General features: G+C 38.6%; 1 protein-coding gene, 1 long non-coding RNA gene and 1 pseudogene across 2 annotated transcripts; 1 reads left to right on the top strand and 2 right to left on the bottom strand.

Moving 5' to 3' along the window:
* The first annotated feature begins 21,000 nt into the window (after positions 1–21,000).
* On the top strand, positions 21,001–26,196 carry LOC143713552 (uncharacterized). The gene is made up of 5 exons (XR_013195116.1): positions 21,001–21,074; positions 24,430–24,502; positions 24,634–24,713; positions 25,111–25,176; positions 25,859–26,196. It is a non-coding gene; the product is annotated as an uncharacterized LOC143713552 (long non-coding RNA).
* Positions 26,197–60,100: 33,904 nt separating this feature from the next.
* LOC143713540 (uncharacterized) lies at positions 60,101–63,198 on the bottom strand. Its single transcript, XM_077204863.1, has 3 exons — positions 63,076–63,198; positions 60,892–61,825; positions 60,101–60,849 (listed from the first exon to the last, which is right to left on the bottom strand). The coding sequence occupies exons 1-3, from the start codon at positions 63,196–63,198 to the stop codon at positions 60,101–60,103; spliced, it is 1,806 nt and encodes a 601-aa protein (XP_077060978.1).
* A 3,992-nt stretch (positions 63,199–67,190) lies between these two features.
* LOC143713538 (uncharacterized) lies at positions 67,191–133,594 on the bottom strand (annotated as a pseudogene).
* Positions 133,595–144,179: the final 10,585 nt, after the last annotated feature.

Here is a 144,179-nt window from a genome sequence, read left to right as displayed (position 1 = left end):
ATATTTTGTAATTTCTTAGATATTAAAATGTTAAAGTAACACAAATGTATGCATTTTTGGTTTGGGCAGGTAACAGATAACAAAACAGTAACAAAGTTGGAGTGATTTGAAAGTTAATTTTGTGGTATAGCACATTTACTTGAACCATGGGAATCAGGTTTACTTAATGTTAGAAATATCTTTCTCCTTCAGCATACAAAACAATAGTCTATGTATGATTTTTATACTAGGCAGCAAAACTGCCACGTCTGTACATTTTTCCTTTTGTGTTTAAGCTAAACATCTGGTATCCATTAAGAGAGGACTACTCAGCCCCTCCTTTCTCAATGTTCGTTCCTTTCTATACATTGTGTGTTTGAAAAGCTCCTAGGATCCTAAGGATCCTGTGGAAATCTAACAGGATACTGCCCATATTAAGAAGCTGTTATATAACGTCTATATGATATCTATGATGTAATGTTTGATTTATTGGTTAGACTTGTATTCTTTTGTTTAAGACTTTCACTATATAAACCCTAGACAAAGGATATTGGGTTGAGCTTCTACTCCAACCAGCGCTGGTTTATTGTATTATCTGTTCATAATAAAGGACCACGATTTGGGGCACTTTTCGTTTGGACCATTTCATTTCCATTTCTAACAATTTGGGGGCTCGTCCGGGATTTCTCCAGACAGGTAAGAATTAAAATTTTTTTTACAAAAGAAAAGGTTGATTCTTCCTGTCTGCTGAGAAAATTTTACCTATAGTGCCGTGATTTTCACCATATTTGGTGAAATTTGTTTGTTTGTCCGTCGTATATGCGGGACGCCTGTCCGTCGTATATGCGGGACGCCTGTCCGTCGTATATGCGGGACGATTTGTCCGTCGTATATGCGGGACGTTTGTCCGTCGCATAAATAAATGCGGGACGTTTGTCCGTCGTATAAATAAATGCGGGACGTTTGTCCGTCGTATAAATAAATACGGGACGTTATCCTCGTGTTTGTGTTTGAACGCGGGAGGAACGGCAGGAAAACTGATCACTTTCCTCCGTTTGGAAATATAGATTTGACACGAGATATTCGGTTTTTCTCTTGCAAATTATATTTCGATTTACCTTTGGTCTTGGTTATGGATAGATAATACATTATTTTATTTTATTATTATTATTTTTTTATTTATTTTTTTCTCTCTCTCTCAGTTTTTCTCTTCTCTTATTTCTCTCTTTATTGGCCAATTTACTAACACAATTAATTTTCTACTGCATGTTTTTTTTATTTGCTTTCTATTTGGCCATACTTATTTGTTTAAGTTGCATCACGGAGAAATTTTTGTGTTGATAATGGGGAATAAAATTAGTCCACCGTTAAAAGATGAATCTCCGAAAGACTTTATGATTAGAAATAATCAAGCATTTTTTACGGAGCCATATTTGTCAAATTTAGCTGGCTGGTCAACTGGCAAAACACAATTAGATCCGTTTCCCCGTGACGGCTCATTCAAAGACGCGGATTTACGCGCAGCAAAAGATATGATTTTTGGAAATTGGGGCGACCCCGATTGGGATTATTCTTACATGAAACAATCTTATAAAATTTGGAAGGACATGCAATGTTATTGGAACAAAGGTCCACAAAGAGTTGACAATACAGGCAATAATATGATTCCACAAACTGAATTGGCTGTGAGAGAGAGTGTAGTTTCTGCCGTCCTTTCTTCTCCGGCCGAGAGAGACAGAAATTCTCTGCTAGGGGAGGGGCTCTCGCAGCCTATGGAGGAGAAAAAAAGGCTCTCACAGTCTGTGGAACAGCAAGTTGTCCCGCAGCCTGTTGTAGCAAAAACCCCCCTACCTCCAAAATACGAGTGTATTCCGACTCTTTCTGAACCAACAAAAAATAGATTGTACCCCGATCTGACGACTGCGACTTTGTGTCCTTTTGTTGAAACTTCAGAAGGATTCAAAGTTCATCCGTTGCAAATTTCTGAAGTGATGGCAATTTCTAAGGAATTGCCAGACCCAGCACGGTCGCCACATCAATTTGTTTCGATGCTTAAACGCTTAACGGCGTACAGCCAACTTACTGGTCGTGACTATCGTTTTATTTTGACTAAAACGTTGCCTGCCGACATTACAGAGGAAGAATTAATTGCTGAGGTTGATTTGTTAGACCCAGTGAACGACTCACCACCCGTCCGGAGTATTGTGTTTAAAGATTCGGATCCTGTTGATTTGTCCGACCCCACAAGCGCATTTAGGATCGCTGATTACGGGGACTATAATCCCGACTGGATTTGGGCCAGTCCTGGTAAACTGAAACTATTTTTCAAACAACTGACTGCCTTTTTAGTGAAGTTGTCTTCTGCTAAACAGGACATTTCTCACGCAGCGAACACAAAGCAAAAGGTGGGAGAAAGTCCACTTGCATTTTTTAATCGATTTCGAAATGCTTGGATTCACGAATCTGCGATTCCTATTGATGAGGATAATTGTTTGTTGTTTGTGAACACGTTTTTGAATAACATGCACAACGAGACTGCACAAATGATTCGAATCACTACCACCAACATTAGTAACATTTCTGTTGATGAATTGGGAAGACGCTTGCGTGAACTTTCGTCTGCTGGGGCATTTGACCACTCCAGAGGAAAAGTTCCCGCAATGTTTCAAGTTAGTTCCGCTGTCCAAAATCGCCCGCCACCCAATGACGGAAGGGACATAAAGTGTTTTTTCTGTGGGTGTCGCGGACACACGCAACGCTTTTGTAAGAAAAGAGCTGAGAGATTTCAGCGAAATAATGATAAACAGATGTTCAGGCGCTCTGATGGCCCGATGCCAAAACCCCCTCCCTTCATTCCTCCCTCTGAAAGACAGAGACCTGTTTATCCGAACGCATGGCAAAAGCAATGACTGTGCCGAGAAAAGGTGCTGCATTTTTCTGATAACTTTTCACAGATTTCAATGAGTTATGCAAACAAGTCAAATGTTTTGCCCTTTATTGAATTGAATGTTGACCACAAGCCATATGTTTTTTTAATTGACAGCGGCGCCTCCATCTCATCGCTGTCTTCTACTGTGTATGAGGGACCAATTACAGGAAAAAAACTAAATTCTATAGGAATAGACAATGTTCCTGTGGTTTGTAATTTGACACCAACTTTACCAGTTACCTCTAATGATGTACCATCATTATTCAAAATGCATGAGTTTGCAATAATTCCCGATTCTCCATTCTGCTTGTTAGGAAGAGATTTAATGCACAAGATGGGTGTTAAATTGGAATTTGACTCTGACTCTTTGCAACTCATGTTTCCAGCAGCCTTTTCTCTTACGACCGACACAGGAAGTGCTCCCTTCGAGGATGTGTCTGCAACTGAGCTCGGACAGGAAGTTGCTGGGGTAAACCCGAAACTGTGGGCGGCGCATAAGGATGACGTAGGCCTACTCGACATTCAACCTTATGTGGCCAATTTGACAACGAATAGGCCTGTGTTTCAAAAACAATACCCGCTTTCAAAGGAAAAAGAGGAGGGAATTCGACTTCTCATTGATCAGTTTCGGGCTCAAGGCATTCTGGTCCCCACTCATTCACCTTACAACACACCAATTAATCCAATCAGGAAAGCAAATGGTTCTTGGCGCTTAACGCAAGATTTGAGAAAAATTAATGAATTGATAAAACCACTTGCTCCTATTGTGCCAGATGTACAGACTATTATTAATTCTATTCCTTTAGAACATACATTTTTTTCTGTTATTGATTTATGCTCCGCCTTTTTCAGCATTCCTGTTGACCAACGAACACAGCCACTTTTTGCTTTCTGTTTTCAGAATTGCCAATACAGCTGGACTAGATTACCCCAGGGATTTAAGGACTCCCCGGCCGTTTTCTCCGCTGTAGTGCACGCAACGCTGAAGGATGTCAGACTCCCTCCTGACACCTGTCTGCTCCAATACGCTGATGACATTCTCGTCACTGGTGCTTCTGCGGACCTGTGTGCTGCTGCCACTACTATTGTCTGCAACGTTTTAGCAGAGGCTGGTTTCAAGGCATCTAAAGAGAAACTTCAGTGGGTGAAGAGGAAAGTCACTTACCTCGGCCATGAACTGTCACAAGGCCAAGTTCGCCTGTCGGCGGACAGAGTCAAAGCTATCGCTTCGTTCAAGCACCCATCAACACGAAAGCAAATGCAAAGCTTTCTGGGACTGGTCAATTACTGTCGATCATGGGTGCCGAACTGTTCCATGTATGACAAAATCCTGCGAGATGCTACGCTGGATGACAAAGAGGACATTACATGGACAAGTGAAATGGACCAAGCGTTCAGACATTTAAAGTCCTCCCTGTTAAGGCCTCCTGCCCTCGGCCTTCCGTCCTATACCGACGATTTTCACCTGTACGTGCACGAAGGTGGGGGCACGGCCGCGGGAATCCTGGCCCAAGAGCATGGTGGTACCTTTCGTCCAGTAGCTTATTTGTCTAAAACTCTTGATCCAGTGGCTCGGGGACTCCCGGCCTGTTTACGTGCAGTGGCTGCTGCAGCGATCATGGTACAGGATGCTGAAAGGGTTGTTTTATCACATCCACTCACAGTTCACACATCACACCAAGTGGGAACAATTATGCGAAATATTTCTACTCAACACATGTCTGCTCAACGCCGTTCTGGCTATGAGGCTATATTATTAGCAACTGATAATTTAACATTGAAAGTAACTTCTGTTATTCATGGCCCTACTGTACATCTGCACAGGTTGCTGACGGATGGTGAATTTGAGAGTGATGACCACGACTGCCTGACCAGACTCCAAACTTCGACTGCCTGCAGGCCAGATGTGTCTACATCTGTCCTGGAGGAGGGAGATAATTGGTATATAGACGGATCCTGTTTCAAGCCAAATGACAATTTATACTTGTGTGGATATGCTATTGTTGAATTACCTGATCGTGTAATTGAGGCATATTCGTTGCCATATAAATCAGCGCAAGTAGCAGAATTAATTGCTCTAACGAGAGCTTGTAAATTGGCAAAAGGTCAGTGTATCAATATATACACTGACTCCAAATATGCGTACGGCGTTGTCCATGATTTTGCTAAATTGTGGGAAGAAAGAAATTTTAAAACCTCCGACGGAAAACCAATTTCCCATCATAACATCGTGGCCAAGCTCATCAGTGCAGCACAGCAACCATCGAAACTTGCTGTTATTAAAGTACCTGGTCATAAAACAGGTGACTCAGATGAGGCTAAGGGAAACAGGTTTGCAGATGAAGTCGCGAAATGGGCTGCTAAAGAAGTAATACTTAGTCCATATGTAAATGAACAGAGCACCGAGGTGCCTATGATGAATTCGTCGCTAATTAATGATTTGGACATTAAAGTACTACAAGCTAACCCTACGCAAGCCGACCTGATTCATTGGGCCGCGAACGAAGTAAAACCAGATCAAGCTGGTATTTTAAGAGACAAGCAGGGTAGAATCGCTCTACCAGCATCCACCGTTGTAATGCTGTGCAGGCATTATCACGGGGTATCACACGTGTCAAAAGAAAAAGTGATCCAAAATTTGAATCAATCATACTGCATAGCAAATGTTCGAAAGAATACTTTGTTGATATTGGATGCTTGCTTGGTGTGTGCACAAACAAACAGACACAAGGCAACTCGCCATGACGCTTTACCGCATCCTGAGCTTCCTTTTCAATATTTACAGATCGATTTTACACATATGCCTCCATGTGGAAATAACAAATATTTGCTCGTGATTGTTGATCGATTTTCGAAGTGGCCAGAAGCTTTTCCGTGTGGTAAAGAAAACGCGCAGACGGTAGTAAAGGTTCTTGCAAAAGAAATTATACCGCGTTTCGGTATTCCAAACGTTATAGCAAGTGATAATGGAACTCCGTTTGCTTCAAAAGTCACACAGTTATTAGCCAAAGAACTTAATATTAATTGGCACTTCCATATTCCCTATTCTCCGCAATCCTCAGGGAATGTGGAACGGACCAATAAGACGATAAAAGAACGTCTGAATAAGGCGTGTCTAGATACAGGCAGAAATTGGGTTGATTTGCTGCCTACCGTATTGACGGAAATGAGAATGTCTCCATCGGCAACCACAAAAATGTCTCCATTTGAAATTCTAATGGGTAGACCTTTCCCGACCCCTTGGGTCAGAGGTCGCGCTGGCAATCTCTCCACAGGTGACACGGAGGTGATCATTGCAGATTACGTGGATTCCCTAGTTAGAACGTTGAATGGCATAAATGGTGATGTCTCTCTCTCTCTCCCTCTTCCTTCAGAAAAGCCAACTCACCCGTTTGTTCCAGGACAGCAGGTGCTCATAAAGTGTTTGAAGCCCACGAAACTCGGTGAGCCGAACTACTTAGGACCATCCACTGTTATCGCTGTGACGAGGACAGGTGTTCTGACTGACCTCCAGCCCCAGTGGATCCATGCTAGCCGAGTGAAAGCAGCTCCATCCCAGGGGAACGCATAAGCCTATGCGGAAGTGGTGATCGAAAGGAGAACGAGGAAGAGAAGCAGACGAGTAACGAGATTGCTGATTGAAATTAGCAATAATTATCATTGAATCCATTAAGCCATGTCTGCAAAGTTGATAATATGCCTGATCGTGCTGACAAGCATGCTCATATATACACAAGCACTTATTGGCAGTGGCAATGAAACTTGGTTGAAACAGGAAGACGAACCACATGCGTTTGCTTCCAATATGTGGTGGAGGTTAGCCAACTTCACTGCTAAGTCTACAGGAAAACAGGGTGACTGTTATGTTTGTACAAAAATGCCACAAAGTGCTTCTGGACCTCATGTAACTGTTCAATCGCCAACGACAGAAGAAGAACTGTTCTGTCCCTTATATCTTAGTAATATTGGTGCACTTGCTCCCCAAAATTCAACAGGAAATTGGACTTGTCCTGGTAATCGGGTATTGACAGTTGCAGTACAAGTACATGTTAAAGTGGCAACTGTAGGTCCTATTCCAGATTCGTTGTTCTGTATGGAAAGAAAAATAGGAGCCGCAACATTGGGTTCAATTCCTGAGAATAAATGTAATCAAATATATCGCCGTTGTGAAGTACGAAATATGCCCTGTTGTTTGAGCTGTTTGACGGGAAAAGGAACATTTGACGTGGAAGAATGCTCGAAAAGATCTTCACTCCCTCTAACTACTCTGCATGCTTATGCAGGGGCAACTCCCGAAGAACAAGAATTATGTGATGAGTATTGTGGACTTTATTCGGGTAAAAATTGTAATAGGTATGTGCCATCTGTAAAAGGAACAAGAGCTTTGAAAGATTGGTTTTGGTTATGCGGGCACATGGTTTATACCTCGTTACCTTTTAACTGGAGTGGACGATGTGCCCTAGTAACTTTGGAAGAATATTCTATGGTTATTAGACAACAAAGAAATGATAGAGTAAACAATCAAAGGAACACACGTGCTCTCTCTGACCGCAGTTCAGTTAGTAGTTTGGGTAGAGATAATCCAGTACCAAAAGAACACCGATTATGGACTGGTACAGAAAAATTCTTTGAAGGTATTTTTCCAATGATAGGTGTAACCAGTCTGCAAATTGAAGTAGAAGTTACCAGATATGAATTGATTTCCTTTATTAAGACTACAAGGAACACTTTAGCTGGTGTAAAAGAAGAGCTTCGAGCACTTCGCTTAACTGCCTTACAGAATCGTTTAGTCTTGGACCAACTTACCGCTTCTCGCGGAGGAGTATGCGTGATTGTTGGAATTTCGTGTTGTACGTACATCCCTGACAATGATGCAGATGGTCACATTATAGCTGATGGAATAGATAATATGACAAGAATTGCTGACGAGCTACAGAGGAGAGAAGTGAGCGATCGAAGTGGTTTTCTAGATTGGATCACAAATTGGAAACAAATGCTTATATCTGCTTTAATCCCAATAGGAGTTATACTTTTAATCCTTGCATTTATTGTTTGTTGTATTATTCCATTTATTAGGATGTTGATTCATCGTGCGATGAATACATTTGTATCCTCCCAATATGCTTTGATGAACAGAACTGTTAAGTATTAGTGATTTTGAAGGAAATGTTTGATTGAAGAATATCTCATGTATTATTGTACTAGAATGAGTATGCTGAAAAGTATGTGATACGATAATTCTATTATAATCATCTTATCAAAGTGGCCATTGTTAGAAATATCTTTCTCCTTCAGCATACAAAACAATAGTCTATGTATGATTTTTATACTAGGCAGCAAAACTGCCACGTCTGTACATTTTTCCTTTTGTGTTTAAGCTAAACATCTGGTATCCATTAAGAGAGGACTACTCAGCCCCTCCTTTCTCAATGTTCGTTCCTTTCTATACATTGTGTGTTTGAAAAGCTCCTAGGATCCTAAGGATCCTGTGGAAATCTAACAGGATACTGCCCATATTAAGAAGCTGTTATATAACGTCTATATGATATCTATGATGTAATGTTTGATTTTATTGGTTAGACTTGTATTCTTTTGTTTAAGACTTTCACTATATAAACCCTAGACAAAGGATATTGGGTTGAGCTTCTACTCCAACCAGCGCTGGTTTATTGTATTATCTGTTCATAATAAAGGACCACGATTTGGGGCACTTTTCGTTTGGACCATTTCATTTCCATTTCTAACACTTAATAAATGGGGCCCACTGTGGTCCAGTAAGATCACCCATAAGGGCCCCATAAGGGACCCATTCAGGGACCCACTTTCGGCCCATTCATTTTATATAATGTGGGACCCAAGTGGGCCCATAAAATGAACTCCTACATGGGCCCAACTTGGAGCCCACTGTGTACCCATCATTAACCCATATGGGCTAACACATATGGGGCCCATGTGGAGCCGATGGACAAATTTATCTGGGCCCCATTTGGGTGGCCCATCCAGGGCCCAAGTTACAGCCCATCAAAAGCCCACATGGGGCCCACATGGACATGTTGGCTGGGTTAAAGGAACTGTTGGTGCTCCCTGCATTCACATTGGTATAGTTCTTCTTTCTTACATTAAAAAGGATCAGGATTTCTCTTGGTTTGAAACAACATTCCACACGACGATCGATGGGCGTGACGGCATCCGATATCGTCCCCACCAGGGATACACGTTTTAATTTTTAAACTACATTCAGAAGCAAAAATAAAATTGTTTTAACTCAGATAACATTCCAATAGGATATTGACTACACATTCAGGCCGATTTACATTTATACCAAATCACCATTTTCCCTCGTGAGGAACTTCCATCGGAAAACAGCATTCCACACGACGAACGATGATCGTGACGTCATCCGATGTCGTCGCCACGAGGATAGTACATATTAAATTCAAAACAGCACTTAAGTAAAATATACACTTTTTTCCGCACAAATATCGTTTAACACAGTCATAAGTACATATATAGATCATTATTTCACAGTCATAGCCAATAATCGATTATATATTACAATTTTCCCTCGTGTGATGTGTTGTTTTATCATCTCTCCACTCGTCGCTCTACCAGTGCACGAGGAGAGAGTGACCTACTCACACTAGGCTCATTTGCAGAATTAAAGAAAAAAGTTTTTTCTTTCAACACGGTCTACTTAAGGGGGCGCGCTCAATCACACTTCACTTCGGAGAACGCGCTGACACGAAAATCACTCTGCTGCTTTACAACCCAAAAACCATTATGTATATCATAATATACATAGAATAATGTTATATATATATATATATATATATATATAGATATTATCTTATGATACATATATATATATATATATATATATATATATATATATATATATATATATATGTTATAAATATAAAGATAAATCTCTTTTTCTTTTTTATTCAAGCCTCCCTGAAGAAGGTATTGTACTGAAACGTCGCGCTAGCTAGGCTTGTTTGATCATTTCATTTTTTTATTTTTCACTCATAATATTATTTCTCAGTGCACTTGAAGGATGGATGTGTTTAGAGGTCGTGGGAGACAAAAACAAATACCGTGTTTTAACAAGAACTGGAGTAGGCTATGTCAGAAAAGAAAATGAAGACTCAAAATTATTTATAGAAAATTTACCCATTTTAACTTTTTTTTTTTATTATTTCTCAATCGTTTCCTGCACTTGCTCCACTTGCCCGAGCTTAGCCTTGTTTATCCTGGCTGGACATGTGGAAGAGAGAGAAGTTTGTGAAATAAAACTTGCCATTGATGTACAAGTGATTGCAAAAGGCCTGTGTGTGTTTGTGTGTGTTTTGAGAAATATCTTTATACTGCAAGGCTATATTTATTTTTATTTTTATTTGTTATTTATTATTTTATTGCCATTTTCTGTTTTCCCAGTTAGAAATGTTACGTTCCCAGGACGTTCTTAGAACGTCCCCACTGGTGTCAAGGACGTCGCCTAGTAACGTTCCGGGAACGTTCCGAGACGGTCATGGTGTGGAGTTCTTTAAAGGGTCGGGGAACGTTATTTGGCGGACCTTCACAGAACATTCAGGATGTAGTCGGAACGTTTAGGGGACCATGTTTTATTTGGAAATGTGATGTTCCCAAAACGTCAGAACGTCCCCACTGGTGTCAAGGACCTTTAGGGAACCATACTAAAACTGCAGAAACTCTTTCACACTTGTTCTTGCAGAACCTTAATCAGGAATAAGTACGTTTAACGCAGGGATCCGTAATTTATTTATAGTGTGTACAAAAACAGATTATAAATTAATATTAATGTGGTCATGCATAGGAAGCGTATAGAAAATAAATCAAACACAGTAAATAAAAAAATCTAAGTTTGTCCAAATATAAGTGTCACGAATGCTGCATTCGTGACACTTATATTTGGACATATGACATATGTCATATCTCGTTTCAACCTCCTGTATCATTTTCAGACTTGGTCTGCCCATCAAGCTCTGCATCTCCACAAGCTTGTCCTTTGCTTTGCAGCTGGATCTGAACAACCCCACTATCTTTCTGGCTTTCTGGCAAATTTCATTGATGACTGGGATTTGATCCAGGGCCTTTTTCACTATCAAATTCAAATTATGAGCAAAACATGGGACATGGCGAAGGTTGAGTAGCTGGGCACTTAGGATCATGTTGGATGCATTGTCAGTCACCATGCAGTGAACTTTGGAGGTTATTCCCCACTCAGCCATTAGCAAGGCTTTAGCCTCCATGAGATGCTGGGCTGTGTGGGTTTGGTAAAACCTCCTTACACCCAGTAAAACAGTTGCCATTGTTGCCTCTGGTGTTATGTAATGGCATGTTACACCAAGATATCCATCCATATTAATGGAAGACCACATGTCAGCCGTAAGGCTAACAAATTCCGCCTTTTGTAGGTCCTCCATTGTCTTCTCCTTGGTTGTGTTGTACCTTTCGCTGACCATTGTTTTAAGCACCTTCCGGGATGGGAGGACATAGCTTGGATCAAGCTTGTTCACAAAGGCCCTGAAACCCTCATCCTCCACGATGGTGAAGGGCTGCAGATCCTTCACCACCATGTTCAGAAGAGCCTCATCCAATTCCCTCTGTCTGCCTTTTAAAAGAGAAGATAAAACATACTTTCAGACAAATATATTGGAAAAATAGTAGCCTACCGTGAAAGTAGTCTACTGGTTCATTTGGAAACCTTCCTAAACAAAGTTATGTTATGAATATTTATGCTCAGTGTGCAGAGAAAGATAAAGTGCATTATAGAAATACTACAATTACAAAAAAACAAAATGATGTCTTGGCTGTAGATTGGGTACTCATATGTAGACATATAAAATGTATATTCACAAAGTATAATATTATATTGACAACATTTGTTTTTAAAGTGATTGGCAGTTGTGATTGGGATGTTAGGCATGTCTTAGTCCATGGCCTTTCTAAACAATGGCCCAACACTTAGTTATTATATTTCACTTATAATTAGCCTATATTTCAAACAATGCATACCTTGCTTAGATGGCCCAGCAGTGTCAGTAGCAGGCCTTGGTACAGGGGGAACACTACCATCCTCTGCACCCTGCAGAATGGCAGGATGAATGCTCCTCAAATGGCGCATCATGGATGATGTATTGTTGCAGTAGGCTAGCTGCCGATCACAATACACACATCTCACTTTATTTGGGGTTTCCAAATGGAAATGCTCCCACACCACAGATGTACGGCATCTCTTCTGTGGAGCCTCCATTTCTATCTATCTATCTATCTATCTATCTATCTATCTATCTATCTATCTATCTATCTATCTATCTATCTATCTATCTTATATGTAGCCTATCTATCTAATAATCTATATGTATCTGTAATATATGTATCTATCTATTAATCTATATGTATCTGTAATATATGTATCTATCTATTAATCTATATGTATCTGTAATAAATGTATCTATCTATTAATCTATATGTATCTGTAATATATGTATCTATCTATTAATCTACATATATATATATATATTTCTATCAATGCATCTATTAATGTGTCACTATATGTACTCTGTGTGTCTCTAAGTCAATGTGTAAATGTAAATTAAATCCTAAATATAACTAAACAAATCGCACTATAAATGTCACTATATCACCAAAAATCAGCTATCTCAAAACCAAACTCCTCTCACAAAAACCCACGATATGAAAATGCATTGACAAAACTTTTATACTGTGTGATTGTGTGATTTGTTCCCGAACCGACCAATCAATGAAACCCTGATTCGGAGGAGCACTCCACCTGATGAAACACTTAGACGCTTCATTTAGCCGTTGTCACGTGACGTGGGTGTTTTGAATCACGCTTCGGATCAGTGTTTCGAATCATCTTTGCTTCGGGATCTCGCAAAGCTTCGGAACGTCTGTTCCCTTACGAAGGGAACTCAACGATGCGTCCATCGACGCCATGGGAACGCCCCCAGCGTGACTGCGTCTGAAGCATCTATGTCAACTAGTCCAATGGAAAGAATGAGCGTCACGGGCGGGTGACGTCATGACCAGGATATGATAAAAGCACATCCGGTGCAAACCGGCATTAGCTTCTGTTGCCTCAGCAAGCGATCTGTGTCAAACTGTCTGTTATATTTACTGTTGTCTGTCTGATATATATATATTTATGGAAACTAAACAATTGCACAACTCTGTGTTCTCCCTGCTCGCGCTATTTAACGAGTAGGGACACACACAAGCTTTGTGTGATGTGTTTGGGAGTAGAGCATGCGGTATCAGCCTCCGAGGGGGCTGATTGCCAACATTGTGAGAAGCTTTCGCTTCGCATGCTCCGCTCCCGCCTGTCACTTTTCGAGGAAAGTGGCCGGGCTCGCAATTCTCAGGGTGACAGGTCCCACGTCTGCCGAGGCAGCGCGGAGAATGCATTCCTGTGGATCGCGAATAGGATCTCTTTACGGGGTTGGAGACGGGTCCGCGGATCTTATCTCCTCCCTTTCCACGAGGGATCCAGTGCTCTCTCGCCGGTCTCGGAAGCCCGCGCTGCGGTCTCTTCCGCCCGGGGAGAGAGAGAAATCAATGCTTCAGTGCTCTACCTCCGAGGAGGTAGATGTGCTGGGCATTGAAAGTGACACAATCATGGGGGAAGTGAATTTGCCATCTCTTTCCCCAGCGTATGAGAAATATATATAGCCTATATATATATATATGATAGTTTATATATTATATATAAAATAAAGTGAATATATATAAAAAATATATATAAAAAATAATAAGCTGGTGGAAGTGTTTACTAAGGCTGTAGATAAATTAAATATTTATGGCCAGCAGAAATAAGGGGGCACTCGTCCTAAAAATAAAATAAATTAAACGAGTTTCCTTCCCTCTATTTTTCCACCTCCATCACGGGGCCTTCCATTTTTCCCGATCTGCACAGCGAGCTGTCTAGATCATGGAAAAAGCCTTACTCCTCTTGTCTTTTAGCCCCCACATTCATGTATATTCAGATATTTGGGGGTTAAGAGGGTATGGCTATGGGGCAATACCCCGGGTAGAACAGACGCTTGCGAGCTATCTGTCTCCCGGTTCAGTATCGTACCTGAAGGCGTCGGCTTCTCTCACTAAACCATTAAAGAAAACTATTTTTTAATCTAGTGGGAAAAGCATATATGGCAGTGGGTCTAGCATGGGCCTGCTTGCACACCATAGCAGTGCTACAAGCATATCAGGCTGACCTGCTGCGGTATTTGGACAGAAGTGAGGGAGTTTGGCCCGATGGGGTTTGAGAACTCCGTCGGGCCACAGATTTATCTCTCAGGGATGGCAGCCCTTGTGGTCACTGAGAGACACCTCTGGCTCAATTTGATGGGAATCATAGAGAAAGATACAAGATAATCTCTCCCTCGCTATGTCCAACCCCCTGGGGCTGCTGGGCGTGAGCAGCTCCAGCCGTCTAGTTTCTCATACACAACACAGCAGCCAAAGCCTTCAAAGCAGAAGCCGGATCCGAGGACCGTTCTTCACGCTGAGAAGGCTGCGGCTCAAAAGAAAAGGTCTGGCGCCACCGGCGTCAGACCGGTGAGGGCAGCCCCAACCGGGGTGGAATGGTGTACACCTCATTATACGGTGCCCTTTCCATCTTGGTGCCCTCAGGGGACCGTTCTGCCAACCCCGCCACCCTTGGTGCTTCGGGGCGCAGCGGTCTCCAGCGAGCTTCTGGCGCAGCGTCAACTCGACATTGCGTCGGAATGCGCCCTCTGAGGGGGGTTCGAAAACAGTCAGTTCGGGTGGTTCCTGCCAGTATGCTTCAGGTCCCCGAACTGGCTGTCTTTATTACACCAGAGGCCAGCCTCGAGGGGCTGGTTCCCTTGGTAGATTTTCTGGCAGCGCGGAAGCTACTGCCAAATATATCTCTATGGGTCCTGCAGTTAGTAGTAAGAGGCAGATTTGGTTCTCGTCCTCCAGGCTACAACGGGGTGTTGCTCACGTTAGTGCATTCCGAGCAGGCTCTGGTAATGGAGCAAGAGGTAAAGGCCCTGTTAGCAAAGAAAGCTATAGAGCAGGTGTACTCACCCGACATTGCGTCGGGTCTTTACAGTCGTTACCTCATTGTTCCAAAAAAGGATGGAGAGCTGCGTCACATACTAGATCTTCGTCTGTTGGAGTGTTTGGTGCTGGAACTCAAGTCCAAAATGCTGACACTCAAACAGATCGTGACTCAAATCAGATCCGAGGACTGGTTTGTCACGATAGATCTAAAAGACGCATACTTCCATATCTCCATCCTCCCTCAGCACAGGAGGTTCCTGAGGGTTTCTTTGGGGCAAAGAACACCAGTATCAGTCACTTCCTTTCGGTCTAGCTCTATCACCCCGCACATTCACGAAGCGTGTAGACGCAGCTCTGGCCCCGCCAGGCTGCAGTGCATATGCATTCTGAATTGCATAGATGACTGGCTGATTCTAGCGGAATCAGAACAGTTAGCGGTTCGGCACCGAGGTGTCGTTCTCGCTCCTATGCAGATGTTGGGGTTGAGGCTCAATGCCAAGAAGAGTGTGCTTTCTCCAGTACAGAGAACCACTTTCCTTGGTGTGGTATGGGATTCAGTGACGATGCGGGCCACTCTGTCGCCCGTTCGTGTAGCTGCTATCCTAACAGCCACAAAAGAGCTGAGGCTAGGCCAGTCACGCACTGTAAAACAGTTAGAGAGACTGTTGGGTCTTGTGACAGCAGCGTCCAACGGGATAACTTTTGGCCTGCTGTACATGAGACCTTTACAGTGGTGGCTCAGGACCAGAGGGTTCTCCCCGAGGGGAAACCCACTTCGTATGATCAAGATCACGCGGCGGTGTCTCCGCACCTTGGTTATATGGAGGAAACACTGGTTCTTAACCCAGGGTCCGGTGTTGGGAGCTCTTTGCCATCGAGTTGTGATCTCGACAGATGCTTCCCTCACCGGCTGGGGAGCGGTATTGGAAGGCCGCTCAGCTCAGGGCTTGTGGAGGAGTCGTCATCTCTCTTGGCACATGAATTGCCTAGAGATGATGGTCGTCTTCAATGCGTTGAGACATCTCCTCCCAGACCTGAGGGGCCATCATGTGTTGTTCTGGAACAGTGACTGTTAGGCCTCAGGGCAGCAGCGTCCAATGTGATACCCTTTGACCTGCTGTACGTGAGACCTTTACAGAGGTGGCTCAGGACCAGAGGGTTCTCCCTGAGGGGAAACCCACTCCTTACGATCAAGATCACGCGGCAGTATCCCCGCGCCTTGGTTATATGGAGGAAACTCTGGTTCTTGACCCACAGACAACACGTTGGTGGCCTCTTATTTTGGTCCCTCAAGAAATTACGCTGTCTGAGGGCAGTGTATATTCCAGGGGAGGCCAGAATATTGGAGCAGACACCCTGTCGAGGCAGGGGCTGAGGCCAGGGGACTCCACCCTGAGGCGGTGGAGCAAATATGGGAGTTTTACGGCCAGGCAGAAGTGGATTTGTTCTCGTCTCAGCATACGACGCACTGTCCACTCTGGTTATCCCTCACTCAACCAGTCCCCTCGGGGCTGGATGCTATGGTGCAGACGTGGCCGAGGCTACGTCTGTACGCATTTCCCTCCGTTGCTCTGCTCCCAGGAGTTCTGGAGTGAATCCGCCAGGATGGAATAAGCCTATTTAGTAGCACCACCCTGGCCGAGCTGAATTTGGTTTGCGGACCTAATTTTTCTCCTCGACGGACCTCCCTTGGAGGTCCCGATCAGGAGAGACCTTCTGTCTCAGGCAGGGGATGCAATATTGCACCCCCGGCAGGGGATTTGGGAACTGTGGGTTTGGCCTCTGAGGGGGCCCAACTCATAGAGAGTGGTCTCTCAACCGAGGTTGTTTAGACCATTCTAAGCTCCAGAGCTCCCGCTACGAGGAAACTATATTCACTATTTCGAGAGTTTTTCACTTCTTGGTGTTACCAGCGTCAGTGGGATCCGGTTAACTGTTCAGTAAACACAGTATTCGAGTTTCTGCAAGAACGCTTTGTATCAGGTCTATGTCCTTCCACGCTTAAGGTATAATATGTGTGGCGGCCATTGCGGCTTTCCACGCCCTGGTGGGTAGTACATTTTTGGGTCGAGACCCCCTGATCACTCGTTTCCTTCGTGGCACTTTGAGGCTGAGGCATGCAACTTGCACTAAGGTGCTGGCTTGGGACCTTGCAATAGTTCTAGAAGGCCTATCTGGGGCTCCCTTCGAGCCCTTAGATTTGGTCTCAGAGAACTTCCTTTCTTTTAAGACTATTTTCTGCTAGCTATTTCGTCCCTATAAGAGTCAGACCTTCAGGCCCTTTCGGTCCCCACCTGCCTTGAGTGCACCGGGATGGCCAAGGCAATCTTACCCGAAACATGGATATGTTCCAAAGGTGCCTACCATTATTCCGAGGCCTATTGTGCTGCAGGTTTCTGTCCTCCCCCATTTTTCGGACCAGGAAAAGCTGAACCTCTTGTGCCAGTGCGAGCACTGGACACTTATGTTCATCGGACTTCTCTGTCGAGAAAATCCAACCTATTGAGCATATAGATAGTCGAGACTATTCTTCTTGCTTGTGAGTCTTCTGGCCAACCATTTGGTGGTCAGGGCTCATTCCACTAGGAGTATGGCTCCTAAGCGTATTATCTGGAGTTCTCTCCAAGACGTTTGTGATGCGGCGGGCTGGTCCTCACCGCTCACATTCATGAAGTTTTACAGCTTGGACCTGGATGCTGCCCCAGGTTCTCAGGTGCTTAGTGCTTAGTTACAACAGACTGACACTCAGGTACTTGGAATTCTGGCGCTTTGGGTATTCTCGTTCCCATGGCGTCGATGGACGCATCGTTGAGTTCCCTTCGTAAGGGAACGTCTCAGGTTACTATTGTAACCATAGTTCCCTGAGAACAGGGAACGAGACGATGCGTCACCCTGCCATACTTCCTGCATCCCTGTGATCGGCTTGCTTCGGCAATTTTCGAAGCTAATGCCGGTTTGCACCGGATGTGCTTTTATCATATCCTGGTCATGACGTCACCCGCCCGTGACGCTCATTCTTTCCATTGGACTAGTTGACATAGATGCTTCAGACGCAGTCACGCTGGGGGCGTTCCCATGGCGTCGATGGACGCATCGTCTCGTTCCCTGTTCTCAGGGAACTATGGTTACAATAGTAACCTGAGACGTTTCGCGCCAGCCATCCTTATTGGATCCTGCTTCCTTCCCTGCTTCAGCCTGCCTTGTTAACACTCTCATTAGCTCTCTGCATCACTTGTATTTGTTGTTGTTGTTTTTTACTAGGGATGTCCAAACCTTTGTATTTGAATGTATTTATGCACTATTAAAAAATTACTATTCATATTACTTAACTGTCAAGGACATGCCTTTCCATCTCATTTTATGTGAAGGACAAGTATAAACTTTTTCTGAAGATTTATAGATTTGATTTTGTGCCTTGGTCTTTTCATCCATCATTTAATATATCAACAATCTGCATACAATTTGTGTGGATGGTAACTCATCTATTGCTTTTGTACTACACAGAACTATTAGAACATTACAGGTTTATTTGGACAATTTATGCGTTATAATTTAGAAAAAAAAATGTTTAGGTTGCATTTATTGTTTTCATGTCTCTTTACTTTATAAATGTTTGTCCTAGATAAACCAATTACATCTACATCGGATAACAGTGATTATCATATTCAATAAAATGTTTTTATTTTTGTGTTCACAGATGCTGTGATTGCTCGTTTTGAAGGGACCACTCCTTCTCAAGACAGAGCTGTACTTCAACAGAAGTGCAACAATCAGAGTTATGCAAACAAAATTCAGGAAAGCCGTGTCTTTAAAGGCAATAAGAATTAAATGACCATTAGACTGAAGTGACCTACCAAAGGGGTTGTTCATTTAAAGTTCATGCAGTTCTTTATTTGTTGTCTGTTAAAATGTGAAAAATTAATACTGTAAGTTAACTTTTTTGAGTTTATTTTTTTCTAAGGGATTTTATTATACAATATTGATACTTGTTTGATTCTAATTTTACAATATTAAACTAAGATTTTCCTCATTTTTTTTTGTTCTAATTTATTTATTTGTTTGTTTGGACATATACAACTTTATTCATTATTCATTCATTAAATGTACTTTTGCTAAACAAAAAATTGGATTCATAATTTTTTGACTACCAAACTATTTTATTGTCAGTGTAAGCATTGTGGTTTTTGTTTGTTTGCAATGCATTAAACTGAATTGAATACATATTTAATTGACTACTTTTCCCCAGTATTTTTAGAAGTACATTATAGTAAAACATGTTTCACATAAAATAAGAGTAGTTAAAGTACAAACTGTAGAAATATGCATTACAATCACTCTGCATCACTGATTGCTTGTAATGTAAATTTAAATTGATATATTTCAATTTATTTAGCAAATATGTATTTTTGTTTGAAACATTAGATTTAATTAAGAATTAAGTGTACTATTAATTTACATTAAAGTATATTTTAGTTCACATTAATTGCTTATCAGTAGATTGAACAGTGCACTTTAACTATATTTTAAAAACACTAGAACAAATTATGAAAGTAAATATAAAGTTGTATTAAAGTCCCACTTAAGTTGTTCCAAAAAATCACTCTTAATGACAACTTATTGCATTTTATGTCAACTTAATATATGATACATTTTAAATTAATTACACTTAATGTGCATTCAGTGCGCAGAAAACATTGCATTTAATTCACACTTAAGTGTATACCTTTAAAGTATATTATTTGTGTAATAAGTACACTTTATAAAAGTACACTAAAGTGCACTTTTTTTTCCACAAGGGCAGCCTTACTGAAATAACATGGTAATACTACTGTTATCTACCACCCCATGTAAGTGCCATTGTATAGTAGTTTAATGCATTGTATAGTAGTTTAATTACAGCTGTAGAAATGTATAACATTAGAGCATACTGGTTAATAATTTGGGTGGGGTATTACAAATATTTAAAAGTAGTCCCAATATACATCAAAGAAGATGGCAACAAATTACTTGCAAATGTAAATGGTTTTGCAAAGTCCTCTTGACATAAAAATGCCGTATCTCAGCAAGCAGAACATAACTTTTATGGTAAAATATGCCAAATTGTAAAATGTGAAAATTATTGTAAAATAATCCCAAAAAATATTTTTCAAAATTAATGAATAAATAAATATTTGTAAAAGCCTTTCCATAAAAGTTAAGTGTAATTGCAGAACCAAAATAAGTACAATAGTCTGCATCATCTGCATCTGACTTGTTTTTAATAAATATCTCTTGTTAATTTAAATACAAATTTTAGGAGAAGTTGCTTATAGATCAAAGCAACAGAAAATTGGTGTAAACACAAAACAAATCAATTGTGAGTTCCTGTGTGATAGCGCTTTAGAGATCAAATTTAGGGAACATATCATAATGTAATCTCAGTGAGCTTTTATTGTTTGCATAAAGTGTCTTAATGGCATTACAAAAGAAATTAACAAAGCCAATTTTACAAACAAGAGTGAAACCTTAACCTATGTTCCACAGTATCAAATGCCTTGTAAAAGCCTAAAAACATATATTACAAATATATACATATATATTACAGGGGTTGTAACATCATCGGGTCACACAACGGAAAATGAAATTACTTTGAATATCCAAGTCGTGTTTGATGTGTTCCAAGAGTTAGCGAATGAATTCCAGGTGGTGTGACATCACCTGTCTCTCTCTGGTAAAATGTAATTTTTTTGTACAATGTAATAAACATGTTGTTATTCAAAGTGAATATCCCATTCACAACTTAAAACTATCTAGGCCTATTTGACAAAAAATTGATTTTCCACTTAATTCACATCTTTACATTTTTTAGTATGCTTTTGCATATACACTGTAATGAATTGCTGTAAAAATTACAGCATTATTTTACAGCAGCTGGCTGTTTTTTAATAATACAGCATTTTGCTGTAAACTGCAATGTATTCTGGGGTCCCGTGGCGGTTTGACTCAAATTTACAGAATATTGCTGTAAATTTCAAATCTACAGAGCCATCGTCGTGGGATTTTCAACGTTCGTGATTCGGGTAGCGGCAAGGCGAATGATTTACACACAACTGTGGTAAGTGACTTTTAGTTTTTTTTTTTAGTTTTCATGTTTTGTAACTGTCGCAGTATATGAAGGTAGGCTATATATTAGCGGTTACTATTTGTAATCCAGGATTCATGCGCCGCCGTAGGATTTCACACATTCCCCGGCGCTATAGCATCTATGGGTAGAAAACCTGAGTGCCTACATTTTGAACATCATGCTTCAATGACACCAGTGGGTATTCACGGGAACTTCGTGTTAATTAGCACAGTTCGTCGTGATTATTTTATGGCAGACAGTTGTCTGTTAACACAGGCGCAGAAATGAAAATGCGTTGCTAAGGCCTTGCTGACAGCCCGCTCACGTAGCGTCGCTGAATGGGAGAATGGTGTTGTACCAAGCGGTTTACTTAACCAGCTAGTTGTGGATTTGTGTGACTTTGTTATCTTCAGCCAGGTAATGTTAGTGTATCGTATAACGTTAGTTAATTTATAATATATGGTAATATGCTTTTTAAAGTTACAGATATTTGTGTTTGATTTATCGTCTGGCAAATGTTTTTTTAACAGGGTGCACAAGGCATTTTAACAGTGTGGTGACACATGAACAAATGAACTGATCATGCGCGACGCTGACCTATTAACAATCGAGTTGACTTATTGGAGTTGTAGAATGTTTTTCTTTTCATTATTTTTTTTATCGCGCTTCTGAATCTGGCTCTAATCTGGTCTCAGTTGTCGATTTGCGTTAGTGCAGTTGAGTTGGGAAGTTGAGAGGGCATTGCAAGGAGTTCCAGTTAGCAAGAGGTAGTAGTTTTCTAAATATTTCGTTGGCTGTTGCATTTGTTGGCTGTAGAGTAGTGACTTAATTTATTATTTGACCTAAGTGTGATTTTTTTTTTTTGTGTGTGCGTTAGTTGGAAATTATATCAGGTATAGTGGCAATTAGCATTTAAAACATATTTTAGTCTAATGTTTACACATATTAAACAATGATGTATGTTGTGTAGAGCATTTAACTGTTTAAAATGCATTTAAAGTCCCACACACTTTTTTTCACGCACTTTTTTTGAGCACTTGCGCGCACTTTTTTCGCACCTTGTTCCTTCTATCCATTGTATTTTAATGTCTGAATCCAGATAGCATTGTTTTCTGAGTGTGGGAATTAAGGGTAGTTAGCATCCAAAATAATAAGTTTCAAGATGATCTGTCAGTTTTGCTCACATGAATATGAGACCGTTATGTCTTATGTAAGGCACATGAAATTACACAGATATTTGCCAAATGCAACTTTTAAGTGTGGAATAGCTAACTGCAGTTTGGTATCCAAAAGCTTTAATGCATTTAAATCACACTCATACCGGTATCATAATGAGAGACAACCTGTAGCTGTGGCACAACTCTGCAGTAACGTTACTGATTTGACTTGTCACATTGAATGCTGTTGTAAGACTGGAAAAACTTGAAGGACTTTAAGAGAGAGGGCCACTCTCTGAGAAAACAAAGGAAATTAACATTTCAACTCCCCCTCATGCACTACTGAGACGAAGGTCTCACCTCCCTCATCCTAATCTACATTTCTCTCCCCCATTCTTCATCCTGGCAGAGATCTCCCAAACTCACACAAGAATCTAAATGGTTTAATGTGAATGATTATGATCTAGTTTTATACATATTTGGTATTATTTGAAATGTCTCGGTACGACTGGTACAAATGTCTCATTCCCAAAGAAGTAAACCCAAAAGGTAATAAAGTTCTTAGGAAGTTTAGAAATATCTTCCACACCCTCCAATACTGGAGGGTGTGTCTTTGAGTTAACACCTTCGACCATTTGACTGAATGCTAATTTTCCACTGCTAGCAAATGGTGACTTACAGGTAAATTTCCACTGTGAATGATGTTTAGACTTGAAATGAGGTCTGGGTATATAATGAAACGCAGCGAGAGCTCAGGGCCTTTTCTGTACTTCAGATCGGTCCGTGAGGCTGAGAGGAAGACCTCTCAGCCTCATGTATTTCTTAAAGTCGGGTTTGCATCTTCTCTCTATTCCAGAGCATTTGATGTTTTGTATCGATTATCTTTGAATTGATTATGAAATTGGCATGATACATTTACCTGACATAATAAATTGTTACATTTGATTATTCTAACAGACTTTGACTTTATTTTCATTGGAGTTAAAGGGAATAGTCAAACATTAACGTATATTTAATGATGCACAGATATCATTGAAAAACCTTTTTCATTTTATGGAGTCAGATGAAAAAAGTTAATACATAAGATAAAATGTATTGCATTTAACCAAAAATACTTTGCCACGAGAAAAGACAGTAACACGCAAAGACCTTCACCTGTATTATTGGAAACCCTCATTGGACCAATAAACAGGCTTACACTGTTCTGTGCATTGTGAGGATTTGACTGTTTTTTTTTTCACATCTAAAAACCCATTTGAAAGAGGGCACAGCAGTAACTTGTCCATTTAAACAGTGCAAAAAGACATATACTGTCTTGTCAACGTTCACATCACATTTATCAAGATGTCATAAAGGAAAGACAGAGCACAGTCTAATTGAAACCATTGTTCAGATAACAGGTGCAAGCCAAGGAAGCTCTCTGGAGTCTATGGTCCATTCTGAGGACAGGTGTGAGGCTGCTAACTCAAATCAAATGACTGTAGATGAGATTTGCCCAGAACATGTAGATGATGAGATGTTTCTAAAAAATCTGTCCCTATTTTACCTTAAGTTGCAGGCAAAGTTGTTGCTTCCTGCGTCTGTTATTCAAGCGGTCATAGAAGGATTCCAGGAGATACATGACATGAGCCTGTCAAATTTGCTGAATAAACTAAAAGAAAAATTGATTCTACATGGAGTCCCTGAGACGGACATAGAAAGAGTGGTAGATGAAATTAAAGTGGATGATCTTCTCCACACTTGCAACACTCGGATATTGAAAACAGATCAGAGGAGTAAAACCGTGTTTAAAGAGAGCTTCAACTACATTGAGCCAGTTCCCATTTGTTTAGGGAACAATGAAGCAGGAAATGAATGTTTTGCCCAATATATTCCAATAAAAAAAACATTTGCTAGTCTTTTCAAGAGCGAGTCCATGCTGGAGCAACACAGCAACACCCATTTGCAAGTTCACGACAGCAATGTTTTTAAGGACATTTGGGATGGAAGAGTAGTTGCAGAAAATGCTTTGTTTAAGTCAGATCCCATGTCCTTGGGCTTGATTCTCTATCAGGATTCATTTGAAGTAGTTATCCATTAGGTTCAGGAAAGAAGAAACACAAAGTGCTGGCAGTCTATCTCACTTTAGGAGACATTTTGCCTCATAATCGGTCAAACACTGACCATATGCAACTTGTTCTTCTTTGCAGAGAGCAAGATTTCAAGTTCTTCGGACATGATTTGGTGATGGGGCAGTTGGTAAAGGATCTTAAAGACCTTGAGGTGAGTGGCATCCGAATGCCCAGTGGTGAGATTAGGAAAGCAATTGTGTGTGCCATTGCTGGAGATAATCTTGGCTCACATGCTATAGGAGGTTTTGTTGAAAATTTCAGCACCAGTTCCTTCTTTTGCAGATTTTGTGAAATCGATCGACCAACATTTGTGGCAGACCCACTGGCCAAGGGGCCAAGCGGGACTGTTCATTCATATAAAGGTAATATCCAAGCAGAAGATTTGCACCTTAAAAAGGGGTCAAATTTGACTCACTGTTCAATGACTTATCACATTACCATGTGTGCCAGCCTGGCTTGCCTCCATGCATTGGACATGATCTTTTTGAAGGTGTTGTGTCTTATGATTTGGCTCTGTGCATTAAACATCTGGTCAGAGTTGAGAAACAGTTTACATATGTGGAACTGAATAGAAGGGTAAATCAATTTAGATACCTAGGCAATGATGCACATGATAAGCCATGTGAGATAAATTCTGGGAGTGATAAACTTGGAGGGCATGCTGTTCAGAACTGGTGTTTCCTGAGATTGCTACCGGTGTTAATAGGAGAGAAAATAAGGGACCCAGCTGATAATGATGTGTGGCAACTTGTTTTGCAGCTCCGACAGATGGTAGAGTTCATCTGTGCACCTGCCATTTCTTCTGGACAGATCGCCTACTTAAAGGTAATGATTGAGGACTACATGTATTTTCGAAAGACTCTATTTCCTGACCATCCTCTGAGGCCAAAACACCATTATGTTACCCATTATCCAGAACTAACAGTCCAGTTTGGGCCACTCATTCGTCTCTGGACCCTCAGATTTGAAAGCAAACACACATATTTTAAGCAGTGTTCAAGAAAGTTGCACAATTTCAAGAACATTTGCTCTACTCTTGCTGAAAGGCATCAGCTATTTCAAGCTTACTTAAGTGCTGGTAGTCTGTTCCCACCCCATGTTGTTGTTGAAAAAGGAACAGAATTTTGCCCATCCGATTATAATGACGATATTAGAGAAGCTGTTTCACACCTTAACTGTCAGGCAAACACATTAATTTCACATGAGGCAAAAGTGAAAGGGACTAAATACAAAAAAAATATGTTTCTTGTGCTTGATCAAATTGATGATGGAATTGTATTCGGCAAAATAAAAGCCATTCTCATTCAAGGAGATTACGTCAACTTCATCACAGAACGATATAACTCTTCAACTTTTATTGATCAGGGCCTTCATTGCATTTCCGAGAAACCTGCAAAAAGGCTGTGTTGTGTCAGCCAAGAAAACCTATTAGACAATTATCCCTTGCCCATGTACAAATTGTGTGGCCTGTCAGTGCTTGCTCTTCACCACTCTTTTCCTTCTCTAGAATGATGTCTGCAACTGTGGGGGAGGAAGTAAAAAAGGTCATTTCCAAAGCGCTTCCTGGTCTTCTTGAAGAAAAGAAGGAACAGTTGATGCAGAGACTTATTAGCTGGGGTGTGGAGAGCACAGATGATCTAAAGTATGTAGAGGGGGCGCCTGGAGTGGACCTGTCTGATTTACTCCCACCCATCCAGATTCGCAAACTGCTAGACAGCTTTAACAGAGGTTATTTTGACATTCTGTATTTGTATAAAGTATATTTTTTGATAACAGATGTATTAGCACAGTTACATAACACTGACTTGTTGATGATGTATTTTCTTTTTCTATTAGCTGGAGAACAAAATATATCTAGTGATGTCCCTCCAACAACAACTCCGCCTTCCTCCACTGTCACCTTAGACACAATTAGCCCACCAAGCCTTTCTTCAACCACAGCAGTTACTTGGCCCGAGTCATTTCAGGTTCCTTGGAACCAAATGCCGAGTGAATTACGCATTGCAGTAGCAAATAGAAAGAGACCACTCCCCCCTGATCGCCGCAAAATGATTCGCATCATTGTTGATGAAATTATGAAACATGAAAAGAATTCAAGCAAAGCACAGTGTCTTGCTGTTGCTCTCAAAATTGTCAAACAGTATCCAAAGAGCTTTTCTGATTTTGATGATGCTCAAGAAAGAAATGAAATTGGGTACTACTCCCTCTTGAAACAAATAAAAACCTGTGTAGAACACGTCAATAGAGATAATACTTTAACACGCAGGCGACGGATCAGGGGAGTATCTGACACACCTGAGAGAATGCAATGCAGAGAACCAACAGCCACATACGGATGTGCACAATGGCAGCCTGAGCCTCCGCTTGCAAATTCTGATGATGTACTTGAGGAAAAAAGACAAACTTTAGAGACTTTGTACCAGCAATATGGAAAAAGTGGAGCTGACAGGGGGGATGTTTGTGCCTTAATGAAGGAAACTTACTATTTGCAAAGAAAGCACATCAATGACACACAAGCACCTCCTATCAAAGACCTCAAAAGCAAATGGCCATACCTTTTTGTGCAAAAGCACATATATGCACATTTTGAGGAGCTTACCAGTATCACCATCCACAAAAGGCTCAACCAGGCCATACAAGAGTATGGTAAAGTTCTCGTTGACTTCTTTAAGAACAAACCCACAAATGATATGGTCAAGAAAGTCTTGTCCAGCGAAGAGGAAGAAGTTGGACCCCTTGTGATTAAACTCATCCTGGCACATTTCCGAGAGGATCCAGATGGACTTCTGCTTCTTGCAAATGTAAGTATATTGATGAAAACCACTGTTTTTTTGTTGTATGTTCTTGTATTAGTTTATATGGACAGGCCCTCCACCCGGATCCTGTGGAGTTAATGTGTTTTTCTTCTCCACTCTCTAGAGGTGCACCACAGCAGCTGACCTTCAAGCGACACACATCATACCTGGGAGCCCACGACTAATTGTGCTTGGTAAGTCTGCACACTCTTGATTGACCAGAACTTGGTCTTGACCAGAAAAGAAAAGCTTGTATGTGTAACTACTTTAACAGTGTACTTTGCAGTTTAATCTTTTTCAGTCAGGGTTTTGTCTCTATTAAGGATGTTTATTTTATTGTTCCTCTATTTAGTTTTCAAGTTAAACATTTTTGTAAGGCTGTCTTGTTGGCTTTGTGCTTGCTGTGCTAGTCTGTGTTACCGGTAATACTCGGTGTCCGTACATCATTACATTACACTGCTGTACTGCCCCCACTGTCCTTTGCTTTTTTATAGAAATAAAAACAGTTTAGTTCACTTGGACAAGAGATGCTACAGTTGTAAACATCTGAAGTTGAAAGCATCTGCTCTAATTTGCTTATTGTTTTGTTACTCCTCTTGTTAATTTGGTTTAAAAGAATGAGTCCATTCACTCTTAAGTACTTAAATGTAGTTTAAATGTAAAAAGCTGAACGATAATAAATGATATAGTTAAAAAAGACTATTGTCACATGTGGTATTGATTGTTTTAGGAGACACTTTGACGAATGGGCACTGGATGCTGACTATTGAAGGCGAGGTTGTGTGTGAGGGTATTCAGCCCAGCTTCCTGTCTGGCCTTGCCTCTCTGCATATTATATATTCAACCTTGTTATATATATATTATATATTATACCTTGAGTACCAGGAGGAGGCAGCGTGTACTTTGGAGTTCATTCAAAGGTAATGGTTGAATCTAAAGCATTTTACATATGTAGATTATGTTTTATCAGAACTTTCCTTTAATATTATGTTTATATCTATATTATATCTATTTATCTTTTGAGGCCTTTAATACGTTTCTCACAATGACTCGAGAAGAGATCACATTTTTCAGTGTGAATGATTTAGCACATGTCTGCCTATTTAACACCAGCAAACTAATGAGTTAAATCAGATGTTGTAATTAGTGGACATCTAAAACTTCCTTGGAAATCTAACATATGGTCCAATTTCAAAAACATGATTACCTGCCTCATAAGCTAAAGCCAACCTTAATTACATATTGTCTGTTTCATGACCCTGTAGGCGCTTTGTAGGCATTAATCCGGAGAGAGGAACAAAGTCATCAAAAGGAAAAGTGCCATCTAAAATGACAGGGCAAATGGTGCAGAAAAAACAGGTTGCAGTGAACCCACATGTTGCCACTCTTCTCTGCAAATTGATGGATTTTCAGTGGAATTTCTAAAAAGTAAGTAGACGCAAACACAAAGATTTTTTTCTTTTATTGTATCTCTGACTGTATCTGTCATCCCTCTATCTGTCACTGACTGTCATCCCTCTATCTGTCTCTGACTGTATCTGTCATCCTCTATCTGTCACTGACTGTATCTGTCATCCCTCTATCTGTCACTGACTGTATCTGTCATCCCTCTATCTGTCACTGACTGTATCTGTCATCCCTCTATCTGTCACTGACTGTATCTGTCATCCCTCTATCTGTCACTGACTGTATCTGTCATCCCTCTATCTGTCTCTGACTGTATCTGTCATCCCTCTATCTGTCACTGACTGTATCTGTCATCCTCTATCTGTCACTGACTGTATCTGTCATCCTCTATCTGTCACTGACTGTATCTGTCATCCTCTATCTGTCACTGACTGTATCTGTCATCCCTCTATCTGTCACTGACTGTATCTGTCATCCTCTATCTGTCACTGACTGTATCTGTCATCCCTCTATCTGTCACTGACTGTATCTGTCATCCCTCTATCTGTCACTGACTGTATCTGTCATCCCTCTATCTGTCACTGACTGTATCTGTCATCCCTCTATCTGTCACTGACTGTATCTGTCATCCCTCTATCTGTCACTGACTGTATCTGTCATCCCTCTATCTGTCACTGACTGTATCTGTCATCCCTCTATCTGTCACTGACTGTATCTGTCATCCCTCTATCTGTCACTGACTGTATCTGTCATCCCTCTATCTGTCTCTGACTGTATCTGTCATCCTCTATCTGTCTCTGACTGTATCTGTCATCCCTCTATCTGTCACTGACTGTATCTGTCATCCCTCTATCTGTCACTGACTGTATCTGTCATCCCTCTATCTGTCACTGACTGTATCTGTCATCCTCTATCTGTCACTGACTGTATCTGTCATCCCTCTATCTGTCACTGACTGTATCTGTCATCCCTCTATCTGTCACTGACTGTATCTGTCACTGACTGTATCTGTCATCCCTCTATCTGTCACTGACTGTATCTGTCTCTGACTGTATCTGTCATCCTCTATCTGTCTCTGACTGTATCTGTCATCCCTCTATCTGTCACTGACTGTATCTGTCTCTGACTGTATCTGTCATCCTCTATCTGTCACTGACTGTATCTGTCATCCTCTATCTGTCTCTGACTGTATCTGTCATCCCTCTATCTGTCACTGACTGTATCTGTCATCCTCTATCTGTCTCTGACTGTATCTGTCATCCTCTATCTGTCTCTGACTGTATTTGTCATCCCTCTATCTGTCACTGACTGTATCTGTCATCCTCTATCTGTCTCTGACTGTATCTGTCATCCCTCTATCTGTCACTGACTGTATCTGTCTCTGACTGTATCTGTCATCCTCTATCTGTCACTGACTGTATCTGTCATCCCTCTATCTGTCTCTGACTGTATCTGTCATCCTCTATCTGTCACTGACTGTATCTGTCATCCCTCTATCTGTCACTGACTGTATCTGTCTCTGACTGTATCTGTCATCCTCTATCTGTCACTGACTGTATCTGTCATCCCTCTATCTGTCACTGACTGTATCTGTCATCCCTCTATCTGTCACTGACTGTATCTGTCTCTGACTGTATCTGTCATCCTCTATCTGTCACTGACTGTATCTGTCATCCCTCTATCTGTCACTGACTGTATCTGTCATCCTCTATCTGTCTCTGACTGTATCTGTCATCCTCTATCTGTCACTGACTGTATCTGTCATCCCTCTATCTGTCACTGACTGTATCTGTCATCCCTCTATCTGTCACTGACTGTATCTGTCATCCTCTATCTGTCTCTGACTGTATCTGTCATCCTCTATCTGTCACTGACTGTATCTGTCATCCCTCTATCTGTCTCTGACTGTATCTGTCATCCTCTATCTGTCACTGACTGTATCTGTCATCCCTCTATCTGTCTCTGACTGTATCTGTCATCCCTCTATCTGTCACTGACTGTATCTGTCATCCCTCTATCTGTCACTGACTGTATCTGTCATCCCTCTATCTGTCTCTGACTGTATCTGTCATCCTCTATCTGTCACTGACTGTATCTGTCATCCTCTATCTGTCTCTGACTGTATCTGTCATCCCTCTATCTGTCACTGACTGTATCTGTCATCCTCTATCTGTCTCTGACTGTATCTGTCATCCCTCTATCTGTCACTGACTGTATCTGTCATCCCTCTATCTGTCTCTGACTGTATCTGTCATCCTCTATCTGTCACTGACTGTATCTGTCATCCTCTATCTGTCTCTGACTGTATCTGTCATCCTCTATCTGTCACTGACTGTATCTGTCATCCCTCTATCTGTCACTGACTGTATCTGTCATCCCTCTATCTGTCACTGACTGTATCTGTCATCCCTCTATCTGTCTCTGACTGTATCTGTCATCCTCTATCTGTCACTGACTGTATCTGTCATCCCTCTATCTGTCACTGACTGTATCTGTCATCCCTCTATCTGTCTCTGACTGTATCTGTCATCCTCTATCTGTCACTGACTGTATCTGTCATCCTCTATCTGTCTCTGACTGTATCTGTCATCCTCTATCTGTCACTGACTGTATCTGTCATCCCTCTATCTGTCACTGACTGTATCTGTCTCTGACTGTATCTGTCATCCTCTATCTGTCTCTGACTGTATCTGTCATCCTCTATCTGTCTCTGACTGTATCTGTCATCCTCTATCTGTCTCTGACTGTATCTGTCATCCTCTATCTGTCACTGACTGTATCTGTCATCCTCTATCTGTCTCTGACTGTATCTGTCATCCTCTATCTGTCACTGACTGTATCTGTCATCCCTCTATCTGTCACTGACTGTATCTGTCATCCCTCTATCTGTCACTGACTGTATCTGTCATCCCTCTATCTGTCACTGACTGTATCTGTCATCCTCTATCTGTCACTGACTGTATCTGTCATCCCTCTATCTGTCACTGACTGTATCTGTCATCCTCTATCTGTCTCTGACTGTATTTGTCATCCCTCTATCTGTCACTGACTGTATCTGTCATCCTCTATCTGTCTCTGACTGTATCTGTCATCCTTTATCTGTCTCTGACTGTATCTGTCATCCCTCTATCTGTCACTGACTGTATCTGTCATCCCTCTATCTGTCTCTGACTGTATCTGTCATCCTCTATCTGTCACTGACTGTATCTGTCATCCCTCTATCTGTCTCTGACTGTATCTGTCATCCTCTATCTGTCTCTGACTGTATCTGTCATCCCTCTATCTGTCTCTGACTGTATCTGTCATCCCTCTATCTGTCACTGACTGTATCTGTCATCCTCTATCTGTCTCTGACTGTATCTGTCATCCCTCTATCTGTCACTGACTGTATCTGTCATCCTCTATCTGTCTCTGACTGTATCTGTCATCCTCTATCTGTCTCTGACTGTATTTGTCATCCCTCTATCTGTCACTGACTGTATCTGTCATCCTCTATCTGTCTCTGACTGTATCTGTCATCCCTCTATCTGTCACTGACTGTATCTGTCTCTGACTGTATCTGTCATCCTCTATCTGTCACTGACTGTATCTGTCATCCCTCTATCTGTCTCTGACTGTATCTGTCATCCTCTATCTGTCACTGACTGTATCTGTCATCCCTCTATCTGTCACTGACTGTATCTGTCTCTGACTGTATCTGTCATCCCTCTATCTGTCACTGACTGTATCTGTCTCTGACTGTATCTGTCATCCCTCTATCTGTCTCTGACTGTATCTGTCATCCCTCTATCTGTCTCTGACTGTATCTGTCATCCTCTATCTGTCACTGACTGTATCTGTCATCCCTCTATCTGTCTCTGACTGTATCTGTCATCCTCTATCTGTCACTGACTGTATCTGTCATCCCTCTATCTGTCTCTGACTGTATCTGTCATCCCTCTATCTGTCACTGACTGTATCTGTCATCCCTCTATCTGTCTCTGACTGTATCTGTCATCCCTCTATCTGTCTCTGACTGTATCTGTCATCCTCTATCTGTCACTGACTGTATCTGTCATCCCTCTATCTGTCTCTGACTGTATCTGTCATCCTCCATCTGTCTCTGACTGTATCTGTCATCCTCTATCTGTCTCTGACTGTATCTGTCATCCCTCTATCTGTCACTGACTGTATCTGTCATCCCTCTATCTGTCTCTGACTGTATCTGTCATCCCTCTATCTGTCACTGACTGTATCTGTCATCCTCTATCTGTCTCTGACTGTATCTGTCATCCCTCTATCTGTCACTGACTGTATCTGTCATCCTCTATCTGTCTCTGACTGTATCTGTCATCCTCTATCTGTCTCTGACTGTATTTGTCATCCCTCTATCTGTCACTGACTGTATCTGTCATCCTCTATCTGTCTCTGACTGTATCTGTCATCCCTCTATCTGTCTCTGACTGTATCTGTCATCCCTCTATCTGTCACTGACTGTATCTGTCATCCTCTATCTGTCTCTGACTGTATCTGTCATCCCTCTATCTGTCACTGACTGTATCTGTCATCCTCTATCTGTCTCTGACTGTATCTGTCATCCTCTATCTGTCTCTGACTGTATTTGTCATCCCTCTATCTGTCACTGACTGTATCTGTCATCCTCTATCTGTCTCTGACTGTATCTGTCATCCCTCTATCTGTCACTGACTGTATCTGTCTCTGACTGTATCTGTCATCCTCTATCTGTCACTGACTGTATCTGTCATCCCTCTATCTGTCTCTGACTGTATCTGTCATCCTCTATCTGTCACTGACTGTATCTGTCATCCCTCTATCTGTCACTGACTGTATCTGTCTCTGACTGTATCTGTCATCCTCTATCTGTCTCTGACTGTATCTGTCATCCCTCTATCTGTCTCTGACTGTATCTGTCATCCCTCTATCTGTCTCTGACTGTATCTGTCATCCTCTATCTGTCACTGACTGTATCTGTCATCCCTCTATCTGTCTCTGACTGTATCTGTCATCCTCTATCTGTCACTGACTGTATCTGTCATCCCTCTATCTGTCTCTGACTGTATCTGTCATCCCTCTATCTGTCACTGACTGTATCTGTCATCCCTCTATCTGTCTCTGACTGTATCTGTCATCCCTCTATCTGTCTCTGACTGTATCTGTCATCCTCTATCTGTCACTGACTGTATCTGTCATCCCTCTATCTGTCTCTGACTGTATCTGTCATCCTCCATCTGTCTCTGACTGTATCTGTCATCCTCTATCTGTCTCTGACTGTATCTGTCATCCCTCTATCTGTCACTGACTGTATCTGTCATCCCTCTATCTGTCTCTGACTGTATCTGTCATCCCTCTATCTGTCACTGACTGTATCTGTCATCCTCTATCTGTCTCTGACTGTATCTGTCATCCCTCTATCTGTCACTGACTGTATCTGTCATCCTCTATCTGTCTCTGACTGTATCTGTCATCCTCTATCTGTCTCTGACTGTATTTGTCATCCCTCTATCTGTCACTGACTGTATCTGTCATCCTCTATCTGTCTCTGACTGTATCTGTCATCCCTCTATCTGTCACTGACTGTATCTGTCTCTGACTGTATCTGTCATCCTCTATCTGTCACTGACTGTATCTGTCATCCCTCTATCTGTCTCTGACTGTATCTGTCATCCCTCTATCTGTCTCTGACTGTATCTGTCATCCCTCTATCTGTCACTGACTGTATCTGTCATCCTCTATCTGTCTCTGACTGTATCTGTCATCCTCTATCTGTCACTGACTGTATCTGTCATCCTCTATCTGTCACTGACTGTATCTGTCATCCTCTATCTGTCTTTGACTGTATCTTTCATCCTCTATCTGTCACTGACTGTTTCTTTCATCCTCTATCTGTCTCTGACTGTATCTGTCATCCCTCTATCTGTCTCTGACTGTATCTGTCATCCCTCTATCTGTCTCTGACTGTATCTGTCATCCCTCTCTGTCTCTGACTGTATCTGTCATCCCTCTATCTGTCACTGACTGTATCTGTCATCCTCTATCTGTCTCTGACTGTATCTGTCATCCTCTATCTGTCACTGACTGTATCTGTCATCCTATATCTGTCTCTGACTGTATCTTTCATCCTCTATCTGTCACTGACTGTATCTTTCATCCTCTATCTGTCACTGACTGTATCTGTCATCCCTCTATCTGTCTCTGACTGTATCTGTCATCCCTCTATCTGTCTCTGACTGTATCTGTCATCCCTCTATCTGTCACTGACTGTATCTGTCATCCTCTATCTGTCTCTGACTGTATCTGTCATCCTCTATCTGTCTCTGACTGTATCTGTCATCCTCTATCTGTCACTGACTGTATCTGTCATCCTCTATCTGTCACTGACTGTATCTGTCATCCCTCTATCTGTCACTGACTGTATCTGTCATCCCTCTATCTGTCACTGACTGTATCTGTCATCCTCTATCTGTCACTGACTGTATCTGTCATCCCTCTATCTGTCTCTGACTGTATCTGTCATCCCTCTATCTGTCTCTGACTGTATCTGTCATCCTCTATCTGTCACTGACTGTATCTGTCATCCTCTATCTGTCACTGACTGTATCTGTCATCCTCTATCTGTCACTGACTGTATCTGTCATCCTCTATCTGTCTCTGACTGTATCTGTCATCCTCTATCTGTCACTGACTGTATCTGTCATCCTATATCTGTCTCTGACTGTATCTTTCATCCTCTATCTGTCACTGACTGTATCTTTCATCCTCTATCTGTCACTGACTGTATCTGTCATCCCTCTATCTGTCACTGACTGTATCTGTCATCCTCTATCTGTCACTGACTGTATCTGTCATCCCTCTATCTGTCACTGACTGTATCTGTCATCCCTCTATCTGTCTCTGACTGTATCTGTCATCCCTCTATCTGTCACTGACTGTATCTGTCATCCTCTATCTGTCACTGACTGTATCTGTCATCCTCTATCTGTCACTGACTGTATCTGTCATCCCTCTATCTGTCACTGACTGTATCTGTCATCCTCTATCTGTCACTGACTGTATCTGTCATCCCTCTATCTGTCACTGACTGTATCTGTCATCCTCTATCTGTCACTGACTGTATCTGTCATCCCTCTATCTGTCTCTGACTGTATCTGTCATCCTCTATCTGTCACTGACTGTATCTGTCATCCTCTATCTGTCACTGACTGTATCTGTCATCCCTCTATCTGTCTCTGACTGTATCTGTCATCCTCTATCTGTCACTGACTGTATCTGTCATCCCTCTATCTGTCACTGACTGTATCTGTCATCCTCTATCTGTCACTGACTGTATCTGTCATCCTCTATCTGTCACTGACTGTATCTGTCATCCCTCTATCTGTCACTGACTGTATCTGTCATCCCTCTATCTGTCACTGACTGTATCTGTCATCCCTCTATCTGTCACTGACTGTATCTGTCATCCCTCTATCTGTCTCTGACTGTATCTGTCATCCTCTATCTGTCACTGACTGTATCTGTCATCCTCTATCTGTCTCTGACTGTATCTGTCATCCTCTATCTGTCACTGACTGTATCTGTCATCCCTCTATCTGTCACTGACTGTATCTGTCATCCCTCTATCTGTCTCTGACTGTATCTGTCATCCTCTATCTGTCACTGACTGTATCTGTCATCCTCTATCTGTCTCTGACTGTATCTGTCATCCTCTATCTGTCACTGACTGTATCTGTCATCCCTCTATCTGTCTCTGACTGTATCTGTCATCCCTCTATCTGTCACTGACTGTATCTGTCATCCTCTATCTGTCACTGACTGTATCTGTCATCCCTCTATCTGTCTCTGACTGTATCTGTCATCCTCTATCTGTCACTGACTGTATCTGTCATCCTCTATCTGTCTCTGACTGTATCTGTCATCCCTCTATCTGTCACTGACTGTATCTGTCATCCTCTATCTGTCTCTGACTGTATCTGTCATCCCTCTATCTGTCACTGACTGTATCTGTCATCCTCTATCTGTCTCTGACTGTATCTGTCATCCCTCTATCTGTCACTGACTGTATCTGTCATCCTCTATCTGTCTCTGACTGTATCTGTCATCCCTCTATCTGTCACTGACTGTATCTGTCATCCCTCTATCTGTCTCTGACTGTATCTGTCATCCTCTATCTGTCTCTGACTGTATCTGTCATCCTCTATCTGTCACTGACTGTATCTGTCATCCCTCTATCTGTCACTGACTGTATCTGTCATCCCTCTATCTGTCACTGACTGTATCTGTCATCCCTCTATCTGTCTCTGACTGTATCTGTCATCCTCTATCTGTCACTGACTGTATCTGTCATCCCTCTATCTGTCACTGACTGTATCTGTCATCCTCTATCTGTCACTGACTGTATCTTTCATCCCTCTATCTGTCACTGACTGTCATCCCTCTATCTGTCACTGACTGTATCTGTCATCCTCTATCTGTCACTGACTGTATCTGTCATCCTCTATCTGTCTCTGACTGTATCTGTCATCCCTCTATCTGTCACTGACTGTATCTGTCATCCCTCTATCTGTCACTGACTGTATCTGTCATCCTCTATCTGTCTCTGACTGTATCTGTCATCCCTCTATCTGTCACTGACTGTATCTGTCATCCCTCTATCTGTCACTGACTGTATCTGTCATCCTCTATCTGTCTCTGACTGTATCTGTCATCCTCTATCTGTCACTGACTGTATCTGTCATCCCTCTATCTGTCACTGACTGTATCTGTCATCCCTCTATCTGTCACTGACTGTATCTGTCATCCTCTATCTGTCTCTGACTGTATCTGTCATCCTCTATCTGTCACTGACTGTATCTGTCATCCCTCTATCTGTCACTGACTGTATCTGTCATCCTCTATCTGTCTCTGACTGTATCTGTCATCCTCTATCTGTCACTGACTGTATCTGTCATCCCTCTATCTGTCACTGACTGTCATCCCTCTATCTGTCACTGACTGTATCTGTCATCCTCTATCTGTCTCTGACTGTATCTGTCATCCCTCTATCTGTCACTGACTGTATCTGTCATCCTCTATCTGTCTCTATCTGTCACTGACTGTATCCGTCATCCTCTATCTGTCACTGACTGTATCTGTCATCCCTCTATCTGTCTCTGACTGTATCTGTCATCCTCTATCTGTCACTGACTGTATCTGTCATCCCTCTATCTGTCACTGACTGTATCTGTCATCCCTCTATCTGTCACTGACTGTATCTGTCATCCTCTATCTGTCTCTGACTGTATCTGTCATCCTCTATCTGTCTCTGACTGTATCTGTCATCCTCTATCTGTCACTGACTGTATCTGTCTCTGACTGTATCTGTCATCCTCTATCTGTCTCTGACTGTATCTGTCATCCCTCTATCTGTCTCTGACTGTATCTGTCATCCTCTATCTGTCACTGACTGTATCTGTCATCCTCTATCTGTCACTGACTGTATCTGTCTCTGACTGTATCTGTCACTGACTGTATCTGTCTCTGACTGTATCTGTCATCCCTCTATCTGTCTCTGACTGTATCTGTCATCCTCTATCTGTCACTGACTGTATCTGTCATCCTCTATCTGTCTCTGACTGTATCTGTCATCCTCTATCTGTCACTGACTGTATCTGTCTCTGACTGTATCTGTCATCCTCTATCTGTCACTGACTGTATCTGTCATCCTCTATCTGTCTCTGACTGTATCTGTCATCCTCTATCTGTCTCTGACTGTATCTGTCATCCCTCTATCTGTCTCTGACTGTATCTGTCATCCCTCTATCTGTCACTGACTGTATCTGTCATCCCTCTATCTGTCACTGACTGTATCTGTCTCTGACTGTATCTGTCATCCTCTATCTGTCTCTGACTGTATCTGTCATCCTCTATCTGTCACTGACTGTATCTGTCTCTGACTGTATCTGTCATCCTCTATCTGTCTCTGACTGTATCTGTCATCCCTCTATCTGTCTCTGACTGTATCTGTCATCCTCTATCTGTCTCTGACTGTATCTGTCATCCTCTATCTGTCACTGACTGTAACTGTCTCTGACTGTATCTGTCATCCTCTATCTGTCTCTGACTGTATCTGTCATCCTCTATCTGTCACTGACTGTATCTGTCTCTGACTGTATCTGTCATCCTCTATCTGTCTCTGACTGTATCTGTCATCCCTCTATCTGTCTCTGACTGTATCTGTCATCCTCTATCTGTCTCTGACTGTATCTGTCATCCTCTATCTGTCACTGACTGTATCTGTCTCTGACTGTATCTGTCATCCTCTATCTGTCTCTGACTGTATCTGTCATCCCTCTATCTGTCACTGACTGTATCTGTCTCTGACTGTATCTGTCACTGACTGTATCTGTCTCTGACTGTATCTGTCATCCCTCTATCTGTCTCTGACTGTATCTGTCATCCTCTATCTGTCACTGACTGTATCTGTCATCCTCTATCTGTCTCTGACTGTATCTGTCATCCTCTATCTGTCACTGACTGTATCTGTCTCTGACTGTATCTGTCATCCTCTATCTGTCTCTGACTGTATCTGTCATCCTCTATCTGTCACTGACTGTATCTGTCATCCTCTATCTGTCTCTGACTGTATCTGTCATCCTCTATCTGTCTCTGACTGTATCTGTCATCCCTCTATCTGTCTCTGACTGTATCTGTCATCCCTCTATCTGTCACTGACTGTATCTGTCATCCCTCTATCTGTCACTGACTGTATCTGTCTCTGACTGTATCTGTCATCCTCTATCTGTCTCTGACTGTATCTGTCATCCTCTATCTGTCACTGACTGTATCTGTCTCTGACTGTATCTGTCATCCTCTATCTGTCTCTGACTGTATCTGTCATCCCTCTATCTGTCTCTGACTGTATCTGTCATCCTCTATCTGTCACTGACTGTATCTGTCATCCCTCTATCTGTCTCTGACTGTATCTGTCATCCCTCTATCTGTCTCTGACTGTATCTGTCATCCTCTATCTGTCTCTGACTGTATCTGTCATCCTCTATCTATCTCTGACTGTATCTGTCATCCCTCTATCTGTCACTGACTGTATCTGTCATCCCTCTATCTGTCTCTGACTGTATCTGTCATCCCTCTATCTGTCACTGACTGTATCTGTCATCCTCTATCTGTCTCTGACTGTATCTGTCATCCCTCTATCTGTCACTGACTGTATCTGTCATCCTCTATCTGTCTCTGACTGTATCTGTCATCCTCTATCTGTCTCTGACTGTATTTGTCATCCCTCTATCTGTCACTGACTGTATCTGTCATCCTCTATCTGTCTCTGACTGTATCTGTCATCCCTCTATCTGTCACTGACTGTATCTGTCTCTGACTGTATCTGTCATCCTCTATCTGTCACTGACTGTATCTGTCATCCCTCTATCTGTCTCTGACTGTATCTGTCATCCTCTATCTGTCACTGACTGTATCTGTCTCTGACTGTATCTGTCATCCTCTATCTGTCTCTGACTGTATCTGTCATCCCTCTATCTGTCTCTGACTGTATCTGTCATCCCTCTATCTGTCTCTGACTGTATCTGTCATCCCTCTATCTGTCACTGACTGTATCTGTCATCCCTCTATCTGTCTCTGACTGTATCTGTCATCCTCTATCTGTCTCTGACTGTATCTGTCATCCCTCTATCTGTCACTGACTGTATCTGTCTCTGACTGTATCTGTCATCCTCTATCTGTCACTGACTGTATCTGTCATCCCTCTATCTGTCTCTGACTGTATCTGTCATCCTCTATCTGTCACTGACTGTATCTGTCATCCCTCTATCTGTCTCTGACTGTATCTGTCATCCCTCTATCTGTCTCTGACTGTATCTGTCATCCTCTATCTGTCTCTGACTGTATCTGTCATCCTCTATCTGTCTCTGACTGTATCTGTCATCCCTCTATCTGTCTCTGACTGTATCTGTCATCCTCTATCTGTCACTGACTGTATCTGTCATCCCTCTATCTGTCTCTGACTGTATCTGTCATCCCTCTATCTGTCTCTGACTGTATCTGTCATCCTCTATCTGTCTCTGACTGTATCTGTCATCCTCTATCTGTCTCTGACTGTATCTGTCATCCCTCTATCTGTCTCTGACTGTATCTGTCATCCCTCTATCTGTCTCTGACTGTATCTGTCATCCTCTATCTGTCTCTGACTGTATCTGTCATCCCTCTATCTGTCTCTGACTGTATCTGTCATCCTCTATCTGTCACTGACTGTATCTGTCATCCTCTATCTGTCTCTGACTGTATCTGTCATCCCTCTATCTGTCTCTGACTGTATCTGTCATCCTCTATCTGTCTCTGACTGTATCTGTCATCCTCTATCTGTCACTGACTGTATCTGTCATCCTCTATCTGTCTCTGACTGTATCTGTCATCCCTCTATCTGTCTCTGACTGTATCTGTCATCCCTCTATCTGTCACTGACTGTATCTGTCATCCTCTATCTGTCTCTGACTGTATCTGTCATCCTCTATCTGTCTCTGACTGTATCTGTCATCCCTCTATCTGTCTCTGACTGTATCTGTCATCCTCTATCTGTCTCTGACTGTATCTGTCATCCTCTATCTGTCACTGACTGTATCTGTCTCTGACTTAATCATTATGTTTGTAATTTATCTAATATATTGTCCTCTTTGTTCTTTTCAATATTTCTAGCCAGTCTTTGCATCCTGTGATGAAACTTTTTTGGACCAAAAGTTTGACTCACTTGGGGCCTTGTTGTTTTGCCATGGTTTGTTCAAGAAGTGGTGAAAACTCATCAGCATCCTTGTGGTTTTTAGAACCGGTTTAGTATGACCATGTTGGTCAACTTGTGGTTATACAGTAATGCATTTTGCCTTTTTCTTCTTTGTGTGAAATGATGTGTAATATATGTTTTAATGAATTAAAAAACATTTAATGGGTTAGTTCACCCAAAAGTGAAAATTCTGTCATTAATTACTCACTCTCATTTCATCCCAAACCCGTTAGACCTTTGTTCATCTTCGGAACACAAATGAAGATCTTTTTGATGAAATCAGAGAGCTTTCTATCCCTCTATTGCAGTGATTCTCAAACCTGTCCTGGGGACACCTCGCCACTGCACATTTTGCATGTCTCCCTCATCAGACACACCCAATTCAAGTCTTGCAGTCTGTACTAATGAGCTGATGAGTTGAATCCGGTGTGTTAGAGGGAGACATGCAAAATGTGCAGTGGCGAGGTGTCCCCAGGACAGGTTTGAGAATCACTGCAATAGAGGGATAGAAAGCTCTCTGATTTCATCAAAAAGATCTTCATTTGTGTTCCGAAGATGAACAAAGGTCTAACGGGTTTGGGATGAAATGAGAGTGAGTAATTAATGACAGAATTTTCACTTTTGGGTGAACTAACCCTTTAATTTAATGTACATTAATTATTATTATTTTTTTAATAATACAAAGTAATATGACAATAATTTGGGGTAAAGTTTTTGACAATATTTTCTTTCAGATTTGTAAGTTATATATTAAATAAAATTTGAACTGTTTTTGGAGATTAACAAGTGTCAAAGTTTTTTTTTTGTTATAGGTGAATTAAGTTATGCATTCTACAGCACTTTATGCAGTTAAAAATAGTTTAGAACGTATGCAGTTAATAGTTTAAATGTAGAATTGCCAGTCATTAATAGGCAGCAATCAGAAAAATATATTGAATATACTACATTTTACGTACTTCCTCTAGATATACAAATACACAGTAGTTTACTGTAAAAAAAATACAGCAATTTAACAAATACAACTATTTACTGTAATCCGAGAATACAGTAAAATTCTGTAAATTAAATTACAGACGCTACTGTAAAAAATACAGTAACTGGCTGGCAACCCTGCTGCCAGTATTTTACTGTAAAATTTACAGGTAATTTTTAACAGTGTATGTATAATTTCAGAAGAAGTGATCAACAGTGTGACATTTGAGTCCATGCCTCTCAACTTAAAATACACTAACTGACTTCAGCAACCCCCCACAACTGAAGTGAGGGATCAAGGACAAGCTGACAATGAGAGAAAGAGTCCAGTGCAACGAATGACTCAAGAGTCACCCTGGTGAAAGATGTAAAGATGACAAGACTAACAGAATGATCAAATCATGAATGGAAAAAGAAAACAAACTTGACCAGAAACACATTAATGAGAGGAACTGTGCAAAGAAGAGAGAATCAACAGAGATAAGTACAAACTCAAACAATAGTCAACATCAACCAACTTTCCTATGATTGAATGTTCAGCCCTTGAATAGATTCAGTAGCAACTTAATAATAACCCCACCATAACAAAAAGCGATTCAAGAGAAAAATATATTAAAGCAACATAGAAAACAATGATAATGAAAAATAGAAAAGAAACTAAAATAATGTTAACAATTAATGTAAGAAATTGATATAGCATAGTGGGAATTAAGACAATTCATGAAGGAAAAATTAGAACTAAAAATAACTTTTAAATAAATCTTAATGGGTACTCAGATGAAATTTGTCAATACAAGGGTATACTTAATTAATTTAAGACTACAGTTGAAATTAAAGCAAGTATTAACAAATATTAAATTTTAATTTTAATTGATAAGAATACAATTTGATTCAAAATGCAATTGATTAGTTGAAATGATATCAAGTAGTGCTTGATAGAAAGTATAGAAAGTTTATAGACTTACAAGAAGTTATTGAAATCCAATAACAAACAGGCCCTTGTGAACAATCTAATGGCACCAGAGGGGGGTCAAAATTAGATATTTAGCATTTCACATGAACGACAGATTATTGAACCAATGAATACTTTTGAATATTCTCAATCCAGATGCGCAATGGGGGGAGTAACATAAGGAAATTCAAATTAAGGCAAAAATTAATTAAGAATAAGGAAATTAAATTAAAATGAAGTTAAAATTAAATGCATTTTTGCAAAATTTTGTGAAATTTGTGCAAAAACAAAGTTAAGAAAAGAACAGCGACAAAAATAGGCCATATGTCAGTATACGAGAAGAACTATTAAAACACTTGGTAATGGACCATGTGGACATGATATAGATGGGTAAAAGCAATGAAACCAGCAGAGGAGGGACAGGAACAGAAATTAAATCTCTAACAGAAGTAATCCTTATATTGAAAGTCTATCAGAAATAAGGTCAGATTATATGTCAACTAAACAGAAGTATTGAAGATTGAAAATAAGTTGCATACGAACAAAAGGAAGTTTTAATAATAATTAAGATATAATGCTAATGGTTTAAATGGTTGATAGAAAAACATTTAGATTGTTAGATATAAAGAAAAAGAAATGTACATAAGGAATATGTAAGATAGTGCAAAAAGTTATTTGCTAGAGTTATTTTTCTAATTGTCTAATGAGTTTATTGAATGACTTTTATGAGATAAATGTAACATTGCTCTGAAGCTTTCTTAGTTAGAGTGATTACATGAGACATAATTAGTTTATTCATGATAGCTTATTTAGAAATTAGTAGAAACGAAGAAAATGTATTCAGTTTAGTCTTGAACTGAGGAGCTACAGTGAGAATAGGAAGCAATACGCGAGATTAAAAAGGTCAAAATGGAATTTATTGTTTAAATTTGGTAATAAAATAGACACTAAGCGAAATGTATTTCAATTTATTAGATGTGTAAAGTGTTCTGTTCACTAAAATTGACTGACTAAAAGATGGATTCTTCAAATTTAAGAATTGATATTCTTTCATAAAAAGCGATAGAAATGATAGTTATGTTTACCCAGCCATATTTTGAATTAATAGTCATATGGATCAAGTAGAACAAAAATGCATAATAAATCAATTAGACTACTATAATAAGCAGATATTTATTATAATGCTTTGTCTGCATTAGGAGAAAAACAATTATGTGAAAAAAGTAAACTGACTTATGTTTGGTGATCAGTGTTGCACTTTTACTAAATAATATTGCGCAGGCAGGAAAATTTAGCAATTACGATTGAGTCAAGAAAAACTTAAGAGCAGAAGTTAAGGAAAACTTCATAAAAGTTTGGAAAATTAAGGTTTGCTCAATCAGGGATGTTTTTTGGAGATGCAATACTGAAAGTGGGTTATTATTCAGTTGTGTACTTTGTATATTAAGATCACTAGTTGGAAAACCACGGTTAAACGAATGAAAATGCGGAAAAAAGATAATGAAAACTAATTTGAAATATTGAAATATTGAAAACTAATATTTACAAACCCTGGATGTTGATTCCAGTAAATGAGGAATTGAGGACGAAGAAGATGATTGATGAGCCAGACCCTAGAGGATATCTACACCGCTAGAAAACTTTCAATAGTATAAGAGACTTTTATGTTTGATATACTCTACATAACTGTGACAATAACATGCAATGCAAGAACAAATGTATACACACACTTATAACACTGTCTTATTATTTGGTTTAATTTTGATTAGGGAGAATTCGAATTTTTTACTCTTTCCATTGAAAGAAAAAGAAAAAACAACTGAAAGAAAATGGAGAGAGATGTTTGGTTCGAGTGCTCCTCCGGAGTGTGGTGGCTTAATCCAGTAATTGGAAAGGAGAATGAGTGACTCAGTTGAGTCACTAGGTAGCATAAATGAGAGAGCTGGATTTTGAAACTACACTCTCGAAAAGGATAGTGAATGTGAGGCTTAATAAGCCTCAGAGGAGGGAATGTAGAAGATTTAATTATTTAGAAAACAAGTAATTTTGCTATATATTTGGACACAATTATTTCTTCTGTCTGTGACTTTGGATTTCCTCTGTGTATGTGAAAGACCTTGAATGGAATGTTGTTTGCTGCAGAAAATTCTATTCTGAGAAGTCACATGGTAAAAGACCTTTACCCAAAACTATCTATAGGGTGTGTTACCTTCTTTGGAAGAAGATGTATGTATATAACTCTGAACCAAAAGATACTCGGGAGCGCACTGGAAGGCCAGAGGGCCAGAGAGCGTTAGAGCGCCGTTCTATGGAACGGGACGGCGTTCGAAAATAAAGTCTAATTATTTCTAAATTTATTTATTATTTATTATTTTCTAAATTATCTTTAAACCACAAAATACAAAGTATGTTTTGGACATTATTTAACCTTGTCAAAGACGAACAAAATTTTTAGAATAACAACATTTATTACTCCAAGCTTTAGGGGTGCTGAGCTCCTTTTTAGGGATGCTGAAGCATGCCTAGCCCATGCCTAGCGCGAATACATTCTTCAGGGAGGCTTGAATAAAAAAGAAAAAGAGATTTATCTTTATATTTATAACATATATATTTATCATAAGATAATATCTATATATATATATATATATATATATATATATATATATATATATAACATTATTCTATGTATATTATGATTTACATAATGGTTTTTGAGTTGTAAAGCAGCAGAGCGATTTTTGTGTCAGCGCGTTCTCCGAAGTGAAGTGTGATTGAGCGCGCGCGTTGTGCGCGCCCCTTTAAGTAGACCGTGTTGATCTATCCTCGTGGCGACGACATCGGATGACGTCAGGATCATCGTTCGTCGTGTGGAATGTTGTTTTCCGATGGAAGTTCCTCACGAGGGAAAATGGTGATTTGGTATAAATGTAAATCGGCCTGAATGTGTAGTCAATATCCTATTGGAATGTTATCTGAATTAAAACGATTTTATTTTTGCTTCTGAATGTAGTTTAAAAATTAAAACGTGTATCCCTGGTGGGGATGATATCGGATGACGTCACGCCCATCGATCCTCGTTTGGAATGTTGTTTCAAACCAAGAGAAATCCTGATCCTTTTTAATGTAAGATAGAAGAACTATACCAATGTGAATGCAGGGAGCAATAAATAATTAGAATCTCTGTTTTTTTCAGAATTTAGTAGTAGGAAATTACTAGTCATCCAGTTTTTTATATCAGCTATGCATTCCGTTAATTTTGTGAATTGGTAAGTTTCGTTAGGTTTTGAGGAAATATAGAGCTGAGTATCATCAGCATAACAGTGAAAACTAATTCCATGTTTCCTAATGATATCTCCTAACGGTAGCATGTACAGAGTGAACAGCAGCGGTCCTAGTACTGAGCCTTGTGGTACGCCATACTGAACTTTTGACCGATAAGACATCTCTTCGTTTACTGCTAAAAACTGATAACGGTCAGATAAGTATGATTTAAACCATGCTAATGCAATTCCACTAATGCCAACATAGTTTTCTAGTCTATTTAATAGAATGTTGTGGTCAATGGTGTCAAACGCAGCACTAAGATCAAGTAGCACTAATAGAGAGATACAACCACGATCGGATGATAAAAGCAAATCATTTGTGACTTTAATTAGAGCAGTCTCAGTACTATGGTACGGTCTAAATCCGGACCGAAAATTCTCGCAGATAGCATTTCCTTCAAGAAAGGAACACAGTTGTGAAGATACTGCCTTTTCTAGTATCTTTGACAGAAAAGGTAAATTTGAGATCGGCCTGTAATTGACTAATTCTGTAGGATCAAGTTGCGTTTTTTTAACAAGCGGTTTAATCATAACCAGCTTAAAGGTTTTTGGTACGTATCCTAGAGACAAAGATGAATTAATGATGTTAAGAAGAGGATCTATGACTTCTGGAAGCATATCTTTCAATAGTTTACGCGGTATAGGGTCTAACATACATGTTGTCGATTTAGATTAATCAACGAGTTTGCAAAATTCTTCCTCTCCTATGGCAACAAATGAATCAAATTTTACCTCGGGGAGACTATAATGCACTCCCTGATGTGATGCTGTAGTAGACGGTTGCATAGTTATAATTTTGTCCCTAATATTATCAATCTTATAAGTGAAGAAGTTCATAAAGTCATTACTGCTGTGTTTCTTGGAAACTTCTGGGCTTGAAACTTTCTTTTTCGTTAGTTTAGTCACTGTTTCGAATAAATACCTAGGATTATGTTTATTTTCTTCTAATAGGGTTGAAAAATAAGCAGATCTAGCAGCTTTTAAAGCCTCTCTGTAAGCAATCGAGCTCTCCTTCCATGAAATCCGAAATATCTCTAGTTTAGTTTTCTTCCAGTTTCGCTCCATTTTTCTGGCTGCTCTCTTAAGGGCCCTGGTGTGCTCGTTGTACCACGGCGTTGGACTATTTTCTTTAATCTTCTTTAAGCGCAACGGAGCAACTGTATCTAAAGTGCTGGAAAGGAGAGAGTTAAAAGTTTCCGTTGCAATATCAAGTTCTTCTAAGCTATCTGGGATGCTGAGACGATGAAACTGATTAGGAAGATTATTGATAAAGCAATCTTTAGTGGCAGAAGTGATAGGGCTAACATACTTGTAAAACGGAGTTGGCTTTGCAGCCTTGGCTAAATGTAATTTACATGAGACTAGATAATGATCTGAGATGTCGTCACTCTGCTGCAGAATTTCAACAGCATCAACATTGATTCCATGTGATAATATTAAATCTGGAGTATGATTACGACAATGAGTAGGTCCTGACACGTGTTGTCTAACTTCAATAGAGTTAAGAATGTCTTTAAATGCCAATCCCATTGCATCTTTTCCATTATCTACATGTATATTAAAATCACCAACAATTAGGACTTTATCTGCAGTCAATACTAATTCTGATAGAAAGTCAGCAAGTTCTTTGATAAAATCTTTATGGTGCCCTGGTGGCCTGTATAATTTTGCCAGCAGAATTCTCAAACTTGATTTATCGTTTACATTATATATTTTTACATTAAGCACCAACACTTCAAAAGAAATATATTTTAAACTAGATTTTTTAGTGGTTTTGAAAGTATTACTATAAATTACAGCAACACCTCCCCCTTTGACTTTCAGGCGAGGTTCATGTTTATAACAGTAATCATGGGGGGTGGACTCATTTAAAGTAATGTAATCGTCTGGTTTTAGCCAGGTTTCTGTCATACACAGCACATCTAGGTTATAATCTGAAATCATATCATTAACTATGAGTGCTTTTGAAGTAAGGGATCGAATATTCAGCAACCCAAGCTTTATCGTTTGCTCATCTGTATTATATCTATTTTTTATTTGTTGAATATCAATTACATTTTTAACCTTAGATCGGTTTGGACGTTTTTTGGATTTCCAAATTCAGGGAACAGACACAGTCTCTATATGATGATATCTAGGTGAAAGAGCCTCTATGTGATGGGATTTATCTGACCTTGGTGACGCGAGGCCGCTAGCAGACAGTCGGATTAGCCAGTTTGTCTGCTTCCTGACCTGAGCCCCAGATTGTCATGTTTTGTCTCTAAGACTATGAGCCAAATTACTAGAGAGAAGAGCAGCACCATCCCAGGAGGGATGAATACCATCTCTTTTCAACAGGTCAGGTTTGCCCCAAAAACTTTTCCAATTGTCTATGAATTCTATATTATTTTGCGGACACCACTTAGACAGCCAGCCATTGAGTGATGACAATCTGCTAACTATCTCATCACTCCTTCGAACAGGAAGGGGGCCAGAGCAAATTACAGTGCCTGACATCGTACTTGCGAGTTCAAACACCTCTTTAATATTAATTTTGGTGATCTCCGACTGGCGGAGTCGGACATCATTAGTGCCGACGTGAATAACAATCTTAGAGAATTTACGATTAGCATTAGCCAGCACTTTTAAATTTGCTTTGATGTCAGGCGCTCTGGCTCCCGGCAAACATGTGACTATGTTGGCTGGTGTCTCTATTTTCACGTTCCGTGTAATAGAATCGCCAATTACCAGGGCACAATCAACAGAATTCTCAGTGGGTGTTTCACTGAGTGGGGGAAATCGATTTGTTGTGGTAATCGGAACGGAAGAGTGGTTTTTTGATCCGTGACTAGAGCGATCCCTCACTGTCACCCATCTGCCTGGCTGCACAGGCAATAATTCAGCCGGAACCGAATCATGTAAAGAGTTCACTATGCTAGGCGCATCCAAAGTAGAATCTAAAGCTCTAGCACACTTACTATCCTCAATTAAAGTTTGGATGCGTGTTTCTAATTCTGAAATCTTCTCCGTCAGCCTGACTGTTTCTTTGCATTTATCACATATAAACCCTATATTGCCGACGGGGAAGGCTATGCTAAACATGTAACATGAAGTGCAGGTGACAATAACAGGACAAGACATTACTCACCGTGTTTGTTGACTGATTCTTACTCACCTGGGCTTTTTATGAACTCAGAGGCGCGGGCGCGCGAGAGAAAAATAAATAAATAACCGAGCGCATGGGTGGTGCGTTAACAGGCTAGCGAGTTACTAGCGTGTTGTTCTAACAATAACGGAAGCTAGCGATGTCAGGTTAATCTGAGATGTTGTCTAAGCTGTATTTAGTAGTAAAAACAACTAGAAATGGTAGTAAATGATGGTTCAAAACAGAAAGAAATACAAAGCTAATACGAGGCTTAGACGGAGCTTACAGCCTCGAAGCAAACAAAACACAGAAGAAAGCTAGGCAGACAGGAGCAATCGATCAGGATCAGGAACAGCAATCGAACAGAAGTTTGAGCCAAATTACTAGAGAGAAGAGCAGCACCATCCCAGGAGGGATGAATACCATCTCTTTTCAACAGGCCAGGTTTGCCCCAAAAACTTTTCCAATTGTCTACGAATTCTATATTATTTTGCGGACACCACTTAGACAGCCAGCCATTGAGTGAACACAATCTACTAACTATCTCATCACTCCTTCGAACAGGAAAGGGGCCAGAGCAAATTACAGTGCCTGACATCGTACTTGCGAGTTCAAACACCTCTTTAATGTTAATTTTGGTGATCTCCTACTGGCGAAGTCGAACATCATTAGTGCCGACGTGAATAATAATCTTAGAGAATTTACGATTAGCATTAGCCAGCAGTTTTAAATTTGCTTTGATGTCAGGCGCTCTGGCTCCCGGCAAACATGTGACTATGCTGGCTGGTGTCTCTATTTTCACGTTCCCTGTAATAGAATCGCCAATTACCAGGGCACAATCAACAGAATTCTCAGTGGGTGTTTCACTGAGTGGGGCAAATCGATTTGTTGTGGTAATCGGAACGGAAGAGTTTTTTTTTTATCCGCGACTAGAGCGATCCCTCACTGTCACCCATCTGCCTGGCTGCACAGGCAATAATTCAGCCGGAACCGAATCATGTAAAGGGTTCACTATGGTAGGCGCATCCAAAATAGTATCTAAAGCTCTTGCACAATTACTATCCTCAATTAAAGTTTGGATGCGTGTCTCTAGTTCTGAAATCTTCTCCGTCAGCCTGACTGTTTCCTTGCATTTATCACATATATATCCTATATTGCCGACGGGGAAGGTTATACTAAACATGTGGCATGAAGTGCAGGTGACAATAACAGGACAAGACATTACTCACCGTGTTTGTTGACTGATGCTTACTCACCTGGGCTTTTATTAACTCAGAGGCGCAGGCGCGCGAGAGAAAAATAAATAAATAAACTGAGCACATGGGTGGCGTGTTAACAGACTAGCGAGTTACTAGTGTGTCGTGCTAAGAATAACGGAAGCTAGCGAATGATAAGTAAGCTGTAATTAGTAGTATACACAATTAGAAATGATAGTAAATGATGGTTCAAAACAGAAAGAAATACGGAGCTAATACGAGGCTTAGACGGAGCTTACAGCCTCAAAGCAGACAAAACTCACAGCACAGCAGGCAGCGAGGCAGACAGGAGCAATCGATCAAATCAATCCTGTAACCTACACACAACATACTGTAATAAACACACACATAATATAAGTCATATAAAAAGCCATGAACATTACCTTGGGTAATGTTCATGGCTCTGTTTAAACTTATCAGTTTAGCTGTGCATTTACTGAATGAGCACTGTGCCACTGTTCGTCCGACTGTTTGCACTGTATTTTATTTTATGTTTTAATTATTCTGATTTCTGTATTTTATCTTTTATTCTAAACTGTTTTAATTATTCTGATTTCTTTTGATTATTTTAATTTCTTCTATGTAAAGCACTTTGAATTACCATTGTGAATGAAATGTGCTATATAAATAAACTTGCCTTGCCTTGGGTAACACTTAAACATTTCTCTAATATTGAAATATTGTTTTGCAATTCAACTATTTTGTAATCTTACTTGTATATTATCTCAAAATTTTCATGTGCATATACAGCATTTATTGGTCAGTAACTTTGTATGAGGGACCCTGGTCATCCAGTTCATGTATATTTTGCATTAATTACTGGCTGACTGTACATTATCCCTTTGATATATTTAATATATTATGAATGTTTTATAACTTTTATCTTTATGTGAATTTTTATTTCATATTTTCAGATGAGTGATAAGACCCAGTTCTCATCAGAAAAGTGATTGTGTTACTCTGACTGTGGGACTAGACAAGGTAAGTGTGAGTTGTGCTTTAAGAGAATGAGTAGGGTTGGTAATCGCTTAATTATTAATTCCGATTCTGATTCTGAAGTTTATTTTTACCTTATTGGAATCAATAAGAATTGGAATACGGTATATATGCATTCACATTTATTCTAGGTCTGATTCTAAAACATTTCATTGTAGCTGAATCCCTTAAACAGAAATCCACAGTCTTAAGAACACTTACACAAGGAGATTTTGCCTATGGTTTAAAAATACTGTATAAACAATTAGTCTAGCTATTATAAATTTCAAGCATTAATAAAGACAAGTAGTAGCTAATAAATTAGCTATCGCACAAATACTACAGAAACTGTAATGAAATGTTAACGAATTCAGTCAAAAACAGAGACTGAATTTTCTCTATCTTTTGTGGTTTGATTTACCTTTATTAAAAAGACAGCAGCAGGAATATTGCGCTGCTGTAACTTTAAGAGCTGCACGGAACTGTTCTCAACTGTTACATTCATATAAGACAAAACTGACTGTTTACAAGGATATTTTGACACATTATTGTGTGTATTTGTCCATTCATGTGCAAAAAGATGCAGAATGATAATTGAAAAATACTCGTTTCAGTATCACGCACGATTCAGTATAAAAGGTGGATTTCTTTGAGAATGTCGTTTTTGATGTGTGAGCAACACAGAAGAGCAATGCGTGAGTCTATGGTTTAAATGAACATTACAACACTTTTTCTGTGAGTGTGCTTTGGATGTGTGTGCAGCACAGAAAACAAAGCACTTGAATAGTTCAAAGTCATATTAAAATGCACACAAAGGAATAGATCGGAGGAATTGAAATGTTAATTTTATAACTAGTATACAATTCCTGACCGTAAGTATCATATTTTAGAATTGGAATTGTTTTCGATTACCAAATCATATGATCAAATGTAGCAAAGATGTTTTTGCGACCTAGGCTTTTAACATATTTAGACCAGTGTTTCAAATGTCTAATTCTATGTTTTGTGGACTCTCCGTGAGGTTGAACCCCCCACTCTTAACCCTCTGTGGTCGGCTATTGCGCCGGCGCGATGGTCTCGCTTTTTTTCTTATCAGTGCAAAAGAGACTCAAAATACTCTGTTGATTTTGATCTTACGTGTTAGTGTTATACATCATTCGATCCTGTTAAGTTTCTATTTTTTTGTGTATACTCACAATATAAACAAAGTATTGTGCTTTTAGTCAAATAAAGAAAAATAAACATGATGCTAGTTTTGCCTTCTCTCTGTCAGTGAAGTCCATTCTGAAACCCGTCCAAAAAATTAACTGTAATTCCGCGAATACTTGTCATACAGGCACGAATGTTTTTCCATAATGAAGCTTGAACTCTCTTCTTTTAAATGAATTAATTTATATAAAAAAACAAATATTCTCAGTTTATGTAATCTGTATGAAAAGAGAGTGATGTCAGAATTTTTCTTTCCAGCTCATTATACCTGATTACGCGTTAATGTGCCACGCCCACGGAGAGTGCGCGGTATGCAAATGCAAATGATCTAAGGCAAGCCATGCAATCATGCCAACGCCCACCAGCTGGATTATAAAACACATCATGTTTAATAAAAAAAAGTGTACTTTACCTCGTCTTGCTACCTGTGAGGAATAATACTATCTAATAACCCTGAAAAATGTACCAGAAGTGCTGGTAGTTTCATGTCGAGGAGCAACGGATCCAGCTGATGTAGTAAGTCATTTATTCTTAAGTGCTTTGTTCTAATCGCGATATTGAATAGTGTCTATACACCGCAAAAAGACTGTTTAAATATGAATTGCGTGTCTGTGTGTAGGCTAAATGATGAATGAACAGCACAGACGCGCGTGCGTTGTTTACTACAGTTAGACAGTGCGTGTCTGTGCCGTTCATTCACTCTCGCATCTACATTAGTAAACATGTTATTTTTACATGAACACATCCAAACTATATTGCTACAGCCTACTAAGATGAGTAAAAATAGACTGAAATATGTTGAAATAAAATGTCTGTATAAGCAACAAACTGCAAATTAACATGTATATGCTAATATATCATACACAATATGTTACAGACTAAATATGAATGTTTAGACAAGATTTTGTGATTAGTTTTGGATTGATTATAAAGTTTTGACTGTAAAAAAGACTACTGTCACATTAAATATTTAAGCTTTTGTTAACCAATTTCTGCTCGTGTTAAATATACTATAGTATGATGTTTTGTCAAAAATAAAGTAGGTATATTGAATGATCAACTAAGATGTTATTATAGTGTTTGTTCCAATATTCAAACTAATGAATCCTTACCTTTTTTAATACGTATGATAAAATGTATACTTTTTACAAAGAAATAATACACTTGAAATATTGTTAAAATTTTAATTGTTGTTGTAATTGTAACCTATTTGTAATTGTAATTATAGATAATTTCTTTTGTCCTTGCATTCTTTGGGACCCTGTGACACACCTGTGTGAAAGGCTAATTAATATGCAGCTCATTATGTATGTGGCACATTATCCGGCCTTTGTCTTCTCAGGTGTGAACACGCCTCCACGCATATTGCCTTTCCAAACAAAAGGTGTCTTATAAAATGTAAATCAATGTATTGTTTTGTGTAAATGATTAGGCAGGATGATTTTCAGATCATTTTGAAGCAAAAACTCTAGGCAACAACGCCCATTAGTCAAAAGTCTTGTGGACACATATTCAGTATGTGTTTTGTGGCCTTATTTCAGACACTTTAAGTTTTAGTTTTTTCAATAACCATGCATAAACAATATTCTCTCAAAAATGCAAACATGTACATACATCTTGCTAACATATCATGGTAGCCCTGTTTGCTTTTGTAAAATGAAGAAAATAAACAGGGTGTGCTTTCTGCCTCTCTGTCTCCATTAAATATTTTTTCTGGTGCACGTCTCTAAACTTAAACAAAGCTCAGCGAATACTATTCACACAAGCACGAGCAATATATCTTTATAATCATTTAAATTTGTACTTTTAAAATATCTAATTCAAAACTAAAATAAATATTCCCTGTTTATGTAATCTATTAAAAAAGAGAGAGCCGATCTCATTATCGTTCTCTCAGCTCATTATTCTGCTAATCTGACACGCCCACGGAGAGCGCGCGGTATTCAAACGCAAATGATCTGAAGCAACACATGCAAAGTGTCAACGCCCCTCATAAACGCGATAACACAATAAATGTAATCATCAGATTAATGTAGCCTACTATTTCTTCTTGCAAGGCTGTGTGAGGAGTAATCCTGGGACATTTACCTCAGAACATGTGCTGTTTTTTTTCATTCCGAGGAGCAACGGATCCATCTGATAAGTAAGTTCTTTATTATTATTGTTCTAATTGCGATATCATAGTGTATGTAAACCGCAAAAAGACTGTTTAAATATGAATCGCGTCTGTGTGTGAATGAATGAACTGAACAGTTTTTACCAAACCCTATTGCTATACTGAGATGAGTGAAAATCGACTGAAATATGTTGAAATAACGTTAAAATGTCTTTGTATTAGCAACGTATTAAACTGCATATTAATATTTATATGCCCTAATATAGGCTATCATAAAAACAACAAACGATATGCCTATGTTACAGAAGAAATATGAAAGACAACATTTCGTTGACCAGTTTTTGGATAGATTATTAACTGTTTACTGTAGCCTAAACTATAGACTACTGCCACATTGAATAAGCTTTTGTTCACCAATTTCTGCTCAAATGTTAAATATATTAGGCTATGTTTGTTTTGTCAAAAATAAAGTCATCAACTAGGATGCTATTATAGTGTTTGTTCCAATGTAGGCTTTATTCAAACTAATGAATCCTTAACTTTGAAATATGTATGATAAAATGTATACTTTAGTTTTTACAAAGAAATATTACACTTGAAATATTGTTATTTTAATTGTTGCTGTAAGTGTAACCTTTTTAATAAAATAGCAAATAATATATTTACAAGGTAGATGTAAACAAAATCTTAAAAGGTCAATATAAGCCTTCTCTTCAAATTATTTGTATTGTGTTTTATTAGTGACAAATTTGGGGAGAGGATACATATCCAAAACTTTCTGAAAATACAGTATGAGAATTAACTACACAATTACTAGAAATGTTCACCTTGGTTATTATACAATTTGCAAGCAAAAATACAAGTGGAAAAATACTATTTTTTTATAGATGTTTCCAACTGTGAACCAATTTTGTAGTATATATACACATTTCTTTTCTTGTGTCCTTGTATTCTTTCTTGTGGCTCAGTGACCCACCTGTGAAAAGCTCATTATGCAGGCTCATTAAGCAGGTCTTTTGTCTTCACAGGTGTGAATCAGACCATTATACATGAGTCACACCCATTTCGCATATTGCCTTTCCAAACAAAAAGTGTTTTACTAAATTTAAATCAATGTATTGTTTTATGTGAATGATTTGGAAGGATGATTTTCAGATCATTTTGAAGCAAAAATCCTAGGCGAGAACATCCATTAGTCAAAAGTCTTGTGGACACATATTTAGTATGTGTTTTGTGGCCTTATTTCAGAGACTTTAAGTTTTAGTTTGTTCAATAAACATGCATAAACAATATTCTCTCAAAAATACAAACATGTACATACATCTTGCTAACATATCATGGTAGCCCTGTTTGTGCTATATAGAGTGAATTTACACCTTTGCCATTAACATGTTTATAAATAACTGAAAAAAGCACAAATGTTAGAGCATGTCAGAACACCTCCAGGACCCCAAAAACACATAGGACCCCAGAGGGTTATGATCAACCATTGAAATTTGATCAATTATTAATATTTGCAGTTTTCCTAATTTGGCTCTCAAGTAATTAATTTTTTCATCTCCAAGTGGCTGATATGGCAGTGAAGCATTTATTCCGATGCAGAGACTGGAATGTACAGTAGACCCATTAATTTGGTATGCAGAGACTCTCGGTAGGAGCAGTTAATAGCACATGTGTCTCATCTGGGTTTTCTGTTAACTTCGAAAGTATTCGAGAGGCTTCATAATAGATAGCTTTAATCAGTACTGACTTTCCAACACCTCCTGGACCAGATATGAACACATGAAGTGGATCTGGGTTTTCACCTTGCACTTTTGCTAAACACCATTGCCGCACTTTGTAAAATATTTGTGACTGCTTTTCATTTAAAGAACGCAGTAAATTCATGGCATCTTGCTTTGTCATAGCAGATGGATTGTTTTCTATCCTGGAAGTACCCACATTTGGTAATAGATCAGGTATGATATCATCACCTTCTCCTGTATCTATTTGGTCTTTCTTACTCTCCAGACATTCGAGACGTTCAAGTTCTGCTTCTGGACAGATTTGGGCCCAAGCATCTTCCATTGGTCCATGTTGTCCTAAATCATCTTGAGCTCTTTGTATTGTGTCTGCTTCTTTTTCAAATTTTCCCATGTTAGTGTCCACTATCATTTTCACTGACTCAAGCTCATCATTTAAAATTGTAACAAATCCAGTCTCATAAAAATCCTTATGTGTAGTGAAATTTGTTGGTTTCAATTGATCTCGCACAAAATGAGGCAAAAATAATTCTAAAATACTTTGATGATAATTTTCTGAATTTTTAGTGGGCGAAAAACGAGCATATCGCACAATGGCAGAGTCTGTACGAGTTATTTTTCTCACAAATCCCATGTCATTTTCCAGTCTTACTCTGTCTGAGCATTTTTCAGATGCAGTCAACACTCTGTAGTCTGATGCAAAGCTTGCTAAACACATTCCACTGAATTCATTTGTATGTGGACGGGCTCTGTATCTGTCTGAGATGCTTTTCATCCATATGCCATCATTGTCATCTTCTCCACATTCAGCTTTTTTATGTATGGTGTTTAAGGGTAAACTCATTCTTATTTGATTATTACCAGTTGGAATAAACACCACTTTCCTTGATCCTTCTTTTAGTTTCATGTTAGTCAGTCGATACACACTCACTTGAGCAGAGACCTCTCGATTATGTAAAAACACACTTCCTAGTTTTCTTAAAGCCTGTTTAGCATCCATATTACCTTGATTGTAGGGGTGTCCCCGACTAAGGATTTTCATAGTCGAATCAGAATCGTCAAGTCTTCCCTATAGTCGACTAGTAGTCGAATCGTGTGTGTGGGGTTGGGGAGGGGGCGGGGCTTTAACATTTTAAAGCCGCGATGTACAGAACATTACACAAAGATATAGAAAAAATTTAGAGAAACATTTTGGATCAATGCAACTAAGAAATAACATAAATAACTGCAGAAAGGCCACACTGCAGACAGGATTTGCATTTCACATGCAAATCAAATTAAATCGGCTAAATTGCCTGTGCGAGCAGGCTCTATACCTACAGGGCGCAACATCGATGCACCGAAAAATAATCAACAATTAATTTACAGAATTAAATTAGAACAGAATATACCTTTCAAAAAAAAAAAAATGAAATAACTCTGAAACAAGTCACAAGATGCAGAACAAATGTGTGCAAAGTGCCTAAAGTGCAGGGGAACATATACTCAAAACACAAGCCACAAATAGTTAAATTAGATTACCCTGAGTGATCAATAAATAAATAAAAAATAAAGATATTATTAAAATATCGAAAGTATAGCCAGAATGGTCAACTTTAACTGCAGAAACAACAATAAACGCTGAACTCGAGTGACAGTTTATCTAAACATGTTCACAGCATCCAAAAATCAAATTAGAACCGGCTGAAATGTTTTGAAATCACTTGTACCGTAACGTTTCCTGATCGAGAGAGAAAATCTAGCCTTTCACTCTGTCTGTGTCTCTGTGTCCGTTTGAGTCTTGTCAAATTGTGTGCGCGGATAAAATACATTCTAAAACGCTTAACATGAAAAACGTTTGACGGCTTATTGTCCTAAGACAGTTATATTAAAAGATCAAATTCTATACACACCTTATTAATAAAGCATACTGTATAGCCTACAGAAAAGCAGATGAGCCCAGAATATGAACGCAACGCGTTTAATTAAACGCTAATTTTCCTCCCATTGAAAACCGTTATTATAAAGAAAACGCTTTACGTGACTTTCTATAGGAGGAACAAGTTGCGTTCATATTCTGGGTTCCTCTGCTTATCTGCACATTGTATGGTTTCTTAATGAGGTAGCCCACTATACATTAATTAAGCCAGAAGTGCCCTAGCGTTTTAAAAGCTTTTTTCACGTTAAGCATTTTAGAATCTCAAGAGGAAAACCAACTTGTTAACGGTGGCCTGCAGAAGTGCGATCATGGTTTTCCTGATGCTAAATCCAGTCTGGGAGAATATCTGATGGTGTGCATGATCCACACTTCAGATTTTCTTATCCCAGACATTTTTAAAGATTTAAATCCCTGCCGCCAAAACGTTCCTCTCTCGGTCACGGATCGAAAGTGAAACTAAAATCACAGGGTATTTGGATTTATTCATGCACGTTAAAAATATTTATTAAAAGCTTCTTCCTTTGCACATTTGTATTGACAGCATTATCATAATAGGCTCCTATATTAACGTATTGACAGAAAACCTGTAGTTCTATGTGAAATCAGACATTGAGCAGCCTTATAACCTCTGCGAAGATTCGACTGTGAGATTGGTAGTCGAATCAGGCTCCTCCTATCGATGCATCGAATCTTCGACTGATCGGGGTCAGCCCTACTTGATTGTGTGCTTCTTTTTGAGCGTTAGCCAGCAGCAATCCCATTTCTCTCTCAGCTTTGGAAATATATTAAATGATATATACTATACATGAGTAAGCATCAACAACAAACTGTATGTCCATGTTTGCATTCCAGCATCGTAAAAGATCTGGGTTAAATTGATTCACCCATACATCATTTGGCTTTCTTTTCAACACAACACTGGTTTTCTTCGTCATTTTATTGTAAGCCATTTCAAATATCTCTTGATTTATACCAATAGATGCAAACATAGAGTCAACTGAGTCAAAGACAGCATCACTATTCAACAAACATTCTCTCACTCTTTTCATTATAGCTTCGGCTAAGTCCTTTGAAATTTGTTTACCTTCATTTTTTTCGTCATCAGTTTCTTTTTCATCCTTATCACTCTTGCTGCTTCTTGTAATGAAAGAATTTTTGCTTGGTGAACAAGGAAAGTTGAATCTAAAATTTAAATCTTTTGCTGTGTCGTTTGAGCATCCCACATCTATCAGACCAGTCCAGTTCATCAATAGGAGTTTCACAGCCCTCTTGTTTCACAATAGTTTGCCTTAGCTCTGGCCATCGTAAGTCCGCTGATGAAAATGAGCAAAACCATGTCGGGATACCTAATTGTCTCACCATTGCAAACAAATCTTTTTGAACACTTTGCCAAAAAACAGGACTCCCTCTGACTGGCTTCAAGAATTTATAACCCTGATCAAAATTTAAAATCTTTTGTAATGACTCTTTGTTTGTCAGCATTTCTGCAGTAATTTTTGTTTTGTTGCTGGTGTCATGGCCTTTCCTCAAAGCAATAGATACATTTGAGATAACTTGATTAAGTTCAGACAAATATTGTCCATAAAAGATGTAGTCTAGGTTTTGAGCAAAACGTCCATCTGCATTTAGGATTCTATTATTTAAGTATCTAGAGAGTGTTAATTTTTCAGGTCGTGGATCATGAAATGTTCCTGATCCTTTTGGGAAGAGAACTGGAAAACATTTGGCTTCGTTACTTTCATCCATTGACATTCTCACTGGATTATTGCCCTCTGCTGGTGCAAGTGACATAATTCCATCAAAATGTTGATCTAACACCTCTTGTGCAATATCCACTGGCTGTAAACATGAATCCATAAACAACCCATGTTGCTGTCGATCATGAAGTGTATCTTCAGTGATCTCTTCATCTTCATTCTCAATATTGTGCTCTTTATCAACACACATGTCCTGACATCCATCCAAATGATGACCATTGTTATCACTTTTATCATTGACCTGTTCTTCTGTTTTACTCAGAGGATTAATCCAGGTTTCATTAAACTCTACATCTTCATACCATTTGTTATTTTCTTTTAAATATTCCAAAGCGGTTTTGACATGATCAGTGTGCACAAATTTATATTCATAATGTCCTTTGTACGTTAATTTCCTCTTAAGCTTTACTCGTATCATCAAATCATAATTTTCTGATCTTGGTAAAACATTTACTACATCTGTAACATTAGATGGAACACAAGTCACTGGTCCATGAACACCATTCTGTCCTCCTCGTGGTAATGCCAGCATCTTCATGAAGGGAATATGCTTTGCTATTAGATGTTCTTCAAGAGAGTTTAAACAGCTCAATTCAACAGGAATTGGATCCAGGGCGAGATTATTTGCTACACTTTCAGCAGGCATTTTACCTTCACTTATTTTTCTATCGCATGTGTGACAAATCCACAGACATTCAGCTGGAGTATTTTTATAAACACAATCTTTACTGCAATTGTCATTACACATATGCAGATAATCTACTGTTATACATTTGTCTGACACACAGCCAGCATGTTGTGATTTTTGTAAATATTTACTTATTTTACAATGTTTGACCTGCATTTTAAAGCAACAACGATGACAAACTGAACAGACATATTCAGGACCTGTAGATATTTTGTCTTTAAATTGTTCAATTACACAGTCAATCTCTTTCCTTTTGATTTGAGCGTCTTGTCGAGTTTCAGTATTTCTTAGCTTAATACTACTGGCAAAACTATCATCATTTTTATATTTTTCTGTGTTGTAATCAATCACTTTGGACTTGTGCATTTTATTTTCATTATATTTTTGAATGCTGGACTTTTTAACTGATTCTCTGTGGGATTCAATTTGCTTGTATTTCTGAACACTATACTCTTTGATTGACTATTTAAATAATTCATTCTCATTGTATTTATGAATACTATAGTTTTTCACAGACGTTTTGTGTTTTTCATCTGTACTATACTTACATATGCTATATTTTTTCACAGCATTACAATGTAAATCATTTGAAATGTATTTATCTGTGCTATATTTTTTAACTTTTCTTGAAATTGTTCATTTTTCTTGTATTCTTCAATGCTGGATTTAATTTTTTTCTTTTTGTACATTTCGTCTTCATGATATCTCTTCTTTGCCTCCATTTTTTCCCCCTGTCTTAAATTCTCATTAATACTGTATTGGACTTTCTCTCTATAAAGCTTACGTGAGTCTGAGTTAGCATTTAACGATTCATGAAACATTGAATCTACAAATGATGATTTACAAATGGAAACACAGCTACCATCTTTTCTTTTTACACAAACAACAACTTCATAGTGACAGCTATTTACATGTTTCAAATAAATCCCCTTATATTGACAACTCTGTCTATTAGATAACACATTTGAGGCTGAATATTTAAGCCATTTCTCTTCACTGAATGTAAATATATCCACACCAATTAAATCACTGGCTGCTTGTATTTCCAGCTCTGTTGCCCAAGTTCCGACATACTTCATTCTTGAACTGTCAATGTAGTTTGCAACAGAAGAGTGTTCTCGTCTCAGATACTGACTGTACCTTCCTTCATTCTGGAGTATGTGTGTTACAACAGTGCGTCTCAGTTTTCTGTGTTCTTGTTCACTTCCACTAACAGCATAAGCTACTGATCTAAAAAGGCAGTTACCATCACCTACAATATCTTTAGTTTCACAAGGTTCAGCCATTTCAACAATCTCATCTGGATTATTCTGTTCTTTTACAACGTGTACAGTGTGTACAATGTTGAGCTTCAAGCAAATACTTTTTTGTTGCTGTACTGTTAATGGACTGAACTCAAAAGAAACAGTGTTAGTTTGTGAAATAAATTCAACATCAGCTGAATTTTCATTTCTTGGGCATAAAGACATTGTTTTCTTTTGTGTACATATTTCATTCACACCTTGATCTGTGCCTATGAAATCAGTCAAAGAAATACTGTCAGTTTGCGAAACAAATTTAACCTCAGAGGCATTTTCATTGCTTAGCCAATCAAAATAATTTCCTAAGTTCTCTTCTGTACATGTTTCATTTCCAAGTATTTGATCTGTACTGATGAAATCAGTCAAAGAGTGACTGCAACTTTCCATTTCTGAGTTTACACCTTTACTCACTCTTTCTGCATCAGTATTTTCCTGCACCACTGGATGGCACACCAATTGATCAAGCTGACTGTGTTTGTCAATCACATTTACCTGGACCCCAGTTACTTCAAATGGACGATTATATGCTTTCATGGACGCACCCAGTCTCCTGAAATGAATGACCAAAGAGTCTATGCTGGGATGGTAAACCACTACACTCTTACCACGACCTGAAACTGTTCCATCACAGTGTCGTGAATGTGGATCAATCACTGCTACTGAGTGATTGATCCGTTTAGTGTTAACGCTGCCAGCGCAGGGCTTTAATCTTTGGCTTTAATATTTCCAAAATAATTTGATCAAATTATGTATAACAATGTTGTACACATTAACCTAGCAATGTAAAAAATCATATGATCACACCATAAGTCAAATTATTATGCAATTGGCACATGACACAATCAAGTGGCACATCACACATTTTAGTGACACATGCCACTATCCACTGGCACATGACAATGAAGGCTGGATGTGCCAATTAGCATAGTGGCATGCCATTAGCCTCTGTGCGTCAGATGCCATATCACTTAATGTTAATGCCAACTCTCACATTCACAAGTTTCCCAAATGTTTTCTTGTACTGTACAGTATTGCCTATATTATCACTATATATTATGAAAAAAGTAACATCTTACCTCAAATCAGGTTATTCTGTCTCCTGCAACATAAAAGTAAAAAAAAAAATGTTTATAAAACATAAAAGCAATTACATTTAAGAACAATATCATATATAGACATCACACTCATGTAGGCTGCACCGTACAAAAAAAGAGTTTAGCACACATTGTTTTATATCATGCCATTGACAATTTAATTGTAGCCATTATGAACTATAAATGTACTTGCATCTTCAATCAGTGTATGCTCAAACTAAATGCTCACACAGTGTATCACACTTTTTAAAAATATATATATTATATTAAATGATATATCTTCATTTGTGTCCTGAATATCACTGTATTGTGAAAGATTTATTTTGATCATATTGACCAATGCATTTTATTTCACACAAACAATATATTTTATATGTTTGAGTGTATGTGTATACATGTATATGTATGTATATACATACACACTTAAGTGTGTGTGTATACATACACACATCGCATTGTTTTGTTTCTTTTAACAAAAACAATGCGAACAATAAAAATAAAACAAATTCTGCATTTATGATTTAAATATACATACATTTTTTATTTTAACTTGTTTTCGTTATTTTAATTAACATACACTGTCACTTTAAGACCTCATGCACGGACTTATTGATTCACACGTGGTTCAGGATTTTGGACATCGGGCCTCACATTTCCAAGTTATTCTGGGTGTTATTCATCAGTGGAGACAGTTTTCAAAAATGTTCATCCAGTCGTTCCAGTTGCATAGTTCACCGGTGCTAGGCTAGCACGAGTCAACGATAACTGCTAGCCTACCATTAAAACAGTTTTACCCACTCCACAGTACACCAAAAGCAAATAAATGATAATGCCAGACTATCGATGTAAATGTCTGTTTGAGAGAATAATGTTAGAAATCAAGCTACCCTTTCATCGCATTGCAATAGTTATACTTTGTTCCCTGTATTCATTAACAGTCTACAGCAGCGGCGGAGTGATATGTAGTTACCTAGGCAACCTAGAGAGGTACTGAGAGAAAGGTAGTACAGATAGTCCCGACTGTACTGCGCTTCGGTTCTGTTTACTTTTCGGCGCAGTACTACAAACCAGGGCAAAGTAAAATTCCGCCGGTGCTGAGAAACTAGATCCTGTATATGTATTGCGACCATTGAGATGCAAGAGTAGTTTTATTTTTACATTATTCTCTTAACAGACATTTACATCGATAGTCTGCCGTTATAATTTATTTGCTTTTGGTGTACTGACTCGCGCTAGCCTAACACCGGCGAACTATGCAACTGGAACAACTGAATGACATTTTTTGAAAACTGTCTCCACTGATAACACTAAGGCTCACTTGGAAACGAGGCCCGATGTCCAAAATTCTGGACAATTAAATTCTTAAAACAACAAAATTCTTAAGATTACACACAGAGATCACTACCGCATGTCTTACCTTTGCAGAAAGTAGACAAAATGGTTTCTCTTCCGGTCAAAACGGAAATACAATACAGCACGCAGTCATTTGATTCCAAACAAGGACATTTGAGTCTTTTGGTTATAACTGATTCAGTTTCAAATGACTCAGTTTAAAAATAATTTAGTTTCAAACGAGTCAATTTGATTTCCATACCATAGATTCCATACAAGGACATTTGAGTCTTTTAGATACAAGCGAGTCACTTTCGAGTCATTTTAAAAGTTATATTGTTTCGAACGAGTCAATTTAAGAGTCATTAGATTACAGAAAAAGGATATTTCAGTCTTTTAATTACATGCGACTCTTTGTATAAGTTATTTTGTTTCAAATAAGTAGGTTTAAGTGTTTTTTTATTTTGAAAAAGTGAGGGTCATCTGATTACAAATGAGTTAATTTAAGAGTCATTTACTTTTAATCATTTAGCTAGCACTTTTATCTAAATCGACTTACAAATCATAAGAGCAATATAAGCAATTAAAATAACAATAGCACGAGGTTTATATATTTTTTATACATAGATACCAAATAAAATAATAGAAAAGAAACCATTAATATTAATGAATCAAGTGTTGTCGAAAACGATACAATATTTAATTACATACAAGAAAGAACTTCTGTTTCAAACGAATCAATTAAGACTAATATACATTCAAACAACTGTTTAAATAAATAGGCCTATTTATTGGGTGGGGTTAGGGATTACATATTGTTCCAATAAAGCATTGTCCATAACATAATTTTAACTGTATTATTCCATCCTGTTCATGAACAACAATACAGAGATGCAAATAATGTCTAACAATTTAGAAACCTAAAAATTATCTAACAACTACTGGCACATATTGTAAAAAACTGCTATTTTTAGTGTAAATAGAATTGTAACAATGTTCAGGGAAGAAGGAGGCGGGAACCGGCGAACATTTAACAAACTTTATTTAAAATAAAATAAACAAACTAAAATACCGCCAGCAGCCCCTCGCGGACGACTGCTGGCTTACTCAAAATAAACATAACGGCCAGCAGCCCCTCGCGGACGACTGCTGGCTAAAATAAAACACAAATACAAAAACCAGAACAACTAAAACCAGGCCTGTTCCTCTCTCGATCATTAATGTCGTCGCTCCTCCGTGAGAGATGCGAGACCGGTGTGCTATACAGGTGTTGCTGATTAGCAATCGCACCACCGGCCTCGCGCCGTTCTCTCACGTCCCTCGGCCGTCCCTCGCCACAAGAATATATCATATAAGAAAATATGCTTAGTGCAAACACTAGCAGTAGTGTTTAAACACTATTTAAACACTGCCAGTTAAAATAAATATATATAATTAAAGAAAAACATGTTGAATGACTGTTGTTTTCTAAAGTTAATTTCAACTACTGCATCACTAGATAACTTTTAAATGTAACTTAAAAAAACCCCAGCCAACTCTAGATAATGCTGATCACTAGCAAACATTATACTCCCTTCATAACACATACAAGTAAAACACAAATTCAATACATTTAAAGAATTCTTTAATTGAAACACTTAGTCTTATAACATGACAAACCCAACTATAAAAACAACTTTCCAAAAAAAAAAAAAGACAAGTTACATTTTCAATTATGTCCATTTGAAACTTTACAAAATAGGCTATAGTTGTCTTTCATAAATAAAAACCTCTCTTGACACTTCAAAACCAATGTAAACAAGTGCAAACGGTTAAATAAAAAAAATATATATATTAAAAAAAAAATTCCAAGCATTAAAAATCTCCAAGCATTAAAAATCTCCAAGCATTACATTTACCACTACACATAAAATTATAAACCACAATATAAATTTCAACCGTTACAAAATATTTTTAATAGAAATAATATTACACAAAACAAAAAAAGTATATATATATATATATATAGAACAATATAGTTGAATTGACTTATATACATACAAAAAAAAATTGTTTTAAGTGTCCTACTCAGTTAACATTAATGAACTTGTTCAGTGAATTTTACTTCTGACATGTAGCTGGCACAGGCTCATCTAACACATCACCTTCAACAAACCAATTGTCCATTTCAATACCTTCACCTTCAAGCAAATTTGACTCTTCAGCCACAGGCTTAACAGCATTCTCCACCTTCATCAGTGCAACCACAGTGTTGTCCAGCATTTTAAAACTGCACATTCCCATCTCAAACAAATGCTCCTCAATGTCCTGTCTATCCAACAGTAGCGCAAGCAGTCCCTCTTTCTCCAAATAATTTCTCAAGACTGAATTGGGCACTTTCACATCTTCTTCTCCAAAATCTCCTGACAAGGACCCTTTGGCAGTTGCATTGGCCTGGAAACTTTCAGACCTCTGCAGCATCCCACACTTTTCACAGCGATGAAATTTCCGTTTGCCATCAAACTCTGCCTGCCAGACAGAGCACTTTGTACAGCATCGCCGGACAGTGACCTCTGCAGCAGTGACATTACCAGTCAATGATCTGGCCTCGCCTTCATCTACGGCAAATGAAGCATCCACCTTCACATCAGGCAAAGCTGCCACCTCATTCAGCTCAGTGTATCGACTTGCAGTCAGGAACATCTCACCACCAAACTCCCTGGTAGACACATTCATGATGTCATACGATCGGCCATTGATCAACACTCCAAGCTGCCTCTCCCACAACTGAATCTTTATGTAATCAGTGTGATCAGCGATATAACAAGTCTGCATCTCAGCCATCACACCAAACATATCAATCATTTTAGGCACACAGCCAACATGGATCACCTTCACTTTCACTGCAGGAACCTGAAACAAACAGAAAATATCTTTAACCAAACAAACACAAAAAAACAATTTCTATTACATAGTCATCCGTTTTAAGTTCTGGAAAACAAACAAGTGCATATTTAACAATATAATACACTAACGGTGCATCAAAAAATACATTTACAACTTAAAATTCCTATTTTTTTCTTTCCCCCCAAACAAGCAACTTTATTCAAACAATTGAATTACTTATAAATCATGGCTAGACATTAAGTCTTATTTATATGGACAAATGCATGCAAGCATCTATAGATATACACACACACACACACACACACACACACACACACACACACACACACACACACTGTGTTAGACACACGCACACTGTCTTGTAACACCCCTACATTTCTGCTGATAAATTACTGCTACAAAGTAAAATAAAGTGACATTCAAGCCCCAAAATGATGTATGACAGCACAACCAAGTTCGCTTCACAGCTCTGCCCTGCACAACTCAACTTTTTTTTTATTATACACACAAATCTCCATAACTTAAAGGTATTGTAGGTAGAAATCCACAAAAATACTTTTTGTCAAAATTTGTTTAAACTGTCTTTATATATAAATGCATAATTAAAATGTAAGTACTCTGGAAAAGAAATGATAAAAATCGAGTGTCTGTAGTCCTCTCAGGACTGTAATAAACACAGCTCATTATTCCATTAACTCCCACCCCCTCCCTACTCGGCTCCTTCCAAAGCCACGCCCCCAAAACACATGAACGCGCGATCCCGGCCATTTGCTCAGCTGGAAGAGTCGGACGTGTTTACCAGCTTTACCAGATGTAGTGACATCATGTCAGAATCACAAGTAATAAAATAACTAACTTTATCAGTATGAATATAAACAATTAACATGGCTGTTAGTACTCACTATCCAGCTCGCATAACGATACTTGTAAAGTTTAAAATATTTTACTAGCTCGTAACGGAATCAAACTCAATATAAGGCAAAGCTATAAATAGCTTCATTGATACACGTTTGCCGTTACTATCAGTTACACTGTGATGAAGGTGAATTTGTAAGATTCATAACATAAGATTGTTTACAGATAAACTGAATTACATACACTCAAACACCTTCTCACAACTGCATTGCAGACCCAATAAGATAATATAACACACACACACACAACATTGTATAGCACATACAGATACAACATAAAGACATATGTAAACATATGTAGAGCATATAACAACAAACCAAACGTGAAAAAACGGAGTAGGTAGAGTTCACGGTGAAAATAGGAACACAGTTTAGGCAGAGGGTAAAGCTAGGTATAAAAATAGATCCCCTAAACTTTTTAACCTAAAGTTAGATTCGGCGAAATTAAATAAAACAGCTTTCGACTGCAGATAGGCCTATTGCTTATTTATCGTCTCAACCCTGGCTCACTAACAGTAACGTTATACTAGTCGACACCAAAGTTACACTGTCATAGCTAAGCCAGTACCGTTAGTTATGCTACGTAACGTTAGGTAGCTAATATTAGGTAGTTAGGTGTGCTAGTGATACATGCTTCATGAAAAAATAAATGCCATCAAAATGAAAACAGCAAGATTACCTGTCCAGCCGAAATAAAGCCATCATGGAGTCACTTTTCAGCCCCTTGAGATCACTCAGTAGTAGCCGACGCTGGAAAGCCACGCCGACTCTCTTATGATTTCTTTATTTATCCAAAGACTTTTTGTTCATAGTCTTTTCAAATACTGTCTTCCTTTTTTTAACTCGTTTGACTTCGCTGCCTCTATATGCAGGTAACGTTACTGAGAATTGTGACTGTTCTTTCTCTGCCATAATTGTTTGTTATTACTACCTTCCGTTCCTTTTCAAACGTGTGCGTGCATTTGGGCTCCTCCTGTATCAGCAGAGGTGGTATCCATGGTAGCGAGGGAGAGTGACAGTCGCCCCAGCCAATCATTTCTTTCGTCCCGGTTGGAATAATGAGCTGTGTTTATTACAGTCCTGAGAGAACTACAGAAACTCGATTTTTATAATTTATTTTCCAGAGTACTTACATTTTAATTATGCATTGATATATAAAGACAGTTTGAAAAAAATTGGAAAAAAGTATTTTTGGGGATTTCTACCTACAATACCTTAAAGTGGTGCAATAGTCACGTGACAACGAAATTCATAATAGATTATTTTACTAAGCAATGTGTTGTTGCAGCCGTATTAACTATAGAATGAAATATGTAGAGATAAAGAATAATCATGAAAGTCATACAAAATGTTATATGTACTGCCTCAACATTACAATCATCAGCTCTGCATTAATACTGCACTAAATACATTACTATTTTCAAAAAAATAAAATATATCTTAATTATTTATGCATTAGATCAACATTTACCAAAATAAGGGAATGTTCTTAATTCTGGTCTAGCCATTTATAAAATATCATACTTACAGATTAAAAAAATAAAAAACTTTTCAATGTATAAATAAAAAACTACTACTATGTCAAAAGCAGTACGTGATTTTTCTTTTTCTTTGTTTCGTTGTTTGACAATGACTGACATCACCAAACCAGTGATCTCACTTTAAAAGGGTGGTTCAGCATTTGACATCGGGCCTCATTTCGAAGTTAGCCTAGTGGAGACAGTTTTCAAAAAATGCCATCCAGTCATTACAGTTGCATAGTTTGCAGGTGCTAGGCTAGCGCGACTCAACGTTAACCGCTAGCCTGCCATTAAAAACAGTTTTACCGCCTCCACAGTACACCAAAAGCAAATAAATGATAACGCCAAACTATCGATGTAAATGTGTGTTGACAGAATGTTAGAAATCAAAGTACACTTGTCGCATTGCAATTGCCACACTTTCTTCCCTGTATTATTAACAGTCAACAGCAGCGGCGGATTGATATTAGTTAACTAGGCCACCGAGAGACAGTGTAAAACACGTAAACAAACGGCGCAGCACCACTAACCGAGCAAAGTAAAATTCCGTTGCTGCTGAGAAACTAATTCCTGTAAATGTAATGCGATCAATGACATGCAAAAGTACTTTGATTTCTTACATTATTCTTTCAACATACATTTACAACAAAAACCAATAAATTATAACGCCACATTATCGGTGTACTATGAAGTAGATAAAAGGTTTTAATGGCAGGCTAGAAATTGCCCTATGCAACTGGAACTACTATGACATTATTTGAAAACTTTCTCCACTGATAAATAACACCCAAAGTAACTTGGCAATGATCTTAAATGTCCAATTAAACCAATCACACCACGTATACACACACTTAATATATCGTTACCCTACTTAACCAAATTACTACTAATTTAAAAGCAAAACAAATCAATAACTTCTTACGTTCTGCTTTGGGGCCATTGACTTCACCTCGGCGATGGTCTTGTATTTCACCGGTGGATTTTTAATCGGCTACCACAGAAATGTCGGTATTGCCACCACACTGTATGTCAAAATCTCCGCCATCTCTACCTAGAAAAACAACCATATTAATAACCAGTAACATTACATAAAAGCGTAAATATTTACATAACAAAATAAATACTCACTGACGGCGCGTTTGATCATTTTCAATTACACCGGACTCTTGTTCTTATTGGCCTGTAAAAAGGAGGCTCGTTTTTCTGCTGCAAAGACAACAACATTACGAAAGTCTTCACGGCTTGTTTGAAAAACGGCGTTAAAAAAGCTATTACCACTCTTGGCTGCCTTTTTTACAGGGCTAACATTGTGGATATATCCAGAAGTATCGTCAGTTTCCTCAACTTTCGGTTTTTTCATTGGAGAAGACATTTTACACGTCTTACAGCTTTACCGTTGCCGCTTCTTGTTATATATTTCTTTAGCAATAGATGTTACACTTGCACTAACGCCACCTACTGGGCTCCTGCACGATATATAGCTATATAGCAGCGCCTAAGGGTTTCCTAGCAGGTGATTCAACACCCCCAGGAAAGACCAAACCACCCCGATATGCACCACCAAAAAATATGTCTGGAATCAATTATATCCACGCTGTGTTCTATGAACCTGGAACGCATTTTGAAGAAAAAGACAACACTTATCTTGTTATTTTGAAATATGAAGTCGTTATTTCAATAGAATATCATGTTATTTCGACATAACAGGGATTTTACTGCATGGATTTTTTTCTGGCGGCCGTCAAAGCAAAACTTTGTCATTCCATCCTTTGTTGATAAGTGAATGATGTAGAATAGAATGACTGCTGCGCTAACCTGGGCGCACGAGCAAACACAGAGAGAGCACCCACGCCACGCGCGCGCACTCTCAACACGAGCGCTGTGTTGCTCTCTCTCCCTCACGCTAGCAATCAGAATCAATTTACTTTACACAATAGTAAAAGGTCAAAAGACCGCAGTTTCACATCGAGCTTTTGGAGGTTTTTTATTCTCCTGAACTACCACGGAATGAAGTGTGCTAAAAAAAAAACTCTATCTTCTTAGCCTCTATAAAAAGCGTTTTGGCCATTACGCTGACATACACCACATTTTAATACATGCACGGAAAAAAAAAACCTGTCCAGTGAAGAAATGTTTGCTGTATTGACGAAACTTGTGCGATGTCCTAACCTACCGTAATCACACAATGCAGGCTAGAAGTCTACTAATGACTACAACATACACTACAAATGACTCATTTGAACCATTCACTTTAATGAATAGTTAAAACAACTGATCGGTCCAACACTGAACACACGAGACGTCTGAATCGGTGTAATAAACATCGGTAACACTCAGCCTACATTAGTTAACATTTATTATTAAACTGCACTTCTAGCCAACAGCATTGTTAATGTTAACTTCAACATTTAAACTATAGGTATAAGTAGCAATAGCGACTCCAGAACTTTGATTGCAAGTGGGCCTCCAGAAAACTGATGAACCAGTAAAAACAAAAAAACAATTCCCCTTCATCTCTGTCTCAGCGCTTCTCAACGGCACAAACAAGCTGTTTTGCTTTGCATTTCGTATTAGCTTATACCTACCGTCTGTGTCTGTCTCATTCATCTTGCTTCGAAAGCTTCCACGCCAACGTCAGTCTTTTAAATAGATCACTTGCTGGTTACGATGCAGGCTTAATAGTCCACACGTGGGGTAGAAGCCGCTGATTGGCTGAGAAGCTTTCATTCAAAGCTTTCCTCGGGCTGCTTATTGGATGAACTGCTAGAATAAAACTCTCACCAAATGGGGGGCATTGAATATTATTGACATCTCAATAGCATTGAAAACAACAACAACAACATTTGTCTTTGTGTGTGTGTGTGTGTGTGTGTGTGTGTGTGTGTGTGTGTGTGTGTGTGTGTGTGTGTGTGTGTGTAAGCATATGTCTACATATGAATGCATAAACACTTGTGAAAACACTTTATTAATAAGTAGAATGGCACGCAGAGGGCAGTAGAAGACCACTTACTGACTCACTTTCATTTTGACACACTTGATTTTCACCAGTATTCTGCACTAAAGCAAACCAGTTTTTACATGTTAACTATTATAAGACAATCATATTTTATCAAAGTTTGTCACTTTATTTTTATTGACACTTCACATTAATGCTAGCAATGTGGTGCATCATGGTAAATCACGATAGAAACATGGTAAATCATTGTCAATAATACTATTACATGGTGTATCATGGCAAATCATGCTACAATCCTGGTATATCATTCTAGAATGTGGTATACCATGGTAAATCATGCTATAACATGGTAAATCATGGTAAACTATGGTAAATCATGCTAGAATCATATTAAATCATACTAGAATGTGTTCAATTGTGGTAAATCATGCTAGAACAGGGTAAATCATGGTGAATCATACTAGAACTTGGTATATCATGGTAAACTATGGTAAATCATACTAGATTCATGGTAAATCATACTGGAACATGGTAAATAATGAAAAATCACACTAAAATTTGGTATATCATGGTAAATCATGCTAAAACAAGGTCTATTCCATCTATGATGTCAGTGGTTAAATGCTTGCTACATGAAACTTAATGTCTTTTGATGCTTTTGAGCTTAACTGCCTTAACTGCTTGAACACCGATAAATGCTGCGTGCAGCTTTAATTTTTTATTAAATCTGTCGATTATATAAAAAGTGAACAGCACGAGTAAGATAGGATCATAAGATGGGTCAGACATGATTTTGACCACTTTTATTAAGTTTTGTTTTGTAGAAAGCCTTTCTTTAAATTAAATTTCGTTTTGTATAAATTGTATCTTAATTTTAATCACCGTTTCATTAACTAATTGCTTGGAATTAATAAATTAGAAGCAAATACAGCAGACATATAATCAGGAGGACGTGGAAGCGCCGGTGCGATCTCTTTCGCGTGAACTGGAGAAATAAATTAGGAGTATTTATTATTAGGGCCCAAGCCTTGAAAAGGCGAAGGCCCTATTGTTTTCCTTAGGATTATTTATTATTAGGGCCCAAGCCTTGAAAAGGCGAAGGCCCTATTGTTTTCCTTAGGATTATTTATTATTTATTATTATTATTATTTTACTACCTTTTGGGCACTTTTGGGTGGTATGTATGTATGTATTCCTATGTATGTAGGAAGTATGTTTCCTTTAGGTAAAGGCACCGGGGTGGCGGTGCCACCGGCTTGGGCCCGCAATCGCTGCTCGCAGCTATATTTATTATTAGGGGCCAAGCACCGAAGGTGCGGAGGCACCTATTGTATCTGTTCCGGTTCTTATTATTAGGGGCCAAGCACCGAAGGTGCGGAGGCACCTATTGTATCTGTTCTGGTTCTTATTATTAGGGGCCAAGCACCGAAGGTGCGGAGGCACCTATTGTATCTGTTCCGGTTCTTATTATTAGGGGCCAAGCACCGAAGGTGCGGAGGCACCTATTGTATCTGTTCCGGTTCTTATTATTATTATTAGGGGCCAAGCACCGAAGGTGCGGAGGCACCTATTGTATCTGTTCCGGTTCTTATTATTATTAGGGGCCAAGCACCGAAGGTGCGGAGGCACCTATTGTATCTGTTCCGGTTCTTATTATTATTATTAGGGGCCAAGCACCGAAGGTGCGGAGGCACCTATTGTATCTGTTCAGGTTCTTATTAGGGGCCAAGCACCGAAGGTGCGGAGGCACCTATTGTATCTGTTCCGGTTCTTATTATTATTAGGGGCCAAGCACCGAAGGTGCGGAGGCACCTATTGTATCTGTTCCGGTTCTTATTAGGGGCCAAGCACCGAAGGTGCGGAGGCACCTATTGTATCTGTTCCGGTTCTTATTATTAGGGGCCAAGCACCGAAGGTGCGGAGGCACCTATTGTATCTGTTCCGGTTCTTATTAGGGGCCAAGCACCGAAGGTGCGGAGGCACCTATTGTATCTGTTCCGGTTCTTATTAGGGGCCAAGCACCGAAGGTGCGGAGGCACCTATTGTATCTGTTCCGGTTCTTATTATTATTAGGGGCCAAGCACCGAAGGTGCGGAGGCACCTATTGTATCTGTTCCGGTTCTTATTATTATTATTATTATTCTTCTTCTTCTTCTTCTTCTTCTTCTTCTTCTTCTTCCGACTGGGCGTCTATGGCAGCCCATAGAACCGTGTCCGGGAAAGTTGTTTTGGTTTGACATTCTGATAGAGGACAGTCCCAACATCAATTGCACCAATTTTGGTGTCTCTAACTCATTGCCTCTAGCGCCACCACCTGTCCAAAGTTTCACTTTTATTATGCTAATAACTTTTGAACCGTTAGGCCTATCAACAAAATTCTTTTTTCCTCTGATTCCTGAGCTCATGACGATGCGATCGCACCCTATGACGTCATTTTCCGTCATAAAAATATGGCCGCCATTTTGTATTGTCCAAAAAACCTACTTTTGCGAACTCGTCCTAGACGGTTTGTCCGATTCTCACCAAAATCGCACCACATCATCTCCAGGCATTGGCGACAAAAAGTTATGGAATTCAAGTCGATTCGTCAAACCGCTTTCGATAAACGCGCAAACAAATTTTACGTAGCGCTTGCGAAAACAGACGTAAGGCTGTATCTCCGCAACGCTTAATCGTATTCAGACCAAACTTGGTACATGTCATCACAAGCATGACCTGAGGCTACATGCTGCGTTTCGGCGCAGCGCCACCTACTGGTCCGGAGATATGAAAAACGGCTATTTTCGCTCATAACTTCTGAACGGTTTGTCCAAAAATCATAAAAGTGGTCTCTGTAGATTCAGGGCGTCATGCCGAGTCGACTGATATCGAATTTTCCCAGATCGGCCATTTTGGCTGTCGGCCATTTTGAATTATGTGCTAAAATGCTGTATTTTTTGAACGCATGAACGAATTGTTACGAAACTCGGTATGGGTCATCGGTACGATGCCCTGAAGGAGCCTGAGAAGTTTCGAAACAGCGCCACCTAGTGGTAAAATTTATTTTTCAAATGCTTATAACTCTGGCTGTGGTTGACTTATTTTCACGGGAGTCATCTCGTTGAGGTCCTGAATCCTTGCCGAGTCCACAGATACCAAACATGCTAGGTTTCGACTTACGGTTTGTGTAGCGTTGTGATTTAGCGCTTAAAAAACATTTGCCGATATCTTCGAAACCGCTAGTCCGATCGAGACGAAACCATCGTCAGAAGTTTGGAACCATAGCTTGTTAACTAAATGTGAGAGCCCAAATGCCAAAATATTGATGGTAAGGGGTAGTAAAATCAAATCAAAGTCACGTGTCAGTCATTTTTGATGCTTTTTTTCATATAAATGTCTAAAACTCCGAAGCGAATTGAGATATTTTCACCAAATTTGGCACACACATGTATGGGCTCATTCCAAGGACACATGAAAAAAAATTGTGAGATTTTGCCTCTTGGTGGCGCTATAATAGAACAAAACATGAAAATCCCATTGATTTCAATGCAGTTTTGTGATGTGAAATGCTATACTTAATGAACACATTGCTGTAACATTATGAAACTCAGAATTTGTTACCAGCACCTTGCCTTGAAGGTACTCAAAAGATTTCAAGACAGCGCCACCTGTTGGTCAAAAGTTAAAATTACATTTCCAAAAATGCTAATAACTTTTTTTTAAATGTACTTATTGTAATGACACTGGTCTTAATAGATTCCTTGGGTCATGCCGAGAACATAGATACCAAGTTTGACGTATTTGGACGAACTTCCTGTCCGCCATCTTTATTTACTTTCAAAACCTTCTTTTTCGAACTTCTCCTAGACCATTCGTCCGATTTTCACCAAAATCGAATCGTGTCATCTCCATACCGTGCCGACTAAAAGTTATGGATTTCGTGACGATAGACGAAACCGTTTTCGTATACCGCAGCAGCAAAGTTGAGACATGCTGCCAAAATGACTATTAAGTCTTTATCTCTGCAATGCCTTGATATTTTGACACCAAACTTTGTATGTGTCATTGTCACCTCACTCTGACCACATCACATCGATTTTGTAACTGCGCCACCTATTGGTTGAAAGTGATAATCCATTAAATCATCTTAAAAGTTACTGTATATATGATTTTTCAGCCATTTTGCAAAAATTCTCTTAAAATGTCTTTAATTGCTCCTTGCTGCAGTTGGTCTGCCAATCCCACCCATGATGGCATCTGTTTCCGCTTCTTGCGCTTGGCCCCGGTAATTATTATTCTTCTTCTTCTTCCGACTGGGCGTCTATGGAAGCCCCTAGAACCGTGTCCGGGAAAGTTGTTCCGGTTTGACATTCTGATAGAGGACAGTCCCAACAGTAATTGCACCAATTTTGGTGTCTCTAACTCATTGCCTCTAGCGCCACCACCTGTCCAAAGTTTCACTTTTATTATGCTAATAACTTTTGAACCGTTTGGCCTATCAACAAAATTCTTTTTTCCTTTGATTCCTGAGCTCATGACGATTCGATCGCACCCTATGACGTCATTTTCCGTCATAAAAATATGGCCGCCATTTTGAATTGTCCAAAAAACCTACTTTTGCGAACTCGTCCTAGACGGTTTGTCAGATTCTCACCAAAATCGCACCAGATCATCTCCAGGCATTGGCGACAAAAAGTTATGGAATTCAAGTCGATTCGTCAAACCGCTTTCGATAAACGCGCAAACAAATTTTACGTAGCGCTTGCGAAAACAGACGTAAGGCTGTATCTCCGCAACGCTTAATCGTATTCAGACCAAACATGGTACATGTCATCACAAGCATGACCTGAGGCTACATGCTGCGTTTCGGCGCAGCGCCACCTACTGGTCCGGAGATATGAAAAACGGCTATTTTTGCTCATAACTTCTGAACGGTTTGTCCAAAAATCATAAAAGTGGTCTCTGTAGATTCAGGGCGTCATGCCGAGTCGACTGATATCGAATTTTCCCAGATCGGCCATTTTGGCTGTCGGCCATTTTGAATTATGTGCTAAAATGCTGTATTTTTTGAACGCATGAACGAATTGTTACGAAACTCGGTATGGGTCATCGGTACGATGCCCTGAAGGAGCCTGAGAAGTTTCGAAACAGCGCCACCTAGTGGTAAAGTTTATTTTTCAAATGCTTATAACTCTGGCTGTGGTTGACTTATTTTCACGGGAGTCATCTCGTTGAGGTCCTGAATCCTTGCCGAGTCCACAGATACCAAACATGCTAGGTTTCAACTTACGGTTTGTGTAGCGTTGTGATTTAGCGCTTAAAAAACATTTGCCGATATCTTCGAAACCGCTAGTCCGATCGAGACGAAACCACCGTCAGAAGTTTGGAATCATAGCTTGTTAACTATATGTGAGACCAAATGCCAAAATATTGATGGTAAGGGGTAGTAAAATCAAATCAAAGTCACGTGTCAGTCATTTTTGATGCTTTTTTTCATATAAATGTCTAAAACTCCGAAGCGAATTGAGATATTTTCACCAAATTTGGCACACACATGTATGGGCTCATTCCAAGGACACATGAAAAAAAATTGTGAGATTTTGCCTCTTGGTGGCGCTATAATAGAACAAAACATGAAAATCCCATTGATTTCAATGCAGTTTTGTGATGTGAAATGCTATACTTAATGAACACATTGCTGTAACATTATGAAACTCAGAATTTGTTACCAGCACCTTGCCTTGAAGGTACTCAAAAGATTTCAAGACAGCGCCACCTGTTGGTCAAAAGTTAAAATTACATTTCCAAAAATGCTAATAACTTTTTTTAAAATGTGCTTATTGTAATGACCCTGGTCTTAATAGATTCCTTGGGTCATGCTGAGAACATAGATACCAAGTTTGACGTATTTGGACGAACTTCCTGTCCGCCATCTTTATTTACTTTCAAAACCTTCTTTTTCGAACTTCTCCTAGACCATTCGTCCGATTTTCACCAAAATCGAATCGTGTCATCTCCATACCGTGCCGACTAAAAGTTATGGATTTCGTGACGATAGACGAAACCGTTTTCGTATACCGCAGCAGCAAAGTTGAGACATGCTGCCAAAATGACTATTAAGTCTTTATCTCTGCAATGCCTTGATATTTTGACACCAAACTTTGTATGTCATTGTCACCTCACTCTGACCACATCACATCGATTTCGTAACTGCGCCACCTATTTGTTGAAAGTGATAAACCATTAAATCATCTTATAAGTTACTTTATATATGATTTTTCAGCCATTTTGCAAAAATTCTCTTAAAATGTCTTTAATTGCTCCTTGCTGCAGTTGGTCTGCCAATCCCACCCATGAAGGCATCTGTTTCCGCTTCTTGCGCTTGGCCCCGGTAATGGCTGCTTGCAGCTATATTTATTATTCTTCTTCTTCTTCTTCTTCTTCCGACTAGGCGTCTATGGCAGCCCCTAGAACCGTGTCCGGGAAAGTTGTTCCGGTTTGACATTCTGATAGAGGACAGTCCCAACAGTAATTGCACCAATTTTGGTGTCTCTAACTCATTGCCTCTAGCGCCACCACCTGTCCAAAGTTTCACTATTATTATGCTAATAACTTTTGAACCGTTAGGCCTATCAACAAAATTCTTTTTTCCTCTGATTCCTGAGCTCATGGCGATTCGATCGCACCCTATGACGTCATTTTCCGTCATAAAAATATGGCCGCCATTTTGAATTGTCCAAAAAACCTACTTTTGCGAACTCGTCCTAGACGGTTTGTCTGACTCTCACCAAAATTGCACCAGATCATCTCCAGGCAGTGCCGACAAAAAGTTATGGAATTCAAGTCGATTCGTCAAACCGCTTTCGATAAACGCGCAAACAAATTTTACGTAGCGCTTGCAAAAACAGACGTAAGGCTGTATCTCCGCAAAGCTTAATCGTATTCAGACCAAACTTGGTACATGTCATTACAAGCATGACTTGAGGCTACATGCTGCGTTTCGGCGCAGCGCCACCTACTGGTCCGGAGATATGAAAAACGGCTATTTTCGCTCATAACTTCTGAACGGTTTGTCCAAAAATCATAAAAGTGGTCTCTGTAGATTCAGGGCGTCATGCCGAGTCGACTGATATCGAATTTTCCCAGATCGGCCATTTTGGCTGTCGGCCATTTTGAATTATGTGCTAAAATGCTGTATTTTTTGAACGCATGAACGAATTGTTACGAAACTCGGTATGGGTCATCGGTACGATGCCCTGAAGGAGCCTGAGAAGTTTCGAAACAGCGCCACCTAGTGGTAAAATTTATTTTTCAAATGCTTATAACTCTGGCTGTGGTTGACTTATTTTCACGGGAGTCATCTCGTTGAGGTCCTGAATCCTTGCCGAGTCCACAGATACCAAACATGCTAGGTTTCAACTTACGGTTTGTGTAGCGTTGTGATTTAGCGCTTAAAAAACATTTGCCGATATCTTCGAAACCGCTAGTCCGATGGAGACGAAACCACCGTCAGAAGTTTGGAACCATAGCTTGTTAACTAAACGTTAGAGCCCAAATGCCAAAATATTGATGGTAAGGGGTAGTAAAATCAAATCAAAGTCACGTGTCAGTCATTTTTGATGCTTTTTTTCATATAAATGTCTAAAACTCCGAAGCGAATTGAGATATTTTCACCAAATTTGGCACACACATGTATGGGCTCATTCCAAGGACACATGAAAAAAAATTGTGAGATTTTGCCTCTTGGTGGCGCTATAATAGAACAAAACATGAAAATCCCATTGATTTCAATGCAGTTTTGTGATGTGAAATGCTATACTCAATGAACACATTGCTGTAACATTATGAAACTCAGAATTTGTTACCAGCACCTTGCCTTGAAGGTACTCAAAAGATTTCAAGACAGCGCCACCTGTTGGTCAAAAGTTAAAATTACATTTCCAAAAATGCTAATAACTTTTTTAAAAATGTGCTTATTGTAATGACACTGGTCTTAATAGATTCCTTGGGTCATGCCGAGAACATAGATACCAAGTTTGACGTATTTGGACGAACTTCCTGTCCGCCATCTTTATTTACTTTCAAAACCTTCTTTTTCGAACTTCTCCTAGACCATTCGTCCAATTTTCACCAAAATCGAATCGTGTCATCTCCATACCGTGCCGACTAAAAGTTATGGATTTCGTGACGATAGACGAAACCGTTTTCGTATACCGCAGCAGCAAAGTTGAGACATGCTGCCAAAATGGCTATTAAGTCTTTATCTCTGCAATGCCTTGATATTTTGACACCAAACTTTGTATGTGTCATTGTCACCTCACTCTGACCACATCACATCGATTTCGTAACTGCGCCACCTATTGGTCGAAAGTGATAATCCATTAAATCATCTTAAAAGTTACTGTATATATGATTTTTTAGCCATTTGCCTAAATTCATCTTTAAATGTCTTTAATTGCTCCTTACTGCAGTTGGTCTGCCACTCCCACCCATGATGGCATCTGTTGCCGCTTCTTGCGCTTGGCCCCGGTAATGGCTGCTTGCAGCTATATTTATTATTATTATTATTCTTCTTCTTCTTCTTCTTCTTCTTCTTCCGACTGGGCGTCTATGACAGCCCCTAGAACCGTGTCCGGGAAAGTTGTTCCGGTTTGACATTCTGATAGAGGACAGTCCCAACAGTAATTGCACCAATTTTGGTCTCTCTAACTCATTGCCTCTAGCGCCACCACCTGTCCAAAGTTTCACTTTTATTATGCTAATAACTTTTGAACCGTTAGGCCTATCAACAAAATTCCTTTTTCCTCTGATTCCTGAGCTCATGACGATTCGATCGCACCCTATGACGTCATTTTCCGTCATAAAAATATGGCCGCCATTTTGAATTGTCCAAAAAACCTACTTTTGCGAACTCGTCCTAGACGGTTTGTCCGATTCTCACCAAAATTGCACCAGATCATCTCCAGGCAGTGCCGACAAAAAGTTATGGAATTCAAGTCGATTCGTCAAACCGCTTTCGATAAACGCGCAAACAAATTTTACGTAGCGCTTGCGAAAACAGACGTAAGGCTGTATCTCCGCAACGCTTAATCGTATTCAGACCAAACTTGGTACATGTCATCACAAGCATGACCTGAGGCTACATGCTGCGTTTCGGCGCAGCGCCACCTACTGGTCCGGAGATATGAAAAACGGCTATTTTCGCTCATAACTTCTGAACGGTTTGTCCAAAAATCATAAAAGTGGTCTCTGTAGATTCAGGGCGTCATGCCGAGTCGACTGATATCGAATTTTCCCAGATCGGCCATTTTGGCTGTCGGCCATTTTGAATTATGTGCTAAAATGCTGTATTTTTTGAACGCATGAACGAATTGTTACGAAACTCGGTATGGGTCATCGGTACGATGCCCTGAAGGAGCCTGAGAAGTTTCGAAACAGCGCCACCTAGTGGTAACATTTATTTTTCAAATGCTTATAACTCTGGCTGTGGTTGACTTATTTTCACGGGAGTCATCTCGTTGAGGTCCTGAATCCTTGCCGAGTCCACAGATACCAAACATGCTAGGTTTCGACTTACGGTTTGTGTAGCGTTGTGATTTAGCGCTTAAAAAACATTTGCCGATATCTTCGAAACCGCTAGTCCGATCGAGACGAAACCACCGTCAGAAGTTTGGAACCATAGCTTGTTAACTATATGTGAGAGCCCAAATGCCAAAATATTGATGGTAAGGGGTAGTAAAATCAAATCAAAGTCACGTGTCAGTCATTTTTGATGCTTTTTTTCATATAAATGTCTAAAACTCCGAAGCGAATTGAGATATTTTCACCAAATTTGGCACACATATGTATGGGCTCATTCCAAGGACACATGAAAAAAAAATGTGAGATTTTGCCTCTTGGTGGCGCTATAATAGAACAAAACATGAAAATCCCATTGATTTCAATGCAGTTTTGTGATGTGAAATGCTATACTTAATGAACACATTGCTGTAACATTATGAAACTCAGAATTTGTTACCAGCACCTTGCCTTGAAGGTACTCAAAAGATTTCAAGACAGCGCCACCTGTTGGTCAAAAGTTAAAATTACATTTCCAAAAATGCTAATAACTTTTTTTTAAATGTGCTTATTGTAATGACACTGGTCTTAATAGATTCCTTGGGTCATGCCGAGAACATAGATACCAAGTTTGACGTATTTGGACGAACTTCCTGTCCGCCATCTTTATTTAATTTCAAAACCTTCTTTTTCGAACTTCTCCTAGACCATTCGTCCGATTTTCACCAAAATCGAATCGTGTCATCTCCATACCGTGCCGACTAAAAGTTATGGATTTCGTGACGATAGACGAAACCGTTTTCGTATACCGCAGCAGCAAAGTTGAGACATGCTGCCAAAATGACTATTAAGTCTTTATCTCTGCAATGCCTTGATATTTTGACACCAAACTTTGTATGTGTCATTGTCACCTCACTCTGACCACATCACATCGATTTCGTAACTGCGCCACCTATTGGTCGAAAGTCATAATCCATTAAATCATCTTAAAAGTTACTGTATATATGATTTTTTAGCCATTTGCCTAAATTCATCTTTAAATGTCTTTAATTGCTCCTTGCTGCTGTCGGTCTGAAACTTCCAGCCATGTTGGCATGTCTTGTCGTCTGCGTTTGCGCTTGGCCCCGGAATGGCTGCTTGCAGCTATATTTATTATTATTAGGGGCCAAGCACCGAAGGTGCGGAGGCACCTATTGTATCTGTTCCGGTTCTTATTATTATTAGGGGCCAAGCACCGAAGGTGCGGAGGCACCTATTGTATCTGTTCCGGTTCTTATTATTAGGGGCCAAGCACCGAAGGTGCGGAGGCACCTATTGTATCTGTTCCGGTTCTTATTATTATTATTAGGGGCCAAGCACCGAAGGTGCGGAGGCACCTATTGTATCTGTTCCGGTTCTTATTAGGGGCCAAGCACCGAAGGTGCGGAGGCACCTATTGTATCTGTTCCGGTTCTTATTATTATTATTATTATTCTTCTTCTTCTTCCGACTGGGCGTCTATGGCAGCCCCTAGAACCGTGTCCGGGAAAGTTGTTCCGGTTTGACATTCTGATAGAGGACAGTCCCAACAGTAATTGCACCAATTTTGGTGTCTCTAACTCATTGCCTCTAGCGCCACCACCTGTCCAAAGTTTCACTTTTATTATGCTAATAACTTTTGAACCGTTTGGCCTATCAACAAAATTATTTTTTCCTCTGATTCCTGAGCTCATGACGATTCGATCGCACCCTATGACGTCATTTTCCGTCACAAAAATATGGCCGCCATTTTGAATTGTCCAAAAAACCTACTTTTGCGAACTCGTCCTAGACGGTTTGTCCGATTCTCACCAAAATCGCACCAGATCATCTCCAGGCAGTGCCAACAAAAAGTTATGGAATTCAAGTCGATTCGTCAAACCGCTTTCGATAAACGCGCAAACAAATTTTACGTAGCGCTTGCAAAAACAGACGTAAGGCTGTATCTCCGCAACGCTTAATCGTATTCAGACCAAACTTGGTACATGTCATCACAAGCATGACCTGAGGCTACATGCTGCGTTTCGGCGCAGCGCCACCTACTGGTCCGGAGATATGAAAAACGGCTATTTTCGCTCATAACTTCTGAACGGTTTGTCCAAAAATCATAAAAGTGGTCTCTGTAGATTCAGGGCGTCATGCCGAGTCGACTGATATCGAATTTTCCCAGATCGGCCATTTTGGCTGTCGGCCATTTTGAATTATGTGCTAAAATGCTGTATTTTTTGAACGCATGAACGAATTGTTACGAAACTCGGTATGGGTCATCGGTACGATGCCCTGAAGGAGCCTGAGAAGTTTCGAAACAGCGCCACCTAGTGGTAAAATTTATTTTTCAAATGCTTATAACTCTGGCTGTGGTTGACTTATTTTCACGGGAGTCATCTCGTTGAGGTCCTGAATCCTTGCCGAGTCCACAGATACCAAACATGCTAGGTTTCAACTTACGGTTTGTGTAGCGTTGTGATTTAGCGCTTAAAAAACATTTGCCGATATCTTCGAAACCGCTAGTCCGATCTAGACGAAACCACCGTCAGAAGTTTGGAACCATAGCTTGTTAACTATATGTGAGAGCCCAAATGCCAAAATATTGATGGTAAGGGGTAGTAAAATCAAATCAAAGTCACGTGTCAGTCATTTTTGATGCTTTTTTTCATATAAATGTCTAAAACTCCGAAGCGAATTGAGATATTTTCACCAAATTTGGCACACACATGTATGGGCTCATTCCAAGGACACAAGAAAAAAATTGTGGGATTTTGCCTCTTGGTGGCACTATAATAGAACAAAACATGAAAATCCCATTGATTTCAATGCAGTTTTGTGATGTGAAATGCTATACTTAATGAACACATTGCTGTAACATTATGAAACTCAGAATTTGTTACCAGCACCTTGCCTTGAAGGTACTCAAAAGATTTCAAGACAGCGCCACCTGTTGGTCAAAAGTTAAAATTACATTTCCAAAAATGCTAATAACTTTTTTTTAAATGTGCTTATTGTAATGACACTGGTCTTAATAGATTCCTTGGGTCATGCCGAGAACATAGATACCAAGTTCGACGTATTTGGACGAACTTCCTGTCCGCCATCTTTATTTACTTTCAAAACCTTCTTTTTCGAACTTCTCCTAGACCATTCGTCCGATTTTCACCAAAATCGAATCGTGTCATCTCCATACCGTGCCGACTAAAAGTTATAGATTTCGTGACGATAGACGAAACCGTTTTCGTATACCGCAGCAGCAAATTTGAGACATGCTGCCAAAATGACTATTAAGTCTTTATCTCTGCAATGCCTTGATATTTTGACACCAAACTTTGTATGTGTCATTGTCACCTCACTCTGACCACATCACATCGATTTCGTAACTGCGCCACATATTGGTCGAAAGTCATAATCCATTAAATCATCTTAAAAGTTACTGTATATATGATTTTTTAGCCATTTGCCTAAATTCATCTTTAAATGTCTTTAATTGCTCCTTGCTGCTGTCGGTCTGAAACTTCCAGCCATGTTGGCATGTCTTGTCGTCTGCGTTTGCGCTTGGCCCCGGAATGGCTGCTTGCAGCTATATTTATTATTATTATTATTATTATTCTTCCGACTGGGCGTCTATGGCAGCCCCCAGAACCGTGCCCGGGAAAGTTGTTCCGGTTTGACATTCTGATAGAGGACAGTCCCAACAGTAATTGCACCAATTTTGGTGTCTCTAACTCATTGCCTCTAGCGCCACCACCTGTCCAAAGTTTCACTTTTATTATGCTAATAACTTTTGAACCCTTAGGCCTATCAACAAAATTCTTTTTTCCTCTGATTCCTGAGCTCATGACGATTCGATCGCACCCTATGACGTCATTTTCCGTCATAAAAATATGGCCGCCATTTTGAATTGTCCAAAAAACCTACTTTTGCAAACTCGTCCTAGACGGTTTGTCCGATTCTCACCAAAATTGCACCAGATCATCTCCAGGCAGTGCCGACAAAAAGTTATGGAATTCAAGTCGATTCGTCAAACCACTTTCGATAAACACGCAAACAAATTTTACGTAGCGCTTGCGAAAACAGACGTAAGGCTGTATCTCCGCAACGCTTAATCGTATTCAGACCAAACTTGGTACATGTCATTACAAGCATGACCTGAGGCTACATGCTGCGTTTCGGCGCAGCGCCACCTACTGGTCCGGAGATATGAAAAACGGCTATTTTCGCTCATAACTTCTGAACGGTTTGTCCAAAAATCATAAAAGTGGTCTCTGTAGATTCAGGGCGTCATGCCGAGTCGACTGATATCGAATTTTCCCAGATCGGCCATTTTGGCTGTCGGCCATTTTGAATTATGTGCTAAAATGCTGTATTTTTTGAACGCATGAACGAATTGTTACGAAACTCGGTATGGGTCATCGGTACGATGCCCTGAAGGAGCCTGAGAAGTTTCGAAACAGCGCCACCTAGTGGTAAAATTTATTTTTCAAATGCTTATAACTCTGGCTGTGGTTGACTTATTTTCACGGGAGTCATCTCGTTGAGGTCCTGAATCCTTGCCGAGTCCACAGATACCAAACATGCTAGGTTTCAACTTACGGTTTGTGTAGCGTTGTGATTTAGCGCTTAAAAAACATTTGCCGATATCTTCGAAACCGCTAGTCCGATCGAGACGAAACCACCGTCAGAAGTTTGGAACCATAGCTTGTTAACTATATGTGAGAGCCCAAATGCCAAAATATTGATGGTAAGGGGTAGTAAAATCAAATCAAAGTCACGTGTCAGTCATTTTTTATGGTTTTTTTCATATAAATGTCTAAAACTCCGAAGCGAATTGAGATATTTTCACCAAATTTGGCACACACATGTATGGGCTCATTCCAAGGACACATGAAAAAAAATTGTGAGATTTTGCCTCTTGGTGGCGCTATGATAGAACAAAACATGAAAATCCCATTGATTTCAATGCATTTTTGTGATGTGAAATGCTATACTTAATGAACACATTGCTGTAACATTATGAAACTCAGAATTAGTTACCAGCACCTTGCCTTGAAGGTACTCAAAAGATTTCAAGACAGCGCCACCTGTTGGTCAAAAGTTAAAATTACATTTCCAAAAATGCTAATAACTTTTTTTTAAATGTGCTTATTGTAATGACACTGGTCTTAATAGATTCCTTGGGTCATGCTGAGAACATAGATACCAAGTTTGACGTATTTGGACGAACTTCCTGTCCGCCATCTTTATTTACTTTCAAAACCTTCTTTTTCGAACTTCTCCTAGACCATTCGTCCGATTTTCACCAAAATCGAATCGTGTCATCTCCATACCGTGCCGACTAAAAGTTATGGATTTCGTGACGGTAGACGAAACCGTTTTCGTATACCGCAGCAGCAAAGTTGAGACATGCTGCCAAAATGACTATTAAGTCTTTATCTCTGCAATGCCTTGATATTTTGACACCAAACTTTGTATGTGTCATTGTCACCTCACTCTGACCACATCACATCGATTTCGTAACTGCGCCACCTATTGGTCGAAAGTCATAATCCATTAAATCATCTTAAAAGTTACTCTATATGATTTTTTAGCCATTTGCCTAAATTCATCTTTAAATGTCTTTAATTGCTCCTTACTGCAGTTGGTCTGAAACTTCCACCCATGATGGCATCTGTTTCCGCTTCTTGCGCTTGGCCCCGGTAATGGCTGCTTGCAGCTATATTTATTATTCTTCTTCTTCTTCTTCCGACTGGGCGTCTATGGCAGCCCCTAGAACCGTGTCCGGGAAAGTTGTTCCGGTTTGACATTCTGATAGAGGACAGTCCCAACAGTAATTGCACCAATTTTGGTGTCTCTAATTCATTGCCTCTAGCGCCACCACCTGTCCAAAGTTTCACTTTTATTATGCTAATAACTTTTGAACCGTTAGGCCTATCAACAAAATTCTTTTTTCCTCTGATTCCTGAGCTCATGACGATTCGACCGCACCCTATGACGTCATTTTCCGTCATAAAAATATGGCCGCCATTTTGAATTGTCCAAAAAACCTACTTTTGCGAACTCGTCCTAGACGGTTTGTCCGATTCTCACCAAAATTGCACCAGATCATCTCCAGGCAGTGCCGACAAAAAGTTATGGAATTCAAGTTGATTCGTCAAACCACTTTCGATAAACGCGCAAACAAATTTTACGTAGCGCTTGCAAAAACAGACGTAAGGCTGTATCTCCGCAACGCTTAATCGTATTCAGACCAAACTTGGTACATGTCATCACAAGCATGACCTGAGGCTACATGCTGCGTTTCGGCGCAGCGCCACCTACTGGTCCGGAGATATGAAAAACGGCTATTTTCGCTCATAACTTCTGAACGGTTTGTCCAAAAATCATAAAAGTGGTCTCTGTAGATTCAGGGCGTCATGCCGAGTCGACTGATATCGAATTTTCCCAGATCGGCCATTTTGGCTGTCGGCCATTTTGAATTATGTGCTAAAATGCTGTATTTTTTGAACTCATGAACGAATTGTTACGAAACTCGGTATGGGTCATCGGTACGATGCCCTGAAGGAGCCTGAGAAGTTTCGAAACAGCGCCACCTAGTGGTAAAATGTATTTTTCAAATGCTTATAACTCTGGCTGTGGTTGACTTATTTTCACGGGAGTCATCTCGTTGAGGTCCTGAATCCTTGCCGAGTCCACAGATACCAAACATGCTAGGTTTCGACTTACGGTTTGTGTAGCGTTGTGATTTAGCGCTTAAAAAACATTTGCCGATATCTTCGAAACCGCTAGTCCGATCGAGACGAAACCACCGTCAGAAGTTTGGAACCATAGCTTGTTAACTATATGTGAGAGCCCAAATGCCAAAATATTGATGGTAAGGGGTAGTAAAATCAAATCAAAGTCACGTGTCGGTCATTTTTGATGCTTTTTTTCATATAAATGTCTAAAACTCCGAAGCGAATTGAGATATTTTCACCAAATTTGGCACACACATGTATGGGCTCATTCCAAGGACACATGAAAAAAAATTGTGAGATTTTGCCTCTTGGTGGCCCTATAATAGAACAAAACATGAAAATCCCATTGACTTCAATACAGTTTTGTGATGTAAAATGCTATACTTAAATGCATTGCTGTAACATTATGAAACTCAGAATTTGCCACCAGCACTATCTCCTGAAGGTACTCAAAAGATTTTGAGAGAGCGCCTCCTTTTGGTCAAAAGTTAAAATTATATTTCCAAAAATGCTAATAACTTTTGAAGGAATTTGCCTATTGTAATCACTCTGGCAAAATTGGTATCTTTGTTTTCAGCATTACCCAAGGAATCAATTAAGACCAAAGTCAGCCAAACTTCCTGTCTGCCGTCTTGATTTTCACTAAATACTTACTTTTTCTAACTCCTCCTAGACCGTTTGTCCGATTTTCACCAAAATCGAATCGTATCTTCTCCAGACCGTGCCGATTAAAAGTTATGGATTTCGTGTTGATAGACGAACCCTTTTTTCGTATACCACAGCATCAAAGTTGAGGCATGCTGCCAAAATGACTATTCAGGCTTTATCTCTGCAATGCCTTGACATTTTGACACCAAACTTTGTATGTGTCATTGTCACCTCACTCTGACCACATCAAATCGATTTCGTAACTGCGCCACCTATTGGTCGAAAGTCATAATCCATTAAATCATCTTAATAGTTACTGTATATATGATTTTTTAGCCATTTGCCTAAATTCATCTTTAAATGTCTTTAATTGCTCCTTGCTGCTGTCGGTCTGAAACTTCCAGCCATGTTGGCATGTCTTGTCGTCTGCGTTTGCGCTTGGCCCCGGAATGGCTGCTTGCAGCTATATTTATTATTCTTCTTCTTCTTCTTCTTCCGACTTGGCGTCTATGGCAGCCCATAGAACCGTGTCCGGGAAAGTTGTTTTGGTTTGACATTCTGATAGAGGACAGACCCAACATCAATTGCACCAATTTTGGTGTCTCTAACTCATTGCCTCTAGCGCCACCACCTGTCCAAAGTTTCACTTTTATTATGCTAATAACTTTTGAACCGTTTGGCCTATCAACAAAATTATTTTTTCCTCTGATTCCTGAGCTCATGACGATTCGATCGCACCCTATGACGTCATTTTCCGTCATAAAAATATGGCCGCCATTTTGAATTGTCCAAAAAACCTACTTTTGCGAACTCGTCCTAGACGGTTTGTCCGATTCTCACCAAAATTGCACCAGATCATCTCCAGGCAGTGCCGACAAAAAGTTATGGAATTCAAGTCGATTCGTCAAACCGCTTTCGATAAACGCGCAAACAAATTTTACGTAGCGCTTGCGAAAACAGACGTAAGGCTGTATCTCCGCAACGCTTAATCGTATTCAGACCAAACTTGGTACATGTCATCACAAGCATGACCTGAGGCTACATGCTGCGTTTCGGCGCAGCGCCACCTACTGGTCCGGAGATATGAAAAACGGCTATTTTCGCTCATAACTTCTGAACGGTTTGTCCAAAAATCATAAAAGTGGTCTCTGTAGATTCAGGGCGTCATGCCGAGTCGACTGATATCGAATTTTCCCAGATCGGCCATTTTGGCTGTCGGCCATTTTGAATTATGTGCTAAAATGCTGTATTTTTTGAACGCATGAACGAATTGTTACGAAACTCGGTATGGGTCATCGGTACGATGCCCTGAAGGAGCCTGAGAAGTTTCGAAACAGCGCCACCTAGTGGTAACATTTATTTTTCAAATGCTTATAACTCTGGCTGTGGTTGACTTATTTTCACGGGAGTCATCTCGTTGAGGTCCTGAATCCTTGCCGAGTCCACAGATACCAAACATGCTAGGTTTCGACTTACGGTTTGTGTAGCGTTGTGATTTAGCGCTTAAAAAACATTTGCCGATATCTTCGAAACCGCTAGTCCGATCGAGACGAAACCACCGTCAGAAGTTTGGAACCATAGCTTGTTAACTATATGTGAGAGCCCAAATGCCAAAATATTGATGGTAAGGGGTAGTAAAATCAAATCAAAGTCACGTGTCAGTCATTTTTGATGCTTTTTTTCATATAAATGTCTAAAACTCCGAAGCGAATTGAGATATTTTCACCAAATTTGGCACACATATGTATGGGCTCATTCCAAGGACACATGAAAAAAAAATGTGAGATTTTGCCTCTTGGTGGCGCTATAATAGAACAAAACATGAAAATCCCATTGATTTCAATGCAGTTTTGTGATGTGAAATGCTATACTTAATGAACACATTGCTGTAACATTATGAAACTCAGAATTTGTTACCAGCACCTTGCCTTGAAGGTACTCAAAAGATTTCAAGACAGCGCCACCTGTTGGTCAAAAGTTAAAATTACATTTCCAAAAATGCTAATAACTTTTTTTTAAATGTGCTTATTGTAATGACACTGGTCTTAATAGATTCCTTGGGTCATGCCGAGAACATAGATACCAAGTTTGACGTATTTGGACGAACTTCCTGTCCGCCATCTTTATTTAATTTCAAAACCTTCTTTTTCGAACTTCTCCTAGACCATTCGTCCGATTTTCACCAAAATCGAATCGTGTCATCTCCATACCGTGCCGACTAAAAGTTATGGATTTCGTGACGATAGACGAAACCGTTTTCGTATACCGCAGCAGCAAAGTTGAGACATGCTGCCAAAATGACTATTAAGTCTTTATCTCTGCAATGCCTTGATATTTTGACACCAAACTTTGTATGTGTCATTGTCACCTCACTCTGACCACATCACATCGATTTCGTAACTGCGCCACCTATTGGTCGAAAGTCATAATCCATTAAATCATCTTAAAAGTTACTGTATATATGATTTTTTAGCCATTTGCCTAAATTCATCTTTAAATGTCTTTAATTGCTCCTTGCTGCTGTCGGTCTGAAACTTCCAGCCATGTTGGCATGTCTTGTCGTCTGCGTTTGCGCTTGGCCCCGGAATGGCTGCTTGCAGCTATATTTATTATTATTAGGGGCCAAGCACCGAAGGTGCGGAGGCACCTATTGTATCTGTTCCGGTTCTTATTATTATTAGGGGCCAAGCACCGAAGGTGCGGAGGCACCTATTGTATCTGTTCCGGTTCTTATTATTAGGGGCCAAGCACCGAAGGTGCGGAGGCACCTATTGTATCTGTTCCGGTTCTTATTATTATTATTAGGGGCCAAGCACCGAAGGTGCGGAGGCACCTATTGTATCTGTTCCGGTTCTTATTAGGGGCCAAGCACCGAAGGTGCGGAGGCACCTATTGTATCTGTTCCGGTTCTTATTATTATTATTATTCTTCTTCTTCTTCTTCCGACTGGGCGTCTATGGCAGCCCCTAGAACCGTGTCCGGGAAAGTTGTTCCGGTTTGACATTCTGATAGAGGACAGTCCCAACAGTAATTGCACCAATTTTGGTGTCTCTAACTCATTGCCTCTAGCGCCACCACCTGTCCAAAGTTTCACTTTTATTATGCTAATAACTTTTGAACCGTTTGGCCTATCAACAAAATTATTTTTTCCTCTGATTCCTGAGCTCATGACGATTCGATCGCACCCTATGACGTCATTTTCCGTCACAAAAATATGGCCGCCATTTTGAATTGTCCAAAAAACCTACTTTTGCGAACTCGTCCTAGACGGTTTGTCCGATTCTCACCAAAATCGCACCAGATCATCTCCAGGCAGTGCCAACAAAAAGTTATGGAATTCAAGTCGATTCGTCAAACCGCTTTCGATAAACGCGCAAACAAATTTTACGTAGCGCTTGCAAAAACAGACGTAAGGCTGTATCTCCGCAACGCTTAATCGTATTCAGACCAAACTTGGTACATGTCATCACAAGCATGACCTGAGGCTACATGCTGCGTTTCGGCGCAGCGCCACCTACTGGTCCGGAGATATGAAAAACGGCTATTTTCGCTCATAACTTCTGAACGGTTTGTCCAAAAATCATAAAAGTGGTCTCTGTAGATTCAGGGCGTCATGCCGAGTCGACTGATATCGAATTTTCCCAGATCGGCCATTTTGGCTGTCGGCCATTTTGAATTATGTGCTAAAATGCTGTATTTTTTGAACGCATGAACGAATTGTTACGAAACTCGGTATGGGTCATCGGTACGATGCCCTGAAGGAGCCTGAGAAGTTTCGAAACAGCGCCACCTAGTGGTAAAATTTATTTTTCAAATGCTTATAACTCTGGCTGTGGTTGACTTATTTTCACGGGAGTCATCTCGTTGAGGTCCTGAATCCTTGCCGAGTCCACAGATACCAAACATGCTAGGTTTCAACTTACGGTTTGTGTAGCGTTGTGATTTAGCGCTTAAAAAACATTTGCCGATATCTTCGAAACCGCTAGTCCGATCGAGACGAAACCACCGTCAGAAGTTTGGAACCATAGCTTGTTAACTATATGTGAGAGCCCAAATGCCAAAATATTGATGGTAAGGGGTAGTAAAATCAAATCAAAGTCACGTGTCAGTCATTTTTTATGGTTTTTTTCATATAAATGTCTAAAACTCCGAAGCGAATTGAGATATTTTCACCAAATTTGGCACACACATGTATGGGCTCATTCCAAGGACACATGAAAAAAAATTGTGAGATTTTGCCTCTTGGTGGCGCTATGATAGAACAAAACATGAAAATCCCATTGATTTCAATGCATTTTTGTGATGTGAAATGCTATACTTAATGAACACATTGCTGTAACATTATGAAACTCAGAATTAGTTACCAGCACCTTGCCTTGAAGGTACTCAAAAGATTTCAAGACAGCGCCACCTGTTGGTCAAAAGTTAAAATTACATTTCCAAAAATGCTAATAACTTTTTTTTAAATGTGCTTATTGTAATGACACTGGTCTTAATAGATTCCTTGGGTCATGCTGAGAACATAGATACCAAGTTTGACGTATTTGGACGAACTTCCTGTCCGCCATCTTTATTTACTTTCAAAACCTTCTTTTTCGAACTTCTCCTAGACCATTCGTCCGATTTTCACCAAAATCGAATCGTGTCATCTCCATACCGTGCCGACTAAAAGTTATGGATTTCGTGACGGTAGACGAAACCGTTTTCGTATACCGCAGCAGCAAAGTTGAGACATGCTGCCAAAATGACTATTAAGTCTTTATCTCTGCAATGCCTTGATATTTTGACACCAAACTTTGTATGTGTCATTGTCACCTCACTCTGACCACATCACATCGATTTCGTAACTGCGCCACCTATTGGTCGAAAGTCATAATCCATTAAATCATCTTAAAAGTTACTCTATATGATTTTTTAGCCATTTGCCTAAATTCATCTTTAAATGTCTTTAATTGCTCCTTACTGCAGTTGGTCTGAAACTTCCACCCATGATGGCATCTGTTTCCGCTTCTTGCGCTTGGCCCCGGTAATGGCTGCTTGCAGCTATATTTATTATTCTTCTTCTTCTTCTTCCGACTGGGCGTCTATGGCAGCCCCTAGAACCGTGTCCGGGAAAGTTGTTCCGGTTTGACATTCTGATAGAGGACAGTCCCAACAGTAATTGCACCAATTTTGGTGTCTCTAATTCATTGCCTCTAGCGCCACCACCTGTCCAAAGTTTCACTTTTATTATGCTAATAACTTTTGAACCGTTAGGCCTATCAACAAAATTCTTTTTTCCTCTGATTCCTGAGCTCATGACGATTCGACCGCACCCTATGACGTCATTTTCCGTCATAAAAATATGGCCGCCATTTTGAATTGTCCAAAAAACCTACTTTTGCGAACTCGTCCTAGACGGTTTGTCCGATTCTCACCAAAATTGCACCAGATCATCTCCAGGCAGTGCCGACAAAAAGTTATGGAATTCAAGTTGATTCGTCAAACCACTTTCGATAAACGCGCAAACAAATTTTACGTAGCGCTTGCAAAAACAGACGTAAGGCTGTATCTCCGCAACGCTTAATCGTATTCAGACCAAACTTGGTACATGTCATCACAAGCATGACCTGAGGCTACATGCTGCGTTTCGGCGCAGCGCCACCTACTGGTCCGGAGATATGAAAAACGGCTATTTTCGCTCATAACTTCTGAACGGTTTGTCCAAAAATCATAAAAGTGGTCTCTGTAGATTCAGGGCGTCATGCCGAGTCGACTGATATCGAATTTTCCCAGATCGGCCATTTTGGCTGTCGGCCATTTTGAATTATGTGCTAAAATGCTGTATTTTTTGAACTCATGAACGAATTGTTACGAAACTCGGTATGGGTCATCGGTACGATGCCCTGAAGGAGCCTGAGAAGTTTCGAAACAGCGCCACCTAGTGGTAAAATGTATTTTTCAAATGCTTATAACTCTGGCTGTGGTTGACTTATTTTCACGGGAGTCATCTCGTTGAGGTCCTGAATCCTTGCCGAGTCCACAGATACCAAACATGCTAGGTTTCGACTTACGGTTTGTGTAGCGTTGTGATTTAGCGCTTAAAAAACATTTGCCGATATCTTCGAAACCGCTAGTCCGATCGAGACGAAACCACCGTCAGAAGTTTGGAACCATAGCTTGTTAACTATATGTGAGAGCCCAAATGCCAAAATATTGATGGTAAGGGGTAGTAAAATCAAATCAAAGTCACGTGTCGGTCATTTTTGATGCTTTTTTTCATATAAATGTCTAAAACTCCGAAGCGAATTGAGATATTTTCACCAAATTTGGCACACACATGTATGGGCTCATTCCAAGGACACATGAAAAAAAATTGTGAGATTTTGCCTCTTGGTGGCCCTATAATAGAACAAAACATGAAAATCCCATTGACTTCAATACAGTTTTGTGATGTAAAATGCTATACTTAAATGCATTGCTGTAACATTATGAAACTCAGAATTTGCCACCAGCACTATCTCCTGAAGGTACTCAAAAGATTTTGAGAGAGCGCCTCCTTTTGGTCAAAAGTTAAAATTATATTTCCAAAAATGCTAATAACTTTTGAAGGAATTTGCCTATTGTAATCACTCTGGCAAAATTGGTATCTTTGTTTTCAGCATTACCCAAGGAATCAATTAAGACCAAAGTCAGCCAAACTTCCTGTCTGCCGTCTTGATTTTCACTAAATACTTACTTTTTCTAACTCCTCCTAGACCGTTTGTCCGATTTTCACCAAAATCGAATCGTATCTTCTCCAGACCGTGCCGATTAAAAGTTATGGATTTCGTGTTGATAGACGAACCCTTTTTTCGTATACCACAGCATCAAAGTTGAGGCATGCTGCCAAAATGACTATTCAGGCTTTATCTCTGCAATGCCTTGACATTTTGACACCAAACTTTGTATGTGTCATTGTCACCTCACTCTGACCACATCAAATCGATTTCGTAACTGCGCCACCTATTGGTCGAAAGTCATAATCCATTAAATCATCTTAATAGTTACTGTATATATGATTTTTTAGCCATTTGCCTAAATTCATCTTTAAATGTCTTTAATTGCTCCTTGCTGCTGTCGGTCTGAAACTTCCAGCCATGTTGGCATGTCTTGTCGTCTGCGTTTGCGCTTGGCCCCGGAATGGCTGCTTGCAGCTATATTTATTATTCTTCTTCTTCGTCTTCTTCCGACTTGGCGTCTATGGCAGCCCATAGAACCGTGTCCGGGAAAGTTGTTTTGGTTTGACATTCTGATAGAGGACAGACCCAACATCAATTGCACCAATTTTGGTGTCTCTAACTCATTGCCTCTAGCGCCACCACCTGTCCAAAGTTTCACTTTTATTATGCTAATAACTTTTGAACCGTTTGGCCTATCAACAAAATTCTTTTTTCCTCTGATTCCTGAGCTCATGACGATTCGATCGCACCCTATGACGTCATTTTCCGTCATAAAAATATGGCCGCCATTTTGAATTGTCCAAAAAACCTACTTTTGCGAACTCGTCCTAGACGGTTTGTCCGATTCTCACCAAAATCGCACCAGATCATCTCCAGGCTTTGCGACAAAAAGTTATGGAATTCAAGTCGATTCGTCAAACCGCTTTCGATAAACGCGCAAACAAATTTTACGTAGCGCTTGCAAAAACAGACGTAAGGCTGTATCTCCGCAACGCTTAATCGTATTCAGACCAAACTTGGTACATGTCATTACAAGCATGACCTGAGGGTACATGCTGCGTTTCGGCGCAGCGCCACCTACTGGTCCGGAGATATGAAAAACGGCTATTTTCGCTCATAACTTCTGAACGGTTTGTCCAAAAATCATAAAAGTGGTCTCTGTAGATTCAGGGCGTCATGCCGAGTCGACTGATATCGAATTTTCCCAGATCGGCCATTTTGGCTGTCGGCCATTTTGAATTATGTGCTAAAATGCTGTATTTTTTGAACGCATGAACGAATTGTTACGAAACTCGGTATGGGTCATCTGTACGATGCCCTGAAGGAGCCTGAGAAGTTTCGAAACAGCGCCACCTAGTGGTAAAATTTATTTTTCAAATGCTTATAACTCTGGCTGTGGTTAACGTATTTTCACGGGAGTCATCTCGTTGAGGTCCTGAATCCTTGCCGAGTCCACAGATACCAAACGTGCTAGGTTTCGACTTACGGTTTGTGTAGCGTTGTGATTTAGCGCTTAAAAAACATTTGCCGATATCTTCGAAACCGCTAGTCCGATCGAGACGAAACCACCGTCAGAAGTTTGGAACCATAGCTCGTTAACTATATGTGAGAGCCCAAATGCCAAAATATTGATGGTAAGGGGTAGTAAAATCAAATCAAAGTCACGTGTCAGTCATTTTTGATGCTTTTTTTCATATAAATGTCTAAAACTCCGAAGCGAATTGAGATATTTTTGCCAAATTTGGCACACACATGTATGGGCTCATTCCAAGGACACATGAAAAAAATTGTGAGATTTTGCCTCTTGGTGGCGCTATAATAGAACAAAACATGAAAATCCCATTGATTTCAATGCAGTTTTGTGATGTGAAATGCTATACTTAATGAACACATTGCTGTAACATTATGAAACTCAGAATTTGTTACCAGCACCTTGCCTTGAAGGTACTCAAAAGATTTCAAGACAGCGCCACCTGTTGGTCAAAAGTTAAAATTACATTTCCAAAAATGCTAATAACTTTTTTTTAAATGTGCTTATTGTAATAGATTCCTTGGGTCATGCCGAGAACATAGATACCAAGTTTGACGTATTTGGACGAACTTCCTGTCCGCCATCTTTATTTACTTTCAAAACCTTCTTTTTCGAACTTCTCCTAGACCATTCGTCCGATTTTCACCAAAATCGAATCGTGTCATCTCCATACCATGCCGACTAAAAGTTATGGATTTCGTGACGATAGACGAAACCGTTTTCGTATACCGCAGCAGCAAAGTTGAGACATGCTGCCAAAATGACTATTAAGTCTTTATCTCTGCAATGCCTTGATATTTTGACACCAAACTTTGTATGTGTCATTGTCACCTCACTCTGACCACATCACATCGATTTCGTAACTGCGCCACCTATTTGTTGAAAGTGATAAACCATTAAATCATCTTATAAGTCACTTTATATATGATTTTTCAGCCATTTTGCAAAAATTCTCTTAAAATGTCTTTAATTGCTCCTTGCTGCAGTTGGTCTGCCAAACCCACCCATGATGGCATCTGTTTCCGCTTTTTGCGCTTGGCCCCGGTAATGGCTGCTTGCAGCTATATTTATTATTAGGGGCCAAGCACCGAAGGTGCGGAGGCACCTATTGTATCTGTTCCGGTTCTTATTATTATTATTATTATTCTTCTTCTTCTTCTTCTTCCGACTGGGCGTCTATGGCAGCCCATAGAACCGTGTCCGGGAAAGTTGTTTTGGTTTGACATTCTGATAGAGGACAGTCCCAACATCAATTGCACCAATTTTGGTGTCTCTAACTCATTGCCTCTAGCGCCACCACCTGTCCAAAGTTTCACTTTTATTATGCTAATAACTTTTGAACCGTTAGGCCTATCAACAACATTCTTTTTTCCACTGATTCCTGAGCTCATGACAATTCGATCGCACCCTATGACGTCATTTTCCGTCATAAAAATATGGCCGCCATTTTGAATTGTCCAAAAAACCTACTTTTGCGAACTCGTCCTAGACGGTTTGTCCGATTCTCACCAAAATCGCACCAGATCATCTCCAGGCATTGGCGATAAAAAGTTATGGAATTCAAGTCGATTCGTCAAACCACTTTCGATAAACGCGCAAACAAATTTTACGTAGCGCTTGCAAAAACAGACGTAAGGCTGTATCTCCGCAACGCTTAATCGTATTCAGACCAAACTTGGTACATGTCATCACAAGCATGACCTGAGGCTACATGCTGTGTTTCGGCGCAGCGCCACCTACTGGTCCGGAGATATGAAAAACGGCTATTTTTGCTCATAACTTCTGAACGGTTTGTCCAAAAATCATAAAAGTGGTCTCTGTAGATTCAGGGCGTCATGCCGAGTCGACTGATATCGAATTTTCCCAGATCGGCCATTTTGGCTGTCGGCCATTTTGAATTATGTGCTAAAATGCTGTATTTTTTGAACGCATGAACGAATTGTTACGAAACTCGGTATGGGTCATCGGTACGATGCCCTGAAGGAGCCTGAGAAGTTTCGAAACAGCGCCACCTAGTGGTAAAATTTATTTTTCAAATGCTTATAACTCTGGCTGTGGTTGACTTATTTTCACGGGATTCATCTCGTTGAGGTCCTGAATCCTTGCCGAGTCCACAGATACCAAACATGCTAGGTTTCGACTTACGGTTTGTGTAGCGTTGTGATTTAGCGCTTAAAAAACATTTGCCGATATCTTCGAAACCGCTAGTCCGATCGAGACGAAACCACCGTCAGAAGTTTGGAACCATAGCTTGTTAACGATATATGAGAGCCCAAATGCCAAAATATTGATGGTAAGGGGTAGTAAAATCAAATCAAAGTCACGTGTCAGTCATTTTTGATGCTTTTTTTCATATAAATGTCTAAAACTCCGAAGCGAATTGAGATATTTTCACCAAATTTGGCACACACATGTATGGGCTCATTCCAAGGACACAAGAAAAAAATTGTGGGATTTTGCCTCTTGGTGGCGCTATAATAGAACAAAACATGAAAATCCCATTGATTTCAATGCAGTTTTGTGATGTGAAATGCTATACTTAATGAACACATTGCTGTAACATTATGAAACTCAGAATTTGTTACCAGCACCTTGCCTTGAAGGTACTCAAAAGATTTCAAGACAGCGCCACCTGTTGGTCAAAAGTTAAAATTACATTTCCAAAAATGCTAATAACTTTTTTTAAATGTGCTTATTGTAATGACACTGGTCTTAATAGATTCCTTGGGTCATGCCGAGAACATAGATACCAAGTTTGGCGTATTTGGACGAACTTCCTGTCCGCCATCTTTATTTACTTTCAAAACCTTCTTTTTCGAACTTCTGCTAGACCATTCGTCCGATTTTCACCAAAATCGAATCGTGTCATCTCCATACCGTGCCGACTAAAAGTAATGGATTTCGTGACGATAGACAAAACCGTTTTCGTATACCGCAGCAGCAAAGTTGAGACATGCTGCCAAAATGACTATTAAGTCTTTATCTCTGCAATGCCTTGATATTTTGACACCAAACTTTGTATGTGTCATTGTCACCTCACTCTGACCACATCACATCGATTTCGTAACTGCGCCACCTATTGGTCGAAAGTGAAAATCCATTAAATCATCTTAAAAGTTACTGTATATATGATTTTTTAGCCATTTGCCTAAATTCATCTTTAAATGTCTTTAATTGCTCCTTGCTGCTGTCGGTCTGAAACTTCCAGCCATGTTGGCATGTCTTGTCGTCTGCGTTTGCGCTTGGCCCCGGAATGGCTGCTTGCAGCTATATTTATTCTTCTTCTTCTTCCGACTGGGCGTCTATGGCAGCCCCTAGAACCGTGTCCGGGAAAGTTGTTCCGGTTTGACATTCTGATAGAGGACAGTCCCAACAGTAATTGCACCAATTTTGGTGTCTCTAACTCATTGCCTCTAGCGCCACCACCTGTCCAAAGTTTCACTTTTATTATGCTAATAACTTTTGAACCGTTTGGCCTATCAACAAAATTCTTTTTTCCTCTGATTCCTGAGCTCATGACGATTCGATCGCACCCTATGACGTCATTTTCCGTCATAAAAATATGGCCGCCATTTTGAATTGTCCAAAAAACCTACTTTTGCGAACTCGTCCTAGACGGTTTGTCCGATTCTCACCAAAATCGCACCAGATCATCTCCAGGCATTGGCGACAAAAAGTTATGGAATTCAAGTCGATTCGTCAAACCGCTTTCGATAAACGCGCAAACAAATTTTACGTAGCGCTTGCGAAAACAGACGTAAGGCTGTATCTCCGCAACGCTTAATCGTATTCAGACCAAACATGGTACATGTCATCACAAGCATGACCTGAGGCTACATGCTGCGTTTCGGCGCAGCGCCACCTACTGGTCCGGAGATATGAAAAATGGCTATTTTTGCTCATAACTTCTGAACGGTTTGTCCAAAAATCATAAAAGTGGTCTCTGTAGATTCAGGGCGTCATGCCGAGTCGACTGATATCGAATTTTCCCAGATCGGCCATTTTGGCTGTCGGCCATTTTGAATTATGTGCTAAAATGCTGTATTTTTTGAACGCATGAACGAATTGTTACGAAACTCGGTATGGGTCATCGGTACGATGCCCTGAAGGAGCCTGAGAAGTTTCGAAACAGCGCCACCTAGTGGTAAAGTTTATTTTTCAAATGCTTATAACTCTGGCTGTGGTTGACTTATTTTCACGGGAGTCATCTCGTTGAGGTCCTGAATCCTTGCCGAGTCCACAGATACCAAACATGCTAGGTTTCAACTTACGGTTTGTGTAGCGTTGTGATTTAGCGCTTAAAAAACATTTGCCGATATCTTCGAAACCGCTAGTCCGATCGAGACGAAACCACCGTCAGAAGTTTGGAACCATAGCTTGTTAACTATATGTGAGAGCCCAAATGCCAAAATATTGATGGTAAGGGGTAGTAAAATCAAATCAAAGTCACGTGTCAGTCATTTTTGATGCTTTTTTTCATATAAATGTCTAAAACTCCGAAGCGAATTGAGATATTTTCACCAAATTTGGCACACACATGTATGGGCTCATTCCAAGGACACATGAAAAAAAATTGTGAGATTTTGCCTCTTGGTGGCGCTATAATAGAACAAAACATGAAAATCCCATTGATTTCAATGCAGTTTTGTGATGTGAAATGCTATACTTAATGAACACATTGCTGTAACATTATGAAACTCAGAATTTGTTACCAGCACCTTGCCTTGAAGGTACTCAAAAGATTTCAAGACAGCGCCACCTGTTGGTCAAAAGTTAAAATTACATTTCCAAAAATGCTAATAACTTTTTTTAAAATGTGCTTATTGTAATGACACTGGTCTTAATAGATTCCTTGGGTCATGCTGAGAACATAGATACCAAGTTTGACGTATTTGGACGAACTTCCTGTCCGCCATCTTTATTTACTTTCAAAACCTTCTTTTTCGAACTTCTCCTAGACCATTCGTCCGATTTTCACCAAAATCGAATCGTGTCATCTCCATACCGTGCCGACTAAAAGTTATGGATTTCGTGACGATAGACGAAACCGTTTTCGTATACCGCAGCAGCAAAGTTGAGACATGCTGCCAAAATGACTATTAAGTCTTTATCTCTGCAATGCCTTGATATTTTGACACCAAACTTTGTATGTGTCATTGTCACCTCACTCTGACCACATCACATCGATTTCGTAACTGCGCCACCTATTTGTTGAAAGTGATAAACCATTAAATCATCTTATAAGTTACTTTATATATGATTTTTCAGCCATTTTGCAAAAATTCTCTTAAAATGTCTTTAATTGCTCCTTGCTTAAGTTGGTCTGCCACTCCCACCCATGATGGCATCTGTTTCCGCTTCTTGCGCTTGGCCCCGGTAATGGCTGCTTGCAGCTATATTTATTATTCTTCTTCTTCTTCCGACTGGGCGTCTATGGCAGCCCCTAGAACCGTGTCCGGGAAAGTTGTTCCGGTTTGACATTCTGATAGAGGACAGTCCCAACAGTAATTGCACCAATTTTGGTGTCTCTAACTCATTGCCTCTAGCGCCACCACCTGTCCAAAGTTTCACTTTTATTATGCTAATAACTTTTGAACCGTTTGGCCTATCAACAAAATTCTTTTTTCCTCTGATTCCTGAGCTCATGACGATTCGATCGCACCCTATGACGTCATTTTCCGTCATAAAAATATGGCCGCCATTTTGAATTGTCCAAAAAACCTACTTTTGCGAACTCGTCCTAGACGGTTTGTCCGATTCTCACCAAAATTGCACCAGATCATCTCCAGGCAGTGTCAACAAAAAGTTATGGAATTCAAGTTGATTCGTCAAACCACTTTCGATAAACACGCAAACAAATTTTACGTAGCGCTTGCGAAAACAGACGTAAGGCTGTATCTCCGCAACGCTTAATCGTATTCAGACCAAACTTGGTACATGTCATCACAAGCATGACCTGAGGCTACATGCTGCGTTTCGGCGCAGCGCCACCTACTGGTCCGGAGATATGAAAAACGGCTATTTTCGCTCATAACTTCTGAACGGTTTGTCCAAAAATCATAAAAGTGGTCTCTGTAGATTCAAGGCGTCATGCCGAGTCGACTGATATCGCATTTTCCCAGATCGGCCATTTTGGCTGTCGGCCATTTTGAATTATGTGCTAAAATGCTGTATTTTTTGAACGCATGAACGAATTGTTACGAAACTCGGTATGGGTCATCGGTACGATGCCCTGAAGGAGCCTGAGAAGTTTCGAAACAGCGCCACCTAGTGGTAAAATTTATTTTTCAAATGCTTATAACTCTGGCTGTGGTTGACTTATTTTCACGGGAGTCATCTCGTTGAGGTCCTGAATCCTTGCCGAGTCCACAGATACCAAACATGCTAGGTTTCAACTTACGGTTTGTGTAGCGTTGTGATTTAGCGCTTAAAAAACATTTGCCGATATCTTCGAAACCGCTGGTCCGATCGAGACGAAACCACCGTCAGAAGTTTGGAACCATAGCTTGTTAACTAACTGTGAGAGCCCAAATGCCAAAATATTGATGGTAAGGGGTAGTAAAATCAAATCAAAGTCACGTGTCAGTAATTTTTGATGCTTTTTTTCATATAAATGTCTAAAACTCCGAAGCGAATTGAGATATTTTCACCAAATTTGGCACACACATGTATGGGCTCATTCCAAGGAGACATGAAAAAAAATTGTGAGATTTTGCCTCTTGGTGGCGCTATAATAGAACAAAACATGAAAATCCCATTGATTTCAATGCAGTTTTGTGATGTGAAATGCTATACTTAATGAACACATTGCTGTAACATTACGAAACTCAGAATGTGCCATCAGCTCCATCCCCTGAAGGTACTCAAAAGATTTCCAGACAGCGCCACCTTTTGGTCAAAAGTTTCAATTTAATTTCCAAAAATGCTAACAACTTTTGAATACATTTTCCTATTGTAATGACACTGGCCTTACTAGATTCCTCGGGTCATGCAGAGAACACAGATATCAAGTTTGCCGTATTTGGCTGAACTTCCGGTCCGCCATCCTGATTTTTATTCAAAACCTACTTTTTCAAACTCCTCCTAGACCGTTTGTCCGATTTTTACCAAAATCGAATCGTGTCGTCTCCAGACCGTGGCGACTAAAAGTTATGGATTTCGTGACGATAGACAAAACCGTTTTTGTATACCACAGCATCAAAGTTGAGGCATGCTGCCAAAATTACTATTCAGGCTTTATCTATGCAATTCTTTCACATTTTGACACCAAACTTTGTATGTGTCATTGTCACCTCACTCTGATCACATCAGTTTTGTAACTGTGCCGCCTATTGGTCGAAAGTGATAATCCAACGACTCATATTTTTAGTTACTGTATGTGATTTTTCAGCCATTTTTCAGCCAGTTGGTTTGATTCTACTTACAGTGTTTGTTTAACTCATTTAACATTTTGCCACTGCTGTGAATTTTGGATGTAACTTTAGAAATGTTGGTCTGGCTGATTTAAAATTTGGTGTTACTATTTGTACATTGTCTGCATTGTCAAGTACTTTGAGAAACATAGCTGCTATACGTCAATTACATTTCAGCACTTATTGGACAGGCATAATAAAAGCTGAATAGAACAGTCATACTGTCTAGCATACTTTGTCTATCATGCAAAAAGTGAGCCTGCATTACACAAAAAATAGACAATAATGAACAAAACACTATAGTGCCTACCTTGCAGACTTGCACTCCAAGTGAAGCACATGGATTAATTATTTTATTCTAAATATCTATGTTTTTCCAGCATGCATCAACGTCAAAATATATATTATAGGCTAGTCTCCTTTAATAAAAACTGCCAGTAGGTAGTAGCAATTTTTAATGAGTGAGTCGTTGAATCATTCATTAAAATTGCTGATATTCAATGAAAACAGCATTCTTGTTCACGTGATAATGCTTTACTGTATCTTATGTTATTAATATAAAAGTCATTACTAGGGCATTTTTCCCACATAACTTTACATGTAGCCAAAAGAAAATTGTTTTTATAGAAAATGTATATTATAGAGACCAATACAATTGTATATTTATTTTAAATGGACAGCAATATATTTAATCATGTCAACTTGAAAAATATGAATATTGAAAAAATGTTTTATTGTTTTATTTTATTTATAAAGGTTTAACATCTAATTATTTTCCAGCATTTTATAGATTATATGAACACTAGTTATATAAAACAATGTTTTCAAGTTATACAAATTAATTAAATCTATGCATTTATTTCCATTTAAATGGATGTTAACTGGTTTAAAAAAAATGAACAAACATTGGGCTTAAAAGTTTCCTTATACTGGGGCTCCCTCTAGTGGGCAACATTAATACCACAGCCTTTGTATTTTAGTTGGAATGGCTGATATTCATTAGGGATTAAATTCTCCCTTGGTGCATGGAACCCCCATTACAAAATATGTCTTAAATACAAAATATGTCAAAATATGTCTTAATACACCAAGACACTTACAGTTGTATTTTATACTGGTATTTGAGGATGGCAGTTGCCACTACCGGTATATGCATCCCTGCGGTTTACTAGCCTGCTGATTGTTCATATAAAGACCGTTTCATCTAGGTTACAATTCCAATATTATCAAAAAGAAGGCAAAAGTCATAACAGTGAAGGACATGAGTGTAGGAGGAGTTAATTGTTACAACCCTCAGAATTATAGTTCTTAAGGATTTTTGTTTGTTTATACCGTAGTCCAGTGGTTCCCATACTTTTTAGAGTGTATGGTATTTTTACCTTTATAAAATAAATTATATTTTAAATAAAAAATATTCAATAGAGAAATATGCAATGTATGATTTAAAAATGAAACTAAAAACAGTACGTGGCAGTAAGTCGCTATATTTATAATTGAGTCATCAAGTAGATGTAAAGTAATGTAACAAAGCAAGTGGCTGTATTAGTGAATGGTTCATTAAATCATTGACTCCAGGATTCTATCAAAGTTTGGATTGTACTATTTTTTATGTTTTTGAAAGAAGCCTGTTATGCGCATCAAGGCTGCATTTATTTGACCTAAAATACAGTAATGTTTTTTTTTAATGAATCCTGAAAAAAGTATCACAGGTTAAAAACAATGTTTCTAACATTGATAATAAATCAGCAAAATAGAATGATTTCTGAAAAAAATTCACGTGACTGTTTAAATTGGAATAATATTTTTTATCAAATAAATGCAGGCTTGATGCACATAAGAGTTTTTTTTTTTTTTTAACATAAAAATAGTAATGTGTCCAAATTTTTTACCAGTAGAATGCTACTGTAGGCTACTATTGCTGCCTAATTATCTAAAATGTTAAAGTTCTTCAAGTCACCATTTCGCGTGTTGTTGTGGGCCTACACTTCACATAATAGGCCTGTAGGTGGCACCTGGGCTTCATTTAACCAACTATGATAGTTTGATCAAATGGGAAACGGTGTATCAATAAACATAGAATAAATAAAAAGTGACGTTAATACTACCATTAATGCGACTGTTGGTGCTGGTTTTGTGCAGAGCTTTGTAGTCAATTAACATCCTTTGATACCAACGACGTAGATCCAGATATCATAAATGTAAATTTGTCTGCCCATCTAATTTTCAAACGATTTATGAATGACTGGAAAATTGCTGCTCCACTTCACATTTCAATTAAATTTGAACTTGAGCCAGGTGAAGATTGGTCGGTGTATTATAAATGGCAAACAGGCTTCAATTAATTATGTAATATTTTAAAACATATCATAAGTGGATTTTTTATTGAATCGACACACTACCTTTATATATATTAAAAAAAAATTGTTTGGTTTATTCCTTCCTGCCGTCGAGCCATAGGCCTACTCACTGAAATACCTATAAATTTGTCTCGAGAGCATCGATTCCCGAGCAGGCTGTGGAATAGAACTAGCATTTTCATTTTAAAATGCATAACTTTTGCTACGGTTACGCCTGCCGTCCACACAAACTACTACGGAGTTTTGGACCATCGTCTGAAGCAAGACAGACGCAAGTTGACGCAAGTGACGCAAAATATAGCAACATGTTGTGGCAACACGAACAAAAAACGGACAATACTGTAGCGTGCGTGCTTGTAGATCCAGTCACTTTTTTTTACCGCAAAATAAATTTGATGAAATGTCATATTATGGCATTTTGCCAGTTAGAAATACATAATAAGTTTTAATGTTATATGGTGGATTAGAATTAAATGAATGGTAAAAATATAGTCTAGATTCTATGTGGAGATAATGATTTGATGTAAACAGCAATGCATGCTTTAAACAGTTTAATGTAGCTACCATCAGTTTAATTGATGTTATAAATGAATGTGCTGCCTTCACTGAAGCACACACACACACACACACACACACACACACACAGTATATAGATAGTCACTGGATTTATGGCTGCAAATAAAACATTGAAGATCACAAAATAAATGCAAAGGCAAAAAACCCTCTTCATATAAATTATAATAAAAAATAATAGAATTCTTAGTATGCATTGACAATAAGTAGCATTTCTGAAATGAACATAATAATGAAAATACATACATTTGTATTATCAATCTGTAGAGCCATGAAAGTTTTAAGTACAATGTATCTCTAAAAACTTGAAAAAAATGTTTTACATTTTAAAAAATGCATATTGTTAGTAGACTGCCAGTTTATGTTTTAAAGTAAAATCATTTTATAATACACCGTTTCAAATACAAAACTCCTGTATCCAGCCATGTTTAAGTGCCTTGCTCAAGGATATTGTAAAATACAGGCTAGCAAGGGGACTACATACTTACTAAACAGTAATTTTATTAATCCGATACACAACAGATGATTCAAAGTATAGGCAATAGAAACCTAACCAAAACAAAAAAGTTTAGCAAAGCTAAGACACTGATAATAAACAGGTGAAAAAAATAGTATAAATATATATAGATAACAATGAATTGACCAGACACATGTGAGCACAATGGACAACAGATGAAACAAATGACGCTAGAAAATAGGCACCTCAGAAAACAGGAAATAAACATAAGTATAAACTTTAAGTATAAACATAAGTATAATTTTTTTTAATCAAAATACCAGTCAGTCCTACAAAAGAAAAAGAACATGACAATACATGCACTTCCGAAAGGCAGCTCTTCATGCCTAAATACAACAGCAGTATGGTGGTGGAGAGAAGAGACTAAGGTGCAGCAGACCGAGGAAGACGAAGAGCCCATGGGTGTGCAGTGGAGGAAAGACTAATGCAAAATCAATGGAGCTTGCCTCGGCAGAAATGTGCATAGTGAGATGCCTTGATGAAGGCGCAGGAATAGAGGCTCATGGTGGAGGTGGTGCAGACCAGTGCAGATCATATGGAAGACCAAGGCAAACTCAGGAAGGCTGGAGAACCAAGGTGATACCACTTGACTGGAGGACCAAGGTGGACGTAGAAGATCTGCAGATTGAGGTAGACCTGGTGGGAGTGAAAAAGATGGTGGAGCTGGAGGGATGGACTACAGGAGCCAAATTATTGGAGGGTGCAGGCAGAGTCTGTTGTTTTAACTAGACTGTGACAGATGATGTCATAGTCCTACAACACAATAAAACAACATTTTGTTGTTTATTGCAGTTTTATACAATGTTAAACAAATAGTATGCAAATTATATTATACTAATATATGCAAAACAGCAATTATAAATACTAAATATGCTCAGATCAAGTCATTTTAAAGATGTTTTTCAGTATGAATGACAGAGTGGGTTACCTTGATGGAGCCAGAGGGTTGGAGAACCAGTGTGATACCAGTGGACCAGTGGTCCAAGTGAAGACGGAAGATGTGCGGGACAAGGTGAAGCCGGTGGGAATGAGGATGATGGTGCAGCTGGAGGGATGAAGGTCCCCGGTGGAGCTGAAAGATGGGACGGTGCAGGCATCGCAGTAGGCCTGGAAGTCTGTTGTGGAACCAGGGGGATCTCAGACCAGGACAAAGTCTGAATGATGAGGGATATGTTGAACCAGAGGGACAACAGGCCATATAGTAGAGCCAATGGAGTGAGCAGCAAAGGTGCAGCCAAGTGAACATAAATCAAAACCAAACAACTTAGCAAACTAAAATAATCGCTACCAATAAACTGAAGAAACAGAGGAGTTTGAATAGAGATAATAATGAAAGAAAGAAAAAATAGACACAAGTAAGCATAATGTTTAACCAAGGAAACAAAATAAGAACACTACAAACCTAGGTAACACTGAAAACAGTATGTAAACAGGAAAATTTGAACAAAATTAACATTAAAATAGGAGTCCTAAAACAGAAACAGAACAATACATATATAATGTTGATGTCTAGTGGCTTCCTTGACCTGACTTAAGCTTGAACCAGCAAGTTTTCAGTCCTACTTTTGAGCCTTGGCTATTATGCAAAACCACACGTATGGGAGTTGTCAATACATGTTAGGTACATTTGTAATTTAGTTAAAATAAATAGTATATACACTTGTAAGTGCAATATCATTTTGTTTACATTGTACAAAGTATACTACCAAATTATTTCTTAAGGCATTGAATATACGTTGTTTTCACATTGTAATACAAAGTGTAATGAAAATGAGTTATTTCTGGTACTACTGTCCGGTTGTGAACAGTTTCTGCTGTGAATGGAAGTATCAATGTTGTCATGACTATGCCACATCTGCGTTTAATCTTGAAATGTCCTTATAGTATTCCTACAAATATAACAGATTTTTTTTTAATATGTTGTAACTTAAAAAAATTCTGAATATGCAAAAACTATAAATACTCACATGAATTCTGTATTTATGAGCATAGTTTTAGCGAACTGCAGTCTTGTTGTCTGCTGTGCATCAAATGAAGTAGGTTTTTTTTCTCAAATAGATGAACAGATGGTCAGTTGTTTTAAACCAGAAGATGATGGTAGTGTCCTCATAGTCCTACAAAACAATAAAACAAAATTTTGTTGTTTGATGTAGTTTTATGAAATATTAAGAAAATGTATGAATAATAAGGTTATGAAAAGCACATTCAAAACAGCATTTAATAAATAATAAATATACTCACATCAGGTCTCTCTGAAGATGATTCTTTGTTCAACTTGTTTTTTCTTTCCCTGTGTTGTTGTTTGTGTGATGGTAAGAGATGAAATGTTCTTTTTTAACCGGAGTAGAGGTTGCTTGTTTAATTCAGATGAAGGATGACATGGTAACATTTTTGAATGAAAATTGGGAAGTTAAATTGTCCATAAACTCCAGATTGTGGCTTGAGAAATGTTTCTGCTACATAATATGAAAGTAACAGTACAGTTTTGGCATCTTTTTTTTAACACCATAATTTACTTAAATTAATAAATAAAATTAGCTGTACACAACATGTATAATGGTATTACACAATAGGGAAGGAAAACAGTGCTATAAGTAGAACCACACAACTTCAAAGTACTCAGCATAAAATGTGCTGTATAATGGCAATATTGAAGAAAAACACTTTAGCTAGTTCTGGAAAAATATTTGAATTTGATGTCAATTTATCTGACATGCCCATTTATTGTACAAAATATTAGACAATAAAAAATGACTACTTCAAGAAGTGGTTCTACTTACAAACTGAAAGAAAAAAATTACCACATGCAACTTTACAGTATGGACATAGCATTGAGAAAGCCATTCTAAATCTCTGTTCAGAACTGATGCAAAAAAGGCTGTTATTTAAAAAAAGTTTAATGTGTAAAATGTAGTACTACTAAAAGTAAATATGTAATTTGTAATCTACAGACCTGAATACCTAATATGATGGTCTGGCCCCATAGTCAAAATCTCAAGCTACAACCATGCTATAAAGTGATAATACTAATGGGTGTGGTTTTGCATAATACCCTAAATTTGCTGATTAAATCTGAATACACGCTTAATAAATTTAAAAAACATTTAGTGAGCAGTAAAAAAAAAAAAAGTAAAAAAAAAAAAGAGGAGACCTGGGTTGGCTGACACAATTATAAATAAAACTTTTAAATAATCTTGCCAAAAACAAAAGCAAACAAAAAAAACAATATAAAATACAAATAATATATAAAAAATATACAATATATATAAATAGTAAATATACAAATTACCCATTGTACTGATTTCACAATAAACGTCACAACAAAATAATTGGCATTTTTAGACAACTGCTTTACAGTCTTGTAAATGTAAAGTCTATAAATAAACATTATTTGCTATTACTACCATGATGTTCTGCCCCAATTCCTTCAACATTCCCTACTCAAAATCCACTAGCTATGTATTATGGGGTTGATTGGCACAGTTTTAAACCATAAAACAAATATCTAAAAAAATAAAACAAGTTAAACAATTTTGGAGTGGCCTTGTGACTTGACTCCTTGCCCCCAATGCGTTGGTGAATCTAGATAACCTTGGGCTGATCATCTTGTCAACAGTGGCAATGGCTTATTCAAATATCTGCTCTATAAACATTTAGTGGTAATTTACACACCATGGTGACCATGATAAGGGTGAATCAGAGTTTCTATTCTGAAGAGGGAGCTTGAGAAATAAGAAATTTATATCGAAGGAACATAGAAGCTTTTTTAAATTGATAAAAAAGGAAAAAAGTTTTGTTTAACCATAATTAAAAAGACATTCAGTAGTTTGATGAAAACTTAAAAACATTTAAAAATGAACCCTGTGCCAATCAACCCCTGTGCCAGCCAACCCGGTCTCCAGTACCTTCCCTCCCCTAGGGAGCCGCCTTGTCTCGTGTCTTTCCTCCCTACCCTCCCCCTCCCCCAATGGCAGGCGGAATCTTTACCACAAATTTGATCACAGCAGTGAAATGAGTATTGCCTGGTGAAAACTATAGTAAGTTTGCACAACGTCGATACTTATACCTTCCATATCTTTAGTATAAACGTGATCTATTAATGTACCTTTTTCCGTTGTTGGAGTTTGTACATGTTGACTGTATCCATGGGTTTCCATTAATTTCACAACTGTAGATGAAGTAATGATGTCTTCGTTAAAGGCTCCCCTTGATTATTTTCTGTCCTGGATGCTTTTCCACCTCTTCAAGAACCTGTAATAGCTGTTGTCGAAACATGTCAGTTTTATATGAGTTGGGTCTATACAAGAGAGCAGCAGTCAAATTGACATGTGGAACTGTAAAGTATAAACATTCTAAGTTCCAGTTCTCAGGAGTAAAGATGTTACACTCAATTTTGTCAGAACTATATATTCCAACTCCACCGCCCCTCTGGTGTTTTATATCACTAAAAACAGCAGTACTGTTGTCATAACACTTAGCTCTTGGGTTGTGCTTGAACACAAAATCTGGTATTTGTTGTTCTTGTGCTTTGTCCTCAGCATTCAGCCATGTTTCTGTCAAACAAATACAATCAGCATTCATTAGAGCTTTATGCGCAATAACATCCTGAAAGTGAGATTTCAGACTTTGTACATTAAGCAGAGCTATTCTGAATGTACCAAGGGATTTAGTGGAACTGTACTCTTCCAAAGGGAATTTTGGCATATCTTTCAAGGCCAACTCAATTTTGTCATTACAAAATATAGCCGACTCTTTAAAGTCCTCAATTATTAACCCACTGAGAGATCTTACACGGCTCAATGCAACATATGCTTGCCCTGCTGTAAAGATTTTCTTAAGTGATACAACAGCTTTATCTACTGTGAGTCCTTGCACTTTGTGAACTGTACATGCCCATGCTAATCTGAGAGGAAACTGACGCCTAATACCACCATCATTTGTGACTTGGTCTTCTTGTACTTCAATTACTGTTGAATTTTGTGAAAATCTCTGGTGTGTTTTAGATCTCTGAATTTTACCGACATTTGGATTATCAAACTCCACATGAATGGCTGATGGGAAATCATCATCAGTGTTTTGACTTTCACTGACATGAAGCACTGTCCCAAAGGCTCCGTTCACTAAACCGTCTGTAACATCAATGTTTTTTTTTAACATAACCTTTGCTCCAATACCCAGGGAAACACATGCAGACAAACATGAATTGAAAATGTTCCTATGAAATCCAACTTTACGTTCCATTCGTCCAGTTTTTGAATTTTTCACATAATCTTGAGCATGTATACTAATTGCGTCTGGGCAACATTCATGAAGTCTTTCAATATTGTATTTATCAACTTCGGCATTCGTAGCAAATATGTGAAGATCATTACAATTTTCCCCTGTTTCACAGTTTTTCAACATAGCAATGTCAGTACTGGTAAGAGGTTCATCTTTCTTGCGTACTCTGAGCCGATTTAACATTTCAGCAAAACTTGGATCTTGTTGTCGAACAACTTTAGTTAATTCAGCAAGTTCAAAGTTATTCTCCCATAGGTTTACTCCTTTTGCATCAGCATAGAGAGCCGTTCCTTTAACTGGCGGAAGCTGAAAATAATCTCCCACTGCAAGAATGTTCACTTTTCCAAAGAGAGAGTAGTCACCAGTTTGTTTTATTTGTCGCAACCTTCCGTGAATATATGACAAAAGACGATGGTCAACCATAGACACTTCATCAATAATCAAAATTTGCAAATTACCCAATTTTGTCCGTAAAGAATTTATTTTGTCATCACTGAGAGGCTGATATGGCAGTCTGACGTTTGCACCAATTGAAAATGTATGATGGATCGTTGAAGCTCCGATGCTATATGCGGCGACTCCGGTTGACGCGGTCAAAAGTACAGTAATGTCATCAGGGTTTTCAGACAGCTGAGATAACAGTCTGGAAGACTCATACTGTATTGCCTTAATTAGATGACTTTTTCCTGTGCCTGCTCCACCAGTAAGAAATAATCGAAATGGTTCAGGGTTTTGTCCAAGTATTTTCTGTAGACACCACTTTTGCACTTTATAGAACACAGCAGATTGTTCCTCATTTAGTGACCTCAGTAAATGCAGTGCATCATCTCTTGGCATTGTAGTGTGATTCGTTTCAATGGTACACACAGTTTGAGGGTTTCTTGTAAGATCTGGAATAAGTTCCTGAGTGTCATCTTCATCAGGCAATAGTTTATCCTTCATCAGTTCTATGCATTCATCGCGCTGTTTTTCTGTTTCAGGACAAATCTGGGCCCAAGCATCTTCTAAATCCATATCTTGCTCTAAAAGCTGTTTAGCTCGGTCTATTTTGTCACTTTCCTTTTCAAACAATTCTCTGTTGCCATCAACAATGGATTTCACTTGTTTCACTTCACAACCACTTTTTATGACACCACAGTTGTAGAACTCCTCATATGTGTTATAGTCGCTCGGCTTCAGATCACAGTCTTCATGATATGGTAAGAAAAGCTGCAGCAATGAATGATAATATTTTTCTGGATCTTTAGTGGGTGAAAACCTTGGATACCTCACTACTGCTGGTTCAGTTCGTGTCCTTCATTTGACATGGCCATTGTTATTATTGAGTTTAATTATTTTATTTTCGGATGTTTTGTTATGTGAGGAAACCTCTGATTTGGTCAGAACTCTGTACTCAGAACAAAAACTGGCAAGACAGATTTTCTAGTGGTTCTTTCTCTGGTCTGTTTTTGTACCTGTCAACGAAACTTGTCATCCAAAAACTGCTTTCATCATCAGACTGGTCATTTTCCACTTTGTTTTGGAGAAAATTCAAAGGCAAACTCATCTTTACTGGATTTTGTCCTATTGGAATAAATTGTACTTTACGAGAACATTCCTTCAAATGCATGCCTGTCAGTCTGTACACTGCCTCTTGAGCAGAAACTTCTCTGTTGTGCAGATAGACACTTCCCAACTGTTTTAATGACGCTTTAGCATCAACATTTCCATTCATCGCTTCGTTTTGCGCGCGCTGAAGTAGCAGTCCCATTTCTTGTTCTGCTTTTGTGATGTAACTAATTATATAGACCACTACAGAAAAAGCATCTGTGACATACTGAATATCCATGTTCCCTTGCCAAGCACGCAGCAAATCTCTGTTATACTGGTTTACCCAAACATCTTTTGGATTTCTTTTCAAGACAATACTTTTCTTTTTGGTGCACCTGTTGTATGCTTTTTCAAAGATAGTTTGATTAATCCCAATAGATGAAAAAAAGGCATCAACCGAATCAAAATTGACATCAGAATTTAAAGCTGTTTTGACTTTCTTTATAATTGCACTTGCTGTGTCATCTTCATCTTTTCCTTTCAACTCGTCTGCATTAGTTTGTCTTGTAATAAACGTACGACTGGATGGTGGTCGTGGAAAATTAAATCTACAAACTGTATTTTTCTTCCGACATGTTTTTGAATGTCTTGTACTGTGCTTCTGAACACTGTTCACTGTTTCGTAAAGTACAGTATCAGCTTCTGGTGGTGTCTGACAAGTGATGTAAGTGTCAATGAACTCAGCAACCAGACAACCATTTTCTGCATCATTATCATTCAGCTTTGGAGCTTCTTCCACCCAGAATAGGCAGTGAACATGAGGAGAACCACGCTGTTGAAATTCAACACGGTAAAAGTAGTCTTTTATCTTGCCAATAGGCTGTGCTGGTGACATTATGACATTTTTTAGAAAGCAATGCCATCTGTGATCAAACATTCTTGCTACAGTGACAGGATTTCTCCTTATGAGTCCACATTTTTGAGACCAGTCAAGCTCATCAACATTTATTTGTTTCCCCTCTTGTTTAATAATAGTGCTCATCATTTCAGGCCATCTCATATCAGCAGAACTAAAAGATGCAAAGAATGTTGGTATGCCTAGTTGTCTTATCAGGGCAAACAGATCTTTTTGCGCAGACATCCAATATGGAGGAGTTCCTCTTACTGGTCTTAAGAACTTATAACCCTCATCATAATTTAGTATTCTTTGCAAGGAATCAGAGTTCGTTAACATATCTTGTGTTACCTTTAAGCAATTTTTTTCACAACCTTTCCTCATTGCAATTGATACATTAGAAACAATTTGATCAACCTCTGATATATATTGTGCATAAAAAATGAAGTCTGTGCTGTGTGCAAAACGTCCATCTGCATTTAGTAATCTTGCATTTAGGTATCGTGTCAATGTAATTTTTTCCTGTCTTTCATCATGAAATGTTGGACCACCAGTAGGATAGAGAACAGGGAAACACTTTGCCTCATTGTCTTTAGCAGTTAGCAGCCTAACAGGACTGTTAGCTTCGCCTGGAGCAACATTTAGTACATCATGAAAATGTTGATCAATTATTTCTGAACCCAAATCAACAGGTTGTAGTGATGTGTCTGACAAAAGACCACTTTGTTCTTTAATATATGTTATATCTTCCTCTGGGTCATCTCCATCTCCAGCTTTATCATCATTTTCATCAGTTACATTTTGTTTCTCCATTTCAAAATCTTCAGCATCCTTGTCTAAATCATCATTTGCATTCAAAGAGTTTACCCACTGCTCATTAAACTCCACATCATTATACCACTTATTATGTCTCATCAAATAAGACAGCGCATGTCTGACATGATCAGTGCTGACAAATTTATATTCATAATGGCCTTTGTATGTTAATTTCCGTTTCAGTTTTATTCTTATCATGTGGTCATCACATTCATTACGTGGGAGAATATTTGAAACATCTATGGTATTAACAGGAACACACACTACAGGTCCATTACAGCCATTCTGTTTTCCACGGGGAAGACAAAGCAACTTCATAAAAGGAATATTGCGTGCAATAAGATGTTCTTCCAAAGAGTTCAGACCTTTTAGTTCTTCTGGAACGTCCACCAAATGCATGTTGTTGGCAACACTCTCTTCAGGCAATTTCCCAGCAAGGATTTTACGATGGCATGTAAAGCAAATCCATAATTTACAAGCCGGATTACCTGATAAATGGCATCTGTTCTCACATTCAGTATTGCATTCATGTAAATACTTTGGTGTGATGCATCTTTCAGCCAAATCATTAATTTGTTGACTTCTGGTTTTATAGCAATCTTTTCTAGATTCAACAACCTGTTTTCTGAACATTAAACGATGACAAACACAGCAAACAAATTCTGGACCTGTACTGACTTCTTGATGAAACTGACTAACAGCGAAATCAATGTCTTTCTGTCTCTCCTTCTGTTTTGCAGAAATTTCCGATTTTTTATTTATTTTACTTATACGAAAGTTTTCATCATTGTTGTATTTCCTTTTAGAAGATTCACAAACAGTGGCTTTAAAGGCTGGGTTTGTGTGATACTTAATCTTTGAATATTTACACACGCTAGCTTTAAATGAGAGGTTTCTGCGATATTTATTCTTTGAATATTCACATACGCTCGCCTTAAATGCAGAGTTTTTGCAATACTTATTTCTTGAATATTCACACACGCTTGCCTTAAATGCAGAGTTTTTGCGATACTTATTTCTTGAATATTCACGTACACTTCCTCTAAATGCTTTATTGCTTTTATACTTGGTCTGAGAATAGTGGCGAACAAGTTTTTGAAAATGAACATTTGTGGAATACTTTATCTTTGAATTTTCACGTTTTGACTGCCGTACATTAATATTGTTTTTATATTTATTTCGAAGATTTTCAAGTTTTTTCTCTTTATAATCACTGTCTTCACAATATTTCCTTTTAGAGTTATCAATCTTTTTCTTTCTGTAATCGCTGTCTTCACAATATTTCGTTTTAGAGTTATCAATCTTTTTTTTTCTGTAATCGCTGTCTTCACAATATTTCGTTTTAGAGTTATCAATCTTTTTCTTTCTGTAATCGCTGTCTTCACAGTATTTCGTTTTACAGTTATCAATCTTTTTCTTTCTGTAATCGCTGTCTTCACAATATTTCGTTTTAGAGTTATCAATCTTTTTCTTTCTGTAATCGCTGTCACAATATTTCGTTTTACAGTTATCAATCTTTTTCTTTCTGTAATCGCTGTCTTCACAGTATTTCGTTTTAGCATTCTTAATCTTTTTTTGCCTGAAATCGGTGTTGCTGTGATATAGCTCACGTGCTCTTTTGCATTTAGAGTTCTCAACTGTGTCATTCAATTTCCTTTTTCGCAAATAACGATTTACTATTCTCTGATCGTCCACTTCAACGTTACATGCTTGTGCACAAACATTTTCTTGATTTTTATGTTTAACACATGTAACAACTTCATAATGATTTCCATTGCAGTGCTTCAAATAGATTGCATTATCTGTAAATGACTGTTCAGTTGGGGCATGTGCATTCCATCTGTCATCATTAAAGGTCATTACATTTGTTTTTAAAAAGTCAGCAAGACCAAATAATTCCAGATGACTTCCCCATGTTCCTGAAAAATACATTTTAGATTTTGTCAAATAATCTTTCACTGATCTGTACTCTTCTCTTAAGTATCTCACAAATTTAGAACTGTTAGCTTCAAGATGTTTCACAACTGCACGTCTGATTGTCAGGTGTTTCTCTTGATTGCCGCATACTGCATGTGCTATTGATCTAAACAAGCAATTGCCATCTCCGTTAATGCTTTTCGTTTTGCACGGTATTCCTATAGAGCACATATTTGTGACTTGAACGGCAACACTTTCATTAGTCAGTTGTAAGCGTGTACACAAAGCATCCTGATCTGCAGATGTTAAAGGTTTGAAACTGAACTCAGTATTTACTGTAAGTCCAATAATGACATCATCATCCATTAATAAATCGTGTAACTTGCTCATATGTGGGAGTTTTGACTTTTTCTGCACACGTTTATTTTTCTTACTTGAATCCACACCGCTCTCAACCGATTTGCACATAGTTGCTGGTTTGTCTGCATGTGTTTGTTTACCAGGGTCTCTGGCACACTTACTCTGCTTTGCTGCTTTTGTAGGTGAAACATGTGTGACGCTGCTTTTTTTACCAGACTTACATGAACTTGTCTCAGCTGTTAAAGGTTTGAAACTTATTTCAGCATTTACTGTAGGTCTAATAACATCATCCATCAATAAACTGTCATGCAACTTGCTTACGTGTGTAACTTTCGTCTTAGTCTGCACACGTTTATCTTTCTTACTTGAATCAAGAGGCGTTTCAGCCGGTTTGCCTACACGTGTTTGTTTACCACCGTCACACTTAATCTCTGCGGTGCTCGTAGGTGAAACCTGTGTGATTCTGCATTGTTGACCAGACTGAATTGAACTTGTGCCAGCAGATGTGGCCTTACCAATTACTGTTGCGGTTACACCCGTCACTTCGAAGGATTTTCCCTGAGCCTTCATTGACACGGCAAGGTTAACAACATAATTAAACAACATGTAAATGTCGTCACAATAAACTACTACGCTTGTGCCTGTACTAGATACCATACCTTTATCATCACGTGAATGGGAATCGACTACAGCAAATGTTGAACCCACCTTTATAACTGCACAAATGTAGCCATAGATGTTCAACAAACATGCATCAGACTGAAACAGGGCCCTCTGAAGTGCATCTTCTATAGACATGCTCACATCTTGCAATGATACATCATACACATCAACACCAAAAACACCACTCAGAGAATCTGACATCTTTATTGAGAATGTTGTGTTAAAGAGTGTGTGCACACTTGGCAATTCTGCAATAGCAACAAAACCACGCCGATCATTGATCTTCCTCTGCAAGTCCATAGAGGTGTACAGCTTATCTCCATGCAACAGAACAGCATCCAGGTCCTCTGTTGTCCAGGTCCGCACATCCTTCAGGACACTCATCATGACTGCAGTGATGCTGTTTGCCGCACACTGTCTGCCACCGTTGAAACGAAATCTGGAATCACCCTGATGGAAGGAACCCTGTATGACTCTCTGTGGAAAATAATAAGAGTTATCGACATCAAAAGATGAACACATTGGAAGGTTTGTGGAAGCCATTGGAAGGTTTTTGGAAGTCATTGGAAGGTTTTTGGAAAGATTCGGAAGTATTTGGAAAGAATTGGGTTTTGGCAATTGCCGGGAAGTATTTGGTAAAATTGGGAATTCCTGGCTCTCGATAGTAGAGCCGTGGGGTGCCTTTTTTTCAAGAGGAGGCATAACCTCAGCAGTCTCCATGAAGGAGCTGAGCTCAAGGCGCTCAGCATTCCTCCTCTTCGCCGCCCGGGACCGACGGAAACCCTTTCCGCGTGGCATCTGCAATTACATAAAAACACACACAGAGAAACAAGTTTAGTACAGTACTTATTAAATTGAATTTTACGAACAAGCCTAAGATGTTTTATACACAACATTTATCATAAGTTCATAAGCAAAAGGTTAAACTAATAAATCATTATTTGTGCCCTTAATTTGGAACTCCCTTTTTGCCAAAAACGTTCTCCTGAACATATTACAAATGTGTTTACATTCACAAAAATACACTGATACAAAAATAGTTTTTCACAATAACTAAATTACCAATAATTATGCTTTCAATTCATTTGTAAACTGTAAAATAATGCATTTATTTAACTTCTACACAATGTCTTGTATTGCCTATATTTTCAAAGACAAGCAATAGTTTACCATGACTTACCTTAGAATATTCTGAAAAAACAAAGAAAAAGATAAAATTCAGTTCACAGAACATTAATATGTTATTACACTCACCAATAATTATTATCAATTCCAATAATTACCAGTATTTCTTTTATTAAAATTGAACCATTCATAATTTCACCTTAAAAATGATTGTGTATATATATACATAATTAGTCTTATCTATTAAAAACTAACTACTTAATTACACATTTTTTCTCCAACTAATTACGATTAAAAACATTTGAGTTCTTAATATTTTTATATTGTAACAATTTCACTTATTCTCCAAATAAGAAACAAATTATTGACAGTAGCTTAATTTCCCAGACAGGGATTAACGTAAATATCCTTATTGAATAAAGACTTAATTGTGGTTTAAGTAGCTTTATAAACATTTCCTAAAAAAAAAAAAAATACTATTGTGCATTACAGCTGGGCGTTATTTTTCCCTAAAAAAATCTGTGATTTTTTTTATAAAAAAACTCGATTTACGATTCGATTTTTTTTTTAATTTAGTAGAATTTCTATAACTCTGTGTGTTGAACTGATAATCAATCTTTTGTGTGTTAAACACAATCTACTTAATACAGACAACTTCATTATAAAGAAAAACAACAAATCCAACAAATATAATAATCATAATCTATGGCAAAAAATGCTATTATAAACTAGTATATCCTAATGCTATGCTAAACTATTTAGTCTAGAAAAATCACAAGTGCACAATAATTGTATAAAATCTGAACATTTAGTGAAAAAAACATTTAGTGGGGAAAAAATAAGAGCACTAAATCTGGTAAAATGTTACACATTGCTCTTTGTATTGTTGTAAAATACATTAATGAAAAACAAGATAACAAAAAACAAAAAGATAAATTATTATATAGCCTAGTCTACTATAAAATTGAGACATGTTTTAAATGTATAGCACAGCTGTTTAATGAGGCAGCAACATATGATAGATAGGACAGAACAAGAAAGGCTATTCATAATCTTTCATTGCGCAAAAGTATTATGATATGAAAGGCTGCAATACAGTGCGGCACAAAGCGCTTATGCGCATCCTGAGCGCAGAATGATGCGCTTGAAGCAACACGGAGTCACAGCGCGTCGAATCCGCATTGAAAAGTTCAAAGCACTATGGAAATACATATCCCTCTATCCTTCACTACTTATCAGGGCTCGTAGACCGAGTCTGTATCTCAATATAGGTATCTTGGTATTTTAATTGATGATTCTCTCTCTTTTAAACCTCACATTCAGCAGTTGGTGAAAAAACTGAAGCTGAAACTGGGTTTTTATTTCAGAAACAAGTCATGTTTTGCATTTGAGGCCAAAAGGAAACTTGTTGCTGCCACTTTCATGTCAGTGCTGGACTATGGCGATGTTATATACATGCATGCATCCACTCAAAGCTTGAAGCTGTTGGATACTATTTACCATGGAGCTCTTAGGTTCATCACAAACCTTAGAGCCCTTACTCATCACTGTACTTTGTATGATCGGGTTGGTTGGTCTAAATTGTCCACCCGTAGACGTAATCATTGGCACATTTTTATTTACAAGGCTATTCTTGGTCTGCTTCCCTCATACCTTCAAACCTATATTATAAAGAAAGGCACAGGAAGATATTGTCTTCGTTCAGAGGACTTACTATTGTTATCTGTCCCTCATTTCCGGACTGAACTGGTGAAAGGGGCGTTTAAGTATGCGGCCCCCTGTGCTTCGAATCAGCTGCAAAATGTCCTGAATCTTCAGGAGCCGGTTTCATTGATTGCTTTCAAATTACTTTTAAATGACATGGAGACTACACAAACTGGCTGTAGATGTTATGACTGATTACTCGGAGGATCCTTCTTGTTGTTTATATGACCTGGTAACATGATATTTATTATCAGCATAAATTGTCATGTTTTATGTAAATGTTATATGTTTTTACGTCCGCAACGTCCGTGTTGTGATCTAGACACCCGGTAGAAATTAACATGATTTAGTTACAGCAATAAAGTCTAGCAATATAAAGTTGTTTTATGCAAAACCATAGACCTTTATCTACAGATCAAGTATAATAATAGTAACATTGAATCATCTTAGAGAGAGTTTTATCGTGTTGACTATCGTACTCGAACTGCGCCGCAGGGAGCGTGCTATGGAAACACTGAAGGAAGATTTGGCGAATGCAAAATGTTTGTAGAGGGGGAGAAAAAAAAAATCTAAAAAATCGATTTTTTGAAAATATAAATCGATTTGACCTACCAACTCGATTTTTAAATCAAATCGATTTTTTTCCCAGCCCTAGTGTGCATCTTGAGACAAAACAATGTTATTAAAAAATACATATTTTAAAATATGTCAGTACAAGTTGCTTTCAGTTCAAATGGCTCAAACATGCATTTTAGTCTTGGACTAGATTAAGCCTTGTATGTGAAACCAATGGAAGATATTTTTTGATTTATTCTTAGTGTTCACCTCCAGAACAAAATGCTTATTGGTTTTCACATTTTAATTATTTTGTGTTTCATAGTTTTAGTTGAAATAAAATCATTTAAATTTTTCTCAACTTTTAGTCAAACTGCAGTTACCGACATTAATTTTGGAAACTAGGAAATTATTTTAATTAAACCCATTTTGTTGATGAAAATAATACGACAACAAAACAATGCTAGTTATTAATAATGACGCATCAATGTGTTTGAAAAAAATACATTTTAATATTACAATAGCAGTGTTTCCTCTAGGATTTTTTCCAGCCGTGGTGGCAGGCCAATTTTGCCAGGGGGAGGGGGCGTGGCCACTGAGTAATATTCCCATTGGCCACGCCCCCTTATCCCAGGTGTTTAAACCTCCCCTAAGCATTATAACATGAAAGGCTCCAATAAGAGCAACAAAGCGATTATGCGCATCCAGTGTGCAGAGTGATGCACTTGAAGCAACGCGAAGTCACAGCGTGCAGCGCTTCGCATTGAGAAGTTCAAAGTGAAGAGATTATATCTGTCTATGCTTAATGTATTATATCTATGCAACAGTTTATTGAGCCTTTTCTTTAAACAGTTTTAAATTTCAGTTAACTTACAGTTCGCGTAAAGAACAATTCATAGTGCTCTCTACTCTAGTGCTGTAGTAACAGACACCTGGGAGAAAGGAATATGGTTTAGAAAGCGCTATAAACTCCAGCAAGATAAAGTAATTGTATGCAAACTATAGAGTAGACCTTTATCTACAAATAAAGTATAATAATGGGAACATTGATCTTGAAGAGAGTGTCGTCGTGTTACTGTCGTACACGAACGTGACGTAATGTTTGAATGCTGAATGGAGAATGACTGAGGAGAGATGAGTTTCCATTAACTTTAACTTAACGACTTAAATATACATTTTTACCTCACATTATGCTATTGAATGACTTTAGAAGTCTTGGAATATAGTGCGAAAACTTTATGGTGCTTTACAATGTTTTGTATGCCTTTAGTGGGGCTTAACAATAACACATAAGCCTACAATATTGGACCGAGAAGCTGCAGCCGTGGCAGGATGATTTTAGGTGTGGCGGCCCGCCACGGCAGAATGAATGTAGCGGAAACACTGAATAGTACACATCTTTAATATTAGGGTTTACTGTTTCAAATGAGATCATTCTGCGCGCACTGAAGCTCAATAAAACAAACGTTAAATTGAAACACTTTGCTAGAATGTTAATCAACTCAACAGTTGCTGAAGAATGCAACTAAACTCAGAGTGTACAACTTTTTATTACAATAGTGTATACAATTTTAATGTTATGACAGCCCCAATCATAACTTTTAATGTTTTGCATTGCTATTTGATCGCACGCACTGAAGCTGAATAGAATTAGCACCAGGAAACTGAACAACTTTGATAGCAGCTTGTTAAAATCAACGAAACGCATCCGATGAGAGATTATTCTGATATTTTTATTACATAAACTTAATATTATGACTTGGCACAAAATGACGTGAATGCACAAGCAAACTTGACTGTTCTGGTTGAAACGTGTAATCACTGTTGTGCACTATTCCCACAATCTGCTAAAACACAGCAACTAAACCCAGAAAATTTGCAGCGTTTTATTAAAATTATGTTTCCATTACAATGTTATGTATATGACAGTCCCAATTATAGTTATAAATGTGTATTGCTCTTTGAGCTACACATGCTAAACATTAAGATGATCACCGGTATAAGCGCTTTACTGCATCATCCCTAGTTTTTGTAAACAAAATTAACACTGCATCACAGCAACTGGTTTATTAGGCCCATGACACACTGGCTGCGTGGCGTGAGCAAGGCGTTTTTGTTTCGTGTCAGCTGTGTGGCGGCTGCGTCGCGTTTTCTGTGTCTTTGCACAGTAGAAAAGTGTCTGATGCTGCGCTGCTGACACGGATCACCCTTGTTCGACATATGGAAGAGTTGTGGAAGCCCTATACTTCGTGTTAAGCATAAATAAAGCCTACTGATAAAGACACTGTCAGCAGTATTGACAGCAAAATAGACTACAGAATATTTCATTCTGTATTGACAGGTGCAATATTTGAAAATTGATAATTAGGCCTATTTATTTATTTTTAAATTACGCCTATATTTATATCTGAATTTGTCAAAATCTAGACTTTCAACCATCAAAACGTAATTTATTAATATGTATTCGTGTACAAAATAACATATAAACATCTTTTCCTATTCTATTTTGCCTGGAAACGCTTCCAACACGCTTGCGTGTCGCGTCAAAAATAGGTGTCAGTTCTATTTCTAGCATGCACCCGCGTTTTACGCGCGGCTCAAGCTGCGCCTAAGACGCGCGTATCACGCAGGCAGTGTGCAAGCTCTAACCTGTTAGCAGGGAACCGAAATAAAAACGGACATGCCACGCAGCTGAGACGCTTACGCCATGCAGCAAGTGGGTCATGGGCCTTCGGCTGCTCTGACTTTAAGATCCAACACTGCCGAACATGACGCAGATTTGATGCGCATCTCATTTTCTCAGAACTCTTAAGTTAATTTAGGACGTCATTTATCTAATTTAAGACTGCTGTAATGACAACTCTACAAATTTATATAAACTTTAATACATAAATTTGATAATATGTAATACAAATTTGAACTCAATCTACTTTATATGCTATTTACGGACCAATATATTCTATGTGAAATTTTACTTACCTCAGTACTGCTCAATTAATTCCCCATTTCACATAAAAAGCAAACAAACATAAATTAGTCAACAAAGCTGCCTTCCTCCAATTAAAACATACACTTAAAATGCATCTAAACTCCAAACATGATTAACACCAATCTTATAACTTAATTTGATTGTCATTGTCCAAAGCACACGTTATGATCTTGTTTATTTAACACACATATTAATATGTAAGCCTATTGACTGTATAGAACGATAAGTAATACAATGAAGTAGATAAATAATTACAAATAATATTGTGTAAACAAGCTGTTTCCTTGCCGTAATTAAACAAATACATCAATATCATCAAGAAATGTCAACCTCCATATTAAAGATACTATGGGAAAGATTTCAGTGAAGAGCATTGATTAATTTTTTCCAAGTCCCCATTGACTTCCAAGGTATATTTTTCCCTACTATGCAAGTCAATGGGAATCAGCAACTGTTTGCATAGACGCATTATTCAAAATATTTTATTTTGTATTCAGCTCAAGAAAGAAATTAATACATCTTTGGAACAACTTTAGAGTGAGTAAACAATCACAAAATTGTCATTTTTGGGTGAACTATCCCTTTAAGGACAAGCCATACAACATGTTTACTATCAGGATGCTCTGTCACTTAAGACCTGCACGGCACGCGACGTGTCTGTACACGCATGACACGCACCCAATTTTCTCTCAAATGTTCGATTTCACTTTATTAGTAATCCAACTGTGTTTATGTTAATCTTTTATTGACAGTATTAGCGCAATAAGACTCAAAGATAACTTATTCTAGTATCCAGGCGCTGTTTGACAGGATTTCAGTGCCGATGCCCTTCGGGTTCATGTGCTCAGGAATTGGCATGTTTGAACATCGAAATTAGCACGCAAATGAAATGTTTAACCGTGCAAAAGCAAATAATAAACAATCAACTCCCATGACTGTAGGCTAACACTACCTCTGCGTTAACATGTGAATCTACGTGGCGTTATACAATATGTTAAGACTTAAGCGCCAAACAGAACTAATACTATAACACGATACTACGATGTTTCTTCAAAAACAGATCGTCGACACATTTTAATCTTACACGATCAAAAATCGTCAAATCACACACGGCATTAAAACATTGAATTACCGTGCCTACCACATTTCTATCGATTAATTGTGCAAAACCTAAATATCAAAAATACCTCCCGTAATAAAACAAACATGTTAAATATGTTGAAACAGGTTTAAACATACTTACGTTATATGTCTGCATGAACGCATTACACAAACCATAACCAGTAGCACAAGCCGTTTCACACCGCAAGCATGAGCGACGCGTGACCAGCACGTCACCGTAACTACATCGTCACTGCAGCTGCAGATGCGCGCCAGTATTCACACTGGAAGCGTTTGTACAGCGACACAACAGCAGCTTACAGGCTACATATAAGCAAGCATTTCTTTACAAAGTTGGTCACAAACACATTTGAAATTTGTTCAAAGTCCAAACTGAATAATTAAAAACAAGTTTAATGGGTACATTTTCTATAAAATGTTATTTTATTTATGTTAGTCTTCATTTACTTTTCTGACATACTGCAGTTCTTGTTAAAACACACTAGACATGCAAATTCTGTGCATTTTGGCCACTTTTGTGTTAAATCACTAATTTTGTCCATCAAAAGTGTGTTTTCACTTTCATTGAGTATGATTTCTAAGCCGAAACCCCCGTCGCTTCACTGCTGCTCACGCGACGCTCCTGCTCGCGGCGTGAAGGCATTCATTAACACACAAACTTCATCAATCACCGCTATGCAGCTACGTTTACATGAATTTTTCGGTACAATTGGCATGAATTCATTCTGATTGATGAATCTGAATGTAGTTTACATCAACGTTAAACATTTGATCGAAGAGCATTTGCACATTAAATGACAACCAGAATATTTTTTCCTCACAGAAAAATATACACTTGAGTCTGTCATATTTTGTGTTTTGTTTCAATCATGATATTTCAAAATGCTACAAATGTGCACATCCTACACACATTCTTCTAGAAGCACAGGATTAGATTACAACATTTGAGAGTAACATATTTTCGATTGATATTAAATGTTTCTCACCAAACCGTATATATACTTTAACAACACATGGTGTATACATCAGACGTCCAATAAGATTATTTTATGACACTTTTGCATGTTATTTTATTACACAACTTTAAAACGACGCCACGATGAATAGGCCCGTCCAAAACAACACCTAGCGCGTATTTCTCACAAATGAACAAATATAAAAATACTTGAAACTATATTAGATATATGATGGATGATAATTAAATACAGATTAATAAGATTATATAGAGAAAACAAAAAAGCACGTTCTTACCGTTTCACTGATGGGAACAAAATGGCTTCTTACCAACCGGAAAGGACAAAGGTGATATCTGACAACACCATGGACAACACTCGCAGCTGCCCAAGTGGTTGGGAATTAATAAATATTTACCTTGCCTTTCACTCAGCATAACTATTTTATAACATTAACATAACTCATAATTTATTAAGAACGACACTATATTTATACTATTTTTGCAACAACAAATACATATTTATTGTATATTTTACTGCTATAAATTGACATACAAAAATACAGACTATACTCATATTTAAGTAAAAATAAGTTAATTTCCACATAACACACAGCATGGAGTTTTTTCTCTCTCAAACATTTCTAACAATTTTTATTTTTCAATTGAATGGCCATTAAAATGTAGCTTATTGTTAATTACCACATTTAGTCATTTAGCAGACACTGCTATTAATTGCAATCAAAATATTGTATAGCTTAAACCTGTTTTACATACTACAAAACAAATACTACATTAAAACATGACTATTTTTTTATTTTGAAATTGTTGTAACAGGCTGAAAATGTTTACGTCTAAATTATGTTGAAATATATTATTTAATGCTATTATAAAGTTGATGCATTTCCTTGTGTTTCTCCCTCTCCCCTAAATATACATTATGTAGACTTTTTTAAATTATTAAAAGCTACAACTAAAAAATAAAAATTTCATACACATTATTTTACTCTATATAAACAAGACAATCAATTAGATTTCAAACATGAATCCTATAAGGAACAATTGATCAAAATTTAATGTCTACTTTTTAAAATAAGCCACTTAAAGACTTTAGGTTCTACAGAAACACTTCAGCCACATTAACCTGACTTTTTATTTTCCACTATTGTTGTAAATATGTTCATGTGAACTGCACAAACACAACCATGAAATTAAACTATTTTACCACCATATAGACAACTACAAACACTTCCATACACAATATAAAATTAAAAAGTACACAACAAAATACATCCTACATATAACTTTTTGCACACAAATTTATTAAACAATCCTTAATAAACAATTTATTTGCTCATGTAAAGAAAACAAATAACTAACTTTTAATATGCATCACCTCACATTCACTTCTACTTAACACACCGAAACATAAAATTTCTATCATTAATTACTCACCATCATGTTTTTCCACACCTCTAAGACATTTCTTCATCTTTGTAAAACAAATTAAGATATCTACCATAAAAACCATATAAAAGATATTTCCAAATGTCATCTAAACTCAAACATGGACAGTAACATCATTGCACCTTTTGAAATCCAGAAAGGAAGCAAAATCATTTCAAGTTTTCATGTAAACAAGTAAAATTGCACAAAATTCACTGTCAACTATAATGACAAAGAATCAAATTATTCAAGTCTATTTTTTATGCACAAAAATCTTCATAATGTTAAAGTTGAATAAGGTTGACTACTTAAATCAAGATTTAGCAACCTTTCTGAATTTCAAACAATACAATGATGTTGCTGTCTATTTGTATCTTGCATGCCTTTGGATATAATGAAAGATAACCTTAACTTGCTTTACAAAGATGAACAAAGGTCTTACAGGTGAGAAACAACATGAGTGTAAGTAATTAATGATAAAAAATCAATTTTGGGGTGAACTAACCTTTTAAAACTTTAACATGTCAATTTTTTACAATTTTCTTACTATCAAAATGTATAAAAACACAAAAAATATTGATAATACACCATACACAGTTAACAATGACATATGGACATTATAAATAAAAACTTTTCCCAAAAGTCAACACACAATTTCCGCAATTATGAAACATGAAAATTGCTTTTTTGTGTGATGTATTGTAACACTATACAATAAAACAAAAATTCACTTTATTTTATGTAAAATAAAGAGACAAAAAAATTACTTGAAAAAATTGAACTACATCTTTACTTTTTGTGGCCTCTCTTAAAACCTTTTCCACTTGATTTCACAGTGGCTTTACATGCACCTTCAAAAGAAACTCCAGCCTTGCTGCTGTCAAACAAGTCCTTTTCCTCCAAAGCCAGACCCTAAAATAAATCACAAGTTTAACGTCTAAACTGTTAACATGTTATTTCCACTATACAAATGATCATTATCGAACAAAAGGCTTTTACACTGTTAAGTACAACACAATATGTTCAAAATAAGCACTACACTTGTCTAAAAATGTGACAATGATGATCCTTGTGTGAAATTTGCCAAATACTGCATTAAGATGTACAAATTATAAACATTGTGTTTATTCTAATTGACAAACTACTGTTTAAGCATTACATTTTTAGATAATACTTCCGTAACTTGTTGTATGTTTGGACTACTTGCCACGTCTTTCTTGTCAGTTTCAAAACACTGTTTTGCAGACTCAAAACCATCTTCTTTATCCTTCTCCACCAAACCCTGGCTCTGTGAACATTCAGAAGTTTTATGTGTAAACAAGTGTTAAAACGTTACATTCAGACTAGGGCTGGGCGATATGGCCCAAAACAATTATCACGATATTTTTTTTTATATCAGTCAATATCGATAATTATCACGATAAATGTCAAATCTTTATTTCTTTCAAGTTTAAAGGCAGATTTTTGCTCCTAAGTGAAAGTTGTAGAAACCAGAGCGTTAATTGCGGTTTTAAACTACTCTTTATTGTCAGAACATCATGACAAACACTTGCCAAACAGGTGAACATTTCACAAATCTGAGGTACAACATTCAAACATTTGTCATTTTACCTTAAAAAAATTTATATCTGAATAGAAAAATATTTCTTCAGCACAGTTTGCAGTGCAGCCTGCAATATTCAAATTACATGTTTTGTCTCGAAATGCATATTTGACAGTGAAAGCTGACAGTAAATCTGGACCCTAACTCAAGCTAATACTACTATGTTAAATTTATGTTCATTAACAAAAACAGTAACATCTGGGTTTTTTTTGTTTTGTTTTTTAAATGTAACAACCACATTTTTATTTGGTAAAATTTTATATTCTGACTGTTTGAGTTTTATTAAAATTAACCATTGGTCATCCAGTATCATACATTTAGATCATGATAACCACAGATAAAACCAGGCATAGCCTATAACTTAGCACCTCACTATCATGGCAAAATGTAACTTTATGATTTCTATGGTATTTGTATGAAAAACAGTAGCGTAACAGTTAAATACATTATTAAATACTGTAATTATATTCCATTAGTCAAATACATTGTCTACATTAATAATATTATACAATTCAATATTAACTGCACCATGAAATGTGGGATATACATATTACTAGGCTAACCTTACAGTAAATCCATGGTAGGCTAAATGGATTCAGTATCAATTCAGATTCTGACTGTATCGTTGCGCGCAGTGTTTCTCCTGTTTGTCAGCGGTGTTTCATCTGCCTTTAAACTGGTTTATACTGGACATTTGTGTTCTTCGCTGAACTCAAGCTCTTCTCACTGGATCTCGTGACCGAGGCCAATCAGAGTAAACGCGTCTGCTCTAGTGAGCTCGCGCTGCCGTTTGGACTCTGAGCCGAGCACATAAACAGTCCGTGAGGCGCGCGGTTCTAATGAGTTTTGTTCCGCTTTTCGCGCATATACATTATCGAACATTTATCGACCTCTTGATATCATTTTATCGAGAAAAATTATATTGCGATAATTATCCCCCTAATTCAGACATAACTTCTGTAACTTGTTGTATGTTTGCACTACTTACCACATCTTTCTTACCAGTTTCAAAACACTGTTTTGCAGACTCAAAATCACCTTCTTTACCCTTCTCCACCAAACCCTGGCTCTGTGAACATTCAGAAGTTTCATGTGTAAACAAGTGTTAAAACATTACATTTTCAGACAGGACTTTTGTAAATTGTTCTATGCTTTCACTACTTACCACAACTTCTGAACATTTAGCTGTTTCATCCATAAACATTTCTTCCAGCATGAAATCTTCAGACAGTCCTTCTTCAGATTCTTGCATTCTTGATGTAACTGCAATGTCCCTCCTTTGTGGTTCAGAAGACTGATTTGCTGCCTTAGAGATGAATGATGCAGAGACAACACGTTGTCCTCTGTATTTTATGTGCAAATTGCCCTCAACATCATTTAGCAACTTCGCTGCCAAGTCATCTGGTTCCACCCGACTGTGTGTTGGAACATCCAACAACTCACGAAGCACAACATTATCCATTTCAAAAGTGCTCATTTGATCACTCTCGTCCTGTACAGTGACAGTTGCATGAAGTACTGACGTTACTTTGGATGTTTTGCAGTATGCTGCACATTTTGGACACCTTGTCATCAGGGTCTGGAAATTAACTGCAGGCAAAGCATGCAACCTTGGACACTGATACTCAGCTTTAACTTCTGCCGTCACAACTTCTCCCTCTTTGACCTTAAATTGGTCAATTACTTGTGCAACATCACTTGTTAAATCAGGCACAATTGTCAAAACAGACTGCTTGGTAGTTGACAAACAAGTGCACCCATCAAATTTACGAATTGAGACATTCTTAATTGTGTACCACTTCCCGGTCACAAGGATATCTCCTCCCCAGACAGTCAACAATAACCCACTGGTTTGATCTGCCACATCATAGGATCGTCTTAGCAATCTTTGATTGCTACGAGTCATTGACTGTGTATCCTCAGTCAACTGGATCACTTTAATTGTAACATTCACCTAAAATACAAAAAAACAAGATAAAAAAATGGTTACACTAACAAACCATCTGTTTTCTTGGCAACAATAACATTAAGTTACACCACACAGACACACACACACACGTGAGTCCAAAAACAACAATGGGTCTATACTACATCCAGGCCCAATTCTACGGGGGTGCTTGAGGGTGCTAAGCACCCTCAAACAAAAGTGAAAACACCCTCAGATTAAATTTTTTTTAGCACACATGTAAACGAGATTTTGCCGACAAAAGAAACAGACGGATTTCACACTCATATATAATAGGTTACACAAACTAAATCCATTAACGCGATTTTTCAAATCAAAATTTATTTCATTATGCTTTCATGTTTAATGCATTTGATTGATTGTGTCCTTTTGCGATCGTAATATACATAGGTGAAGCCGTCTCTTTAATTGCCCACTTTGTTTGCGTGTGTGCATCACGCTCAGGAAATTCGTTAGAGACGGGGCTGCCTTTAGATAGCCAATAAATGTAATTGTCCAGGGGTGGGCGGTATGACCAAAATTCTATTTCACAGTATGACTAATTTTATTTCACGGTAACAATATATTTCACGATATAGTTATTTATATATGTAGCTATTCTCGAAAAATCGACAAAAAGGGCTTTGTATAATAAATAAACCCAAATACTTTAGAAATGAAAAGTACTTCACATTGTTTTCTTTTTCTCTTATTTGGTAAATTATTTCTTTGGTAAACTATTAGCTTGATAGCTAAATATAAACAAAACACGCTTATCAACTTTTAGATGAACTTCCCCCAACTGATTGATATTAAATACAACTCATAGGTGCAATTAAACTTTAAATAAAGTGTTGCTGAATAATTTTTCAATCTCATGTTATGCTTTACTTCATCAATCAGTTTATAATATATGAATATTTTATATTGAACTATTCTATTCATAATAAATTAGTTACTTCCTTTTAATTTTCTAGTATAGTAATACTAGTTATGTTTAAATGTGTTCCCCGGTACATTTTTGCCCTGTCTGCTTATACACTGCGTTTTTAAGGAGCTTGTTTTGCTCTTTTTGTGTAACTGGCAACCCGTCACCCTGCGCTTTAATCAAGACAAGTTCAAGTTCAGAAGTGACTAGGAGTAGAGCAGCAGTATGAAAACCGAACAGCAGCTACTGTTAATGGTGACTAAGTAGCCTAGTTTAAATTATACACACCTTGTAACTGTGTGGGTTTTTTTTTTCCATAGCCCGGTGAACACTGACACACCGCACTCAGTGCGTGTGCACGCGCACGTCTTTTACATCAGGAAAATGCGATTGGTTAATTTGAGTGTCAAGTTGTAATCACGTATTGAATCAAAGGAAACTTTTATCAGCTGGTTCAGTGGCCAATTGTTTGGAGTTAGAAATATATATAACTCGCACTGCATATTTATTCATTTTGCCTCAGATACAGGATAATACATTCGCTTTAACAAGCAGGTTACCACGGCAAACTGTTTGCGTGTCATGCTGCGATTTTCTGTCATTATTGGACAAACTGATTAATCCAGGTGTGCCTTATTATTGTTACTGAGGCCAGGCACACCTGAATTAATCAGTTTGTCCAATAATGACAGACAGGAAACAAAGGGCTGGCTGAAGTTCAGGAAGTAGTGAAGCTGTGCATAAAGCCAATTCTCAGTGTTTCAGTCTAATGCACGTTGCACCCGAGTTAACCACGCCCACTTATTTGCATGTCGCGGTATACACGGAATAAAAAAATCTGTTACGGTTGACATTTTCTACCGCAATAACGATATATACCATCATACCGCCCAACCCTATTGTCCATTCACCGGAATGAATAGAGAATCTCCGCAATGGCGATAGATTGAAGTGCGCACAGTGCGCGTCCGAGTGAAGACTGTGCAAGCCACAAGAGAACACTGTATACATGCAACTGACAGCAGCGGCAACAAGCGCTCAGCTTGATTTCAAAAACATAAAATTTAAGCGCTAGCTAGATCTCTTATTTAACAGCAAATTAAATTAATGCTCTGCTAGTTAACTGGAGAGGTTTTATTTGTATTAGGTACATCCGTGCCTCAATGTTTCCAAAAGTGGTGGGTACAAAATGACGAAATGTGGTGGTGGGGACGCGTACCCACCGGCCCCACCGAAATCGACACCTATATGCTTTCACTGCATGACACCCATTCAAACACCGGCGATAAATCCCAGCAAGTGTCGCGGCCAATGGCGCCTACACCACCGAGTGACCAGCATTTGACTGTCTTTAAATCAGCTGTATCATTTAAAAGGACTGGTTCATTGTCGTCAGAAACTAAATGTCTAAAATGTAAGTTACTTATATTAACTTATTTTTTCAACTGCAGAATAAAATCAGTTTCAATATTTCACACATTTGCAATACTGCTGATATTTGGGGAAACTATATCATATGATATAAATGTACAGGACGAAAACTCATACAGGGACATAGGCTACTCGATCATGGATATCACATATCGTTTAACATTTGAGCACACTCACTATTTTCAAAAGCACCCTCAGTGATTTGGTTCTAGAACCGGGCCTGACTACATCTCAGGTACACTTTTTCCAAGTTACATAAACACACAACAAACATATTAATCAAACAGTACTGTAAAAACCCACATAAAATTTGATTTGTAGCATTCATGTGTACATTCCACTAACATCAACCTACCCTTTGATATTCTCTTGGATTTTCAAGTACTTGTTGACATGTCCAGTCTTCAACAACATCACCTGAACAATTATCAAATGCAAACTCCAGTCTGCGCACACAGGTCAACGAAGATGAACTGTTGACAATGACGTCAACCTCTCCTTTTTTTTGTCGTGAAGGGGACAAAGCCACCTCACACAGCCTTACTGGACTCCTACAAAAATAACAAACCAACACGGTCATTAATATAATCCTAAATAGACAAATATACAACTAATAATTACTCATGTAAAATAAAACAAATTCTACTTTAACGTATCACACATTACAATTACCTGTCTTTCTGGGCATTTACAAAAACATGATGCCTTTGTACATCAAAAGCTACTACTCGGCTGTTTTTTCCTGCCTCCTGCAAAATGGCAGTAAAATATCTACGCCCATTTGCCCCCTCTGTAATAACTGAAACATCATGAAGATATCCTTCAACTTGATATTTCGTTCGTTTGTTCTCCATTTTTTATTTCTGAAAAAACAAACAAAAAAAACAACAACAGCAACAACTTGAACATGGATGTGACAATGTGGACATTTTTCTACCAAGCAACATATGACAACAATTAGCTATTATTTTTATTATATGACTGGGACAAAATGTAAAAAGGTAGAACTTTTTACACATCACTTTTCGCACAGAGTTTGCTTCACTTTTGTCCAATACAGCGCACCATAGATCTGCTTCACTCCACATTGAACTAACCTTTTTATTTTACTTGTACTCAAACATCTCTACAAATTCTTGACTGCCATAATAGCCAAACTCAACAAGTCAAAGAAATTCAATGCCAACTATTTTGATAATCCATTTTTATCAATTTGTTGGTGCAGCCATAAAATATATACTCATAAGATGACTTAAGGGCATCAGTAAATAATGGAATAATTTTCATTTAAGAGTGAACTCCTTTAAACTACATCTAATGGTGGTTACAACTAACACCACTTGCACATAATTGCCTTCAGCAATAAAACACTTTCAAACTGAAATTTGCCATAAACAAATCCTTACCTTCTTTCACACACTTTCAAAAAAGTGGTAGCCTACACCAATTGTCTTACAAGAATATTAACTCAACCCTGTGAAAACAAAGACATAATATGATTTATCATGATATTGTAACTTAATCTACAAATCCTTTCTTTTTTTCTAAGTAAGCATAACTGTCACCAAAATGCAATTTACAGAGTATTTGATAATCTACCCTTGGCAAACTTTTCTTTAAAAGCAGAATGGAAACCCCACATGTAATTTTTCCCCTAATTTCATTTTCAGTCAAAGACTTTGAATGTGACTGCTAGGGGCACTACTATGATAGCATAAAAAATAGCCATTTTTAAAACACTAAAGCTCGACACAACATGAACTTTGCTCAAACTATCACCAGGGAGTCTACACTACACAGGAACTCAAGCATTGAGAAGATAATTTATCTTAAAGTTTACTAAAAGGAAATGTTTTGAAACACTGACTGCATTTAACTTACGTCCACTACCATTTTGTTAACATCAAACAACCTTTAGGACGTTTTTATCTTTTGTCTCCTTTTGTGACATTGCATTAAAAGATGGACTATTTTCAAAACTAAATTTGACATAAGGTCAAACTTAAGTTAAAAAAAAACACCCTAGTTTGAGGGAACATCCTCTAAATACATCCTTTCATAAACTTTTTGTCCCAAAACATATCCTTAAAATGTCATGTTTAGCACGTAGACACATATCCCTCAGATTTAACAAGACAACTTTAACACATAATCGTATTTCTGGTTTTGTCAAGTCAAGTCAAGTCAAATATATTTATATAGCGCTTTTCACAATACAGATTGTATCAAAGCTGCTTCACAGTATCAATCAAAACAACTTAATGTTTGTTTATTACTGGAAAAAAGACATCCAAGTTTGGTAGAGCTGATCAATGGTATGATTGGTTAATTAATTTGAATATCCCCAACTGAGCAAGCCAAAGGCAACAGTGGCAAGGAACCGAAAAACTCCATCCAGTGACCTAATGGTGTCCTAACACCCCATCAGGTGACCCAATGGAGAAAAAAAAACCTTGGGAGAACCCAGGCTCAGTCGGGGGCCAGTTCTCCTCTGGCGTTTATGAACTAGAGGCCGAATTTACAGTAACTGTAAGATAAAAAATTTATATGAATGCCTGGCTAAATAGATGCGTCTTCAGTCTAGTTTTAAACTGGGAGAGCGAGTCTGAGCAACGAACAATATCAGGAAGGCTATTCCAGAGCTTCGGAGCTAAATGTGAAAATGCTCTGCCTCCTTTGGTGGATCTGGATATCCTAGGAATGACCAGAAACCTCGAATCTAGTGATCTTAAAGAGCGCGATGGATTGTAAGGCGATAGAAGATCCGTTAAATAGACTGGAGCTAAACCATTTAGAGCTTTATAAGTCAAAAGCAATACCTTGTAATTAATACGGAACTTTATAGGTAACCAATGAAGTGATGATAAAATCGGTGTTATATGATCATATTTTCTTAATCTAGTAAGAACTCTAGCGGCTGCATTTTGGACTAACTGTAGCTTGTTTATTGAAGATGCAGGACAACCAGCTAATAAAGCATTACAGTAATCTAGTCTCGAGGTCATGAATGCATGAACTAACTTTTCTGCATCAGAGACTGATAGCATATTACGTAACTTAGCAATGTTTCTAAGGTGGAAAAAGGCTGTTTTTGTAACATATGAAATATGCTTTTCAAAAGACAGGTTGCAGTCTAATGTAACACCCAGGTCTTTTACTGTAGCGGATAGAGTAACAGGGCATCCTACTATGTTAAAGTCGTGCTGTGAAAGGTTTTGTGGACGGTTTTTAGAACCGATAAGTATTACCTCTGTCTTGTCTGGATTTAATAAAAGAAAATTATGCGTCATCCAATCTTTTATATCTTTAACACAATCTGTCAATTTGGATAATTTAGCGTATTCATCTGGCCGTGAGGAAATATATATTTGAGTGTCATCAGCATAACAATGGAAACTAATTCCATGTTTCCTTAGAATATTACCAAGTGGCAGCATATATATTGAGAATAATAAAGGGCCTAACACAGATCCCTGCGGCACTCCATAGTTTGCCGAAGTTATAATCGATTTTTCTCCATTTAAGTAGACAAAATGGTAGCGGTCAGATAAGTATGACCTGAACCAGCTTAATGCTTGTCCTTGAACACCAGTGTAATTTTGCAGTCGATCTAAGAGTATTGTGTGATCTATAGTATCGAACGCAGCACTAAGATCAAGTAAAACTAGTACTGAGATACAGCCTTGGTCCGAAGCTAAAAGTAAATCATTTGTGATTCTAACAAGCGCAGTTTCAGTGCTATGATGTGGCCTGAATCCAGACTGAAACTTTTCATAGATGTCGTTTTCTTGCAAGAAAGAGCCGAGTTGAGCGGACACAACTTTTTCTAATATTTTTGACATAAATGGAAGATTCGAAATGGGTCTGTAATTTGCTAGGTTATTTGGATCTAATTGTGGTTTCTTAATAAGAGGTTTTATAACTGCCAGCTTGAACGTTCTTGGAACATGACCTAAAGATAAAGATGAGTTAATAATATTGAGAAGAGGCTCTTCCACTACAGGTAACACTTCTTTCAGTAGTTCAGTTGGTATAGGATCTAATAAACATGTTGTTGTTTTAGATGAAGTGATAAGTTTATTTAACTCTTTTTGTTCTATGGTTGTAAAGCATTGTAATTGTTCTTGCGGGGTAATAATTGCGGCCGAATTATAAGGCGCGAGCAAAGATCGAACGTTTACGATTTTGATTCTGATGCTTTCAATTTTCTCGGTGAAGAAGTTCATGAAATCATTACTACTAAACTGTAACGAGGTATTTTGTTCAGACGACGTCTGTTTATTTGTTAGTCTAGCCACGGTATTAAATAAAAACCTTGGATTATTTCGGTTGTTTTCTATTAATTTGCTGAGGTGCTCAGCCCTGGCCGTTTTAAGGGTCTTTTTATAACGTGACATACTATCTTTCCACGCGATTCTAAAGACCTCTAAATTAGTTTTTTTCCATTTACGCTCTAAATTACGGGTTTCTCTCTTTAAAACATACGTAGTATTATTGTACCATGGTGCTATACTTTTTTCTCTGACCTTTTTTAATCTAATGGGTGCAACAATATCCAATGTTCTAGAGAGAATGTTGCTCATAGTGCTAGTTAGTTCGTCTAATTCATCTGTTTGTTTGGGTTCAGGCAGCAGCTGGGACAGATCAGATAAGCTATTTGAGAAATGATCTATGGTGGATGGACGAATTGTTCTACCTGGTCGATAACGTGGCGCAGCATGACATATTACAGCAGTGCGTAATATGCAAGTTACCAAGTAGTGGTCAGTGACATCATCACTTTGTGGAATGATATCTATATCTGTTGGATCGGTTCCATATGATATAATTAAATCGAGTGTATGATTAAGACGATGAGTTGGTCCGGTGACGTTTTGCTTGACCCCGAAGGAGTTTAATAAATCTGTAAACGCAGCCCCTAACGCATCATTTAAATTATCTACGTGTATGTTAAAATCTCCAACATTTAATGCTTTATCGACGTTGACCAAAAGATCTGATAGAAAGTCAGCAAACTCTTTTAGGAAATTGGCGTAAGGCCCTGGAGGTCTATATACGGTAGCCAATGCTAGAGATAATAGGGATTTTTTTCTTACATCTAAGAGCGTAACATTTAGCACAAGCACTTCAAACGAATTAAACCTATGACGAGTTTTCTGAGTAACATTAAGGATATCTCTGTAGATTGTTGCAACACCGCCGCCACGACCGATCAGACGGGGCTCATGCTTATAACAGTATCCTGGCGGAGTAGACTCATTTAGACCGAAATAATCATTTGGTTTAAGCCAGGTTTCAGTAAGGCACAGAACATCGAAATTATTATCTGTGACCATTTCATTTACAATAACCGCCTTAGGTGTGAGCGATCTAATGTTTAGAAGACCTAGCTTTAGAAATTGTTTTTGTTCACTAATAGCGAGATTTTTTGTTTTAATAACAATTAGATTTTTTCTAGATCCTGCAGTAGATTTATTATTTGATCTTAGTAAACGAGGAATAGACACAGTTTCTATGCAATGTTCTACACTAGTATTAATATCAATTAAATTGGTGCAGTAGAGACTGTGATTTGGATTTTTGGTTACTAGTCAAATGGTATTTAACATCTTGGAGATGTTATCCGACAGAAGATCTGCCCCGATTCTACTTGGGTGTAAGCCATCAGCGCGGAAGAGCCTTGGTCGCTCCCAAAACAGATTCCAATTATTTACAAAAATCAATTTCTGCTCATTGCACCATGACAATAACCATTCATTTAGCGCGAATAATCTACTGAACTTTTCATGCCCTCGTCGGTACGTAGGAAGCGGTCCAGACACAATAATCGATGTTTCAGGCGATGTGCTGCGTACCGTATCGATAAGGCTCCTGAAGTCTTTCTTCAGAACCTCCGTCTGTCGCAGCCTAGTGTCGTTAGCTCCCGCATGCAGCACAACAGCTCCGACGCGCTCGTCACCGCTCAAGATCTCAGTTACCCGCGCAGTGATATCGAGAACACGAGCACCAGGAAAGCAGTGACTGTGCACCTTACTTTTACCTAACGTAGCGTGGACGTGTCGGACGGTGGAATCGCCGATGATCACAGCATCGCGTTCCGTTTCGCGAAGAGGGGAGAAGCGGTTCTGAGTGGAGATCTCGAAAACCGGGAGGGGCGAAAAGATTCTTGTCCTGGCTCGCGGCTTCCGCGGAACCACCCAGGCTTCGTGGTGGTGTGTTGGAGCCGGAGTGAATGAAATCATGGCTGATCGTCACCTGGACGCTCGGGACCAATGCTGAGAAACGCACGGAGTAGACGAGGTCAGCGTCAGCGGGTTACTAACGTTAATCACTGATCCGTGTGCATCAGCGCGTGATGTTTCAAGAGCTAAACGCCGGTCTCTCAGCTCAGCTTGTCTCTCTAGAAGGTCAAGGATCTGCTTTTCTACAGCTTCTAATTCAGACTGCACCGCAAGCAATTCAGATTTGTTCTCATCTGCACCAAGAGGTAGATAACATACACCTGATATATTCGCCATTTTAACAGATGGACAGTAAGTTAGCAATGATGCAACCAGTGATGCTATTAATATTTATACTAATTTATGACTCAAGTCTTGGGTATAACCGTCTTTTTAGTGGTATGGGTGTAATATAGACGCAGGATAGACGGGAAAACAAACAAACTCACAGCAGGCAACGAGGCTGACAAAAGCAGTCGATCGCAGGGCGAGCAGCAGTGAAGCGGTGTCTCGCTCTACGACCAACAATCAATGTTCAAACCGTATTTGCGCAAACAAATACGGTTTGAACATTGATTGTTGGTCGTAGAGCGTGTTTTGTCCCACAACCATCGAAAATTCTACGTTTTAAAATAAACACACCGACTTTTTGGGACTTAGCTTATTCACCATGTCCCCAAAGTTAAATCAGTCCATACCCTTTTCATCTCCTTGCGTTTGACATCAACACATCGCACTCTGAACAACATAATATGTATAAACCCAATAATGTATAATCACAAGACCATAACCCCATATTATTACAAATTTGATACAATAATCAAAAGTGACAAACACATAATTGGTAAACCATATTCGGATTCTGTGGACAACACAAAAAACTGATTCTTACCGTTGCTTTATACAAAATGGCGTACGACCACGATGTTGCTGCCATAAAACAAGTCCCCTAGTGGTAAAATAAATACACATAAAATATCATGACTCAAATAAATTAAACATGACAAAAATGAACATTTCCTTATAACTAGTACAAAACAAGCCACATTAACACATCACTAACGGTTTCATTTTTTACCTCTTGCAATTATTCAAAAACTTCTCTAAAGTTACACTGTCAGCAAAAGGTTTAACTTACACACCCACAAGACAAATGTGAAACGACAAAATATTAGAAACATGATTATTTCATAATATAACCAATCATAACTAAACCAACAACTACATAAAAAAACCACCATAATACGTCACTTATGACAATCATGGATAAAACTGAAAGACATATACAAATAAAGAATGAAGATAACCATAA

Source organism: Siphateles boraxobius, unplaced genomic scaffold, assembly GCF_051911475.1.
Source record: "Siphateles boraxobius isolate OS27281-9 unplaced genomic scaffold, OSU_SipBor_1 52, whole genome shotgun sequence".
Taxonomy (NCBI): domain Eukaryota; kingdom Metazoa; phylum Chordata; class Actinopteri; order Cypriniformes; family Leuciscidae; genus Siphateles; species Siphateles boraxobius.
This window is presented reverse-complemented; position numbering and strand designations above follow the sequence as displayed.

What these genes read in the sequence shown, in the direction of transcription:
- LOC143713540 (XM_077204863.1), bottom strand. Translation starts at nt 63,198, where the DNA reads ATGAAAGCATATAATCGTCCATTTGAAGTAACTGGGGTCCAGGTAAAT. An exon ending in AAAATACTGATGCAGAAAGA is followed by an intron (nt 61,826 to 63,075) that starts GTGAGTAAAGGT and finishes TTATTTAAATAG; the next exon opens with TCAATCAAAGAGTATAGTGT. An exon ending in TGATAAAAGTGATAACAATG is followed by an intron (nt 60,850 to 60,891) that starts GTCATCATTTGG and finishes GTGTTGATAAAG; the next exon opens with AGCACAATATTGAGAATGAA.